The following is a 144,179-nucleotide window of genomic DNA, read 5'->3' on the forward strand; positions in this document are numbered from 1 at the left end:
TTAATATTAAAAGCTATAAACAACTTTTCTTGTTTTACTATACAACATATTTGTCCTTGAAGCATACATTGCTGTATACAGTACACAGTTTTGGCTAATGTATAGCATTCCTTCTCAATTTCACAATTTTCACTAAATTAATGCACTGTTTCCAACTTTCTGGTAGCATGTAGCGATATGAGGGGGAGCCTTGAAACTTCTGCACTGTATTGTACATTAAAATAAACACTTCAAGTCTGTCAGGGACATTGAGATATACAATTTTATAATCAGCTACAGCTGAATGCTGATGGCACTGTTTGAAAAGTCATTATGTGAGGGAGTGTGTGCAGTGACATATTTACGGCTGAATGTGTTTCATGTTATCTCCTAATGCGGTTGATTCAGAAACTTGACATAAAGTGGGCAGGAGATAAAAGAATACGTTGTGGCCTTGTGCTGCCAGTCAGCTTTTAACACCCTGAGCTTCATGCCAAGAGGAATAAAATATGGGACTAATCCAAGATGAAGGGATTTTAGGATTATCAAAGCATATTATGAAAGTTGCATTTTTTTAAACAGGACTTTTTAAAAACAGCCCAGACTTCCATATGACCAAAAAAGGAGAAAAAACCTCTGAATCATGGCAAGCGTTGAGAATGACCGACAGAGACTGGAATGCAAAACCACAGGTATAATAAAAGTTGATACCTTTAATAACAGAAACTTTGTTTTTCAGACTAAAGAACAAAAGTACAGAAATAATATTAATGCGAATAAATTACAGAAACACACAAGACGCATCACACTTCTCACAAATAAGCAGCCAGACATTAAGATTACATGATCACTAAATTTACACACCTTAGGCACACAAGAAGAGCTGGTTTTTCATGCCACATTTACACCAATTTACAGAACGTTAATACACTTAAAGAACCGCACAACACCACCCACCATTTAGTAAGGAGGAAGGAGCACAGTGGACTGAACGACTGGCAAATAAACCCGTGCAATGACGTTATTTCTCTCATGTACATACAAGTACACCATAATAAAAATGGAGTTGTTTGATTGCAGTACGTATTAGCTGTATTTAATGGCAAGTCTCTGAGGCTGCATATTAGTTCAGTGTGAGGCTCTGTAACACTTCAACAGACCCCGAGTGGATCTATGTGACACAGACATGTTTTGTTGCAAATAAAGTAGCAGTATTGCCATTTAAAAGAATGAAGAGGAATGGGGTGATGCAATTCAGCTTTAATTTTGTGAAATGAGCATAAACCCTACAAAACCAAGTAAACCACGGCTGTAAAAACATATGGAGGCTTTTGGGGGCATGAGATGGGCCCCCTGAGCACCTATCAATAAACTAAAAGAATAAAAATTTTGCAAATCTATCTAACCTTAACATGAAATAGACACTATACTTAATACAATGTTAATTGAACTATGAAGGTTACAGGACCCTTTTAAGAGTAGATTTCTACGTTCAAGTGTTAAACTCCGAGTCGAGTTTGAATTTCTCTAAGATATTCAGAATCTTACCTTTGCAGGCACCTGAAAACAACTTGAACCCCAAAACGTTGACATTATTTTGAGCTAATGCTATAATCAATGTTCTGAAACAGCATATAAGTGGCATTGGGGGAAAATCATCTCACAAAATTTGCAGGTTTGAGCTTTTTTAGAGGGTGAAAATTCATCTCATTGATTAATTTCTTATTCCCCAAATTGAAAATACTCTGACTGCTGTCTGCTTCAGGTAGTGCACCAACTATTCAAACCATTACATATAACTCTTCCAAAAAGTTTACAGCTTCCAAAAAGCTATAAACATCTAATTAAATTCTAATTACGTGTCATTTGGTGCTCTATCGATATATTTTGCAAAAACATCCAATTATCAGCAGACATGTCACTGGGTGTAACCATTAGTAAAAACGGTTGCATGCTTAGCATTATCTCAGATTTAACATCCATTTACTCTCACTCCTCCAGGGGCAACCTTTTACCAGGATTTGAGGAGCCTGCAGGTCTTCAGATCAGAAGAGTGGGAACATAATCTGAACATTTTAGTCCTAGCTACTGCTGAATATGCACTGTAGACGTAGTAGTAAGACTGTACTCGTTACATATAAGACACACATGCTTCATTCTACTAGATGGTGCTGGAAATCTAGCGTTTTTCCTCTAGTTGTCACCAAACAGCACATCATTGTGTTTATACAGTATCAGGTGTATCAAGCTGGTTGAGGGCCTTGCACAGATAAAATCAGTTCTGATAAAAAAAACACAACGCTGCTCATTTCACAAAATCTCCAGCAGCACTACCAATCTGTTGCCAGCTTCTGCTGCACACTGCTAAAATTGAGGTAGGTAATAGTAAAATTTGCAGTTCATATCCAATTGAATAAAATAAAAGAAAAACAATTTATATATTTTGAGCAAAAAGCTGAAAAACAGGTAAATCTACATGGGTAAGGACAAAAGTCATCTGACACGTGGTCATTTAGGAAAATCTGACTTCAAACATGAATGCAAAAACAGCATCTATCAGATCTTAAACTGCACTTCATACCCAAAGTACATAAAACTGAGAAAACTGACATCAAAGCTATTCTTCATCCTGGCTGAAGGATTCAACACACTTGTGGTTTTAAGTGAAATTCAGACGCAGCTACTGTTGAGTGTCTCTGCAGGGCAGGACAAGCCACGGACACAGTGATCGAAGTTAATACGTCATTTCAGCTGTGATGTCACAGCATTATTGCGTGGCACATAAGGGATAGGAAATCCTCATCGATTAGGTATGGCTTATTACACTGCAGTGTTACATACTGAATAGTAATCTTTACAATGTAGATGGAACAAAATGGTGTCAATCATGCAAACTTACAATTATATGCTGATTTGGTCCATTTTGACACACTGCTCTCAATGACAAGACGCTGCATTGACTCAAGAGATAAAGCTTAAAGGATCTTTCTTTTAACAAACAATTTTCTGAGGCAGAAGTATCACCGTAGGAGGAGGATCACAGGTGAGTCAGACATGGAGACAAGTTTTCTTTCACAGCTTCAAACAAGATTAAAGAAAACGACAGCAAAGCTGTACCTGTGACGTTTTCGGTGTATAAGTGAAGCATTTTAGCGACATGCAACACCAACGTCAAGAACATACGGAAATGTTTCAGACCATCAATATAAGTTCTAATCAGGTCTGATCTGAGATGGGTGATAGTGATGCTTGGCTGTTTGAATTAACAATGAAAAGTCTGATTATGCATGATGCAATAAGCTCCTGCTAGCAAGATTAGCATCAGCTCCATGTTTGCTAATTAGCCATTGCCATGTTAAACAATGTGAAACCTTCAGATTCTGACATTAAAAATGGAAATAGAGGTGCAAAATCTGAAGCTGGAAATAAAAGAAAAACATTTTATGTTTTTTGTATGAATATTTCCAACCTGGAAAATGTCGTTTACAGGACTGGTGTGTGTATTACTAGCTTAGCTCACCTTGCCTGATTCTCCAAACTGAGAAGTCTTTATCTCATCTGCTCCAGTTAAAAACACAGATTACCACCAGCAAAGACTTTCTGTTTTCTGTTTTTAACTGGTTGTTTGTGGTCAAACTGTTTGAAGTCTTTTTATTTGACTGTTTTTAACATTTCAATAATGGTTAACTAAACTAACAACCAGCATCCTCCCCTTAAACCAGTGCAGATGAAGGCATCTAGCCATGTTACTTCTGCCTCAAAAGAAACTGCTAGTAGAAGCAAAACTCTGCGCCATTGTCCATGAAACATGGAAGTTTCTAAATTAGTGAAAGCCAAAGCTTTTCTTAGTGTCAAGTTTTAAAGATGAAATAAACATGACTTCAAACTTAACATAATTATTGCAATGACGGCTAGTTCTTTGTTGTTGGAGGATCTCTTTCACACAAATACAGAATTTTACCCAACTCCATGCATGTGAATGTTTGATCATTAAACAATTATTTTAGTCATTATTAACTACTAAGTGTTTTGTTCACATCCCTCTCAGTTAAAAGGGAGATGAAAGAACATTCAATTTGTCACTAAATTTCTTGGATCTTAATCACCTCTTAGAAGACAAATTCGTAAATCAGAGTGATTGTGTTCTGCATCACCAAACATACGGTAAGTAAGCTTCCGAAAGCCCAACAGGAGGGCTTTATTTTGTGATTTTCAGTTTTAAAAGATAGATGTTTTTAATAAATTTAGTCTTAGTTTTCTATGAAATTAAGGCTAAAAACCAATTAATGTAGGAAGGATGTTTATTTATCTGTTTAAAATTTTTTTTTTCTTGGTCAACCTCTGTTTCTTTTTTATATTTACTTGCTTTAAATTATGGAAAGTGGGAAGTCCCAACACAGTCTGCATGAATTACCTTCTCTTCTCCGACATTAGGAATCTTTTCCACTGTTTTATTTTATTTATTTATCTTTTTTTTTTCATTACTTTTGCAAATTATTATTAAAATAATTATTGTATCTGTAAAAATCCTTTCATTGCATTTCTGATTTCACTGGCTTCTTCCTTTACTTTTTAAATATATTTAATCAAACCAGAATTTTAACCAGTTCAATGAAAATGTTTTGCCACATCAAATTTTTTTTTTCTATGGGATGTTCGTGAGGAATGATGAATACATGATTCAGAAAAGCATTGCCGTTTTCTAATAACCTAGATGAACCTGTCTCAGTTTTCCTGTTTGACTTCACATGACATTCATTCAGGTCCAAAACAAACTGAACATCGGAGGACATCTGCTATCACTGCAGTTCAAACATAAAACAAAAGGCTGAAGATAAATCATCTGTAAGTCCAGCTGACATTAGTTGTACAGAGTAAAGTGGGAAAAAAATGTCATACAAGAAAACATCTTCTATCTGAATGGCTAAAAGCTCATAAGTCTCAAAATTTTACAATCTCATGATTCATCTTCCAAGACCCAGCAAGGTTAGCTATGATTAAAATGCCCCACAACAGACAAAGCAAAACAGGAAACAGGACAGCTGTAGGGGAAGATCGGAGCTGAGATGGAAGACGATGGCGGTAAGCCAGGATAGAGTTTGCAACTTGTAAAAATCCAAAGCTCAAAAGTTGCATTACTGTAGCTGTGTACTACTTCCTTGATGAAGTGCAAAGGGAGTTTTTTTTTTTTTAATGTTCTATTAAAAAGCACTTTGGTAATGTTAGGCCAAGGTAGAGAAGTCCCTACACCGTGAACTAATAAGTGTCTCCAGCACACGGATGTCTGAGAAATGCAACTGCTGGCTAAGCTGCTTGAGCGCTCGCTGGTGAACTGTGAGGATTTGGTACGTCTCTCATCAGTTAAGAGGAGCTGCAACGGGTGAGAATATTGCAGTAGACATCTGCAAACAATTTGGAAGCTGACTGTCAATTAAAAAGATAAAGATATTTGCCGATAAATGCAGAAATATGTAAATAGTGCTACCAGGTGGACAAAGAGAATGCAGAACGATTAAATACCAAGCAGTACAAGCCAGAAAATCAGCAGTAACTATAATTATTTTGTACTAGAAAGACCAAACTGCCATCAGCTGATCTGACTTGAAGGGTGCATGCAGGAAAAATGGCAGTCAGGGCAAGCATGACAAAATGCACCCTGAAAACTGCATTTTAAAATCTGACATGTTACCTCAACGCCTTCATGTGAGATCCCAGAGACAAGTTGGCAATTTCTAGTGACAGACACATCACTGATCTGAAGACATGAAGAAGGAAAGAGAAGCAAGAGGAAGCTGAGGTCTGGAGATGAGAGGAGACTCCATATCAGATGGACATCAGAAGTGACTGACAGGAAGTGGAGGCTTTTAGTCAGAAAAGAGGCTGGCAAAGGACTGCCGAAGGCTGCGGATGGTCTCAGCTTTCGCCTCGTCATCAGTCAGGCTTCCTCGTAATGTCTCTGTGAAGGTGTTGGTCAGTGACTGGGATTTGCTGTGCAATGCAGAAAGAAAGGTCAGAAGAAATAAAGGAGAGAAAAGCCATCACCCTGAATGCAACTTTTATTTCAAAACACTCTCCGGCAAAGATAATAAAGATGAAGCAGAGAGAGAAAAACGAGATAAAAGCAGGCCTGAAAGCTGGACTTACTTCAGCTGAGGTGACTGTTTCTGAGATCCAGGCCCAGAGGAAGCTGGGATGGGACCAGGTTGAAAGGCCTGGCTGGGTGAAGTTGTGGCTGACCGAGCTCTCTGAGGCGACCCCTGAGCTGACTGGGACGGAGAGGCAGAAGCAGAGCGGTGTCCTCCTGCAGTACGTATATGCACATGATGCATGCATCAGTCACTTCAATGCACATCACTGGACTAAGAAAAAGTCAAACAAATGAGTCTTTTTTTTTTTTTTACCTCTTCTGGGCTGCGTGGTCTGAGTTTGCAGGGAAGCAGAAAAGGAAGAAGAAATTTAGTATTATTTTCAGAAAAAAAACATCAAATTGCATCCTGCTGCTGATGCTACGACTATAGATGTAGTAGAACAATGTGACACCTAGTGGTTTAAAATACAAACAGCAAACAACTGGTCCTTCATGTACCTACAGTAACAAGAAATACGCTCACTATCAAACCAGTCAGTACTTTTATGGGCACATTTACCGTCAAAATACAAATACAGGAGACGAAAAAGTTTATTAATATTTCTCAGATTGATCAACTACCAACGTCTACTGTTGCTACTTTCAGGTTAGTGGGACTTTGAGTGATTAGGCATCACATTTTCAGTCGATCTAACAAGTTTCAGTCAGATTAAATAGTTAGTGTTTTGTTTGTCCATTCTGAGCTACTGTACAAACACAGAAGATAAACATGGCAGAGGATAGGAGACAGTGCAGCTAAAGGTTTACTTTGACAGAAACAATTATTCTTACTCATTTCTACATTAATACATAGTCATAACTATGATTACAATCCTGCCATCACAATCATTCTTTATATCACACAGTGGAACTTTAAAACATGCTCAGCAAGACAATATAGCAGTATCATCCCTTACTACCATGTAATCAATACTTATAAGTACTGTAGAGTAAGTATGCTGATAAGTAGTTGTGTTCAGACCTACAGCAGTACTACAAGTAGAAACATTAAAAGTTGTATGAATGATTGCTTATCATTGTACCTTCACAGAGGAAGGTTGAGGTGTGGCGACTCCCAGCAGCACGTGAGCCATCTTATTGATAACCAGCTCTGTGATCAGCTGTTTGTCCTCCTCCACATGCTCCCCAATCAGAGGCATAGAGCTGTCCATCACCTGCAGAGACAAAAACATAAATAAACAAATAAAGCCACTGCTCATGTGTAAAGCTAAAATACCTCCACCAGATGGCAGGATTGTATCTGTTGTGATGGCTGAATCTGCTCAGATCCCGAGTGATTTCAGTGATAATGGACTCGTAACGGTGTGTGGCCAGAAATGATGAGTCATCTGTGCACATCACATGTACAACTGGTCAGGGGATGCAAGTTTTACAAGCCTCTGCAGGCCTTAAATCCAATTAACTCCCGGGTGGGACTGACTGCTCCACATGATCCCATGCACTGCAGTGCTCGTCAGAAAGACTCTCATTGTAAATACGTCTCCACTGCAACAACCACCTAAAACGTCTGCTGTAGTTTTATTTAAGACATAAAGTGACTGACTGCTTCCTGCTGTGATGAAGACATCCATGCGCCACATGACCCTTTTTCTATTTTTGGCTAAGAAAACGTCAGTGGCACATAAAAACAAGCACATCATACAGTTACTTTCATAAAGACAACGTGGATTCATCAGAAAAAGCCACAGATCACATAAAAAAAAAAAAAAAAAAAATCACCTTTTTTACCTAAAAGACAAAAAAGCAAACATCAAAAACTTTCCCACCACTTGAGCTCACATGCACACACACGTGCACTCCTGAACCACGAGTATAAGAAGTCTGGAAAGCCACCATCCTCCTCTGTGAAGAACAAAAACAAACAGCGGCAGAGAAGTGTGGCTGCTGGCGCTGGTGCTGGCTGGGTTGCAGATTCCCATCATGGTGGATGAGGCTGCTGCGCCGCGCCCCGACCCCGAGCTGTAAACACAGTGCACGGCATGGATGCGTGCGCTGATCCTCACGCACACTGGACTGCAGTCATGCGCTGAAGTTTCATCACAAAACGTCTCTGTGTGGTTTTTATTGGTACTATTAGATAAATACTTTGATGAGCAGCTTTCTAAACATCCGGAGGTTTGTTTGACTGCGCTGAAATTATATGACCTTTAATGGCACCAGATCCAGCTAATGTACCCAAAGACGCTGCAAAGGCTGGAATCAGTTGTCATTGTGCTGATGACTTTTTCCCATTCAGCTTCTAGTTCTGGTCCAGCCTTGTATGTGACACAAGGATTTCTTCACCATCATGAGAAATCTAATAAGTAACAGAAAGAACAATATTCATGCTGCAAAGAGAAAAGAAAACAGGACGCCGGGTCCAAGTACCACATGTCCACTACAGCCTGTTACTGCAGATTATTTTCCCTGATTAAATACTTCAGTTGTGTGATTTTTTAAAAAAAAATTGGTTTTATGTTTCTGTAATGCAAAAACAAATTGAGTCTTCAGACAGTCTCGATGGACAAACTGCTGGGATCATGTCGCCAAGTCAGCCAAATGCAACATGCTTGCACTGTAGATCGCTTCCTTTGTCCTTTCTTTTCTTTAGGTTTCCACTTCAACACTTGCAGAACTTTTTTTTGGTGGTTCAGCTAATGAATTATAATGTTTACAGTAATTACCAGTATTCTGGGGTCTTGTTCACAACTGAGGGGTGCATGAAGCAGGAGAATGACAGGTGGACCAGTGCAACGGAGGTGCCGCTTAAATTTTACCACCACCCTCTTTTGCTGTATTCCCCGTGTCTGAGTAATTCTCTCATCCAAATGGTCAGCACAGAACTTTCTTTCCGGACCACGAAGCATGTTGATCTGTGGCCCACTAGTTATTTAGGTAACTGACACCAGACTGAACTAATCAGATGCTTTAAACCCCTTTTGGATGTGTGCCAGTGGATGCAGCTACCTGTCAGACTGGAGGAGAGGAGCAGAGAAACGTGCCTTTTTTTCTTTTTTGTAATGAAGTAACAACCGAACATCAAAAGTTGATTGACATCTCTCACAGCAGGACCTTCATCGGCTGCTTTGGATGCTGAAGGTGATGATGATGTTAAGTCATGGTTTCACATCATAGGCAGACCCATTAAAGACATCAAGTCTGAACCAGCCAGTTAGGAGTGAACATGCTGGACGACGGTTTTACTACCACACGCTAGCTGTCTCATATTTATGACATTAGTTGATCAAGTCATTGTTTCCAGCAGGAGAACAGCTGGTTAACTAGTTCTGTTTACTTGTTAACTGGTTGTGTTCACTGGTTAAAGGGGCAATAAGCAGATTTTTTTTTTTTTTTTTTTAATTAATGAAATTCAAAAAATTGTTATGTGAAGAAGTCGAGGTGTAATTTCATCTGGCATGATCTCCAGCCTCGCGTTAACCAGCCGGTTTTGGTGCACATTCATGTTAATCACAGCCTCCTCCTCCATGTCGGAGCCTTCGGCCCTCCCCTCCTGTAAAAAACTAGAGCCAGTGAGCAATGGCAACACATTTTGTCAAAGCAAAATCATAGAAGCATTACAAAACATTCACCCAAAGACGACCAGGATCTGACATTACCTCTAAAAAAAAAAAAAAAAAACAAACAAAAAGAAAAAACGCGTGTTGACGTAAATAAAAGGGTTTGATTAGAGGCTAGCTCTTTTTCTTCTGGATTGATAAGTAACTACTTAAACATATAAGTTAGATCAACATGCTCCACAAAATGCTGACGTCGTGGTGCTCTGCTCAGTGTGTTTGCACTGAAGCGAGGGAGCGGGGCTCGTGACACACTTTGCTTTGGTCTACAAGCAGTGAACATCAGCAAACCATGCGGTGCAAAGATTTTGCTTCATGCTCCTTTCAAACCACAGATCTGAAATGCAGTTATTTCAGTAGTTACTTTCCTGAACTACATGGTCATTGTTAAAGTGACAGTATGACTGCTTAACCTTCATTCAACAACATTAACAGCTTTTAGATTTTATTTGTTTATTATCCTTTTGTTATGATTATGGGCTGATAGTTATATACTTTTGGGTCAAAATGTCTTAGAGGCTCTTTATCAGAGAATTAAATCATTCTGGATATGACGGCACCATTATATTAAAAAAAAAATCTCAACTCAATCTTTAGTTGAACTTTGTTGAAATAACATCTTCACAAGACAAGAGCAAGCAGAAGACTCACAATTTGTCCAGGAACAGTTTTCATCTGATTCATCATTTCTGTTTTCTTTCTCCACCAAACACACAATGGGATGAACGATGCCCTAATACTCATCACTGTGCTGGAGCTTAGATCTTTATTTTATTAATTTCATCGGTTCAGCCTCACTGATTCCTGCTATCTCACTGCATAGTTTTAGAAGTTTTAATAAGTTGCGCAAATGATTTTCACACTTAAGGGAATGCAAAGCTTTGGCGTACATGATCGGGATGTGAGCTGGTCTGGACAAAAATTCTGTCCTGTTATTGTAGTCTGTGGTTCAAACCATGAACTATTAATCGATTATAAATCAATGGCCACATAGTGTCTCTTGCAGCAAAAAAAAAAAAAAAAAACAGTATTTGACTTTTATGTAGCTTCCTGGTAAAAAAAAACAAAAAAAACAAAAACTGGAACATTGGAAAAGCCAAATCATTTATTCCCTTTTGGATCCTTTTTCTTGCTTTTCGATGTTTAACAAAATGCAGCGTCTTGATTTGATGCAAAATTTTACAAGCAGCAATACCGAACACAACCATACACATCATTTTGATTGTAAAGTACAGTATCAGTCAAAAGTTTCACTAATTGTGAATGGATGTCTGTGTAAACATTTGACTTGTACAGTATGTAATGAAAAGGTGGGTTTTAAAACATCTAAATAAATTTTTTACAGATGTCCAAAAAAGAAAATTAAAGACATCTGGAAATTCAAATCTAACAAAGCTAAATGGAAACTGTGAAAAATCCAAATTAAGTTTAGTGACTTTTTTTTAAATCCATTGAACCCGAGACCAGATCTATGAGTTTTATCCAAAAGAAACCAAATCAGTTTGAAACAGCTGCACAGTTTTACACCAAAACAAACAACCTGACACTTTAACACACAACAAACCTCACACATCCCTCAGCTGTAGATAAAAAAAAAAGCACAACAAAATAATTTCTGTTATAGTTGCCACACATTTTCTCTAATCACCAATTTCATTTAGCCTGGAAACCATCCTCTGACATTCCCTGGCTGGGATTGGCTCCTCTGCATCATCGTACCTTCATCGGCATCGCTGATTGGCTGCCCTATGAGCCAATGAAGATTCAACACATCTCCACACCAGTATAAAAAAAACTTCAGCTCCTTCATTTAGTGGCAGCCGTGTGGTGGCCACCGCTTGTCCTCTCTGAAACTGGTAGTGGATGTTGCTTTGAAGAGCCTTTACGGCCTCAGGTGTATTATTGTTGTCTTTTTTAATCAGAGTTGAGCTTAGCCTCTTGTTCTGCTGTTTCGATCATTTTGTGATTTGGGTAATTGATGGTGCTTAAATTGTGCTTTTGAAAAAGTTTGGGTTTGTATTTGATGTAAGCTGTACCACCTGCAATCCCATTTGGGCCTGTACCATTTCCTTTTCTTTTGATGTGGGATAATAAAATTTCCCAAAGCTCTTATTTTCAGTCTGGCACGCTTTTGTTTTATGTTGCGGCCCTTACCCTTCGCGAGCTGGGCCATAACAATTTCCTTTATTCCAAGCAATACAAAGGACCCACTCTAATGAACACGCCATACATGACAACCTTAAAAAAAGATGACGGCAGTTGTGTTTGACAAACAAATATATTCTTTCCCAGTACAAGGGCCCCCAAAAAGTCTGCTGCTGTTCGTTGGGCAAAGCCAACAACCAAAATTGTATTGAGCTAATGTTGCTAAAGTCAGTAAGCTAACAAGTAGCTAACATGCAGGTGTAATGTTTATCATCTTCCAGTACTGTTTGCATAATTTGGGTGCATAAATACACACTGAAAATCAACACAGTTGTAGTTAGTTGAGTTACTTTTGCTTTTCTATAATGGCCAACCAGTCTACCCATTCTCCTCTGACCTCAACAAGGCATTTTGGTCAATGACAGCAACTACTCACTGGATATTTTCTCTTTTTCTGAACATTCTTTTTAAAACCCTAGAGAAAGTTCAGAAAGGTCAGCAGTTTCTGAAGTATTCAGACCAGCTCGTCCAGCACAAACAACCATGCTGCGTTTAAAGTCCCTTAAATCCTGTTTATTCCTCATTCTGATGCTCTCCTTGAACTTCACCAGGCTGTTGTGACAATGCCTCCATTGATAAATGCACGGAGTTGCTGCCATGTGATAGGCTGATTAGCTTGTTGCGTACATGATCACGTGGCCACAAAATAAAATTAATTCATTTCAATTTTAGCTACTGATAAAATCAGGACTAACAAGGACCTCCAAGAGACAGCTTTGACTTAAAATGTAAACTTTCTAATATAACTGAATAAAAACCACTGAAAGTTGAAAAGAAAAGGATTCTTTTACCTCCACATGTTATGTCCTCACTTTTTGTTTTTCAGAGCTATCTAGCCGTTTGGCAGAGCAGTCGTACCCACACCGTGGGACCCTTTAAAGCCCTTCCTTTTCTGTGTGTACCCAGCTTGTTGGCGAGGATTTGGCGGTAAGTTGGGGTGTGGCCCGGTGTTTTGGCCATTTGAGTCATTACCACATGGGACTGTGCAGAGGCCTGACAAACGACTGCCAGGCCCCACTTCAAACAGTGCGGCGTGGCAAGTGGAGCTGGGATCCACCCTGCTGATTTATTAGGTTACAGAGTCATCTAGCAGAAGACTGGAGCTGCCGCTGGCCTTTTCAACACTGGAACACAGAGGTGTTGTTCTGCACTTTTACTGAGTAGCACAGTCTGTCTGTCTGGACAATGTACCCGACTGCACGTGAAAAGGCACGGTGAGCAACATGTGAGATGTGCTCATTGAAAATTATGATGTAGTTGCTCTACAGAGGACAGCGGGGGGCTTCTCTCTGAAAAACATCTCTAACATATTTTGTACTCCTCTTTTCTGCTCGGTTGGTTAATTATTTATTTAAAGATTTTTTTCTGTGACTTTTAGCTCATGTTCTAAAAATATCCCTGTTCTTGTATCATCTAATCACAAGTGCACTGTTTTCCTTCCTTTAAAGTTAAGAAATGTTGCTTTTTCATGTCCTGTCACATGATTAAAGCAAATTTCCAAAGTGCAAGTTGTCAAAATAAGGCCTGTCATGGTGGTATATTACTGGGAAAAACTGATGCACTGTGGATAATTGGCAACGTTTCATTGGCTGATTACATGTTTATGTGTAAAATTTTAAGACTTGTTTAAAGCATTTGAATATTATAGCAGACCAGTCTGGTCATATGTATCTACAGTCTTATAAATACTTTAAAATCATGGGAACCATGGAAAAATGCTGTCAACACATACTGTATTTATCTATACAATCATTCAGCCATATAACCAGGTAAAAAAGGTTTTTCAATATTGAAAATCTTTCTGAAAATGTTTGACTTTCATATTGTTATTTCAACTACCAAAGGTTTTGAAAATGGTAGCCATGTTAGCTGCGCTGAGACGTTGTACTCTGTCGTTTCATTGTAGAGCTGAGTGCTAACATTAGCATGCTAACAAGTGGCTGATGGTGGATCTACATGACATTGCTTTGGTGCTAAAGACCAATTTAATCTTAAACTGCTCAATAAAGTCAGTGAATCAAGCTGATGGGCATGACTTCTAGCCTTACACTCTGACATTAAGAATGAGAAGTCATCCAAATAATACATTTACATCCTTGTTATAATCATGCAAAAGTGTCTCTACACATGTTGAAGATAAATCTGGTATTTTTCAAAAAAGTATCTTAACAATGAACTTGCAATCTTGAAAAATAAGCCAATTATAAATCTCATTGTTGATTAAAGATAAGACTTAGTATTAATTTAACTAACACTGAGTTTAGCCCAGTGATGGACTGGCGACTTGGACAGGGTGTGCACATCTTCCTGCCTGATAACTAGCATTGGCTCCAGTCATCCTAACTGTGCTGTGTGAGGTACTATTACATAATGATTTTCATCCCTGTAAAAATGACAGTACCGTTGCAGACTGCCACATAAGTCACATCATAACAAAGTGTAAAGTATAATACCATTGTGCCACTGTACCCCTGAATGTCAGTATCATGTACTGAAACACACAATTGTGTTTTATAAAGTTAACCAAAATGCAGCCATGCAAAGGAAGCAGATCGGTGAAGAACCAAAAAGCAGCTTTAATAACTTATGACATGAAGTAAAAACCTCCAAAAGAGAGAAAAGAAAGCATCATGGAAGCCCTGAACCAACTGGGAGGAAAACAGAACATAAACCAAAGAAACTAGACTCCAAATCCAACCCAAAAACCCCTCAGAACAGACAGCTATAAATTACATGAACACTCAAGAAGTAACTTCCTTCATGGCATATGTTATTACTGTGCTGTGGTCTGCAGTGCTGTGGGACATCAAGTTTTATGCCACACCACGTCACTCCTCCTGCATGCACACTTTTCCAGCAAAGTGCCACAAACTGGAGCTTGCTTTGCGTTTTATCAGCTTCAGTAAATACATAATGAAGTGCCTCTGAGCAGCTCATTACTTTTCATTAGGGAGAGGTGTCATGGCTGTTGTCTTTGTCTTGCAGTGAAAACAGATTCCCACTGCGACGGACCGACAACTCTTCCAAAGTTTATTCAATTGCATCAAGGGTTAGAGAGATGTTTAGAAGAAGTGGAAGAGGTGGAGGGAGTGTTGCGCATCAGGAAACGCTGCTACTCGACTGCATCGCTGCTTTCTCAGTCCAAACAGTCCAGCTCTCAGACTACACATCCCTTGGGAGCTATGAGATATTTCCTGAGATAGTTTGAGTTTTGAGAGGCTTACTTCTTCACAGCTGACCTCACCCAGCATATAGATAGAGGGGAGAGTGATGTCATGCTCTCGGCCTAAAAATGGCCATGTCAGACATCCCAGACTTGCCTGTTTCCTCAGATTTCATGGCACAGGAAGCAGTTCTAAAAACAAAACTGACTGCTCATGATGCAGCTGTTTATCTCATGTGCTTTTCTTGGGTACGGCTTTTTCAGGAAAAAAAAAAGTATGATCTTCTCATATAGTTTATTTGTTGCTGTATGTGGATTGATAACTCTACTACCCTCATAATATTACACACGTTACCATCCATGGATAGATCTGTCAGAGCATGTTTGGCTTACCTGCTTTTAATAAATTGAAAATGAAAAATTTGTGCTAATATTGAAATATCTTCCATTTCTGAAACAGCAACTTTGTAGCTTCCAGAGGATTGTTTTAGACCATCTCCTCACTTGTGTTTTCTTAATCAGGAAAAATTCATGAATACTAAGTTTTCTTTGCCCTTCACATCCTTACCAAAGGATTCTCTTCCACACGCTCAGACACAGTTGAACCAAGTTAAGTTGTTAGCAAATAGCTGCATTCACTACATATATGATGTTAGTGTCAAGTCCTAATAGAGTTTATTGGCCAACTTCTTAACTCCACCTTTTGGTTTTAAAGATGTGTTTCCTGTTTTTTTAAGCTGACTAAATGCCATTCTGTGAATTAGCTAGTGACAGATTTTGTTTTCTGGTCACTGAGGGATGGACAAGTTAATGCCAACTTTGTAGCTTCCAGAGGATTTATCTGAATTTTGTCACTAAAACCTAGCTGCTGTGTTTAGACAATTATAAGAGCAGCGGTAAAACCGAACAAGCTAGCTTGGAAAAAAGAAGCGGGTAGCACTCCATCAGTGAGCTGGAAACTTCTTTTAAGTTCGAGTGTTGAAATGATGAGACGTCAAAGACCCTTGAACATTTACAGTCTTTGGAGTGGTGGAAACTTTAATCCAGACAATCTTACTGTTCTACTCATCTTGTTGTGGAACAAAAACCCAAACATCCAACCACATTTGTTATGTCGGGCTGTGACCACTTTATTTATCTACAAACCTCAAGCTACAAGTCACAAATGAAACTTTACCAGAAAAACCAAATAAACAGGTTGTTTTTGCAGACTGAATAAGACAACCACAGAACCCCGATGTTTTTATTGTGCTCCCTGTGTTTGGTCTACGGACTAATCAGTCTTTCAAGGCTCAGCTGATTGCATCCTATCAAGTCTGGCTAAAAGCATTTCTGATTACTTTGACCAAGGCTTTCACCACTTATCCTTTCCCTGCTTAAGGAAATAGAGAAGGACATAGAACCCAAGATGATGTTGACATATGATTTGTAAATTGCTAAAAGCATAGAAAATGTTTGTTTTCCTTTCCTAAAAATCGGTGTAGCTTCTGCAGACGTTCTGCTTTATATTAATGAAAACTGACAAATAAATGTTAGTAAAAATCTAAAAGGACACTGACATGACATGGAATAATCAGTGAATTAATGCATATCCTGCCTTTCTCTTACAACCTTGCTCAAACCTCTTTGAGCTGCTATCTGAAAACACACTGACCTCTATGATATAGTCATTGCCGTCCTTTCCATGAACAGCCTTCACCGCACAGATGTCTAGGCCACCGAACATTTCGGCACAAGAGTCGATCCACATCCGATATCTGGAACAAAGTCACACTAATCACTGATAGAAAAATAGTTAAAGAACCAGTAATCCTTGGAGATAGCATTGGGAACAAATTGAACAGTACAAACAGTGACATATTTGATAGTATAAAAATAAATTCATAACCTCATCTTTTGCCCATGAACACTGTGTTACTATGTGAAGCTGAAGGCAGATACAGAACATTGAACTCAGTGTACCTGTCAGTCATTGCAATCTGTTCCAACATGGCAGAACCCGTGTTGGCCTTCCAGTTGCCTGAAATAGATGTTCTCCTGAAATTACAAATATTACAAACAGATGACCAGGAAATGCATCAGTCTGCTTCAGTGTTAAAGTCTGAAACACATGGAGTTAGTCTCTCCCAACGACTGCGTGTGTTTTTGAATGGCAACTCTCATGGGAGAAACTAAGGTGAATGCATCAGTGATAGTTATTGCAGTCCACACCTATGTTTGTGTCAGGGCCAATTACAAACATGTTTTCCTGGTGAGGATGGGGAGGGGGAACAGAAATGAGATAAAGCGTAGCAGTGCTGTTCCTCTGAAATCTGTTGAGCAATTGTTTAAATCCAGAAACATTAAAGTTAAGAGGGCGTTTTTTATGTTTTGTTTCTGTATGCTGGACTGAACTTGCAAAGCAAAGTCTTGCTTCCAAATGGGTGTGAGTGCATGAGTGAGGAATGGAAACATAAAAACAAACACACTGATGCTGAAACCTTCCAGAAAACTGTGAAAACTGACATGTGCATATGTAAACTAAAACATAAAACTGAATGAGCCACATCGCAGGTTTATAAAAATATAAGAACATTGCAATGTGGAAAAAGTCACAGAGCTGCTGATCATTACTTATCATTGTTCGGAGGGGGACTGCATGCCAGCTGCCAACATCCATGAGATGGCAAAGTGACTATTAAGTGGTTTAACTGAACAGCCTGTATAGTCAATTATCTGCCACTGTGGTCACATTTCAAAGTGTGAATAATGTCCTTTTCTGAGCAGCCTCTATTTTCAGCACAATCTTTTATAAAGTGTTCGGACTTCTTACCAAACTGTATTCATTTGCTAAAAGAGAAAACATGTTCCTTTTACTAAAACATTCCCTGAAGAAAAACCTCTGCAGTTCAGTCACACAAGGCATTGTGTAAACATCTCACGGATCTACATGCCAAAGCTATTTTGATTTAATATCATTAAAATCTTGAAATTTCACAATTTTCTCAGGGGATAATTCTTTCCTCTGTTGAAATGACAATGTTTGAAGCAAAACATCAAACCGCTGAAGAAGAAACATTTATTTCTATTGCGTAAAACAGCCATATTTGCAAGACTGAAAACAGAAAAGCACATTTAAGAACAGTTAAAAGTTTCTAATTTTCTGGCATTTTCAGGAATCAAATTAAAAAAAAGAAAGGAAATGACTCTAAATGGCTCCAATTAAGTCACATTCAAACAGTATAGAAGAAACAAGTAATACTGGAGACATTAACTCTGTTACGAAGACGCGTCACCAGTAGAAACTTGTTGCGTCTGCAGTGTGAGGGTTAGTTGGCAGTTCTTAATGAGACTCTGCTCAGACTTCTGTCGCTTCTTTTTAAACTGGAATTATTTTCTGTGGTTCACACTAGCATCACTCTTTCAACATGATGTCATTAATTGTCGCCCAATGTTGGTATTTTGTTATGACACAAAATTTGCCAAAATAAACCAAAGGCAGCTGGCCCAGTACAACCAATTTAAAGGCAGCTTCACTGCACTTTTTACCCTCTTCACATGTACTTGTTAAAAGCCAAATGTAGGGTGCCGGGGGTGTGAAAGTTCTCACATGTAAGCCTTGTAGTTATTGCCAATCTTCTGGATGCGGATATCATATTTGGACTGGACGTAGGGCTCGGTGGTGGCATACGTCCCAGCAAGAGCCACCACACTGGTGATGTCCTGGAAGTCTTGTTGGTTTTCAACTTTAATCTGTGGGAGAGAGGCCACTTGTTAGCGAGGAGCTAATTACAAAGTGTGTTGTCAAAGTTGGCAGCAGTGGCTTAAAATCCCACAGGAATGTCACACTTGTACACAGGCCAGATAATGAAGGGTCCCTGGATGGAAACACTGCCAGGGGCAGCTTTGAACAACGTCACCATCAAGTTATTAGACTGTAGACTGTAAACACAGGATGAAGGGAAATGACGCAGTAGCAACTAATCAACACAAGTCTGTTACATAAAATTCAAGTAGAATGGCTAAATCTGAAAAATATTCAACAAGGTTTTTACAGCCACCTGAGATGTGTTTTTTTCAGAGATAATGCACAAAAATTTGGAAAGTTTCCAGATTATTTTGAATGACTATACAACTTTTGGGTGATCTTAATATTCAGTTGTTTTTACCACTAAAAAAAAAAAAAACGGGTCTAATATCAGGTTTTTGCTCAGTGTGTTATAGGCATAAATAGCATGCTTTACAATGCTGCCTTCTGACAAGACGATGCAGCCCAGTTTCATTACCAAACGTTTGCAATATACAGTTAAAAGGCATTTTCAAAGCGGGTTAAAAATCCCAATGGCTGAAACGTTAGATAAACTTAAACAAAGAAGCCCCCTATTTATGAAAAGGAAAGACTTGCATCTGTGATAGATCTTAAATTAAGCCCTTGTGTTATTTGGGACTGAAGGACTTAATTTCTGACATTTCTAATGATTTAGTTTTTCTTGTGAATACTGTTTTCATAGGAGCCGGTTTCCTAAATTACATTTATTTAAAGGCTTGAGTGATTTTTCATGTAACTATGGTAACAACATCTTAGCAAGTTGACTCCTCAATATTCTTTTTTTACACAAATCTTTACCCCTTGAAGACCCAACCAATGAAAGTTGGGAAGAAAAGTTTAACTTTTAATCACAAGAATTTGTTATTTGCCAACAAAATTTTTTTTAAAAAAGTAAAAGTTTTTATGGATATTTACCATTTATTAGCATATGATATGTAAAAATTCTTTTAGTGAAAACTTGTGCTTTCTGGTGTCCATGAAGGGGCAGAAGAAAAGAATTAGACTGGGACGACACCTGAAGCCTACAAGCAAAGCATCATGAATCACTTCACAACAGTGTTGGAAGAACCCATCAACATATTTAAAAAAAATTACTTTTTTTTTTTTTTAACTTTGGAACATGTATTTGATTAACTTATATTGTTACAAACTCACAAACATCCTCAGCACTTTAGTGAGGGATTTAAAGGTTAAGCTCAAATAGGAATATCCTGCTTTATTGTTACCTCAAGTCATCAATACTGCATTTAGGACAGAGTACAAGCTGTTTCTTTTGGTTCTCTTTTTATCTTGCTTTAACATTAAAGTCCCATTAGCATTTATATTATTGCTCAATTTAATGAAGAAATGAGCTAATAATGCCACGCCTGAACTTTGCAGAAAGTTTTACATCTCGACTGTCCAGAATGTTTCATATCCCGATATGGAAATCTGATGCCTCATTTGTTAAATGTAAACTTTTTTTCCCAGGCAGGAGGAGCTGCAGAGCTACAACAGAACCAGCAAGTACAAGAATGAGCTTATAAAACTGTCAATACAAGTAAAATGTATTAAAATTAACCTTAAAAACAGTGAAATGGGGTTAACAAGCAGTTCAACAGGTGTCCACAATAAAGTGACTGGTGAGTGCATTTTATTGTGTTCTAAATAAGTTTATTGTAAATCTTCATCCAAACTGGGTTGGACCGCTCCAGAATGATTCCCTGGGTCTTTGTAATACACTTCAAAGAAGAGGTTTTGAAGGCACGTTAAAATGAAAAGGGAAGGCAGCACACATGCAGAAATCTGTGAGGTCTTCAGCTGAGTGTTTATAAAGGATTGTGTTTGGCACCCTTTCACATAGAAACTCCTTAAAACCACTGACAGAGAAATACAAATTGTCTGGGTGGAACAAAGAAATCCAGATGAGCTTTTAAAGATGATGCAACCTTCCACAAGAAGATGAACAACAGAACCAACAGTAGAAAAACTAACAAGGGAAAACTGAGTAAAAGCAAGAACATTTCCAAAACTGTAAAAGTTTTATTACTTAAAGAAGGATGGGCAACTTTGATGGTTGATTTTGATGGAGCATGAGATGAAAATAGTTGCCATTCACACACAGAGATGTTACTAAACCGTTTAGTTTGTAAAATTAGCTCAAAGGGCTGAGTGGGAATTTAATTCAAGCCAACAGAGAACATAAATGAACACAATCCAAATCTGAAATGTCTGCAGGATTCCCTTTTTACTCTCTTGTGTTATACAGCTTTATGGTTATTAAAGGTCTGCAAAGTTACAAAGCCTAAAGGGAGTTTTTCTTTTCCAATAAGTCTAAATGACTCCATTTCCAATCCTGTCTTTTACCATTACATATCATTTGCATCATGCAATATATCTTCCACAATGGCTGCTTAGTACAGTGTTTTGAACCCCCCACTTATAGCATGTTAATGGGGAAGTTAAGGAGAGTTTGAATATCAAAAAGCATAATAAAATATTAGTGGCTGAACTTTATTTTCATCACTGTTTCTCAGAAGATAACTCTTTGTTTTCTCTTCATTTTACTTTGATAACTTGAAGATCTTGGTGACAGCACTGCAGAGTTGGGACACAGGAACAGTCAAGAAAATGACTTTCTTTCCTTGACTCAGTTGAAAAAACCATAAAGTCAAAGTCAGATGATAACCTGTATCAACCTGGGAAACGTCAACCATGCCAATGGAAATCCAACCAGGTAGGTTGAAAATGCAAGGAATTTTGAATAACTATTCCTCTTCTTCTTTCTTAAAGGGTATCCCAGTGTATTCTTAGTTTAAGGGAATGATGATGATTAAAACACTGAAGCATCTAGAATATTCAACCACCACCTGGACCACTTGGGACAGGAGTTTTCAAGGGACGGAAATTGGCTTTGTTAACATTGGAGAAGTAGAAAAAGCAGTGAATACAGCTGATGCCATGTCTGAATGTCTGTTACAACAAATAATCACTTTGCAAAGCAGATTTAGAAACTTCAGACACACACACACACATGTCCACAGACAGTGCATGGGAGAGAAAGATTTTGCATTTCCATTTACTAAATCTGAGAAGTGAACCTACTTGTTTACAGTAAGAAGGCAGAAACTGAAAGAAAAATAGCATGAAGGGATGTTAATCAGGCCAAACATTGGCTTTTTAGGCAGACCCTGATATGAAGTAGAAGGCCCAGCTTTGTACTCTAAGCACACAGACCCTTCCAGAGAAGTACCCAATGCCTCAGAGAAAATGAACCATGATGAATGCAAAGCAGAGAAAGTGAAAAACTATCAACAAACTCAAAAAACTCATCCTGGTTACAGGACAAAATGATGTAATAAAAATACAGAAGCTGATGGTCAAAAATCCTCTGCATAGTTAGACCAATGCAGGATCCCCTCCAATGGTCAAACTCTGGTCCTCAAAAACAAAAGGGTGGAGTGCCCTCTCTGAGTCAGGAATGCGGAGAGGCTTTCGATTAACGGGTCCATTTACATTCCATCCCTCTCCTCCAATCAGAAGCTGTAGATGGCCACTGAAACAACGAGAATGTGGATACAGGCGGGTGAAATTAGCTTCCTCTGCAGGATGTTTGGGCTCTCTTTTAGAGATAGAATGTGAAGGTCAACATAGAGCCACATCAAGGTGAGCCAGGAGACACTTGAAGGACCATGTCCCTTTACTGGCTTCAGGGAGACCTCAGATACCTGCTGGATGAGCTGGAAAAAGTGGCAGGTAAAATGAAGAGTTGAGTTTCTTTGTTGAAGCTGCTGCCCTCCTGACCCGTCCTCTGATAAGTAGTAGTGGATGGAAGCTCAGATGAAAGAATGAGCAGATGGATGAACTTGGTTTTATGACTCTATAATCATAAGTTAGCAAATGTCCCATAAAATTTAAACTAAACACAGGTCTGACAACACATTTCAAGAATTGTACAATATGGTTTCCAGTGTGGGAGAATTCCTGACATCTACTGGTAAATATGGGGATAGAAATGACTACAAATGGGAGCACTGCTGTGAATGCAAGTTGGCTGTCAGTGGGTCTTCCTGACATACAGTGACTATGTTTTCATCTCCAAGTGGATCCAGTGGTCTTGTGCACAACAATGACTTCATTTAGGTTACTTCTTTCAAATGTCACACAACAAAATGTCATCTTCTATGCTCCTTTAAGGTGTTACATTTTCCAAACAGGGCTATAGCACCTATCACAAAAACCTGCAGTCAGAGGATTCCTAATCCACACACACACACACACACACACACACACACACACACACACACACACACACACACACACACACACACACACACACACACACACACAGAGCTGTTTGTGTTTTAGAAACGCTGGTAAAAATGGAGGCACATATATGGCATCTGCCACATATGTGGACCCACAGCAAGCAGGATTAAATGGCTCACCCCAAACGAATGAAAGCTCTGTAAAGTCATTAGATACCAATGGAAACAGTTTTTAAGGGAATATTCAAATTTTCTGTCAGTGACCTCTGATTTTTTACACAATGTACCTTTTACTTTTTTGTCTCTTTGTCTGCTTGATATTTTACACCTTCATACTCTGACACACAACCTTCCTACAACACTTTCAACTGCGAGTAGTTTGAATTAATGGCCATTTAGGTCTACATATTACACCATCAATGGTTTGCATATTTTAGAAAACATTGGCTGAGATGAAGCAGTGAGAGGAAATCGGCTCTTTTCATTGATCCATGTCATTTGGCTCTTTTCTTCAGCAGATAAGCTGCCTCTTCTAGCATTTCTAACAAAGCCATATGTAGCTTTTTCCATTTTTAAATGGAAAATATGATGGAAAACTAGAGAAAAAAATGAAGAAACGATTAAACCGACAGGTAAAAATACTGGCATCATTATAATTATGAGGCTCCAGGTTGACACAATAATAATCTTAAATACATAAATGTTTGTTTCATTACTTCTAGATGCGACTTGTTGGTTATCAAGAAGTATTACTGAGTATTACAGTTGAATATTTTATTCTCGCACTCGGAACTGCCTGGTACAAAATGAATGAACTCATAAGATAAAATTTTGTATGTGGCACATTTAAGCTATAATGTTGTACTGGACAAAAGAAAGAAGCCAGTTTTGGTTTAAACTCTCCCAGCTCTGTGACGTCTAATGGGTTAAACAAGGTCTTGACCAACAAGAGACTTCCAGTTCCTCTCCAGCCTTATGGGATATTCTATAGCATGTCTGGCTCCTGAACAAGAAACCAAGCCCAGCCAGACAGACGAGGGAACAGACAGACAGACTTGCTCTGGGAATTGAAATAAATGACGAGGAGGAAAGCTAAGTGCTAGGCTTGATCATGCATCAGCTACTGTGCAACTTCATTTCTACAAATGAATACTTGGTGTTGGTGGATGAAATGAATACTTCACACATTTATCCAAGATAAGATTTGAAGGAAAAACAACTGCTCATGGGTCATTACTCATTATGTAATCAGAGGACCCCAAAGACATTAGGTGGCGATTTCCTCACAGCCATCATGGCTGAATTTGTTAGCCAGCCAGAATATGTAAAAATGGTGACAGTTTTAATGAAAACCTAATGAAACATAATTGCCGTGGACTGTACTCGGATCTTATCGGTGGTGTTTTTTTCTCATCTGCATTCATCAGTGCTTGTAGTAATCACACAACTGCTGCACAAGAGAGAATCTAAACAACAGTTTTCACACGATACAGCCTGATTAAAATAATGATTTGGCCCTCGAGTCTTATTCGAATCTTTACGGGCTTCAAAAGGTGGGCGTTTGGATTGAAGACCTCCTGTCTGATCCTGGGATTGTGAAAGCTGTTCAGATTATATGTTTGGTTTGCACAACTGCAATCTAGACAAGTCTGTGTGAATGCACATGGTCTCAGCTTTTATAGGAGGAAATCCAAACCTGGGGGCTTATCTGCATATCAACAAATTTGTTCGAAGCGGACTACGAAACTTTGGCACATTTTTGCACTTTGGCACCCCCTACTGAAGTATTTGTCACTCATCCAGTCTGTTTGCTCTCTCTCAAGCAAACAAAAGGCGGTCTGATAGACTCCTGTCTCATCTCTTGCTCTGTCACTTTCTCTCCATCTTTCCTCACTTCCTCCACTAATGGGTTCCTTCGATGAATCAGCCATGTGTGCATTCGAAATAGCCAATGTTTTGATATGCAGTTGCTGGCGTGTGACTCGGTGCCAACAGGCACAAGGTTATGACGCTTCCAACTCAGCATTCAGATTGGCACAGTCCTCTGTTAGCCACCTTAGCATCCGTCAGATAGAGCAGCAAGAAAAGAGGGAGTGTGTTATGATCAACTGGTTCTTGTGTTGAAGTTTTAAGTCTGGTGCTGACTGTCATTAATAATAAAAGTTGTTTACTTTCTCTAGAAATTTATTAATTGTGAAAAACTTAACTAGCTTTTCTTATCCTCAACGAGATAGTTAGCATTATATTCCATATTGTGATTAAGTGTTTCAAAACAAAAACTGGAGCAACAAAAAAGACCAGTGGATCCATAGTTATCTGGAATATTGCAGGTCTTCAAATCAGTCTGATTTTGAAGGCAAAAGCTACAGATAACAGAAGAGTCAACATCGGACTGACTTAAATGGTTAGAGAGAGCTCACAGCACATGTAGGATGCAAAATGGAGGCTGAATTAGCAATCGCTAGGGGACTCATCTCTAAGAAAATCTAAAAGTTCTATCGTCCCTCTTTAAGGTATAAAGATAATTCATTTCAGTGTGTAAAATAATAACATCTCTACATGGCTTTTTTAATATTTTAAGGAACGTACCTTTCCCATTCCAGCATGTGCATGCCCCATCTTGACTACAACAGGGAAGGAAGGAGTTGTCACCTGCAGACAGGAACACAATCACATCATTAATTGCATGTCACACTACTGGGATAAAAATAAAAACAATTTAGCACTTGTTTTGGGAGCTATTGCTCAAACCTGCTCAAAGTGTGGTATTTATATTAAAGCATTTGTTCTTCAAATTATGTTAATATCAACGCATTTCTTCAGTCACATGCCGTATGTACTAAATACATAAACTAAAGTCAATAATTAATAGCTTAATAATTAATAGCTTATGCTAAAGCTAACTTTGTCCATGAGTAGTTAATCAAAGCAAAAGAAGAAGAAAAAAAAAAAGAGGTTTGCCAATGCAAACAAAACAGTTCCACAAATTCACAAATGCACTGAAATACCAATGCTGAATAAAAATAAATGTTAAAAAAAACAGCAAAAACAGTTGTTTGGCAAATGCAGATGTAGACGGTCAGTTTAAGCATTTTTGCTGTAAACTTTTGTATAGTTTAAAGCCTTTTCCATTTGTTTGTTTTGGAATAAAACACTAATTTCAATGTGTTTAAAAGGGCGTTAAAGGACTATTACATCATGCTTAAAGTGGACTTTTGAGGATGTCATACTCGGCAAGGACATTCAAAATGTTGTGCTCTGACTATCCAGACAAACCTGCTGTAACCACCAAACTGAGACACAACTAAAAGCAGACGACTGTTTCCTTTGCGTATGATCTGAATGTGTATGTGAAGTGTCCCGAGAGGCCTTGGCTCTCATACCATCCCACTAAACTTGAAACTGCCCCGTACGAGTAGGAGTTGGAAGAATGTTGGTTTATTACGCAGTTCGGGGAAGCTGGGTGGAAGACCACATCTCACTGGGATGGGTTTGGATAAACTAAACAGACTGCAAACATGTTTTGTTTCATAAGTTGTAGAACTGAAGTGGACAGAACATCAACAGATTACTTCAAATCTTCCTGTGGTTTGAACGCCCCTTGATAAATTTACTGATACGGATTGTAAATGGGAGGTAGGGTAGGGGTCATCTAAAAGGGGACTTTTTCCGTTGCAAAAGCACTTTCCCCATCATGCTGTTAATAACTCAGGCTGCAAAACCACCTTACATAAGACTTACAAGTTAAGCGTTTTAGTTTTTTCTAATCACAGCCACTCTGTGATTAGAAAATAACTATTGAAACTACTTTCACAGCTGTCTGTTTTCAGGATTGTAGAACTGAAAGATTGTACGTGCTTTAGAGAGCTGTCACAAAAGGGGAGGAAGTTTATTTTGCGGCCAAACTTCTCTTCATGTCTGAACCAGATAGGGCATGGATGCATTCTGGGAGCCCACTCAAAGCAACAAGGCCCTGGTCAAAAAGACAAATGTTTGTTTATATGTGTAGGAACAGGCATCCTCTATATTCAGGAAAATATGACTTACATGGGTGTTTCCACATGGGAGCAAACCTTCTCAAATGTTTCTTTTCAAAAGCCACAAAGGTCTCTTATACACCTTTCAGAGCAAAGTGGTTTCAGTATTACTGGTGACCTGACCAGGATGTACTCTGTCTCTTGGCTGGTAGCTACTGGGATGGCTTCCAGGTTGGATGGTTTCATGACTGGTTTTGAGATAATCAAGTTAATTTAAAACATAATTATACACGACTGCTGTTTCCTGTTTCTCCAGAATTCTAAATTGCGGAAGAGGAACAAAGTACAAAGAGTGAGGTTAATATTACAGACCATGTAAACAGATAACTGAGTGCAGCACTTTCAGTCAAAAATAACAATAGTTTACTGTCTGGGCTACATTCAGTTAATACCTCAACGCTTTCCTGGTTGGGTCTGAAGTGTGTTTTTACTAGGCCACCATCATCTTAATGAAAGAAATTTTGCTGGTTGTCTTGGTGACAATACAAATTATTTAAAAAGGTCTCTTCTTGTTTCAGTTTACCAAATTAGTGTTTTTTAAGCTTTTTTTGAGCCAAGGTACACTTTTTCCACGGAAAAAGTCACAAGGCACAAACCATAGTTAAAAAAAAGAAGCCGATATTAGGAATTTAAAGTCTATCTTATCAAAGAGTCTTACATAGCCATTAGATAAACACAAGATAAGGGAATTTTGTGATTTTTTTCCTTTACATTTTAGACCAATTAGGTGCAATTGGATCATTTTTTCATGGCACACCTGATGATCTCTCATGGCACACTAGTGTGCCACGGCACAGTGGTTGAAAAACACTGTACTAAATAACAGTTCTTTAAGATTAGAGATCAAACTGCTTGGTTATGCAGCACAAATATCATGTTGGGAGTTTGATTCCAGGCTTCCCCTGACTATGTGCCGGAGTGTCATTGGGCAAAACACTGAACCCTAAGTTGCCCCCCCCCCCCCCCCCCCCCGATGTGCCTATTGTAGTATGAGCGTGTATGTAAGACGCTTTGGATAAAAGCATCTGCTAAATGACTGTAGAAAAGAATATAACAGAAAAATATCACATTTAAGACTAAAATATTTCTACTATGGCACAGTCTTCTTCATGAACCCCAAATTAAAAACCTGAGCTGAAGCCGCTCTTGTTGCCAATAAAAGCTTTGAAGGCAATCATAGGTCAATATTCCCTAAATCGCAGTTGAGATACAGAACTAGGCAAAATTTTACAATTCTATTGAAGACTGTCAATAATTACTAATTAGCTCTCATAGCACATGATTCTGCCTGACTTAATGAAGCTTCCACAGCAGAAAAGCCCATGTTCGGGCCTCAAGATCCTGCAGCTTTTAAATGCAACCCTTGTCCAACACACCGGAATCATATATAATTCCTTCTTCACCATGTCATCAGGCTCTACAGATGCATGGTAACAAGCCATTCATTTGATTCAGGTATGTTGAAGAAGGGTTGCATCTAACAGTTGCAGGATGGTAGATCTCGAGGATCGAACTTGAGCACCCCTATTCTAGACGTTTCTAGATGAAAACTTGCAAAGAGCATTGAAGAAAAAACCATAGGTAGCTTTTGAAACTCTCCTGCTGGGGTTCTAAGACATGTAGAGGATGATGTAAATTCACATCACAAAGGGGATTTTTATAGACCACCACCTGGGGAAATTCTCGGTTTAAATGTGTGCATGTTGGTATTTGGGTAATATTTGAGCCAGTTTCACAAATCAACACAATCCAACATCTGCTTTTTCACTCCCTTTAGTTTAAGGAGGTTTTGGAGATTCAACTTTGTGTTAACTGCCATAATAAGCAGAGCTAAGATGATTTAATCAGCAACATCTGAATGAGATTGATGGTTTTGGTTTTTGGCGAGACAGCAGGAAGTAGGGAACCTGTCAGAAGTTCACAGTTTAGAGCAGCTACATGTATGCGTCACATGACGCATGATAGCATGCCTTTGGTTTAACAAGTAAGTTAGAAGTGCCTCAGCAGGGTGGATGCCTGTTTGTCTGCCGGAGTGAGTGTTTTGGGTGGATGGGGTAGTAGCCTCCTACTCTGTCTGGACATGTTCCTTCCAGTCATTGCCATCAGTGTGGTGATGATGGCAGATTTCCAGTTGATTCATTGACCTCAAAAAGTAACGATTACTGATATCCAAATATTAAAGAAGGCAAAAATGTCCTACAGGGTCTGACAGTGTTTTCAGAAACATTTAAAAAAAGGTTATGTCTGAAAATCATCTGTAAAGATGTCAGCAAAGATACTGTCAAGTCGATGCCATCACTTACTCTTCCAGGCTTTTACATTAATAAAAAACAGTTTACTTCTTTTGAATTGGACTTAAAAGGCATTCAGACAAAAAAAAAGAAAGAAAAAAAAACAGCAAAAGATGCCATTAGGAAGTCTATTTTATGGATAAGACATGTTTAACAGAAAATGATATCCTGAACAAGACTGTTCACCAATCAAGTTTCCGCCATTTAAAAACCTTGGCAAAGATTAGCCTCCATTAGCTCTCAGATGTGGCAGGTTTTCTCTCAATACGTCAGCTTTGTTTCATCTGAGTTGAGCAACTCTCAGCCTTTTACTCCAAGCAGAAATCTGTTAAAGGCATCCAGTGTGGTAAAGATGTTAAGAAGTCACATGTTGAAAAAGCTAATTATATGGCGGGTGATTTCACCAGTCTAGGTTTTCTTTAAGAACAGGCAGGCTCCCTTCATTTTCAGTAAATGTAGCAAAAATGAAGATCTGGCAGACGATGGAAATACTTCAGGGAAACCTACCCACTCACCCAAACCACCTCTCTATGACTGTTTGAGGGAAGCAAGTTTATTGCTCAGGTCAGTCTCTGAGGTGAATCATGCTTCCATGTGACATTCCAGCCCTGAAAACTTTCATCTGAAATTAATTATCTGTAAATTTAGAGACCAAAGCTGTATCCACCGGAAAACCTTGTAAAAGGCCCTTTAAGATGACAAATGGGGAACATTTCACAAATACAAGGCTGGTTTACTAAAAAGATCAGAGATGAAAAAAACTCAACAGATCTTTCATCAAATACAAAGTCAGTTAATCAGTTATTTGATCAGCAGGTAAGCGTCTACTGCTGCAGATTCATGAAACATACAGTATTTCTATCAACTGTAATTAACTAAATAAATATTGCAGCAAAAACGTGTTTACCTCCACAACTTAACTCTGCAGTATAACAAAACCCCTCTTGGCTTTATAAGACTAGTTATTTTGTTCTGGAAGGCAATAAATGATTGTGTTCATGGTCAACTTGAGGAATAAACTACATAGAAATTGTGTGAAAGTTCAATTTAAAAAGCCAAGACACTGTGGGACACATACAGGGACACACACAAACTCTAGTACCTCTATCCTTATCAGAAAATTGCATTAACTTCCATTCATTGTGTACAGCTTAACAAATCACATCCTTGTTGCTTCTCTTTGTCCATGCAGGTTCTCTTTGATCTCAGAGATTAATTCAATGCCATACCACAATACCCTCTTACCAAGACTTGTACATATCAGAACCAAGGGTACTGCTCCACACTGGTATAAGTCATATTTACCTGATAAGAGTACCAATTATTTATTTATTTTATTACATATTTGGCATACTTTATGTCCAAATTGATGGTCCATGTGATTCTGATTTTAACCAATACTGGTCTTTTTACATAGCTCCTCTGGGACCCGGAGACAGGTGGGGCCAACAGGTCCGTGATGAGTCAGAACACTTTTTTTCCACTTCCACCAGCAAATACTGGGATAGGTATAGAATACCAAATCCACATACATTGTCACATGTTTTCTTTGTGGTGCAGGACTGGAGTCAAAGACCTTGACAGAGATTGCAACAAAAACCTTAACAGGAGTTTTGCTGTTTCACGGTGGACCCCTCAGAGACTGGTTGAGGGCATTGCACTGGGGCAGGAGATCAAAACATTAGCTGCAGCATCAGGAAAACATCAGAGGGGTCTCAGACCTTCTTAGAGACCAGAGAATCAGGGTGTGTGGCAGCTGGAGGGGCCAGCCTGGAGCCTTAGCTCCTCCTGGAAGTCCCTTGTGAGGCTGCTCAGAGACTGCTTTCAGCTGATAACTGGTGCTTTTAATGGCTTCCTGATTTAAAAAAAAAAAAAAAAAAGAAGAAGCCTAAAGGAGTGATGTGCTCAGCTTTTGAGTCCAGTCTTGGCCGATCATTCCTTGAAGAAATGGAGCAGGACCCAAATGCAAACAAATCCAGGAGGCAGTAGATGCAAAAGAAGAGTTAACAGTTATGAAAAGATTAAAAAACATAAGGAGCGCTGCAGGAGCAGGGTAACAAAATGTATCTAGAGAGAGGCAGGAGTCGAAGAAGTAAATTATAAAACATGGGGAAGCTGGAAGTAGTGGGAATGATATACATGTTATGGTTAGCTATTAAGGAAGGAATCAGGGTAGATTTCATACTAAGGAAACAATAGACTGATGACCAACAGCTGGTTGTATTAGGCATGTATCAACACAATGGCAAGGAGGAAAGACATCAGCAATGATGTGAGAAAAGATGTTTTTGCAGAGCATCAATCTGAAAAGGATCATACGAGCATTTCTTAACAATATGACGTCCGTCATTCTTCAGTGAAGGATTATTTAGAAGTGGAAAACCTTAAAGATGGATGCTGAACAGCAAGTCACCACAAAGTCAGGTTGTGCAAAAAAGGGTGATTCTACAAACTACTGAAGCATGAGGAGCAATGAGTATTTCAAATATTGATTCAGTGATGGACTGGCAACTTGTCCAGGATGCCCCCTGCCTCTCACCAGATAATGGGAACTGGCTCCATAACCTTCACAACCCCTCCCCCCACACACACACACACAATTAGATAAAGCAGGTATAGACAAAAATTTTCAGTTTTGCTAAATGATAAAAAAAAATATAGGAGATCAGGGTAATTTGTTTTTACTAATTTTGCCATATTTTCCATATTGACATTTTGGTCTTTGTAATAGTCTTTGTCAGCATAAAACTGCCAAAATCAGGAGCATTTCTGTCCTAGACTGGGCCTGATAATACTGGTTAAGCCATTCATCATATTTCTGTCAGACTTCAGGAATGGTTTACTGTGGTGTCCAAATAATTCCCTAAAAATCCTTCAGTTGATCCAAAATACCAGAGTATCAATTGATTAAATAAAGTTTTGCTTTAATTCCGAAACCTTTACCTCAACACAGCTTGTTTCCGGCCTAAACCTTTCCCAAATCGTATTTTATACCTTAACCAGAACCTCAGAGTCTAGTCTTTGCTCCTGTAAAGACCGTTAGTTCTTAGGTCTGTGATTACACCAGTGGAGGTCTGAATGAAGTAACAACAAGAACACAAAGACGAGCTATAGCCAATTACAAGCTTGTCGCGCGGTATAGTGCTTTAGTTGCTGAGCAACAAGTGTTAAACGTCTTGTTGGGAGCAAAGTCAGTTTAAAACAAAACACATGGTACATCCATCCTGCATTTATGATCTCTTAATTTTTATTATGGCCACTCAAACTTGCCACATCAAGGGAAAGACATGAGGCCCGATGGTTTAGGCAGACGTTGTGAGCAGGGGGACCCCCGACTCAGAATCCCATTTGAAGAGTCTGACTGCAGTGGGACCAAAGGCAGCCTGACCACATCAAACCCTGCCTACGGATTTAGAGAGCCTCAGAAGACCCGTAATGTTTATTATGCGAATCCCCTAAAGTTACTCACTGAACTCACACACCTGATGGGAATGGATGCAGCAGCCAACAGATTACTTCTGTGCCTAGTTGTTTTGCTTCCAGCATCGATGTTGAAACAAGACCACCAGACTGAAGAATTATTTTTACTGGAGAAAGTGGGACAGACCTTTTAATCTAAATCATTTTCTCTCAAGTACCTACTATACCTACACTAGGGTGGTCTTCTAGCTGTTGCCATGAAGCAAAAAATATGATATGGGTCTTAAGCACAAGCTACTATAAGGTCTTAGGTTACCATGACAACTTGTAAACATCTGTTACAGGAACTACTGCGCGGGTCAAACAGTAGTTCCTGTAACAGACATTTACAAGTTGTCATAGTAACTCCCCTGGGCTAACATCCGCCCCCAAACTGCAGCAGATGCCATTGTGTTTAAGTGTATACAGTAAAAGCTGTCTAATGCAGCATGATAATTATTGTTGTGGAATTTGAGCTCATCTGGCTCCCATTAGGATCCATTCCGGTGTGTTTCCATGAGGTCGGCAGCTGTCTGGAAAATACAACTTAGATCTGAGGAAGGAAGTTTCCAGAGTGGATGCATCCTAGCAGCACTGAGGTGTTGAGGAGTGACTAAGATGGTCAGAGGTATCCCCTTGTGGTTGAGCAACTTGCATTGTCATCACAGCTTGCTTGGTTTTAGGGAGGGTGAGAAGTGGACAGTGAAAACTTCAGCTTTGCCTCAAACCATGTTAAGGTTGGTAACATCCATTTGTGTAACCAACATGTGATGCATTACATCAAACTGGAGTCTGATCACTAAGCAACATTTCTTTATCACTCCAGTGGCCAAATTCCAATTTTTGCTGAGTCTTTCTCAGAAGGTACACAGATCATGTATCACATGTATCATGACCTGGGTTTCTACCATTGACAGATTCTTGCCAGGGTAATGATGTCCAGTACATTTATCTGGACTGATTTCAAATTTGGAATTAGTATCAAATTTAGTGTCCATATAATGGTGAGGGAATTGCAGAGGACATGTCATAAGGCAGCAATATGTGTTCCTAGATTGTAAAACCGACAGACATACAGAGAGTAAAACTGAGTCAGTGATGTTTATTTTCATAATTCCATTCAACTAATATGAGATTATTCATGTCGAGGTAATCAGAAAACGTTGTTTGCATGTCAGTAGAGTGAGATCTAAATAAGATAAAACTGACTGCACTTTCATTTAGTCAGTGTTGTAAGTTGTAATAGTATTCTTTAAAAGATCCACCCATCTCTTTTCTGATAACAGTGCTGCATCACAATGCTCTGAGCATCCCAGAAGCTGCTACGCAAGAGACAGGGTACATCCTGCACAAGTAGTCAGAACTACAACTTGAACATGCCTGGTTTAAGGTATATATGTCCCAATGGGAAATCGAACTGTGAACAGTGAGGTTTTGTTCAAATGATCTTTTGAGAATCAAAATTAAAATCAGGAAGCCAGTCTCTGTGATGGGGACTGAGCTGGAACTCCTGGAGCCTAATGCACACAAAGGAACATATCCTCTACACAACACTGTGTAGAGGCTTTTTCAAATAGCTGCAAGATAAACAAATGAAAAAAAAAAAAATAGAAAGCTTGCTTGTAAAGGGCTTGTGGTTATTACAGATAGTTAACCAATAAGTTTTAATAATATAACAACCACATGGTCAGACTGGACCAGAGTTGTACTAATTGTGTCCCACTTCTCCCAGTCACACTGTAATGGGGACCTAGATACGACATTTTAGCCATAATCAATTCACTAACCTACATTCCTGCTTTAGAAAGAGAAAAGACAGACAAGCCATGAGTAAGCCAATCCTGCAAAAACCATCAACGTTGTGCCAAATTCCTCTCAGTCGAAGAGGAAAAGTGATGTTTCTTTCCCAGTTTCCAGGCTTTCCGGCAGTATTGGGTCTCGGAAAAGGCTGAGCAGAAATGAGGTAGCTGTGTGCAGCGTTGGATTCCCCTTCTAAGGATGCACGGACTGAATGGAATCATTCAGTCAATCCGTTCAGCTACATGATGCTGGCAAAAACATTCACCGATCCAAACCTGCACCTGTGACTCACAACTGTGTACAAAAAGGAACAAAACATTGACTGTAGGGTCAGATTTGTTTTTTGTGATACCTTCCCGTGAGTGTCCACTCACAGAGGTCAGAGGTTACTGTGACACACTGTTGGCAGCTGCTGTCATCCATGAAACCACTCAGCTGCTTCTACTCATCTCCGACTACATCAATTGTCGTGCAGCCGCTTTCTATGTCTTACTTAAATATCCTGTTGCTACTGAAGGCATGTTTAATGGAGGCCGGATGCATAAGTATACAGCTCCACATTCAGGATGTAACGCAGATGTTAAGACTCAGGATCTGATGGAACGGACGCCATGTTGTCTTAACTACATTCACACCAGACTTGAACTTTGTGGTTTGCCACAGTTTCATGCAGCATTGTCAAGAAGATTACAGCTTGCCGAAGCATAAATCAAATCCCTCAAAGCTGGTGTCAAGTTATGTTCGAATACAAAAGCAGAGCAGAAATGCGCACTGTTCAGACAGTAATATTTATGAAAAGTTGAAACAGCAGACCCCTTACCAGCTTACCATCTGTTTCATTAAACAGTCTGTGTCTGCACTTTTTCCATATATCAGCTCTTTTTTCAATTTTGCTTTTTCTAGCATTATTTTGCCATCAATAGCAAGTTTTTCAAGTATTTATTGTAAGTTGGATTTCATAAACACTGTAAAACTATGGAGGCTTACTGTGGTCCCAACAACAATAATGGACATTACTTTTACCTTAAAAAGAAAGTCTACTGTTATGTAGAACATTTCTGGACAGTAGTTCCCTGTATAAGGAGCAGCATGAGATACTACAGTATAAAATGAACACACTAAGAAGTAGCAATCCTGACATGTAGCATATTGAAATGACAGACAAGCTCAGCTAAAAGACTCAAAATGCAAGCTTCAAGCAATTATAAGGCAACATTAGAAAAAATGAGAATATATATGTCCACTTTAGAGTTTCTCCAGTTGAATGCAAACACTGCTGTTTATAAAGATGTCTGTCTAATCAATGTGTGTCAAAAACATTCAGCAAGTTAGCAGCCAAAGAGTACCAAAATTGTTTAGCTTTTGCTGTTTTATGGTCAAATAATAAATAAAAAAAAAACCCTGTTAATTTGTTCTTCTATTACTGTAATTTGTTTGTAGGGATTCATGAATTCCCCAGGGTTTATTAGATAAATGGGGCTTTATAGTGAAGTTCCTTCCTCTGATAAACAATGTTGAGGTTCACTTTGTTTGGGTCATTGTGCTGTTTCTAAAATGCATCTCTTTGTTCTCCTGACTGATGACTGAAAGAGGGGTCCATTAGCAACATGAGCTGCTAACACCAGCATAACACTTCACTCCAGTTCACTTTTATTAGCTTCTACTTTTAAACAGTTCCTCATCGGACATTACTTTACTCAATCCTAGATTAATTATGCTGCTGATCTCTGATTTTCTTTTAGGAGGAGATTACTATTTATACTTTCTAATGTATTCCAGGTAAATGTTGTCTGCCTCATCTTTCTTTTGAGACCAGGACTGTGCACACAGCCCTCACAGCTGTAAAGATACACAATTCAGACATTTCCAGTGCATCTTGATAAGATGCATAATTTGAGTTGACGTTTGAGACAGGAGGAGTCAAAAACCCTGACAACTAAGGAAGGAAAGGCGGACTTTGGCAGAGTGCATAACAGAGTTCACTCTAAATGTCAGCAATGCCGCTGTTTTCAATTAAAACATGGCACACAGGGAGCAGGGGAGGAGAAACATCAAGGAGGAAGATGCTATGGAACATCTGGATGTGGCAAAGCCAGTTTGTACTTATAAACAGCCTGTGCAAGCAGCAGGAATGGGTCGTCTCTGGACGGTACAGCACACTGCAACAACACAGGCAAATGAGCCGCAAAGTGAAATCAGTTAGTATGTATGGTCACCTCCATACATGTTTATGAAAAAATGTAAAGAACTCATCGTCTCTAGAATATACACTATTCACAAAAAGTTAGGGATATTCAGCTTTTGGGTGAAATTTCACAACAAGCCTAAAATGCATTCAAACCTGTACAGGTGAACTTAATGTGATCTTCTCTAAGCTTTTAAATGCACATGTCCAACTGTTAAATGTTTCAATAAATTTTGCACAAGTTGCTGTTCTCTAACAAGGAGCTTAACGGCAAAAATCACGGCAGGTGTGTGATCCTTGAATTGACCAATAAATGTCCTGGTTCAATTAGAGCTGGTGTTTAAACAGTTGTGTTTTCATCATGCTGTTCACATTTTGACATCATGAGACCAAGACGACACCTAACAATGGAACAACAGTCCCTTGCCATTGCGATGCTTCAAACAGGACGTTCTCAGACAGAAGTGGCCACTGAGCTTGGAGTGTCACAGAGTGTCATCAGCAGGTTGCAACAGAGATATCGAGAGACTGGAAGAGTCACAGAAAGGCCTAGAAGTGGACGTCCTTTGGCCACATCCCGTGCTGATGACCGCTACATTGTGAACACTGCCCTGAGAAACCGGATGATGAAGGCCACTCAACTCCAGGCATGTTTAAGAGAGGTGAGAGGCACCCAAGTGTCACGTCAGACCATTCGAAACCGTTTCCATCAGCGTGGTCTGTGTGCTAGACGACCTGCACGGGTACCTGACCACACCACCAGGCACAGGCATCATCGTCTTGCATAGGCCAGGGAGCGTTTACGCTGGACGAGGAACCAGTGGGCCTCAGTGCTGTTCTCTAATGAAAGTCGATTCACACTGAGCAGAAATGATGGCCGGCAACGATGTTGGAGACGTCAGGGAGAGCGCTATGCATCAGCCACTGTTGTCACCAGGCGAGCTTTTGGTGGTGGCGGTGTTACAGTGTGGGCAGGGGTGTCCACTTGGTACAGAACTGCCCTACACTTTGTGAATGGTACAGTGACAAGCCCATACTACCTGAATAACATCATTAATCCAGTGATTGTGCCCCTACATGAACAGCACAGGCCTAATTTCATCTTCATGGACAACAATGCTCCTGCTCATCGAGGCCGCATCATCAGGGAACGGCTGTTGGAGACTGGTGTACCTCAAATGGAATGGCCTGCACTCTCTCCAGACCTGAATCCCATTGAAAACCTGTGGGATCAGCTGAGCCATCGTGTAGAGGCTCGAAACCCTGCACCCCAGTACCTCAATGACCTCAGGGCTGCCCTTCAAGAAGAGTGGGATGCCATGCCTCAGCAGGCAATAAGTTGCCTTGTGAACAGCATGAGACGTCGTTGTCAAGCTGTAATTGATGCTCAAGGGCACATGACCAGATATTGAGACGTTCAAATTTTTTGTTGTGGTGTAACTACCATTGTTGTTACCTTTTGTGTTGAATGAATTTTTGAGATGAGGAAATCAGTAGTGCATCCTTCTACTTAAATGTCTTACTTTTATGATATTATATCACTGTAGCATGAACATATTGCATTTTCCATCAATTTCACCTGAAAGCCAAATATCCCTAACTTTTTGTGAGTAGTGTATAAACCTTATATAGACATCTATAGAACTTAATTTAATTAAATCTATTTACATAACTTAGAGTTGAATGGGGGTGTTTAATATTGTCCATAATGCCCTGCGGTTTCTTCATCAGCTGTTCCAACACAGTTCTAATAGGGTCCAGCTCCCTGCCCAGCACAGAACTGGCCTTTTTATTTCATTTATCCAGATGTCTACAGTCCTTGTCTGTAGGAGACAACAGCATAGAAAAGTATACTTGCCATGACAGTGTGTCCTCCCCATCAATGCAGACTGGCTGGCTAGGTGTTTTATGTCTGCTGAAATTCCCAACCTGCTCCTTAGTCTTGGTGGTGTTCAGGAGAAGCCTGTTCTTTTTAGTCCGTTTGAAGAAGGTCTCCACAAGGTCCTTATACTCCCCCTCCTGTCACCCACTCACACATGCCACAACAGCTGTATCATCTAAATTCTTCAGTATGCAGCAGGATTCTGCGTTGTATCTAAAGTCTGATGTGTAGAAAGGAAAGGGAGCTAAAACAGTCCCTTGTGGAACCTCAGTGCTGCATTACATCATTATTTTAACTTCTGCCTCATTAATCAATGATATAGTGATGTCATGTTTTGTCTTTGTTTTTTTGCCTCATAAAGCCTTACATTTCTTTTGGAACACTGTACTTTAGGAAGGTGTTGATGCCATATATAGCATACATTTATGTTTAATAGCTATCTGGATGTTACTTTTAAGAAAAACAGAAAAAAAATCCAGGTGAAAATGATTCATTCTGATAAAGATTTTGGTCATGCAACACAAAAGAAGCATTTACTTTAGTGGGAATGAGTGACATCAAAGATTGCAGTGATTAGTTAAAGAAAATAAATGGATGCAGCCAAAAAATTCTCCAGTGCTGACAGAATGCTGTGGAGTTGGTTCTTTTTATGGAGGCTAATCAAATGAACCTATGTTTGAATAAAATCAGAGGATAAACACACCAGAGGGTTGAGTGTGTGTGACAGGACTCGGATAACGAGCAGAGATCCCCCCTCAGGTTTGACATGGACACTGTCCAAACACCATGATAAATTACCTAACAGCTAGAAAAATAATTGTGTAACACAACTCTGTTTCCTTGTTGTACATTAATATTTGTGTAGACTCTTGTCAATTTAATGGAGGATTCCAGCTAAAAAAACAAATGTGTAATACATTACCTCCTGCTGTGGTTTGTACAGCAAATCCTGGTCAACAATGGACAAGAAAACTCACGCCCTCTGGTCTCATCCGAAGAGAGTTCATCACTTACCACAAAAACACTGACACATCAGGAAGGGGTTTAAGAAGAAACACCCCCCGCCCCAACAACAGTTTAGTTCACAGCAAATCATGAAAAATAATGGGAGATGTTGATGAGACTCGTCTTTAATATTTCTCCATGAATAAGGAAGATGCCATGTGTAGACAACATAGACTGTATATAAAAAGATTAACTGAGCCTCCATCACATTCCCAAATGGTCTCCCAAGAGCTGAATTGAAACTCTGTGGGCAGTTCCTACCATCGCCATCTTGGCAGGGGCATGCGTGTCGTCTCACCCAGAAAATACAAATATGGGCCAAGAGGTCAAGCTGAGTGGGAGGGAGGGAGGAGCTGCCCTTTAAATAACAGCTAACCAAGCTAACCCGGGGATAACAAGAGATAACAAGAGCTAACCAGCTAACGGAGGTAAGCGGGCTAAAGTTAAGTCACGTTGTTAACCGGCTAAAAACCACGGTTGTTCTACGTTCTTCTTACTTGAAGTGGGAGATCGAGTACCTGTCAATCAAAAGGGCACACCCCTAAATATGCCAAGCTTCAAGATTAAATTACATTTAAACCGGCGAGTTAGAAAAAAAATTCACTTCCCCAACATTTGTCATGAAGGTAAACCTGACCTATTAAACCGAAAAATGATTTCTGTACCAGGCTGTAAACATGTTTATTTCTGCTGTGAAGTTGGCATTTTTAACATGGAAGTCTATGGGGATTCGCTCTGTTTTTTGAGCCAGCCCCTATCGGATGAAGGGGAACTGCAGTTTTATGCACTTTCACATACCCTTCACTTTTAACCGCCAGAGGTTGCCGGTAGGTGCACTTGCCTAAAACTGAGAAGCTTTGTCAAACAACAACCAACTAACTTTGGCATGAAATGACTATTATAACTGCACATCTGTTTTAATATTCAGTGAATGGGAAATTCTTAAGTAGGCTATGCTCATCTCGCCCTGCACACAAAAAAAACGAGACCAAATGAGAAGCTACAAAACAAGAAGGGGCCCTCGGCCCAGAGCTGAGTGGCATCCGGCAAGTTCGCTGACCTTGCCTTTGTGAGACTCCCCGGCCAAAACATTTATGCCCTTTTTCTAGTTTTCTTCCCTTTTTTTTTTTTTTTTTACATAAATGTTGTGGAATACAGAACACATTATGAACATGTTAAGATTAATAGCTTGCTTTTAGAGTAGGAGTACTATAAATTCCTTCTCAGACAGTTTTTATCACCTAAAAACTCATTCAAGTTCTGGAAAAAAAAAAAAGAACTAATGATTCAAAATAGCTTCAAGGCATGACTGCACAACTTTGTACCAATCTCATTAGAGGAAACCATGGATATGTTCATCTTTATTTCCATCCATCAGCAGATAACAAATTAGCATCCTGCTAATAGTGAGAAAGGCAGCAGTTTCTAGTTCAGATGTGCCCAACTCCAGTCCTCGAGAGCCGCAGTCCTACAACTTCTGATGTATCTCATATAGTTGATGTATGCAACACAGCAGAGGCCAAGAATTCAGAACTGAGTGGCATCCTACAAGCTAGCACTTAATTAGCAGATTTGTGCAGAGCCTGAAAGTAAACTCTGAACAAAACCGCTAATTACCCATTGATTTGAGTCAGGTGTGTTGCAGCAAGGAAACTCCTTATCGTTGCAAGCTCTCAAGGACTGGAGTTGGTCACCACTGTTGTAGAGGACGACTTGTACCTTTTGGAAACAATGAAGGGAGAAACTATCTCGCCCCAAGTTTTAATTAATTTCTTGACATTGCAAATAAATTAGCTCTAAAGTCCAATCCCCACACAAGGAGTCAGAATTAGTTTCCCCATGTTCTGTCTAAACCTACGTCATGTTCGACTTCACCGTATCAAAAACTGATACCTTGTTGATTCAAACTGAAAATCACTAGTTTTGTTCACAAACTTTTACCAGAAGGGGAAGCGAGGAAGTCCAACCAAAATGTCCAAACCAGAGATAAGGTCTGTAAAAATTTTGAATGAAATATGAATGATTCAAAATTGACATAGCAGTTTGGAAATGTATTTGACAACATGATAGCAACCTAATTACCTAATGACATGTCTAACAAATACATTGCATCATGAGCATTTATTTAGAGTGATTTTCTGATGATCCTAGGAATCTAGAAAATGTCCAATACTAGCAAGAAGCTTGCTACCGGCCAAGGTTTTGTTTCACTTTTTAACCTCGGAATGAGATGTCATTTCCTTCATGTTTGCATACTTCATCAGTTCCCTGTGACTTAGATTTACTGAACTGCTGCACTGTGTGTTAATACAAGTGGGGGAAAAATGTGCATTGCATTGGATGAGATCCTGAGGACCAGGATTAAACAAAAACCTGCTTTAGAGCCTGAATATTCATCTGCTTCATACATTAGGATAAACAGTCACTTTTGATGCCTTTTCATCCCTTATGAGGAAAACAAAATGTTGCTTTTAGACTTTATTAATGCAAAGGCTAAGTGACTCATTTCTAAAACAGCAAGTCATCAACTGACTCTGACTGACTGTTTTATGTCAGAATTGGGATACTGTAAGAATGAAACTTAACTTTCCCTCAAGGGGGGAAAAAGGGAGAAAAAAGACCTCACAATAACAGTGTCAATTCTAAATTTAGATTTGCTCGAGTCCCTCGACCCTCCCAGTGTGTGACGCCAGCTTCCTGTGATCCTTCTTGACCCTGTTGGCCTCTGACCTATCAGTGACTCACTCTTACATCTCCCCAAATCAACTCTCTCCTCCTCCCACACATACCTTCCTGAGAAATGCTGCTGAATCAAACTATAGTTTTCTGAATGGAGGAAACCGGCTCTATTAACTGCGATGTCCAGATTAACTCAAAAGAAAATAGTTAACTGGGCACACTGGGATACTTGTAGAATAGTTTATAGAGACTCAACATGCGCTCTGTTTTTTCTCTTTTCTCAAAACACAAAGAGTAGCTGTTATTTAATCAGATGATATTTTTTTATGGTTTATATCTCCTTTGGAGCACATCAACTGCATCCCAGAATCAATCTGCCAATCAGTGTAGAGTATTGTATAAATGCCATCTTATTTCTGCAGATGAATTTTGAATGAGAAATCTTGTGAAAAGGCACGTCTGTTAGCTGTGCCCAAGAACCAGCTGGTGAGTGAGCTGTGCAGGTTTTATGATATGTGATACGATTATTGTAGTTAATCATTTGATAAAACTAATTTTGCCCTCCCTGAAACTTGAGCTTGATGTTTTGATACATTTACTACAGAGGCCTTATATGATTCACTCAGAGCTGACTGATTGGACCTGAGAGATGCAAACATCAGCTTGTTTTTCCAGCCCCACCCAAGGAGAATAATAAATATTAGAATCACAATGCCTGACTATGTGAAATATAGTACCCCTCTCCCTTTTCATTCCTGAGTAATGGTGCTAAAGACGTTTTACTGTGCTCAGCATTGCACCCAGTTAAGGCATTTCCTCAACCTTAAGGAATTCCACAAAGCTATTTCCATGCCGTCATATGACCAAGGTATGGTCAGGCCTGGTGTCTCATTGTCTCATGCTGTAATATAACAGTCATTTTGTGGGGTTTCCTGACCACATACATACCAAATATGTACAGTAGAGTACAGCAGTGGACCTTGCGTCTGAGTAGTGAGCGCTGTGGTTGCAATTGGCCCGCCTGAATGGTAAGTAACTGACCGTTCATCATATTTTATTACAGGGGGAGTCCCATTGTGAATGGGAACATGGGTCAGGGCCATGTTTTTGTTTCCTCCTCTGATGTCTTAACTCCACATCAGATGACAGACATGCCAGAGTCGGAAACCAATAAGCATCTGCTGAATTGTTCAGCAAAGTGGAGGACTTAAGCCGTGGGGAAACCTTGGCCAGGTCTTGATATCATTTCCTCTGAAAGTAGGAGGGTGGAAACTAGAACAATAACTAATTTCTGACTGTACCGACAGTTTTCAGATCCTGAGCTTTGAGCTAATTTTAAACAGTTCAGACTTATGTTCAATAGTACCAACAGTGATGAAAATATTCATTCTGACAGCGGCCAGATCCTTTTTGTCATGAAAAGGTCTTTGTTGCTCAACTCAACTTTTCCAGGCTTTCCTAAGCGACACCCGGGTTAAATGATTTTTTACATCATTTGAGTCTACTGATTGACAAGTAGGATCCCAATCCAAGAACAGCTTGTATGGTACCATATTATTTGGATGAAGCAGAACTTGGGTACAGAATCCCCTTTATACCACACAGGAAGCCAAACATGACCAACCCACACCCTGTTAAAGCATCTTTCCGTGCAATGTATTGGTTTTCCTTACAGTATCTTATTGTTTTGGTCATTTTGAACTTTCTATTATAGATGTGCCCATTTGTTCAAGAATGTTTAATGTCACACTTGATGTCACCTTTTAGTGTAATTTTGAATGTAAGGGTGTAGAAATCTTCATCAGCATCTCTTTGTGGACGAAGATGTTTCAATTAAAACCAAAAATCTTTGTTTATAGTTTTGTTACGTTTAGCCAGTAAATGGTCGAGTTAGATTTAGGAAATGTGAAGTAAAATCCACCCTTTGATACCATAATCTATACATAAGACAAGATAAATTAGACATGTCTTAATGCAGTTTAACCACTGACAACTAGGTTTCTTTCCAGCTTTAACATGAATTTAAGTTGGTACCAACTATTTTTACAGCATTCATGCATACTTTGAAGAAACTGGAAAGCCACACAGCACAAAAAAACTACAATCCCCGGGCAAGCTTATGAATGAATATGGAAAGAAAGGTCCGAAGTGAAAGGAAAACAGCAATCAGAGCAATAAGATCATTTTGTATTGTTCCAGAGAGATTATGTTCAAAACCAAAAAGACAAACATCAGCAATGCTTAAACGAGCGCGAATGTTGGACAAAGATCACATTTGGGCAAATCCTGTAACTGTGATAACTAACCTTTTCATTAGCACATGACAAGCAGAGCTGCAGCATGTCAATTCTTTTGAGATACCAGAAATGTAAAACTAAACCCAACTATTACACTTTTATAAGAATCCAACTTCCCCTGAGAAGGGATGCGATCTATGCAAAAATTAAATATGTTTGTCGTCTATGACATAACTTTCAGTGCGTGGCTTTTCCACACCACAGAGCTGCACGGCATTGGTCAACCTGTCTGTCCCACTTAACTGTAATGTCATGTGCAACAGGGACCAAGTGAGTCAGGCGTTCTCCCCCAGTGTTTGTCGCTCCCTGCGGTGCTCTTTTCTTTTTGAAAAAGTTTGGACTCTTCCTGTGTCTCTTTCGCGGCTTGTCAGTAGGATAAAAGGTATTTCCTCTGAGTCACCCACGCTGCTCTCTTTTGTCAACTCAAAATCAGACAGGGCTTAAAGACCTCTGCTGCACAATGGCAGCTGGCTGGCTTTGATTCAAGCCTTTTTCTATAATTGGACTTTTTCAGATGATAGCGCTGTGCCCTGCATTATGCTTACAGTATGTTGGCCTACTTTGGTGACATCATTTCCAGAGGGTCTCTTTTTTTTTTTACTGCATGTTTCAAGTGACAGTGACAAGCTGTGAGAGACACACATAACCAAACCCATAACCCATTTCTGACAGTGAAGTAAAATGGAGCATGTAGCTTTGCATATTAATGACCCAAACACAGAACTTCTTGTTGGGCCCCAGCATCCTACCTCATTTGTTTTACTGTCAAAGCTATCCTGTGAGGACATCTCAAGCCAAGGAGACCCTCTGATCCCACACACAGATGTTGAGCAGCCTTCCTTAGTCAACTCCGACCTCTAAAGGGAAAATTCTCCTTTATGTAAAATCTCCCAAATCCCTTTTCAATTCCTGCCACCATCCAAGAAATAAAGTGAAGTGGTTTATAAAAATGTCGTGTTCCATCATTCTAGCTTTTAAATGTGTTGTGTTCAATTTCCTGAATTTTCAAGAATTCCTTCTAAAACAAACAAGAGAATGAAGTTAACTTGCTACCTTCTACCAGATTCCAGCGAGCATAAACAGACTTGATGGCAAAAGGAAGGTAATAATGGTTCGAGTTCCTTTTGAGCTTTTTATCACATAGAAGTTTGTGGGACAACCCTGCAAGGACCAAACAAAAGGAGGAAGTTGAACAAACAAAACTAGTCGCAATGTCTAACAAACACACAGTCACTGTTAATGACTTTCTGGAGCTAGAGTCAAAGGCAGCAGTTGATCATGTTCACCATGTTAAAGTGAGAAGGTCCGTTTGCTTTAATGTTTTATTTTGCACTAAACATAATATGATGTGTTGTTCAATCCTGAAAAAGATGAGCAACTACAGTCTAATCCAGGCAAACACAAGTAGAAGACCCTCCACCATTGCTGAAGTGGCATTTCTGTGCATCTCAGAGGAAAACCAATGATAACTAGACTATTTTCTACATCATGTAAAAAAAAAAAAATTAAGAATTGGCACAATTCTTGGCTGTTCAAACAGCTGTGAAAAACTTTCTATGTGGTTAAAAAAAATGCAAAGAACACAGCTTTGTTTCATAAAGATGAGTGTTTTCTGGAGCTGCAATGCTGTTGGGAGTAAAGACCTAACTTGAAAGATAGTGAAATTTACAGATATTTGCTTTCCTCTTATCAGGACCACTATGTGACCAGAAAATAATTACTGCCAGTAACATAACCAGAATGAGTACAGTAGTATCCTGCAGCCTAAACTAGTTTTTACAAAACTACTTTAATTATCTGACCAAATAGAAAACCAAGAACCATTGTTCAGTTTTCAGTTATTTCTTTATCAACTTTTAGGAACTTATTATCCTCACAATTGCTTTTAATAGATGTTATTAAAAGCAGTTCCTGACACATGAATCACAGTTCACATTGCATTGATGGTCAACTAATATGGAAAACAGAATAACAGTTCTCCAGATAAGATACTCTTGTCAGTAGACCAGTCTTCTTATGTCAAGTCTAGATGTTCATGACTGTCCACCTCAGCAGATGCTTAATTAGGACTCACCACTGCAGTAATGGTGGCGCTGCACGATGGCGCTACATACAGCCACTAGATTTGTCTAGAAAAATGCTGTTTAACAGCATTTTGTAAGAAGAAACGAGTAAGTTGCATCACCAGCTCTAACTTTAAGGCTGGATTGGTGTGGCATGGTAGTGACAGACAGCACTTTCACTGTAAGACCAGAGTTTGTCTCCAGTTGGATCCGAATACTTACTTTCCCGTTTATTAAAAATGGACAAGTATATTAAGTAACAGGTATATTAAAGGATAAAACAACAGCTGTCCATCCATGCCAGTTTATGCTGGTATATCTGTATTTTTGTCTTGTCAAATTCCAACCATCTCTCCAGTTTTATATGATCTAACGGCATCAAACAATACCAGAGTGAGTGTCAAATCTCCATTATCTAGCAAAGCAGATTGCAGCGCGTCAGCTGACCTTTTGTATATGTAAGTGTATCTTGTGTTTGAGATAATTTCCTTTTTGAGGGCAAGCTGTCTTTTTAGGCTTTTTCTTTTGTCTGATTCTGGTTGTTATCTTTGCTATAAATGTCAGGAATCCAAGGTTGTTCCACTCATTATGTATGAATGAAGTCATACGTTATGTGAATCACTCAAGTGACTTCCTGTAAGTTCTTGTTTTCATCACCTCATTTGGGCGCATAAAATGTAAATCCAGAGGCCACACATTCAGGCCCACTACTAACTAAGGAATGTCATGAACACTAAGGAATGACGCTGACTGAAGGCTGGGAGCTGAAATAATATGTGAGCGGGTGTTATCAATGGTTAGCAGCAGCTGCCATGCGTCCCGCAGCTGCATCATCCAAACTGCTCTGGACTATCAGCAGCAGCTCAGATAAAACATGGCAATGATGTTTAATTTCCACAGATGGTCAACGTTCTGCCTTTTATCTACTGGTCAGAGTATTTTGACACATCACACCTGAATGTACTGCAAAAACAAAACAAAAAAAACAAGCTCAGAATGAGAAAGAGATGCATGTTGAGCTAAAAGTTTCATCTTTTAACCTATAAGTCAAGGTTAAAGGATAAAACGAAAAGAGAATGATTCCTTTGCATCATTTCAGTCTTATATCTTGTTTGTTATTTTATTATTACTATCTATATAATGCATAGTTACTAGTATATATTATAGAAAATTTACAACTACTGTATTGTTTAAAAAAAAAACTTTTTAAAACTGAGATCTGACACAAGGCTATCAACATGTTTTTAAATGCAACATACATCCTCTATCTGGCCTTGCAGCCTCTTTAAACCAAGATAACTGTTAATGAAGGCGCATTAAGGGTCAGAGTTCCCCGACCTGATTATTTCTGGTAGCTTATATAACTGTGTGTAGCGCCAACTCTTAACATAGCTCCCTCAGCCCCACAGCAGATAAACCGTTGCAGCGATAACAGCTCAGCACAGGACTGTGAACATAGTCAATAGAGACAAAGAAAAAGAGTTTAATTGGCTGATTTGACTGGCTGTGCTTCAAGTGAAACACAAGGCCTAATCAGAATAAAATGAGGTTTTAACCAATGCAGTCACATGCATTCTTTGTGTGTTTTAGGTCCAGTCATTTGATGAATAATTGAAAAATATTATTTGCCTTTCATATGATCAATTTAGCTTCTTTTTTATTTTATTCTTTTTTTTTTTAAATATTATTTTTATATATAAAACAGTCACATATATTTCTGCCTCAGAAGTCTCCATAAATACTAAGTGTTGATAACAAAGAGTGTCCGGGTATGGGAAAGATGAGAGACTCCCAAATGAGACATGAGCAAAGAAAAAAAGAGGAAATGTTCTGTGTTCTGTTTCAGCACAGAAACAAAGAGTTGAGCCATTTCTCATATCTTTATACATTTGTATCCCAGGAGCCAGACTTCCTCGTAATCTTTCAGTTGTCAGAAGCAACTTTTCTTTTCTGTTTTAACACAGTTCTTATGACCATAGAGGACTCTGGGTATTCTTACCATTAAAAAAATGGATCTTACTCAAAGGATGAATGAGATGAATACAAACTATTAGCAAACTGTGGCAAAGATGTTTTAAAAAAAAAAACCATCTCAACAGTATATGCAGTGCATCTAGAGAAAAAACACTGTCTTCAGCAGACCAACAGTTGCCAACGATTTATTTATTTACTCCATTTATTTATTTTAATTTTATTTTTTTTAACTATGCAGTCTGATTAACATGGAAGATGGAGCCTATCCCAGCAATCACAGGGTGAGAACCAGGAAACACCCTGGACAGGTCACCAGTCTATCACAGGAGTTCTTCACTTATTTGCCCCATTTCTTTTTAGGCTATCACATTCAAAGACCTGACAGGTGCTGAGCAATCAATCAAAACCTTTAGTTGATTCCAGTTACTGTCATCAATGGTTTCTATCTCTTTCAGATGTTTAAATAAGCAGCAGAATTTCACATTTTCCTGGCAACAAATAAGTGAAAAGGGTCAATAATTTTGGATGGTGATTAAGATAAACATTTAGGAAAGAAGAGAAGATTATAATCAGGTATATTTTGACAGTTAACTAAATCTTTAATCAACTATTATATGTTCATTATATCATCAGTATATTTAATGTTTTATTCACCTAATATCATGTTTGAACGTATTTTTCTTTTATCTGTAAAAGAAAAAGACCCATGGGCTCCTTTTCCCCTCTCTTTTCTTTAAAGCCTGTATGATGTGTTGTTTTTCTTCCCCCTTTTTTTATTTGGTCCGTCTGGGAAAATAAGATGAAGTGTGGTAAAAGTTCCACTAGCTATGTCATCCTGAATCCCCCTGTGGCATCACCGGCCTCTGATTGGCCGGCGCAGCCGCGCGCTGCAGAGGTGGAGAGGGGGCGTGAACGCGTCTCCGGCGCGCCACAGTATATGTACTGCTGCGCGCTTCTGCGTGTTCAGGGAAAGGAGAGAAGCAACAGCTTTGAACAGAGTGAGCTGAGCAGCAGTGCAGGCTTGGAGGTTACAGCCACAGAGCTCATCCCCGCCGCAGCCATCTGAGCAGATCCAGTCGGACTCCGTACGGGTTTCTCATTCTTGTCCAGCAGCAGAGAGGAGTGGGGAACTTTGCAGAAATGCAGTCGGTCTACAAGCACCTGATCAGCCTGCTGGTCGTCTTCAGCAGCCTGCAGGTTAGACAGCTGACGGAGGGCTGCTCGTGCGCTATGACGCACCCGCAAGACGCTTTCTGCAACTCCGACATAGGTGAGTTATCGTGTCAACAAACCTTTCTAACCGATTAAATAAGACGGGGAGGACTGTATGGACTTCTCCACCTTGTTAGTAAATCTCTTTTGTAAATCTTTAACACGAGTTCAGATCGTTGGAATTTTTCATTAACTAGTTTTTGCTTGTTTGGTTCTCTAACTGCAGCCACACACGCTTACTTTTCATTTTATTAGTAAGATGTGTAGTAAGACATGCCTATTTTCAACCAGTGGTAATGGAACTAACTTGAGTGGTTTACAGGCTGTGAAGGAAATGCTTTTTGAAAAGCTGCTTTTACTCCAACTCAAGCTGTGCATTTCAGACTGAAAATGTTGCAACATGATGGAGAACGCAAAGCGTATTTTAGCTGGGGTTTTTTTTTTTCCTCAACTGTCTTTTTAAATGTATCCATTTTATTGCTCACATCCATATAAGTTTGGATCTTTGGGGAGAGCTGTGAACATTGTTGACCACAACCCAGAGTTGGTTTATATTTTTCAAATCCTGCTCATTTCTTTGCACAATCTGATATTTTTGTGTTGGAGGGACTCCAGCTCACAAGCAGCAGTACAAAAAGGGGCTCATAGCTTATTTTACTACCTGCATACGCTTTCCTTGACTACCCAGAATAACATGAACTCAGGATCTGGCTTAGCCTGGAACGCCAGTCCCACCTCACCTCTGTTTTTGGATAACACTAGCGAAGACCTGAGGATTATGTGAACTGCCCTGCAGGGAGCGAGGGCATCTCAGGGTTGCAGGCGGTCAGGGGTAGCTGGGGTGATCTAGAAGGGATCCTTTTTTTGTTTTGTAGATAAGCAACATCACGTTTGGAAGCTGATGGCGTTTCTGAGTTGAGCTGATAGTTTGTTTCAGTAGCTTTCGACCACAGAATGTGAGGCTGTCATGAGGCACTGTAATACCCTGGCAACATAATCAAACAATAATCTCTCAGTCCAAGCTCAGTAACCACACACACACACACACACACACATTGCTCAGTACTGCAGCCATGTGTTTGGTTGTCTGATTACATACAATTTCAATGCAAAATAAATCAAGGAAATGAATTTTTTTCTTTTGAAAAAAAAATCCATTCCTTCTCTATACAAGCACCCCTGTATTGGAATACTCTCACAACACACTTGTGTGCTTTCCAGCATGGTGAGAATCTTTAAATACGCAAGCTATAGCACAGTTAAACTGGGCTAATAAAGGCTAACCTTCACATTTTATCATTTCTACACAATAAGTTAAGGATAACTTGTTTAACTGAGGAACTTAAGAGATATTGGCATTGGGCTTTTGAACTTTTTCAAATGCGTCCGGCTAATTATGTCTCCTTGTTTGTGGTCTTCATGCTATGCTAAGTTTAGCTAACTGACCTGTTAGCTACATACTTCATACACATACAAAGATAATAAGCAGCTGTCAGGTACAGTCATTTTCACTTTAATCCTGATGGAATATTTTGCAACGCTATAGATCATACTTAAATAAAACTGCTTCTTTCTGCTTTTCTTCCTTCAACAACATGAAATGATTCACATTATAAGGTTGCATTGTTCCATCAAAGTTGTGATTCCCATCTTGAAGACTGATTATGTCAGTACCACAACCACCCTTTCATTTTGCTGGGTTTGCCAAATATAAACTGAAAATGACTGTTCTTCCTTCCCCATGTCCATTCCTGGAGGACACAAAAGATACGTAGCCTTTTGTATGCAGACATCATTTAGTTTAGCTCTGATGTGGGCGGCAATTCACACTAAAGCTTTGGTGAATCCTTTATAGTGTCTAAAAAAGAAGGCGGTGGATGTTTAGCTTTTCCAGGATCACACATTTTTAAGAGAAATCCTTTTGAAACACAATATTGAGACCATCCAGGCTGAGAATGGCCCATCTATCTCTCTGTCTCTGTCATAACTCCCAGTCAACAAGTGACTGGATCTTAAGCCAAGTGACCTAGTTGGGTGAAGTGAAAATGCTTTCTCAAACCATCCTGCAATGCCTTTTTCAATCCTTCCGCACTTCAGATAGTTAATGGTGTTGGCACCCACTGACAGTTGCTAGTGCAGAAACTGGGGCTGACTTCAGCGTGGACAGTGATTAGTTGTGAGCCCCAGCAATCCCATTTTCAAGGTCCTGGCTGAGCTTGAAGTCTGCTTTAAATGCTTGCAGCCCTCTGAGGGAAAACAATTTTCAGGCTGTGATTGGTTGCACAGAAAGGACATCACGGCTTGTGTTATACATTAATCTGGGTTGAGTTTAGTCAAAATAAATGTGTAGTGAAAGTTATGGTATAAGTTCAGACGGTTGCGAAAATTTTCATGTTAAACTTTCAATCCTAATCTGTTATATCAGGTCTCAGGTTTAATATGCAGGGGACATGTTTGCATTTGTAAGTGATGTGTGATCCACAGATCTTTGTTCACTCACTAATCAAACCACTTTTCCATAACCTTAAACTAAAACTTGTACTTATGCTTTCATCACCTAACCTAATTTAAGCACAGACACAGGAAAACATAAAGGTATGGGGTTGAAATGGTAATGCAATGACTGAGAAACCCTGTAAATCTCACTGCTGACATCAAAGGCAACAAGCCTGGATCTTCCCAGTTTAAGACCCACAGTAGAGTTCAAAGCATCTTGCTCTTGTTTTCTTGGCGCTGACCCATAATCACTAGCAGGCATTACACTTGATGAATCACAATTAGGATAAAGGGCTGGAAATTAGGTTTTTGAAAGTGGCATCTTTACACTTAACATTTAATACTGAAGATTCTGAATAACATAAAAGTCTCAAGATCAGACAACTACAGTTTTCACTCCGGTATCTGGCTTTCTGTTTGTATTTTTTTTAAATTTTTTTAACCTTTTTCAATTGTACTGTGTATTGTCAGTTTGAAAACTTCTACAACAACATTAGCTGGCTAAAATGGGTTGCACTCAGGCTGGACACATGCTGACAGTTCATCTTACACACCTGTGCACTGGGCCATGACCTGGCTATTTTAGACACACAACTAATTGGCTAATATTAACAAGCCCTTTCACCAGAGGAAGTGAGCAGCACTTGTTTTCACAAAGTCCACACAAAGTAAGATAAGAGGCTCACCTTCGAGCTCTGACCCTAAAGCTGAATATCGCTCTAAAGATGCTTGTTTCCAAGTGTTAGAGGTGACGGGAGCAGACCTTTACATGCTGGTACGCTGGCTCATATTAGCGGTTAAGATACATATGCGATACATTTATGCTTGGTTAGCTCCCTCTCCGCTGGAAGTGTTTTGTTATACCTAGAAAAACTGGCTTGTGAGAACTGTTTGTCCCAGAGTTTTGTGACAACAGCCTCCTTGTACCAGTGCATCCCAGGAATTACATCAGTTTGATTTGATTAATGGCCACTCCCTTTGGCAGCAGCCACCTCTCTCCGCATCTGCAGGGCAGCAGGTGGTAGATGATGACCTCAGCCAAAACGAGACTCCCATTATGTAAGCTTTGATAATTTATCTTTAGTTTTCTTAAAAGTGAGTTTAAATATGAGATATCAGAGTGTTTGGAATCTTCACAAGCTTGGGATGTCCATCCTCTGACCTAGGCATATCTCCAGGACCCCTCCCTACTGTAATGACCACTTAGGTGCTTTGGGGTTTCCCATATCAGACAGCAGGCCAGCACTGGGAAAATGGACAATGACCTAAAGATCCTCGTGTAAATACAATTCTCTTAACCACTAAGCAATAAGTTGAACAATTCATGCTAATCTATTCTGCATACTGATTATTAGTGGTAGCCTGTAACTGTGCAAAAACAAAACAAACTTGGATAATAAGTGCAAGAACTACACACCTGTCCAATATGAATAAAAACTAAAATAGGGAGAAGCAGTCAGTGACAGCTGAGCAACAGTAAATGAATGAGATAAAACGGTACAAGAGGCAAATGCAAAGCAGGTATAAAGGTGGTACGACTGCACAGATAACAGCAGGTCTTTGCCAAACTGTCATGGTTGCTCCTAACTTTGAGGTTGGGTTCATGATAAAGCAACATACACTAAAAAGCCGTAGTCAAGTTGAAGAGTCACTTAATATTGTGTAGGTCTGCTTCCTGACCCCAAATAAAGTCTGACCAATTCAGCCATTGGCACTAAGATGCAGGTAACACACCCTCAGAGATCATTCATGGATCCAGCTCGTTCTGGTGCATTTTGCAGATTTAAGGTCAAATTTTGGTCTGAGGTCATTGAAGTTTGCCAAATCTGGCAAAATGTTTGGGTGTGTAGTATGTGTCAAAGACTGAACAGTAACAAGATCAGCTATTTTATTCAATTTTAAGTTTTTAGTGATAGTTGAAGCAGCTCCAAGGACTTCAAGTATTAACAGGATAGAGCCAACACACTCATTGAAGGCGCCTCTGCAGCAGGTGCCGTGCACTTTTGTGTTTGCATCTTTCTCAGATACTCAAAGCAGTTACATTGAAATAATTCTGCAAAGGAGGTCGTGCTGCAGGTGACTAGAACAGGAAAGAAAAAAGAAACACAAACCACATGCATTTGCTTCATGAGCTTCATTTGCATTTAGTCAGCTTGTTAAAGCACGTTACATGCTTTCTGCTCCTGACGTTTCAATCTGTCATGACGTTCTCCAGCTGGGTTTCGGTTTCAGTGTTTATTTTTGAGCATGGTGATGTGTCGTACTGAGAATTCCTTTTCCTCCCACTTGCCTCCTTAAGCTTAGACAACTTTCTCCATACTAAAATCTCAGTCACCAACCCCATTGCCCTTTCTTTTTTCTCCTCTCTACTTAACACATACAGGCAATTGCACACTACGAAGTCAACCTATTTCTCGCCTGCCTGCAGTTAGTTACATTTTATGTAGGCTGAAATAAATGTTTTACTAAATTACACGCTCACTTTAAGATTTACCATTTGTATTCAAGCCTGTGTAATCCCCTGCACTAGGCAGGAGATACCAAATGAAAAATGGATTCACTTTCAGTCAGAAACTGGTTACTTCTCTCCTTTTTTTTTTTTGTATCATAAAAAACTTCCCACGCTTGAAAAATGTGTGTCAGATTCTCTGCAAAAAATACCCTTCAGTACGTCACTACACTGACCTGTAATTCCACACAACTTCACTGCTTGATGTGATCCCGTTTGTACTGTTAGTCTTTCATTGTAAGGCTATAGATGCTAACATTTTAAATTATTTAAACAAGTGTCTCTCTTTTATTCCTAAGCTGTTTTAGTAAAAATGACTACAGCGTGAAAAATTTAAAAAAAAAAAAAAAAAGAAAATAGAAATCTAAGTATTGTTAGCAAGGCTAACTAGTTAGCTAGCTAGCTACTTAGGTGTAATGGCTTGAAAGTTTCCAAATTAAACAAACTCAGCAACATCACGTTTGCCCAAAAGCTTGGTGTAGTAAAAGCACATAGCTCAAATAGCCTATTACTTGTGGTCAGTGCTGAAAACAAAGTGAAAAGAAAAAACAGACTAGCATTGTAGGCTATATATGAAGCTCATAAGTGACGTGTCTAAACCCTTACGTTGCTGTTGTAATAACCATCACCGAGAGAGTATAAGTTATGTAAGTAAGCAGTCCATGTAATGATCACCAATTTACGTTTAACCATATCTGAGTCCTAGACAGTGCTACCTGTTTTTTTTTGAGCGATTGAAAGTGAAAGTTGGTGTTGGTGACTTCATGCTGGTTTGCTATCATGAACATTTATAAGTAATTGAGGTAAAACTGTTAAATAAAAAAGTTTTGAAGCTAAAATAGGTTTTCATAAAACTCATATCTTATCCTAAGTTGAATCATGGTCATGTGAGATTATTGAAATGTTCACATAAACTTTTTGAGTTATGTGTTTTAAAAAAAAACAACTGCTGAAAGCAGAGGGTAATGACACAAATACTGCATCTTCAGAGGAGCTTAGGCCCTTTATATATTCCCCTGGGTGATGGCAGCAGCATCAAAATTGACCAATTACTGGCCAACATGAAGGGGACCTATCTGGATATTCTTCAGTGGAATCGCCCGAGCTGCGGTTCTTTCAGGATGAACATGTTTCTCCTGGGGATAGTTATGAATTCAGACTAGAGTATTAAACTGGGTTTTAGGAAAACTTAAAAATAATGATACAGGCTTTGCTGTAATAGCGTCGGCAGACATCAGTTGAACAGTTTTTGGGTACATTTGGCAGAGGCCAATTGTGTAGTGGCGCACAAGATGTGATACACAAGTGGATCAGAGCAGGTTGGAATGAAAGGTTGGAAAGCAGAGCACAGATAGGGAGTAACATGTTAATCTTAAGACCTGTGGTTGGCTGGCTTGTTGAATCTCTTGTGAAGCTGTCAGTGGAAATCAACAGCTGATTATACAACACTGGGAGATGAGCAACTTCACATACAGACTGAAACATTCAGCTCTTGCCAGTGTGGTTGCTAGATAGTTAAATCAGTAATGTCTTTCTAATTAGCTGCTAGATGGCAATTTTCTTTTGAACTGGCTTAAAGTGAGGTAAGATTTCTTTTTTGGTTATTCAAATAAACTCTTGGTTCATTTCAAGGACATCATGTTCAGAATAAATGTGTGGTCACCCTTTTTGGGTGGCCATGCCGTAACAGTTTCCTGTTTGAGCTGCCCAGCTTCCATTCAGCAGCAAGACAAATATAGACCCAGCAGAAGATGCCACATGCCTCATTTCTCTCTCTAGTTAAAAAGGATGAAAAGCTGCTCTTTTTTTTTTTTTTTTTCCACCCTTTCTTTCTGGGGAATCTGACCCTCCCAAAGAATGTGGGAAGGAAATTCCACTGGGAGAAGATAACAAATATGTCCAGCATTAGTTGTGTCTGCGGCTGGTTGGCTTTGGGCAGCAGGTGAACATCAGAGAACTGAAAGCTTATGCAGGACCCGCAGCACCAGTCAGTAGCTAGACATCAGCTCTTTTCTACACTCCCTGTTCCCGACTGTTCACAATGAGCCCCCTTTCTCCAGCGTCGGTGAAAGCAAACAAATCAAAGCCATCTCCAAGCATTTTCACCTCACCTCCATGTACATGAGGGTTTTCTGCACAGATAATTATCAGCCTGATGCTAATACTGACAGAGTTCTGTTTAAACAGAATGTGCACATTTGACAGTCTGCTTGGGGTCACGTTCGACCTCTGAAAATTAAATCTGCATAATGACGGGAAATTATTCAAATATGTACCAGTTGCATCCCAAAAAAAAAAAAAAAAACTCCAAACAATCAAATACAACAACAAAATCTTTCTGAATAACAAATTATAGCATGTGGATTTACGCTTGACTGCTAATTTCCCCTCTCTTTAGTACCCCCACAGTCCTTCTTGGTAAACAATGCAGCAATGCAGAAAATCAGATAAACTGATTAACTAATGGTACCAGCCTGGTACTGACATCGTATTTATATGGGCTTTACCAATGCCTCCTACTTGCCAAGGTGTAGCGTTAGTTGATGGGAAAGAAAAGCTCAAACTTGTGTACTAACTGGAATGTGGCCGTCTCTCTCTTCACAGTGATTCGAGCTAAAGTGGTGGGCAAGAAGCACATGAGCGAAGGGCCATTTGGAACAATGCGCTACACAGTCAAGCAGATGAAGGTGAGCACTATTCTGCTGAAGTGCAGTAGAGCAAGACCGAGATTTGTCACAGAGCTCACTAAGACATTTTAGTTCAAGACACTTACTTCCTTTCTTGTTGAAATAGATTAGATTAATACCAGTCTCATGGCTGGGAGCTATGTACGAGGCTAGGACTGCTGCGGTTAACTCAGCTTAGCACACTGGAAGTAGAGCAGAACAGCTTACCAGGCTTTTCTTGAAGTAAAAACCTTTCCTGTAGCTCAAATCCATGATGGTGATTCTATGAATAGAGGACAGTCATTTTAAAGCCACCTACCTCTTTCTAAACACAAATCATCCAAGCCTCAACTCATACTGCTGCTCTATTGACAGTTTCACTCCAAGTAGGACCATAATTAATAAAGTTACCATCATGCTTTCTTGACAAGACTTGACACTAGTTATTCAAACATTGCTTAATTATGCAGAGGAATGACAGATGCTTTTCTTAAAGACTCTTATGAAGCATACATTTATTTGACAATCACAAAAGTCAACCACTCATTGAGAACTAAAGTAGATTAAATGTATTTCTACTGTCAAATAACAAAAAGCCAAATATCCTTTTTTTTTTTTTTTTTTTTTTTTTAAAGCTTTCTTTAAGTCTTTATGTAAGCTAACCTAATTGTCCCCAACTATGGCTTCTTTTTAAGAATGCAGATGAAGCAATGATCCATTAATTGATCACTTTTCTATGCCGCTTAGTACAATCCAGAGTTGTGAGGAACCTGGAACTTATCCCAGCAATTAGCAGGCAAGAGGCAGGATACACCTTGGACAGGTTGCCAGTCCATCACAGAGGAAAGATTTTTTTTTAAATAATTTTTTTTAAAGTCACACTTAAGGATGTTGAGAAGTAAATGTTAGCTTGGCCTAATGCTAGAATAAGAATTTTAAATGGTAATGCCGTGTCAGATCTGTATATGAAACAGCAGACACACTGGTAATGTTCAGAAACAGCATACACATAAACTGCTTCCCAAAAGATTTACATCTACAAGTTAGATATCTTTAGTTCCCGCGGCATCTCTCCACCCCCTCAGCTGATATGTGATAGCTGAAAAGCAGTTTGGGATATTTTGCCAAAAGCCGGTTCCACACTTCCTCTACGTTCTTGCATAACGCTGCATATTTCTGACAGATGCTGACATCGGCCTGCTGCTCAGACAAGAGCCAGGCATGAGGATTAATGGGCTTATAGGCATTACAGCTCTACCAAACTCCTTGCACTGAGTGTAAACATTTGGTCAGTCATGCACCACATCAGTACAATCTCACTTTGTTTAAAAAAATAAATTTAAAAAAAGAACATGGCTATTATCACCACATTTTCTCCAGAACAATACAAGACTTTGGGCTTGTGCTGTTATTTATTTGTAGAACAGACTGTGTCACCTCTTGGGTTAAAATCCCTCCAAATTTCAACAAATCCGTCCTTGGTTTCCTCAACGCTTCACACTGTGAAACTTGTGGTTTTTTCCCAGAGTCATGTGTCAAAACAGGGATTTCCTGTTCTATGAAAATTAACTTGAACTGGAAAACATTTAACCTTGACTTTAGGCCATTTATCTGCTAAAACAGTCACAAAGTCAAAGGACATTGCACAAGCATAAGTATGACTTGGTAAAGATCAGAGCATAATATTTCCTCTCCCCTGTAGGCATTCTTAAAAAGGCTATCTGATAAAGTCAGCGTGTTATTTCCTTCTTCATTCATATCTGCTTGAGTCAGACATGCAGCACATAGGAAAGACTCTGTTTTACTCTTGCAGCTCCTAATTCTGCCTTTTGGTTCTTTTTTCCTGCAGATGTACAAAGGATTTGACAAAATCCAGCACGTGCAGCACATTTACACAGACGCTTCTGAGAGTTTGTGTGGCGTCAAGTTTGACATCAACAAGTACCAGTACCTGATCACAGGTGAGCCGTTTGACTTTTATTTTTTTATTTATTTATTTTTTTGCTCATGCATTAATCTACTTAATAAATCTATCAGAAGTTCATCTCACTATGCATGCTTAGCCTGGCAGTGAAAGCCTTTTCCCTCTCCGAGAATCCAACGACCATCACTGCAGGTTTGTTTAACCTAAGATACTCCCCTTGCTTATTTCCTCCCAAAGGACTTCATTTGTCCTGTGACAGACTTTTCCTACTATTTATAACCAACCATTTGCCACTGCGCAAGGAAGGCAAAGCAGGGGGCTTTTAAAATGTTTGTGAACTCATTTCCCTCAGCTTCTCAGGCCAAGAACAGCAGTTTTCCCTCTCTTACAACTTGTAATTAACAGCCAGAGGGAAGCGGCTGGCGTTTTCCAGCGCAAGAATTTTATGAGTTGCCATTTCCAACAGAGGTGCAGTTTACTTTGGACCCTGCAGTGCTTGGTGTATATAACTGTCGCTAAGACCCGACCTGTAAATACTGTAACTCCACCGCCCGGTGCAAGCCAACAAGCCAACGTTGCCAGGCAACATCAGCTATGTTTACACAGCCCGGTGCGAGTGACATCAACAATGTCTTTCTCTACTCTCCGGACATCTATAATAAGTCCTGCATATGACCGGGGCTGCATTAAAAGAAACGCAAATGCATCAGAGCCTGCAAGATGATGCCACTTGAGTCTCCTTTGATCAAGCTTTGAGCGTTCTGGCACTGATTAGTATTTTAAGAGCACGTCACACTCTCAACACTGTGTAATCAGCCCGCGAATGACTCCAGTAATCCGATGTGGGATTGCAGGCAGAGTGGGAGGTTCAGGGGGTGTCAAAGAAGCACATATTTGTGAGCTGTTAAATTCCCACTCAATGACAGCACTGGAGAGGAGACAAACAGTGACAAATTGTATCGTTCCTGAGCGCTTGCAGGCTGTCATGGTGCACCTGTCTCGTGAGTCGGTAAGAAGCAAATAGTCAAACACTAAAAATAACTGTTTGATGACCTTTGAATATTCAAAAATAGGGGTGTTGGTTTAATACGGGCTCACGATATGAGATTGTCTTACTATAGATAAACAAACAGGGCAACTAAAAGGGAATGTTTACAGTATCCTGTGTTTCACAATAAGAATTAGAAAATTAGCAAATAATGCAACAGCATGTGTGCGTTCACGGCTTCCCCATCAGAGTGGTTCCTGACAGATTAAGTGAGCAAGATACCTTAGTAATGGCTTAGTAACCCAACCATGTTTTCAGATCAAACTGACCCAAATATTCACTTTGCTTTACTCGACTACCTCCTGGTTCGGTCATTGGAGTCTTTTTTGTTGCATGTTTCATCAAGTGTGGGGTTGATCGGCATAGTGACCATCAATAATATTGAGAAAACTGCTGTTTCTACCTTAAGACTGCTGTAGAAACCCTGAAAATGAAACTGTTTTATTTAGTTGGTATTTTTATGTGTAATTGCCTTCTATGCAGTTCACCTCATGTTTGAAATGACGATGCCAGAGGAATAAATTCAAATTTCTTTCTTTTTTTTTTTCCCTCCAACAGGCCGTGTGTATGATGGCAAGGTTTACACAGGGCTCTGCAACTTGAACGAGCGGTGGGAGAGGCTCTCATTTGCGCAGAAGAAAGGAATCAAGTACCGCTACCAGCTGGGCTGCAACTGCAGGGTGAGTGGGAACACCGTATGCCCGACAAGAGAAAGAAGAAGAGGCAGGAGGATCAAGAAGAAGAGAAGTTAGAGTTTGCTGCTTCTCAGTGTTGCATCAAATATTAACCAGAAAACTGCTTGCTGACTTTTTACATAAAGACTGTTAGCGGCCTGTTAATGATTGCTAAAGAAACAATTACTTTAATATTCACAGTGACTGGGTCAGCTCCAGTAGGTCCAGAATTCTACTGTTTGACAACCACAAGCTAACAAGGGTTTTTCTTTTATTTTTATTAAGACTGAATTACAAGCTCTTTTTTGGGGCCCATTTTCTTCCAATATACATGATGGATGTTGAGCAGAGACAGATATGGAGGAAAAAACAACTTTTACTACTATCATTGGGAATTATTAAGTAACGGCTTTGGAATCAGCTCAAGTCTTCATTCCCAGTTTTATGTGACTCAAGCATGTAGCTTGCCGCTGTGCAGCTGCTGACCCATCTCACAAATGGCCTACTGTACAGCCGTGTCCTGGACATCTGCTAACACACTATCCACTATCAGTATAAGTGGATTAGCAGAGAGACCTATTTGTTACCAATGCATACCACTGCTTGTAAACTGTGTTCAGAGTAAAGATGGCAGCAGCCCAAAGACATCTAGAGAAAGCCATCTATCAAAAGAGTCTTCAGGACAATAGTCTATAAACACAAGCAGGCGAAAACATTATATTGTGTGTGTGTATATATATATATATATATATATATATATATATATATATATATATATATATATATATATATATATATATATATATATATATATATATATGTATGTATGTATAAACTTTATGGCCCTCAGCGCATATTAACAGACAATGAATATTATTTTGTGTGGAATGCCTGTTAAAAACATACAATACAAACAAACAAAATCAAAAGATTGGGTGCCATCTGTCGCACAACTCTTCAAAAACTTATTTTAAACACTAAAACTGGAAATGTTTAAAAATAAGTCAAACAATAGTAATAGTAACAGTCATTTGAATAAAATGTAAATATTTAGGTAGAAGAGGCGAAATAATCAAATGGGTAGATTTAGCCGCAGCTGAGCAGTCTTGACTTCCATCAAGTAGACATGCTTTACTTTCTGCAACCACTGAGCGAGCAAAGGGGTTGAGTTTCATCCAGTTACTAGTAACCTTTTTTTTTTTTGCAACCATCAACAAAACATGTAGTATATAACATTGCTCTATAGTAAACAGGTGGTTAGGAAACACATCCAATAAAAATAGCAGAGTCCATTGGCAGATCCGTTGCCTTTTTTTTTTTAAATCAACAACAGTGACCAGACAAATCTATAAAATGGCTTTCTATGTTTGCAGGTCGTTCAGTTCAATTTTCTCGTCTGTTACCTATAAAGGTCACTTCAAGGCAAGCCAAACTCATCTCTAAAGCCCTGTTTACACCATGTTTCCACTCCATAAGATGTAACTCAGCATCATTCATGTCCACTGAGTTGAGTCTTGACATCCATAGTTTAGAGCACCGCCGGGTTTTCCCAGCGGGACCACTCATCTTCCATCTGATCCCTCTCATCCACTCAGACCTGGATCCCAAATTCCTGTAGCATCAGCAGGACACGTGTTAACGTTGAGTAGATCTTTTCATTGTCAATAGTGACAATCTTTAGCTGTTCTGGTTTGATGCATTTGGTGCTGATGGTGTTCTGCTTTAGCTGCTTAGTTACGCCCTGCACCTGGGCTCTTTTTTGCAACTTCAGAGAGTCATCATGGTCAGTCACAGAGTAGTCCAGAAATCTGACAATCAGCAATCTCGGAGGAGCAGAGAGATTCTTTCACTGGGCTGTTCAAGTTCAGTGCGCTCTTTTTGTAGCTTCACTTCAGGCATTGGCTGGAGGACTAACTAAGTATGCTCCTTTACAAAAGACTTAGCCTCTTCTCCTTCACTTCCTTCAGGCACTTGATAGATGCTGAAGTTTTCTGTCTTGACTTGTTCTGCAAATCTTCTGCCATATTGCTCTCTGGTGTCTCAGCCCGCTATCCTCCACAGTGCTTTTCCTTCCAACTGCAGCCATTCCTTTTTTATTTATTTTTTTTAAGTTTAGTTATTCATCCATTAGTTCTGTCATGGAGGATTTGATTTTTGGCAGCGATAGCCTGGTGTGCATGTGTCAATCTAGATTAGTTTTCCTTAGCTTCTCGAGTTCAGCTAACACTTTGGACTCAGAGTTTGCATAGGCTAACGTCAGCTGCATCACTTGGAGTCTGCATAACAGTCAGCTGTTTCAGATTTTCTGTGTTATTCTAAATAAAGTCCTGCTTCTTGCTTTTGCCTCTCAGAAAAGTTGCAATGTCAGGGTTGTGTAAGTTTGCCAAGTTTTGGGTTACTTTTGGGAAAATTAACACTTAAAACAACAGAGCTCAGTTGTAAGCTGCTGTATTCAACATGGTGTCACCAGAAGTTCTCATCACCACACTTAATCACATCTTCGTCATCTGCAGTCCCCCAAAAATGGCTCACAAAGATGTAAAACAGGAAATGTATCGTACTACTTAGAAAATTACTTTTCCCAAATTAAAAAAAAAAAACCACTATGTCGAAAATTTTCTAACCGTGGAGGACAGACTCTAGTTCTTAGAGAACAAAAGTTGCCAAAATGGGAAGTGTGCCCTCTCATGTTCCAATTGAATTTGCCGGTGCATTCATATCCACATGAGTGCAGCTCTTTGCAGCGAGCAATTCAGCTTTGCTGCCATGAAATAAAGCCTTTCCGTTCATCACCTCTCAGAGCAGTTGTGAATCTTCCTGTCAATCGGTTCTGTTCATTCATCCGAAAAGCTGCTTTTTGTGCCAACACCTGGAGTAATGACGCACGAAAAAGACTGAGTGAAGTCTGCCTGAATCCTTAAACTACAAAAAACTTCAGGAAAACATCTTCATTTGAAATTCCACAGCATAGGCACAAAGTGCCTGGGTACACTTAGCCGTTAAAAAAAACAAAAGTAGCTTGATTTTTAACGCTGGTGCACCAAATGACTGAAAGCAAAGGCTCCAAACAAGCTTATTAAAGATGATATTCCTTTATAGTTTTACCAAAAGCATGTTCCCCCATTGCTATTTCATCAAAGTCATAGTATAGCACTCATTTCCCAGTTCAGTGTTGATATTTCATATGCTAATGGCTCATTTTAGCTCATTTTTCTTTGGCCTCCACACAGATCTAGTTGCACTGTGGACTCACTTGTATGTATGAGCCTATAAGATGAAAATATGATCAATGTACTGTTTAATAAAATAAAAACTATCATCTATAATGAAAAGTATGTTTTATTGCTTTCTTGCTAACATTTAGACAAGTTGACACCACTCTTACCAATACTAAACAGAGACAAAACATTAGGCTTGCTTCAATGTCATTAGCAGAAAGCTAGCTTGCCATCGGCTATTATTTGGAAGAATAAAAGTTTATATTAACTTTGTTTAACTGACTCTTTAATGAAGCTAGTTAATATTCTTCTTCCAGTATTTACTGGTACTCCTGTATCTCTCTCCATTTTCAATTGCCATACTACAATTAATAACTTAGTAATGCTAGCTTCATTATTAGCATACACGAATGGTTTCAAACTCAATCTAAATCTCACCAAGAAAGCAACCTATTTTTCCCCCAATATAACATTATTCTTTTAGAATTTTTTGTTTTGTTCTTAAATCAATTCTCTTTAAGAATAAAAACTGATTCTCAATTAGTTCTTGCCTGTTATATTTCGGCTTCATGGGTACATCTTTAGTCTTGCTTGTGTCTCTGTAGATTAAATCCTGCCACTACCTGCCTTGCTTCGTGACGTCAAAGAACGAGTGCCTATGGACGGACATGCTGTCCCACTTTGGCTTTACCGGCTTCCAGTCTCAGCACTATGCTTGCATCCAGCAGAAGGAGGGCTACTGCAGTTGGTACCGAGGCACGACCATCCATGAAAAAGTCAGGATCAACGCCACCGACCCTTGAATCCCAACACACCTCACCCCAAAACTCACTGCCATCCCTCCCCAGACTCCGTCCCACCCCTGATCACTTTTAGAGTAATAAAAGACTCCTGAAAGGTCAATGGCTTAGATGATGGCTTCCCTTTAAAGGGGAGGAAAAATAAATTTTAAAAAAAGAGCATATATATTACAGTGCCTGTTTGTAGCACTTCTGAAAAATACTTTTTGTTGTACAGATTTCCCTTTAACTATGTTTTTCCCATTCAACAACACAATCATATCAAACTGTCTTTTGATTTGGTGGTGTTAATAAACAGTACACAAGGCCAATATGAAGTATAAAGCTGTGATCAACCTCATCTGGGATCCTTAAAACATTTTCTACATTACAAAGTGTTATTGGTCTTGTCGGTGGTATACCTCTAATGTGTCATTTTTGTATTGAGACAGTTCATCTTATATAAAGCAAGGACTCACTAACTAGAGGTTTCCCATTATTAAGTTAAATTCAGTTAGACAAAATTCAACCAAAAACACACAAGGTAAACTGGAGTTGAAAAGCAGCTGCATCACTTATGCATTGAACTTGCTGGCAACACTGCCAATAGTCCTTTGACAGATTCAGTGCCAATACCTGTATGGTTTGAAAATTATTCTTTTTATTTAACTTAAAAAATCTTGAAGATACATTTTGAGGTATACATTGCTTATGTTCACAGCTTTTTACTGTAATGTGTCTATGTGATGGTAGTGTCTCTTCCCTGATTGTAGTGTGACTCATTTTGCAGTTGCATCACATAAACGCTCTCCTCTGTTGAGCAACAATTAAAGTCAGAAAAATGTTGTAATCAAGCAGTGCCAACGCAGGGAAGAGCTTGTGTTTTTTAAAAGATTGTGATATTTTATTTTTTGCTGTATATAACATAAGCTACAGAAATCAACTCAGCTGAAACCTCTATATTACATCTATTTATGTTTAATGGATTGCAAAGTAACTATGTTGTGTATGTGCAGAAAAGAAGAAAAACAAATAAGCCAAACTTTTGTGACAAGCAGGGCAGCATGTAAAAAAATGTCCATAATGAAGGACAAGTATCTGCAAATTTATTATCATGGTACTTTTGTGTTTAATCTTTGTTCCCTTGGCTGGTACTCAACTATCCAGTAACAGTATAGTATAAACAGGGGTTTCAGAGAATGGGATATTTTTTAAGTGTATATTCAACCTTTTATATTTAACTATTTTAAATTGATATTATATAAATAAAATTAATGGTATTGTCACTAAATTCATTCGTCTTTACCTGAACCCATCTGTTTGTTTGTTTGTTTTTTTTGTTTTTTGTTTTTTTTTGTGGTATTTTTACTTCCCTTCAGTTCATTCCATTTATAGACTCAGACTGGCCACAATGGGGGTAAAAACTTCCTTCATCACTTATGCTAACACAGAACAAGCATAAATACTGTTTCAACAGCCAGTTTTGTTTTCCAAGCAAAATCAATCCTTAATGATGTGTAACAAAGAAATTCACATTTGGGGGAACACATTTATTTGCTTTCTTGTGTAAAGTTAATTCATAAAATTGACACTGCTCTTATGTCTGTGAGCTAAAAATGAAGCTATAGACAGTTAGCTTAGCTCACAAATGCTAATATTACCATCATCCAGGTTGAACCATTTCTTAGCTGAGTGCAATGAGTTTCTGGGAGTCTCACAAGTTTCACATTTTTATTTCAAACAGGCTTTAAGATTACATAAGATTTATAAATTGGTAGGTTTTATTTTTCCATTTTATTTTTCATCGCACAGATTTTAGCCAAGTTACGTTTTACCAATGCTAAGCTAACTAATCAATCAAAAAATTAACGATGAAATGGTTTGATTTTTAGTTTCAAACATCCATTTTGTCTTTAAGTGATGAGGTTTCTCCCCTAGCTGTGGCTTTTCTGGATCTTAATTTCTGTGGTTCAGGTTTCTGTAAATATACTGTCTGCTTAACAGAGACACAATTGGTTAAGATTGATGAATAAAACAGATAAATACATAAAAATCCAATCAAGGAAGCTGTGTACAGTGCGGGTGTAAACACTGATTCCTAAATTGTGAGGGAGGGTGGGGGTTGTTTCCATATAGAGGATATAGAAATGTTTGACTTAATTTCTGTGTTTTATATTTTTATAATAAAGATTTAATGGAAAAAAAACTGACTAAACAATGTCATTTTTCTTTTCTTTTTTTTAAAAAAAAATATTGTTAAAGGATAGTTTGTTTTTGCTTAGAATTGTTTAAATGGTAATAATCTGGAGGCACTCACCATCTGCATGTGGTTGGGATAGAAGGTTTGTTCATTCAGGGGGAATTTCTCTGGGCCAAGGGAGTGGTAGAGTTTAATCATCTGAGAAAACTGCAAGGAAAAAATAAATGAGACAAGATGCCATCATTATTTAAGTAGTGGAGGACAGGCGGGGTCAGAAAGGAGCTACACCTGTGTTTGCAGCATGACATTTATAACCATATGACACTGAGAGATGGATCATTCTGAACACAACATGCTAGACTGGGATGGCATGGTGTCTTTTTGGCACATCATTTTGAATGCTGATAAAATATGACTGGAACGGCTAAATCCAACCCTGAGGGAGGGTTGTTTTTCTCTCCCTGCAAAGGCTGCCATTAAAGGAAAGCATTTTTTTTGTTTCTGTTTTAACCTTGGAAAAAAGCATTAAGTACATTTTCAATACTTAAAAAACCACTTTTTGGAAGACTGGTGCTGTGGAAGAGATTTTGATTGCTTAATACAGACCCTTCAAAACTACTGAGGAAACTGAAACTACCAAATTTGGTTTAACTATCCAATACAACTAAAACAACTGGAAGGATAGTGGCAAATCAAAAAAATGTGGCTGCAACAAAATCTTTGATTAATTTGATCAGCGATCATTAACAAAAACTTATTTCTTTGCCAACAAACATGGTTGTAAAACTACCTCCATATGTGTTTTTGGAGAAAAACCGAAAATACTGCAATTAAATAGTGATGTGACCTCAAGAAAATCTGCATCGTGTTAGGCTGGCAGTGTATATACAGAAATGTAAAAGTTTAATCCCACTAATTGACCATCAGGTTTTGATTTTTCAACTAATAGTTTGCTTTGTAAAATACATAGCAGAGCTGAGTAAAAGTGGTGCACTGGTACATTTTTTCACCACATTATGTAACTGTGTGTCAACTCTTGCGGAGCATACTTTAAACTCGAACTGCAGGTGACAAGACTGTAATTATGAAGTCATGTAAAACCAAACATCTGCATGCTTTCCACTACAGTTGTGTAGCTTTCCTTCAGTACAGAGTTACTGATAAAGTCTGGTGATTGAGGCCTCCTGCTCCAGGCACAGGTGTTCCAGCTCCATTTAATAGCCCAAATAAATCAGTCGGTGGCAGCTGCTGCAGGAGGACCTCATGACGCCTTTGTGGAGGTTAAAGAAGGGCAAAGAGAGCTGTTAAAGACTGCTTACCACCCAAGGTTTGCTGCAGAAATTGTAGATTGAGAAGAGAGAGTTGATACTTGGGACACCACCAAAATGAAGGCCGATCACGAGGTTCCTGAAGTCCTCACCAGGAATCATGCTGTAAGCGTGTTGGCGAATAAGGACAAAATCTGGCTTGAAGGACCTGCGCCAAGATAGATATTCAAAAGAAAAACGTCAAGCTGCAAGGTTGTGGCAATTTTTAAACATAAAGGTGAAATAATCCAAGACAGAAGAATTCAATACACTGGTTGAGAGAAAAATTCCTCAACCTTTACGAACTTCTTTGCTCTGATTGACATCGATAGCTCCCAAAGGAGTATCCCAGATGTCTTCTCTAATCTCCTGATTCTGGTGTTAAACTATGGGAGTTCAGGATCACTCCCTAAAGTCTGTGTATTATAAACGCTGTCATCAGCAAGTTTATGCAGGTTGTGTGTGAAGCCCCCCCCCAATATGCTTCTGCATTCTAAAGATTTACATCTACCCAACATATATAGATTGCATTGCCCAAATAGACATGACATGAGTTCTATCACACTAGTACTACCAGTATACCTTTCTATCACACTCAAGCATTTTATGTTAGTATCCCACTCAATGAAATGAAAACAATTCTCATTTTATCGGTTTCCTCATTCAGTTTTAAGAAATATTCACATGGAGTTACCGCGACAGAGATACTTTTGCCCATTACAAGATTTGCAGTTTTGTGAAGATCTTAGAAAAATATTCTCATTATTTCATTATCAAATTTTGCTAATTTGACAGATAAGCTTTGTATTGAAAGTGTTCAAACTATCCCATCAGTTTGTTGCACTAACAGTTTATAAATCTGTTAGCCACTTCCTCTTCCTACTTCCCAGCACAAGTCCCTTCAAAATGTGTATGAACTTCAGGTTGGGCTTTATTTTTCCAACAGTGCACACACCTGCACAATAAATAGCGGCCACTTAAAGGTGAAACTTTGTGACATCTGACAGTAAAGTAGCAGACAACCAGCTAATTACTCCGTGCCTCACAACATGGAGTGGGGTAAACTTTGCTAAAGGGAGAATTGCCAGATGTCATAATACTACACCAATAAATTCAGAGTTGATATTTTTTTTTGCATTTCTTGCCAGTGGATCGCCTTAAATTTTCCTGAAATTCTCCTCATAGAGGGCAAGTTCATGATACTTCATGCTAATTAGCAAACAGCATTTGATAGGATTTTGAACATTACCTGCAAAACATGAATCTGTTGGCATTGGAAGCCTATTAGTATGTTGTCCTTATTACTGTATAAAGACATCAGTTGCCCCTCTTTATAACAGCAGACTTTTTTTCTTTTAATGAAACACCCGAAGAATGACCAGTTTAATTAGTAACCCGACTGTGCTAAGCCCAGAAACCTCCTGTGTACTGGTTGTTCCCAGGTTTACAGCTCTGTCAGCACATTAGCATGCACTGGCTCTGGGCCGTGTGTTTACAGTCAGGGGCTTCATTATTCACTGACTGAGTTGGGTTGAAGAGGTGAGGAAATGCTCCTCACGGCACCTAATCTTTTTGGACCATCTATCCAATTAACACAGCCTAATCCTTCCTTTACAAACTGTTCTGGGAGCAAGGCCAAGTGGCCCATCAAGCACCTGCAGACATCCTTTTAACCAGCCCACATCTTACATTCACAGAGGGAATTAAGTTTGACTTAAGTCCTTTTTTTTCTACCTACTAATGTTTTCAGTTTTGATCCCAGTAGAGTGCAGCTTAGATTCCTATCATTGACTGTACTTTTTCAACTTTCATGCAGTCACAAGTTCCTCTTGCTAAGATGACATAAGATATCATGAAACTCTTAACTTCCAGAGTTATACATCTATATAGAATATATCTACTAGAGGTTTCTGTGAGATGTAAAACATACATGAAATGAAAAATTATGTGGTGGTGATGAAGAATAAGCGTTGTACTTCTTTTTCTTTGACACCCATCACAATTCACAATGTTACATGCAATGTATTTTATTTAGCATGTCTTTTCTTGTCTGTACTGTCCACAGTTTTCTCCAAACACAAACATATTTTTTTAAGATTTAAGAAACTAGTTTTTAATGCCGAAACCTAATTAAAACAGTACAAACTGTGTTCTTTTAGTGTATTAGCCTGGGTGTGTATTCAAGTTAATGGTATGCAATCACAAGATGCAATATGAAAGCTTCTAGTAGAGGTAGTGCAGTGTCAAATTAGAGTTTAAATACAACAACCTGAATTTAAGGGCTTGATATACTTTTTTTCCTGCAGTAATCTTATCAGCCAAATACAAACCTACATTATTGTCTCCAAATTCAGTGTTTACATCCTACAAATCCTGAAGGTCAGTGTAATATGAGAACGCAGCGCTCTTTTCTACAATCACACAGTTATGAGCATATCAGGGAGAAACGTGGCGATTCAGTCTTGCCCAAAAGCCCTGCGACATGTGGAGGGGCTGCGGCTCAAACCATTCATAATTATATGACATCAGTCACTCTTTAAACTGAATCAAGACCACCCAAAATGTGTGTTTGGAACCACAGATCTACAAATAAAATAGATCAATTTAGTCTGTGGGCTGAAGTTGAAGCTAGAGCCTTCATTAGACCCCGTAAGTGTTTGTTTTGTAAGACAGCAGGGGCCAACCTGGCAGGATGGCTGAGGAATGAATTGGTCTCTGCAACAGAACGACTGCAGCTGTTCCTGCTGAACCAAGCCAGAGTGGCAACAGAAAAAGAGTTCCTCCCTTTTATTTACACTGGATAGAGCTATCTATTGAGCCATAAAAATTGTTCTCGAGAAAAGCATGTCATGATTAATGATTAATACTGCAGACTTTCTCTGTTTCCTATTGATAAAACAGCACTGGATACAAAGCAAGTACCCAACCATCAGCAGAGTTCATGTGCACAGTAATAAAGTACTGACAAACAGCTAAAGATGCTGTTTTATAAAAACAGTTTAAGGATCTATATCAAGCATTACATTTATTGGATTATACAATGTGGTGTTGGAAATCACTGATAAAGAACAAACATAAATGTGGTAGTGCTTACATTGTTTTTGTTTTTTTTTTTGGTTTTTTTTTTTCAATTTAACCTGAAAGTTAATATAGCCTGCCAATGCCTAAAGTACTATGCGGCAGGCACTGTCCACAGACATCATTTGACCTAATTTGACCCCTCAGTTACAGTAAGTAACTGTCATATTACAAAACTATGAAAAATGTCCTAGCAACCAAAACTACATTTTTAAAATGGTTTGACATTTGCAGTAAGTTTTCCAAAAGCTGGATGTTGTTTAGTGACATTCTGGTTATGCCGTAAAATTATCGTAGGTTGTTGGATAAGAATTTGCAGAAGCACTCTATTAATGCTCCATCCCTGGTTGAATTTCGGGCTGACATTATTAAAAAAAGAAAATTGGAAACTCAAAGTACTAGTTTAATCCTGAAACACATTTCATCTTATATTGTGTAGACAAACAGAACGTCTGCATCCGAGGTTAAATCGAAAAAAAACTTCTTTTATGTGCTTAAATCTTCATGAAACTGAATTTAGTTTTAGTGTTAATGATTTGTATATTGTAAAGTGCATACATTTAACTTGTCGTAACCTCAGAAAAGTTTTCTCCAAGTAATGGTTAATGTAGGCAGTGCCCCATAGCAACAAAACATCAGAAGTTTGTCACCCATGGCACGACACTGCCAGTGTTTTCCGTCGCTTCATTCAAACTTCCTCTGCCAAAGCAGGGCTGCCCGTGAGTCATGGATTAACTATAAAGCAGCACATTTATGTTTTACGATCTGAATCAGTTAGGCCCTCGAGGTACCACTTCACGACAGATATGCTAATATGCCCTTTAAATGGGGTCAGTGTTGCAATAAAGGCTGGAAAGAGGCTCTGATGGGGGATGACAGGGTTATAGATAGGGACATGAGGACAGAAAGGATCTCCATGGAATCATCAGCCCACTAACAACACTTGAATAGCAAATTGAGCAAGAAAAAGGATTGAAGTGCTGAATAACAGTCATCATAGAAAATTCTTCTTCTTCCATTAAGTTAAATGAATTCATGAAAAAAAAGGCAACATTAACTAAACCTAAGAGCTATTTTATGCCATTGACCTATTTTTTATGTATAGGACAACACTACTTCCTATGTTTAACAATGCCGTACCTTTGGTTTTATTGAGGTTTTGACTTTGAACTTAAAAATCCTTGAAAGAGGCTACAACAGATATTTCTATATGGAAGCACTTTGTGTGAAACCATTGTCATTAATCTTTCTAAAGCTTTAAACAGTAGATAATCCAATACTAAAACAAATAGTTTTCAGTGCTAAATCATTGATAGTCTTGTGTATGTTGAAAAGGATCTCTCCAACAACTCCAGTGCATGAAAGCAGATGACATCTCCATCTACTGCAATGTGACTTATGGCATTCCTCAGGGTTGGATTTTGAGCTCACTGCTATTCGTTCCACATAACAATTGTGATTGAGAAGTAACTAGTGCCACTTTTATGAATAATGACACTGTGATTCAGGCTGCACAGTGGTGTGTTGGGTTAACAACGCTAAATCACAACAATCACTTCAAATGTTGTTTAAGCCTCGGCTGAAGGGATGCTCAACCAGTGACCTCTCTCTGTGGAGTCTGCAGGTTCTCCTTGTGTATGCGAGTGCACACAAAACTAGATGAGGGAGGTGGCTTTGTATGTGCTTGATGCTCATTAACAATGTAATTGCTTGTTACCCAATATAAAACCAGCAGTAAGATATGATGTCATCATTCTTATATTCGTCAAAGCAGAGAGGCCAAACACACGCAACTGTGAAAAAAAGCTAGCAAAGCCCAGAGTGCCAATAAACATATTTAGAGCAAGAACAAATCATTTAGTGGCTGCTTGCAGTAATGAATACATAATGGAACAAACCTGACATTTATACACCTATTATACAATACACTGAACAACAGTACCAACGGAGTGATTTCTACAGCAGACGTTGTGCAAGAAGCTATTTATACTTGGGACCAAATGCTGCCACTGGGTCTCAGCAACCATTTATCATAGAGAATCTCTAACTTAATAGGCTCCAAAGGGATATCTGTGTTGTGGGGAACATTTGCACTCCTAACGACCCTTTGCTGAGGGCCTTATCTCCCTCCATCAGCCTGCCTCTCATTGATAAGGCTAGAACTCACTGAGAATGCCACAGATGTCAAACAGTACATACCGAGGATCAGCGCAGCACACTTACACAATGGGGCATTGTGCCACGCTGGCTCACCGCCATCATACGGAAATGCACCTTAGAGAGAAAAGTGTGCTTTCCTGTTTTTCAGGACAGATACTAGGGCATAATGTCACAAATTTGTTATGAGACCACAAAGTGACTGGAAATTTCACTGGATTGGAAAATACTTTATTACACATTTATTTACTTTTTGTAAAATCTTGAACTGATATTTATTATTCATGCATTAAATATGGAGTTGAAAGACGTCTTAGTAGTGGAGGCTTTTGGTTCAATCTCCAAAATCTTTCAACACCTCAAATTCTTATGAACTGAAGTCACTATAAGAAAGAGAAAGATGAATTCCATAACAAGAAAATAGTCACCACTTTACACAGAATCACCCTCTCACTCTGAAAGCACCAGAGCTTTCCAGGGTGCTTTAATACCATTGTGTTTGTTTGTTCAAAACTTTATCATTCCATCTCAAATGTCTTTTCACTCGTTTCCAGCAGCAGGTCATCGAGCTTGGAGAAAAAGCTCTAATTACCTACAGTATGCTACCTGCACAGCATACCATGAAGTCATTTTTCAAACACGGTGGTGGTGTTCAATCACATTTGTTTGTTAACTCAAAATTCAAGGCTTGATTCACATTCATTACAGAAAATCAGCACAACAAAACGTCACATCAAATTTGGTTTTCACACATCAGAACCTAATCACATCATGACTTGCCCTTGCAGGCTTTTGTAATAAGAGTCTGAAAATAAGCTTAGTGAGCAAACAAAGAGTTGGTAAGTGTTAGATATGTTGAGAAGAGAAGGAAAGGATTGCTTATTCTGGTGAGGGATGTATGTGCATCTGTAACTGCAGACAAACGGTACCCATTTTTGACCCATTTGAGCCAATGTTTTACTCATACGACTAAGATTTGCCCAATTTTTGGCTCAATCATGTCATATCTCATGTAGTCTACATGAGGTTACGAGAAACAATTACCACTAGTTCCAGATGAGAAACCATGGATTGCAACCATATTAAACTTGTTTGAAATCCTAGTAGCTTCTCCTGAGGGTCTTGCACAATAAGGCCAGGGCTGCGTGCAGACTGGCCTCAAACTCTGTTGAAGTGAGGAGGAGAGTGACAGCAGTTCTTACTGCAGAATGGACAAACCGTATGAACCGCATCTACCCAGCCAACGTCTCGTTCACATATATTGTCGATTTTGTTTTTAGAGGTCTTTGCAAACAAAATGGCATAGATAGTCAAGGGAGCAGATTTTTTTCTTGCACATTTTAACAAATGATGGATGTCCCTACTTTGAAGTTTCTTTTAAATGTCATTACAGTTCCAGTCACAAGTGTCTGATGTGTCGTGTATGGACGTATAATAAGTAGTATCAAATACCAAATAAGAGTTCATTTGTTTGAAAAGTACGGTTAGGTTGGGGTCGGTGAAAGTGCAGTTGACAGCCAAAAAAAATGCCTCAATCCTCAATTAAGCAAAGTCCGAAGTGTACCAAATCTCGCTGTTACATCTAACAAGTTTTGGGTTAAATTCAAAGCTAAGGGCACATTCACATCAGCCTTTTTGCTTTGAATTCTCATTTGTTTGCTCGGAAAGTCTGCTTTGTTTGGGTAAATGTGAATGCGCCACACAAATGCTGATTCAGATCAAAGAAACGAACCCGGTCCACCTACAAACGAAGGTCTCTGTCCATTTCAAGCGGACCAAATACAGGAAGCGGACTACAAAAAAAGTCACGTCCTATATTTGCCGTAGTATGGCACTGTGTGTAAATACATAGCGATTGCGTTAAGGGTCCTCTGCATTGCATTGTTGCAGTGTATTTCACCGCATAAGAGAAAATAAAAAAACCCAAAACAGCAATAGTTTCATGCTCCATGTTTAGCTTGCAAGTGAAGGAAACAGAATTTTCTTCATACGGATCTTGTCCTCTCTTTTGCTAAGTACCAATGCAGCGCCACCTTTGGTGAGAATGGGGATGATTATTCTAATGGTTTGGCTCTTTTCACCAATGTGCAGTATGAACACGATCTCGGTCCGCAGGGATACACACCTACAACTGAGCCAAGTACCCAATCGGACCAAGGCTAGTGTGATGTGAATGCAGCCCAAGACTTCCTGTGGCAATAGTACAAAGCCTGGCCATTCCTGGCAGGATGGATCCCTATAGTGGGCTCATCATGACTGCCAGAACTGTATTGTGCTTTCAGCTGAAGTTACTCTTCGGGGCTCTTATCTACAAAGTCAAATGTAATAGAAAAAAAAAAAAGTATTTAAATCACATGTGAAATCCCAGGACCAGGTGTAACTTAAGCACATCCACAAGCTGAACAAATTACAGACCATTTAGTCACTTAAGCGTGATTGTGTTGAGGATCAGGAGAAGAGTCCCATGGGAAGCAGAAGTAATGAGGAGCGGAGCTGCAAGAGCAACAGAGCACCAAATGACCTCTGGCAGAAAGGGAAATGAGCATTGTAAGGAGTTTGAGTGAATTAGAAAGGCTATTTGTATTCGGGGTTTTATTACAAAAGCAGAGATGGTGGAAAGGGTCTCATGGCCGCTTGCATGCTTTCATTATGGTCACAGTACTCTGCGAGGAAACACCCTCAGGCCTCCTAAAGCCATGTCTGTACTCAGCATGTTTGTGAGTGGAATTTATTTGCTCGGTAACAAGATGAACCTGTCCAAGGTATTAGGTGTTGCTCCAGGCAGACAGTTCCTGCCTTGATTAAAACTGACTTTCCTGGGAAGGTGGAAAGGGGTGTTAACACAGTATATGTGTGTGTGCATATGAGAAATGTCTCTGTGTGGTCTAAGTATTAAATTGTCACCTGAGGAAATAACAAAGAAGTCTTCTTAAGTGCTTAAAGGTTTAGGAAGGAAAGTGGGCCAACCTCATTCTGGCTGAAACTGGTACAGAAAATTAAAAAGAGTAATCAGACAAGGATTTGTTAATATAATCTGCCTTCCTCTACTGATACCTCAGAATGGCAAGTAATACCACAAAGCAACATGGCAGTGGTAGTCATGAACCTCACACTTAGTAATACAACAGCTGATCCAGTATTGATACAAATATTTACAATTCCTGTCAAGTAATCAAAAATATTCAAAGATTTTTTTTTCTCTGATCTCAAACTTTATGAGATTACTTTTATCTGATGCGGAAAGAAAATGTATGTCTGTAATTCTTGTTACCCAAATGTCAAGTTTAGATGAGCATACATTTCTGACATCTTGCTTCTTTTTAAAGGGATTATGTGCCACTAAAAAATAGATTAAAAAAAACATGTGGACTGTAAAATGTCTACACAAATTGAAAATAATAATCTGCACTATGATCATTAAGCTCTATCTTTTGTATTAAAGAAAGACGGAATGTACATCTTATTACAGTAATGTGGTAAAATGTTTCCTTTGAGCCGGTTGCTACCATAGTTTTTATAAAACAAAAAGTAAATACATTTGTGTTTAGTTGATTGTTTCTGTCCTTTAATAATACGAGTTGGTTTTGCATTATACACCATTTGCAAGCCTAAAATATAACCTGTTCATTCCACATTATCACATATTTTATAACACAAAAACATGTGTGGGTAATCCTACCACCAAAAAAATGTGGTAAAACCACGTACAACATTCACAAACACACACAAATGTTTCAGGTATCTCTTGCTTCTCTGTTGGAGAAGCACTTTCAGTATGCAGTAGTACAGAAACGCAACATTTTAATGTATCTGAATGGGTTATACTGTTATATGTGTCATACATGTAATCATTTGTCAGATCAATGTACAGAACCTATATAAAACACAGCTGAACTGGCTTCAGTGAAGTTTATTACTTTGGGATTCAGTATGTTGTGTAGGTGTTGGTGTCCTCGTGGGTACAGTAATGTGTGCTGCAGCCGTGTTAATTAGGTCCTCGAAGAGCAGTAAAGTGGCTAATGCTCGCCATGAACGTTCATTTTACAGCTTCCACCTCACATATTTTTTCCCATTTACATTTTTTGAATCCAGCTGCTGAAAAAAAAACTACCTCCAATGGGTCCGTTAATTAAAAGAAGCTTGATAAACTTTATCATCATCAGCTCGTTGCTGGACTTGAATCACTGGTTATAAATCTAATTTGCCTTTTAAGTACAGAAGGAGCTCAGAGAGTATAGTAGAGCAGTATTTCATTCTTTGGCTGCTGTTATTTGTTATTTAAGCTAAACCAGCACTCCCACTATGAGCCCTAAGCAGCTTGCTGGACATTTTGGCAGCAGACAGTACAAAAAGCCAAAGGACTGATGAGAGAGCTGGGAGTAAATACTGCACCCTGGAGTGTGTAGTGTTTACTGTAGAACACATGCATGACCAACATGTTGTGTTTGTAATGAGTACTTCGAATATTTATCTTGTTCAATTGAAGTCAGACTTCTTTAAAAATCAGACATCTGACAAAATAAAATCTCACAAAGACTGATATTTTTACTTCAAATAAAAATGTTTGAAAAGTGTAAACGTGCATGATATTGCTGTGCCTCTTTTGAAGCTCCCTAATCAGGTGGTATCTTAGAAGGGGTACTTTGAAATATGAGATGCAAGATCACAAAAAAACTCAAAAAATAAAATCTAATTCAGCTTTCAGGGAAAAGTCAATAAAGTGTGCCTAGCTCGAAGAAAATGCAACCCAAACGCTGGTCAGATCAAACACTAAACTAGTGAATTGTAAAGTCAGATAACTTTCGTTAAAAAAACTCAGATTATCGAGCACAACTCAACACTTATGCTAAAAGATTTTTAATCCAACATGGAAAGCAAAATATGTTATGATTAATCTTGAAAGAAAATTACTCAGTATTTACTTCTTTTTTCTTATTCTTAAAATGAATTTAAGCTTTGTCTGAGCTGTAGTTGCAAGTTAAATTTTTTCCACAGACTCCCGTTTAATACAAAGACATTAAAAATAACACATGGAACTTTCTTGTTTCATTTGGATAAATACAGGAGCTGTAGATTTCTTTGGATATTGAAGGCAAGAGTGAGATATTTTGCAACCATTTAGGGATTTGGGTCAGTCTATTTTGATTCTGCCTTTAGTGGGCCAAACCAGTACATCCCAGATGCAGCAGGGAAGCTGCAAAGTAACCAGCTCCTGCAAAGAAAACTTCCACAGGAGATGAAACATGTCAGTTTCTCTGCAAAACAAGAACTAAAACCTCTCAAAAAAGAAAACAAATCAATATTAAAAAGAAGATGATTGGCTACTTTGATGATGCATAAAGTATTAGTTGCAAACCTTATCTGGACGCACAAACTCCACGTTTTTTGAGAAAGCAGATGCTGAGGTTTGAAGAACTACTAAGAGCACTTGTGAGATGTTTTCCAGATAGATTTCATGGATAAGTAGGAACTCAAAATTGTTGCCTCTGCATAAAACAGCTTTCATAATTCCGCAGGAAGCAGCTCGTTTCAGACTGCTTCAGTGGAACATGAAACGCACTATTTTTCTCTTTTAAGGAATAAAATTAGTGAAGAAGCAAGAGATGAAGAGGAAAGCTCAGGAAGAGCAATGGAGAGAAAAGGGGGAGATGTAAATGTCAAAAGACTAGAAGATAAAGATGTGCTGAACAAAAAAGCTGAAAAGATTGACAGTTTAGAAAAGAGACAATGAGAAAGTAAAAGAGAAACAGAATAATGTAAAAAAAAAAAAAAGAGCAAGAAGTCAAGAAATCTAAAAGGAATCACAAAAAAAGCACAAACGTTTTCCCTCTGCCCCTTATTTTACACTCCTACTTATCTTTCTCCTTCATCCTTCCCTTGACAACTACAGTAAAAGAAACAAAATCCTGGAGGTGATCCCTGTTTGAGAAGTGTTTGACTCGGTTTGTCTTTTTAACATCAGACTCAGTTTGAAACCAGCGGAGGAAAAGTAAAGTTTCCTGAGGGTGTTTCTGCTTTTGAAATACATCAGTTGTGTTGAAAAAAACACCTAAAATCTTAGTACTATCAGTTCAACAGTGGAAAAACAGCAGCCCATGGCTCATTTGCAATGAATTTGAGAGTTTGCAACAACTAAATTGCTGTACAATTCATGAAACGTCTACCAAAACTACAACTGAGCTGTCGTTCACAAGTCACAGTAGAAAGGTTTGGTGATGGTGCCGCAATACGGTCAAATGCCAAACCAGTCTGTCACTATGAAATCTGAGCTGCAGTACCAGTTGATCTATGTTGTAACCCTCACCTACACTGGTGAACTGCTGAAAGAGTGAGTCTGACCACAAGCTGTCAAAATAACCTTCCTCTTACTAGTGTTAACTTTAGAGATCACATGACAAGCTTGGACATCAGAGAGGGGCTTGCGTCACTGCTTTCTGCATCCAAATAAACCATCTGAGGTTGTTTGGGTCAGGACTGCTTCCTGATTTTTCAGAGGGGATGTTTTTAGGACATCCTATCCGAAGAAGGCAAATGGGAAGATCCAAGATTAAGAGATGATCTATCTGACTTGGAAACATTTGTTGTCCCTAAGCTATAAGAGGTGTCTGAGGATTTCTTCTTGGACTTGTTGCCCACACAACCCAGACGAATCACACTTACATAACAGTTCCAAACTCTTAGCCATGGTTTTACTGCTTCAGTTCCTCATCACACTTGTTCTAGCTCATGTACAAATAGAAATGTCAGTTTGGTGCAAAGTTTGACTGTCTCCAGAGTTTGTCTCGAATGCCTCCAATGAACCACTGTGATTAAAGAATTGAATTCATTAGAACTTTCCACACTTTTTCCCCTTCCCTGTGCAGATGATGCAGCAGATTGATATCTTTAAGTGTGTGAGAATCCTGACTACATTAGAGCAGTGAAACTTCAGAACTGTGAGAAAGTGGGCTTCTGCGAGGAGCCAAACAGAGGAGAGCACGCCTGCAGACCAGAGGTCAGAGGTCCCATCAGCCAGGAGACACGTGGAAAAGCTGGAGCCTGCTTTAAATATATTCAGTAAACGTGCCTGCTTGCATGTGTGCAATCCTTGTGTGAGCGCACACACAGAGAGGCAAGGAAAATGCAATCACTCAGGGTGTGCTTCATTTGTGGTTGGGAAGTTAGTGTTTGAACATTCCTTGGGTTAAGAAGCAAACACACTGCTGTCAGAAATAATTTGGCCATGATCTATTAAAACAACATATTTTATGGAAGTTTGCACAGTTCTCAGCAAGTTCTTTCATCCAGACAATTCTCCAGTGACCTACTTGATGCAGAAAAATTACAAGTCAATAAAGCAGCTTCCAGAGGTTTGAACTTGTGACCTTTTACTTGCAGGACTGCTACACATTAGCAATCATCTGGTTGCTTAAAGCAGCCATTATCCCATTTGTAGACATAAATGATATGCAAAAAATGACTTGGCAGTGGAAGTCTGTGTTTGTAAGCAAGAGTCACTGCACCATCTGCATCCAATGTAGCCTCTGCACCATTACAGCAAGTATCACCAACAATATTCAAACCATGCAATTACCTCAGTTGCAACCCTGAGAACAGGTTCATTACAGTCAGCTGCATTAAACTGGTCTGACCATTTTGCTCAAATAGTCGACGTGGGGGTGTCGACTATTTGAGCAAAATGGTCAGACCAGTTCCTGGAGGTCAAAATCACAGATTAGCTGATTATTATTTCTCAAGAAGAAAAGAATGAACAATGGAGGGCTGACGTTGAACAACAGGCACAAATACCTAGATAATGCAGTGTATTCATAAAGTTTTATATTTTGATTCTTTAAATTAAAAAATCTTAAATCAAACTTTTTTTTTTTAAATGCAGCCATAATTAGGCCTGTCATGGTAACAAATTTTGCCATGCGATTAATTGTCTCAGAAATTATTGTGATATACGATAATATTGCGCAAAGCGATTATTGTTATTTTGAGACCGTACACCCTTTCAAGAACATGCTTTAGTTTCAAAAGAACATTTAGCTCAATCTGCAAACTAGTTTATGCTCATCCAGTGCCCAGTCTGCTAAAAAAGATCAGGATTTCTCATGAGGTTTTGGCAATGCGGTTATCTGGAACATATGGTCTCTAAACAGTATGTAACACAGTTACATAGTCTATGGTCAAGCTTATATAGGGGGACATGTTTGGACTTGACCAGAGGAGGAATGGTAAAACTTAGTGTCTTTGATCGCCTTCAGTATGTCATTTTTCATGCTGTTGTTAAAGTTGTGGATTTGCCATTTGTAACATATATGTTCTTCCAGGCAGATTGTTAATGTCTTCTTTTTCCCAGATGGGAAAACTGCAGTTGATGTTTTAGTTTTAAGTGCAGATGGATCTTGTAGTATTGCCGTGTTTAGTTAACATTGTCGAAAATCAAACGTGGAACTCGCTCGGAGTGAGCGAGAGAAAGACATGAAAATTATCGCATCTGGCAAACTTATTGCACACATTTTTTGTTATTGTGCGATTGACTTATTGCGACATAATTTGAATGCAGCCATGATTTCTTCCAGTTCTTCTTAGAGACCTTGGTTTACCCAAGCTAGCAGGGATATGCTTGCTCTGATGGCTTATACAGTGGGACATGCTGGAAACAAGTCAGGAAAGGATTCTGACCATGAGCCCAATCAACCTCATATGGTTCCTTTCAATGCCCTCAACTTATTCATTCATTCATTCATTTTCTGAACCAATTCAGGGTTGCGGGGAAGCTGGAGCCTATCCCAGCTGGCTTTGGGCGACAGGTACACCCTGGACAGCTCGCCAGTCCATCGTAGGGCCACACAGAGGGACGAGCAACCACTCACGCTCACACTCATCCACACAGAAAGGCCACTGACCAAACCCCTCCCCAGCCAAGGATTGAACCAGTGACCCTCTTGCTGTGAGGCCACAGTGCTAACCACTGTGCCACCGTGCAGCCGAGCTCAACTTATGTTTGATTTATTTCAAATCTACTGGTGAATCAACAGCTTCACCTTTCATTTGTCTCTTGTCCACATAGCACTGTGTCAAATCCCCCTGTCAATCTCCAGCTCTGTCTTTGTCCGCTAATGTACAAGAACCTTCGATACTCAAATTTCTCCACTTGTGGTGGCAGCTTCCTCGCTACCCAGAGTGGTCAATGACCTCAAACTTGGATGTGCTAATTCCCAACCCAGCTGCTTCATACGCAGCTGCAAAAGGCTCTGTGCATACTGCAGTTGGCTCATGATGAAACCAGTTGGACCACATCATGTACAAAAAGCAAAAAATGCAATCTTTGATCATCCTAAATAATGTGAAGAGCCACGAAAGCCACTTTCCTTTCTAACCTAACATTTGCAACCCCAAAGAGCACAGTCAGAAAATAACTGAGGGGCTGACATATTTACTATCCATCTCTTTGAAAAAGGATTGTTGGAGACAGCTATCAGCTCCCTGAGCAGCTTTAAGAATAAAAAGGAAATTCCCTAAAGATTCAACATAGCAGTCATGTTTTTTATAAAAGTAAAAAAGCAAGACTTATTGTTCTCGGAAGGGATGCCAAAGAAGACTGTGATATTCTAATGACTGTGCAGTTTTCCCCCGCGAGAGGAGGAATGCAACTGGAGGGCTTCCAGGAAAAAAACTTTTAGAGCCACTGACATATTACATATTATGAGCGAAACAATCTTTCAACAAAATGGCCAAGCATTTCCAACTTGGAAAGACAGCCCATTCAAGTCTCAAATGCCCTGATCTTAATGGACATGTCATGTTTTCATACATAAATTAAAAAGAAAAATTCTTCCCATTAAAGGAATGAACTTCTTATAGGTAGAAATATTGAAGGTAAATCCAAAAGTAGTAGCACTTTATTGCCTGTTTGACTACATCTAATGTAAGCACTTGGGCAATAACACCACCCATCTCTCTTTGGATGCTAAATAACTATAGGTTTCATTGTCTTTATCATTTATTACAGCACAAATCAGACTCTTTAGCTACAACGGCTGCCAGCTTAAAGTCCCAGTTCATGAGGTGACAAGATTAAGCTTTAAAACAAGCTGTTTGGGGTTTTTCTGCTGGCATAGTGACAGTACTGTCCACTTTTCTGAGTGATTATTTTGGTGAACAGCCAAGCTCAACACCCCTAATAAAACAGAGCTGCTGTCTTTGTGCTGCGTTTTCGTGGCGAATTGTAGACCATTTAGTTGGTGAATCATTTTTCTGCCGAAGCATCTCACCTGACCACTTTGCTGCCACCCTTGTTGACTTGCATGTCCACCATACATCCTGAGTTGACGTATGAAGCCAGATTAATCTCTGAGAACTCCGCCTGGAAGATATAAGAGCAAAAGAACAACTTCAGAGGTATTATGTTTCACAGGGACATATGAAGTTTTCATGCAGCAACTGAACTCCCTGACTTAAGAGTTGAGTTTTTTGGGTTTTTGGGGGTTTTTTTCCTGTGAGACAGCTTGTTTTATTTTCTCACACATTCAAAATCTATGAGTGCTGCAGTTTTCAGGAATACCATCTACAACCACCAGAACAGTGCCGCAATGGATCCTTTAAAGTCATTTTAGCATTTTGAATTCACACTGACAAAAGAACGAGCAGGAGAGATGGAGCATGCTGGTCAGGGAAGGCAAATTGAGGGATCCCCAGTCATGGCCTCCAGGACAGTGAGGGCCTTGTGAAAGGCTGTAGCCTGGCTACCTAATGACTCAGTCAAACTCCCAGATAAACTCAAAAGGAGGGGCGACACTCGACTTCTGGGAACTCTCTGGATGTTCAACGACAAAAAGGGGCAATTTAATATTCTGGAAATCTACTGATGCATAACCATTGAGCAAACTGGCTACATGCCTCCTGAAGAGCAGCAAGTGTCCATAAATGGTATTTAGTGCCCGCCATAAACTGCTAATTCAAGGGCTTAGCATCTTCAGCTACTTGTTGACACAAAAAACAGTGAAAACATATCAAATATTTTCTTAATGAAAATGTAAAACATAGTCAGGAAATCTTGTGTTCTGTGTGTATTCTGCACGAGTAGCCAACATAGCATACATGGAACTGATACAACTTCCAAATCACGCAACCTGTCTCATCTCATCCCTCTATTCATCCATCCATCACAACAGACTGGTGCAGAGCCAGCATCACTGTAGATGCAGCACATGTCTGTCTGTTGATCTCTCCCTCCATCTTCCCCTCATTTATTTTCAGGCCCAAACAGCTCTGGCTCTGACACCTCATACTCCTGAAGAACTCCCTGCAGGATTCTATGGAGGACATGGTTATATGCCTACTTTAAATCCAGATTACACATACAGTATATACTTGTTGGGCGAACTCCAACGCTCCCTCCGAAATCCAGAGTGTAGATTTGGTTCACTGTTGCATGAACAGGATGAAAACCAAACTACTGCTCTTGAATCTAAGGCTTGACAATGCCACATACCCTCAAATGTTTCAATGCAGAGGAGGTTGATCCCTTGTAGTTGGACCACAACCTCTGGTCTCCCAACACCCCAGCCTGCCAGTCCAGAGGAACTATCCCTCCTGTCTATGTGATGCTGCAGAGACATGACTGACAGAGGAACAGGCACATCTCATCCATCTCTGGGGCCGAGGCAAGGAGGAGTATTATTACCACCTCAGTAACCTCGGCTTCAGAGAAAGGAGAACCCCGCCTATTTCTTCTTTGTCACAAGCTATTTAATGGGAGCATATGAAAGCCGTCTGTACTGCTATTCCTGTTGTGGAGTGGTGATATTTTCTCTTTACCAGCACCTACTGTTATAGGCAGTGGCGGAAAGCTCCAGTCCTCAAGGGCTGCAGTCCTGCAAATGTTGCATCAGACTTGTCCAGAGCTTAACATCAAGTGTCCAAGTCTGCTAATTACCCATGGATTTGAGTCAGGTGTGTTGCAGCAGGGAAACTCCTAACAGCTGCAGGACATTGGCCATCAAGAACCAGAGTTGCCCACCCCTGATTTAAAGTGAAGACAGTATCCAGAGCATCTCAAAAGCTGGTATTGCATGGTTAATGTGCCTCTGATGTCACATTTTAGTTGTGCAACAAATAATGCAGAGTATAATAGTTGCTTCGCTTTTAGGAAACGCCTCTTGCATTTTCTGCAGAAGAGAACCAAAAAAATTGCTTCGGCCTGTAAGGCTCATGAAGAATGGTTTCAGTCAGTCGAGCAGGCGACATGCCCTACAGATTCTACATTGGCTGACAATAGCTTTATGTGTCAGTTTCAGGCAGCGTCATTGTAAAACCCCCTCTGCATCAGGTACCGAATATCCTGCAGGGATGCAAAACAGTAGTAAGCCAGCCTCAGGCAGAAAAAGCTGTCACTTGTTGTTCTTCACATCCCTTTAAAGTATGAGACGTGACACTAATGTAGTGGATTAAATTGACCCTAAACAAGTAGCCTGCTGACTCTGTGGAAGAACCAAAAATTCAATTTGACATGTCACGGTTGAATACCAAAAACAACACGACATGAAGAGCACGGCTGCGCCTCTTTTGTGAGGACTCCAAGCCTGAGTCAGCTGTGGACCAGATTCAGTCTCTTGTGGTTTCTAAACGCCACAGTGTGAAGCAGTGAAATATTACTGAACAGATAAATAATCAAGTGAAAAAGCCTTCCACAGAAGTGTCAAAGCTAGAGCAAAAAGTTCTGCTCTGCTATTAATGTCACATGACTACATGTTGCCTTTTAAAACTGCTGCCATTTAAATCAACAAGGTGCCAAATCTGAGGCAATACAAGGATAAAACTGTTGTATTTCCTGCTGCATCTTCATGTTATACAAGGTTTATGAACATATTTAATGTACTTCATTCATAGAAACAGCAGGGAATTAAAACAAAAAATGCTTTTTGGAGTGGGGCTCTACACACATGTTCAACACATGGCTAATGGCATATTACAGTCAAATAACCAAAGAAATTGGTTCATGACTGGAAGTTTGATGGACTAAACCCTGGACTGCCTTCATAAATAAATAAAATACCAAAGCAAGAAACCCTTTGTAGCTTGTTTTTATTTGGTTGAAGCAATTGGGAGGAAAACTTGAAAGTTGCTTTTCATGTTACCTCCATGTACTTTCAACTATGAAGCAGTTTGCTTCAATAGTAGATGTGGCTCAAAGTTAAGCATTAAAACAGCACGGGACCTTTTTTTCTCTTATGTCAATCAGTAAGATGTGCAACCTTCAGCAAACTAAGGAGGTGAATATTTCACTTAAGAACTGCTCGAAAAGAAACCATATTGAACGCCAAAGCCATATTTCACTTACAACTGGTCTTACAGCAGATCTTGTTATCCAATGTAAGTTAGTGCTGTAAGAAACCCACGCTTAAAACTCACTGCTAATGGTATGTCCACACCAACACAGGTGTCAATCCAGCCGTGCCTCTGAAACCATGCTTATCTTATTTTATGTAGTAAAAGTGTGAAAAGTCCTGCTAACAACGTTACCACTAGCGCAGTCTTGGCTACATCTGCCACTGCCATGTAAACAAATGATGATAATGGCACATAGATCCAAGCCACACAATTGGTGCCTCACAATCTGACACAGCGAACACACACACACACAAACCTAAATGACACAGATTATGCAAAATTCTTTACCTGAGAAACTCCAAAACCCCCCAATTTGTGTTTCCATGTTAAAGGGGTCCTATTATGATATTTGGAGTTTTCTGAGCTTTTTTACAGTGTTACAGTGTTGAATCCTCATCAGACATGTGAACGGCACTGTTTTTTATCACCTAAACGCATGTTTGAGTTTGAGTTCCAGCACTCTCTCCGTTCAGTTGCGGTGCGCACTCCCGATGTAGTGCAGTGGCAGCTGACCAATCAGTGGCAACTTATACCTGGCAGGAGGCGGGGCTTAATGCGGAAGAGTCTCAATCCACTCATTTTGCCCACAGGCTGATCTGACAGCCTACGTAGAGGGTCGGTCTGAAGTAAATAAAGCTATTTGTGACACTAACTCCATCAATCCCAGCCCTTATGGGCTCAGAAATAAAAATAAATTAGCCTGAAATGCACATAATAGTTCCACTTTAATGAAATCTACACATTCAGGGAGAAATCTGGATTTGAGACATTTGTTCAAAATCAAATATAAACTTTCACACATAATGTTGTACATTAACAGCATTTGCAAAAATTTAGAAAATGCGTATTTGATATTGTTACTCCACCATGTAAAACATCAACCACTAAACTATGTTCTAAAACAAAGCAGTTCTACATGTTATAAAAGCTAGATCACACCATTAATATATCGTACAGAAGCTGCCACATGAATAAAGTTCTCAATGAATAATTGCAATTAAAATGAAGTGGTCACCAGTCATTAGGCTCTGAACAGAGTGTTTCCCCCACCTGCAGATGTACTGAGCATGAAGTGGTGGTTGGATATAAAATGCACCCAAATGCGTAAAGACGCACAGTGACTTATCTGTCCCTGCTGCTGAACATGGCACATGGAGACTGGAGTCAAGCTCGGCACCTTCCAAAGGGAAATGACTGACAGGTCAGAGCTGCTAATGACTTTTCCCAATCCTGCAATGACACCCAACTGCAGCCAGGAGAATGGGGCGGGCCTGGATATTGGGTGGAGTTGGATGTCAAATGGGCGTGGTTAGGGTTAGCAGTGGCCATTTAGAGGGAAGGAGAAACATGATCCAATCAAAATGTTGAAGGCGCAAGGTTGGACATCCAGCCTCTTCCAATATCCAGCTCTACCTCATTCTCCAGTCTGCAGCCAAGACCCTCAATCACCCTGAGCACAGAGTAACAGAACTGTGTGCGCCACAGCCAGACACACCGTGCTGTAGCGGCCATCGGGCAGATGAAATGTAGGTGAAGATGCCTCGATGCACGAGAGGAAATCCCCCTTTTTTGCTTTTTTCCCTGCTGAACCGTCATGGAAATGAGATCGATTAATATTAATTAGGGGCGTTTGCCTGACCTTTTATAGCCAACATGTAGGCGTGACAAGATGTTCCCTCACGTGCGCAAAATTTCATCTTGATCCTGATTTATAAAGCAAAACAGGCGTGGGATGTACGTACGCCACCTATAGTCATTGTTGCTACGCACAGTTTTTTTTAAATGAGGCCCCTGGTCTGATCAGCATCCATAACATAATATCCGGGTGCAAGTGCTTATTTTCAATAAGGATAATAAGGACACCAGCAGTGAGGGATGCTGTCAAGCTGAAGAAGGAGTCCTATCGGGCCTTCTTGGCCTGTGGGACTCTGGAGGCAGCTGATGGGTACCGACGGGCTAAGCGGCATGCGGCTTCGGCCGTTGCCGAGGCAAAAACTCGGGCATGGGAGGAGTTCGGCGAGGCCATGGAGAAAGACTTCCGGACGGCTTCGAGGAGATTCTGGTCCACCATCCGGCGGCTCAGGGGGGGGAAGCTATGCTCCATCAATACTGTGTACAGTGGAGATGGGGAGCTGCTGACCTCAACTCGGGACGTTGTGGGTCGGTGGAGGGAATACTTCGAAGACCTCCTCAATCCTACCAACACGGCTTCCCATGAGGGAGCAGAGCTGGTGGACTCAGGGGTGGACTCTCCTATCTCTGGGGCTGAAGTCGCTGAGGTGGTCAAAAAGCTCCTTGGCGGCAAGGCCCCGGGGGTGGATGAGATCCGCCCGGAGTTCCTTAAGGCTCTGGATGCTGTGGGGCTGTCCTGGCTGACACGCCTCTGCAGCATCACGTGGACATCGGGGGCAGTACCGCTGGATTGGCAGACTGGGGTAGTGGTCCCCCTTTTTAAGAAGGGGGACCGGAGGGTGTGTTCCAATTACAGGGGAATCACACTCCTCAGCCTCCCTGGTAAGGTCTATTCAGGGGTCCTGGAGAGGAGGGTCCGCCGGATAGTCGAATCCCGGATTGAGGAGGAGCAGTGTGGTTTTCGTCCTGGTCGCGGAACAGTGGACCAGCTCTATACCCTCTCTGGGGTCCTGGAGGGGGCATGGGAGTTTGCCCAACCAGTCTACATGTGCTTTGTGGACCTGGAGAAGACATTCGACCGTGTCCCCCGGGGGCTCCTGTGGGGGGTACTCCGGGAGTCTGGGGTACCGGACCCCCTTGTACGAGCTGTCCGGTCCCTGTACGACAGGTGTCAGAGCTTGGTCCGCATTGCCGGTAGTAAGTCGGATTCGTTTCCGGTGAGGGTTGGACTCCGCCAAGGCTGCCCTTTATCACCGATTCTGTTCATAACTTATATGGACAGAATTTCTAGGCGCAGCCGAGGGGTTGAGGGGATCCGACTTGGTGGCCTCAGGATTGGGTCCCTGCTTTTTGCGGATGACGTGGTCCTGTTGGCTTCGTCTGGTCGTGATCTCCAGCTCTCGCTTGAGCGATTCGCGGCCGAGTGTGAAGCGGCTGGGATGGGAATCAGCACCTCAAAATCTGAGACCATGATCCTCAGCCGGAATAGGGTGGATTGCCCTCTCCGGGTCGGGAGTCAGGTCCTGCCTCAAGTGGAGGAGTTTAAATATCTCGGGGTCTTGTTCACGAGTGAGGGAAGGATGGAGCGTGAGATCGACAGACGGATCAGTGCGGCGTCTGCAGTAATGCGGGCTCTGCGCCGGTCTGTCGTGGTGAAGAAGGAGCTGAGCCAGAAGGCGAAGCTCTCGATTTATCAGTCGATCTATGTTCCTACCCTCACCTATGGTCATGAGCTGTGGGTCGTGACCGAAAGAACGAGATCTCGTATACAGGCGGCTGAAATGAGTTTCCTCCGCAGGGTGGCCGGGCTCTCCCTTAGAGATAGGGTGAGGAGCTCAGTCATCCGGGAGGGGCTCAGAGTAGAGCCGCTGCTCCTTCGCAACGAGAGGAACCAGTTGAGGTGGCTCGGGCATCTGGTCAGGATGCCTCCTGGACGCCTCCCTGGTGAGGTGTTCCAGGCACGTCCCTCGGGGAGGAGACCCCGGGGAAGACCCAGGACACGCTGGAGGGATTACATCTCTCGGCTGGCCTGGGAACGCCTTGGGATCCCCCCCGCAGAGTTGGCAAATGTGGCTGGGGAGAGGGAAGTCTGGGCTTCCCTGCTTAGGCTGCTGCCCCCGCGACCCGACCCCGGATAAGCGGCAGAAGATGGATGGATGGATGGATGGACAATAAAGAAGCTGAAAACTCTTGCGGCACCATGAGTGTGCAAATATTTTTTTTCTCCCAATACAGTAACATCTGATCTGAATTTAGTCTATAACGTGAACAAAAAGAAAATGGATTTTACCAATTTTAAAGACAGCATGCAACTCACTGAGGGTGTGTCTCAATCAGCGCACTAACACTTCTTCGCGCACTATGTTTCAGTGTGTACTGCGTTTACACTGACTTTTGCGCAAAAAGTCTGCACTGAAAGTACCCGGATGCTGCCCTAAACCCGCCCATAAATGTAGTGTGGAACGATGGACACTTCGCGCACTAAATCGGCGCCATTTTGCTGACGTTGCGGAAGAGGATGGACTTTTCATCAGTTTACCAGGTAAATAATGGCAGAGTTTAACGCCGGTCCAGGCAGGGATTCATTTGTATAAATGTAAGTAATAAATTATTCCGTTATGATTCTGATGTATACTGCAGCCTGCTAATCTATCCCTGACGACAGTTATGGGTCATTGCCCACTCAGTAGTTAGCACCATAGGTTAGCACACTGTTAGCTGATTTTATCCGGCGTAGTGGACGTAGATCGGTTATACGTGTTAAAAATGAATGTTATTGGTTCTGTATGTTCATTGATCATTGTTGAACTTCCAGATGAAGCATTGTGGTGTCCATGATGTAAACTACTAACACCAATATAGTGCCAGTTTTTAGAGAGCAGTCTGTTACTATGGTTACCACTGATGCCATAAATCTGCATCGTATGGTCAGATCTGATCTACTAAGACTGAACAAGAAAAAATTGATATAAAATAAACATAGTAGTGAATGTAGTTGGTTTGATTATTAGAATGCAAATTGTGAGGTGTGTAACTTTCTTCTGCATGGCTCCACCTCGTCTGTCCCTGATTGAAAATCGATCGATAGTTTGGTTTACGTTGTAGTTAGTATAATGTAATAGTTGCTGAATGTTTAGTGTGTTTTGTTTTGTGTATGGTAAATTAATCATTACAAATATTTAATATTTGAAAAATGTAAAAAAAAAAGTTTGTTGTAGGTCTTCATTATATAGAGACACACACAATTTGTTTCCCATTTGCCAAATTATTTATTGTTTAGATATAAATGCAGTCATGATCTGGGGAGTAACACATCATTGCCATCCTCTGCCTCTCATCAGCCTCACAGACGGTTCCTGGAGATGCTGCTGGTTCTCCTGCTGGTTGTTCCCCAGCTGCCCTCCTAACATCTTCATCATCATCTGGCTCCTGTAGATCACCGCTGCTCATGTAGATGTTGTGGACAGTGGACATACTTCACCTCCTTCCAGAGCGTTTAGGAACACGGACCTCCACCTGGTCTCTAGGATCCTGAAAGACCTCTCCACACTCACCTGGCTTCTGACAGGCAGCATATGAAGCGAGCTTGCAGGTGGTTTCAGACAGGCTGCCTGAGGAGCGTCATGAGGAAGGTGGACTGCAACAAGCAGGGGGAGATTCAATAAAGGATTCAATAAAATGTTTCAATATCAACTTTGCTGCATCCCTGTGTCTGAGCATCTTCTTTACAGCATTACATTCCCTACATTATCATTTATAATCCGTTTCCTGTTGCCTAATGTGCACAGTATCAGAGTAAACACCAATTAAAACAAATATGTTTAATGTAAAGGACATTTTTATACTGACAATATCTTTGCATATTTAAAAGCTGTTAGTGTTTTGATTTGCACTTTATTATACTAATAAGCACATGGGAGACACACAAAGACATGTCTGATGTTGCTTTGTATTGTTAACAACTGAGCTAGATCACTCTAGTGTAGGCCATAATATATGATATGATACATGAAGTTTAGTTTGCTGGATTTGTTCATTTATTTGTTACAAATTCCTAAAAGGAATTTAGTGGGACGAACTGTCTCTGAAACGATAAGCAAATAATGAAGCGAGGCTGGCAATGGTTCCGCACTCTTGGAACGTATGCAGGCGGGTCATCCACGTTAGAAATAAATAAATATACGTACCAACTCGTGTTCAGCCAATCGGAGGAGGATCCTTCATCACCTTTAATGCGATGTAGTTTTATGAGAGAAGCAAATTCATTCTCGTAATTTAGCGCTTTGTTTTACTTTTGGCGGCAGAAGAGTTGTGGTTAAATGAGAGTTCGTTGTTGGGAGTCTGCGGATGTGTTGAAGTAGTACTGGCTATTAACATGCTAGTACTGGCCATGGGAAGAATTGAAAAGGCCCACTCAAGCATGTCACAGTTTCAAAACATTTCAAATAATTTTTCATTCGAATGTATCACTTGGTCTATAGCTGGTTGGGTTCAATGATCTTTCGTCTGAACATGGAACATATTAAGTTTACATGCCCTCGGTATAATCTGGGGCATCCTTCTGCAATCTCCAACATCTTTCCACAAATTGAAACTCTGAAATAAATCCTGTGTGTGAGGCTGCGACTGAGCTGCAGGGTGGCAGAAAAGCCTGTTTGACTGGAAGCAAAGGGGGATATTACACTGCTGAACATTGGTCCAAACTACGCCCACTGAGGAACACGTTCAGCTCATTTGTTCTGTCCAGACTTCAGTCTAAACCCACTTTATCTTGAAGCCGTTAACTCTTTCATTCCTGACCACACATCCCTCATATGTTATGCTGCAGATCATGTTCTCAAATTTTCCTGTACTCCTCTTTCTGCTTTTAAATTCTTCAATTTTATGTCTTGAGAACATTGCATATAGGGGTAACAGTACTCCATGATGCTACAAATTGGGCAGTGGAGAAGGAAAGAGACACTAAGAGTGAGTTTAGATACATGGGTAGTAAGAATTAATGTTTGGTTTAGGGGGCCATGGGTAGCCAGTGGGGTTTAATAAATAAGTAAACAGTGTGGAACACTTTTGGCTGGTCAATTTTTACCCTCAGCATAATTCTGAATAAAAGGAGTCATGCTGCATACGTGGACATATACAACTGATTGTGAGCAACTTTATCATACCCAGTTAGAATAAACTGATCCAATATTTCTGAAGTAACAGCTGGCAGTGAGACAACTCTTTGGCAATGCAAACCTGAAAATAGGCTTCTCTGCATTACAAGCTTCAACAGGCAAGCAGTGCAACACACATCATCCATGTATTCATACACCCCAACATGGAGGAGGACTGAAGCAAATCCAGAACCTCTACCCAACCCCGCTCCTTCCAGTTTAAAGAGTACATGTAATCAATCACAATCATATTTCCATTCTCTGATTGCAATTGGTGCAAATTAGCAAATGTAAAATGATCAAACTGTCATTTACATATAAAGGAGCAAAGTTCTTGAGTTTTCCTCTCATCAAGTGCAGTGATCCATGTAACATACGGGGGAGGAAGTTGGCCTTTGAAAGAATGTGCCAACCTAATGAAACTTCCACTTCAGTCAAGACAGAGAAAAAGAAAAACACTCACCTCTGTCATTTATTGTTTAGCACTCTCAGGAGAAGATCAGTGGGCGAGTAAATGCCATAATCTTATTTAAAGGACAATAAGGAGTCACTCGCACTCAGCGACATACACTTGGCTCTGATCCTCTTCGCTTCTTATACCCATCCCCATAAGAAACATCTGTGTGCACAGCAGCACAAGTCTTGCCAGAAAAGCCTCCCAAATGTATAAACACACACTGACACTCCCATGCACACAACCAAGCATCTTTTGCCTTCTAAGCAAATCCCATCCCAAACAGAGGCCTACGCTGACTTTTGCTTTTTAAAAATAAAGGGGAAAAAAAAAAAAAAAGTGGGCAACATTGGAAAGGGCCAAGTATTCAACACCATCACTGATTGGCTGTTTAAGGATAAGAGGAATGCAAACAGCCACTGTCATTGGGCAAGTAATGGATTAAGTGGTGGCTGATGTAGGGCACAGGCCCAGAAGCCAGGACAGGAGGCTTTTCATAGCGCCATGGTTACCATCACGGTAACACATTCAGACACTTGTCCTGGAGGAGCTCCTGCCCTGGGAAAGGAAAACAGGAAGTGATACAGAGGACAACCTCCTCCAGAGCAGATTCTTTTCATCCATTGACATCCATCCAGGCCGACTTAAGAATGGTTCACAGATGACCTGCATGTTTTGTTGTGTCTGCCCTGAGATGGCATTGTTCTAAAGTGGTGCTATTCAAATAAAGCTGAAATTTGAATTTAAAATAATGTATTATCGCCTTAAATATCACAATAACCTCTTACGAAACAAAATCTAAAAGTCTTTTTGGAAACCGTGGACACAAGTGAGCATGGTCGGGTTCACGCGCCACTAATGGACATTTGTCCTTCATACCAATAGAAGAGAGCGACCATCCAGCTTATCAGCTCTTCACAAACCTACATCTTTTCTGTTGAAGGATTGTATTGTTTCCATGAGTTGGCCAATTTAAACATCTGTTCGGACAAATCAATACTAAAAAAGTAAGATGTTTTAGAGCAGCATATGCTCCAGCCACACAACATTTCCTTCAAGGAAGACCTTGCATGTTTTAGCTAAACCACACACTGCATCCATCACTCAACATGACTTCACAGGAGAAGAGTCCAGGTGTTGAACTGGCCTGCCTGCAGTCCAGACCTTTCAACAGAAAAAATTTGGTAAATGATTAAATAAAAAGTCCAGCCACTAAGGCCCAGTACTATTCGCAGGTAGAATTTGGCATCAAACAATAAAACTAGAGCAACTCACTTCCCAAATGTTTCCTGACAGTGTTTAAAAGAAGAGGGGATGCTACACATCACACTCTTTATATAAAATGTTTTTGATGCATTCATGCAGGAATCACTGTGGACCTCACAAGCAACCGTCCTGCAGATTTTAGATGTTTATCTGCTTTAATACACCTGAATCAAATAATTAACGGCTCACAAAAAAGGTTCGGCTGAAACCTGACACCATATTTATTCATCTGAATAATTTTCCATGTTAATCTCCAAGTTTTTCTCCTATTCAGACAGCATTCACAGACAGCAGGTGTTGGATGGCTGATAACTTGCAACTTGACTTCGACTTGCAAAAAAGTACTTGTGAAGATCTCTGCATCATAAACTGCCACAGAAACAATAAGAATGAGTCTAATATGGTTATGTCCCTGCTGCTCTGATCCAATGGTCTCAATAATCCTGCAGGTTTTCGATTTTTTACTGCTCAAACACATTGGACTCAAAAGTCATTCTGCAGAAACACATAGGCTGTTGAATCCACTTAATTTGAGTTGTATGTGTTGAACCATTGATCCATGTAAACTTATGTTTAGGTATTTGATGTGTCAAAGTAACATCTACATGAATGACAAACTGAAGGCTCCCTATCCAGGTGACTATAGCATGTAGCTGTCATTTAATTGGAAGTTGGCTTTTGCAATCCCAAACTTCAAAAGTCTACATGCCAAAGTATTCTAGAGTCCATACTGGATCAATTTGGATAAAAGTCCCCGCAAAAAAAAAAAAAAAAAAAAAAACCTAAGCTGCATATAAATAAATTGTAAAATTACCTTTATACTATTTGCACTGTTGCCCAGTCACAATTCTCAAGGGTTAGCATGTTACTGCCCTGCACAGTGTGCCAGTATACCATGTTGTCTGCCACCTTTACATCACACACACACACACACACACACACACACACACACACACACACACACACACACACACACACACACACACACACACACACACTTTTTTGGGACATCATCTTTTCTATGGAGTCAGATCACTTCAGCTTTCATGCTCCATTTAAATCATTTAGCCTTGGACACTTAAGGACCCCAATCTCTGTTCACTGGCTTTCCTTCCCAGTGCCCCTTTATGTAGTTTTTAACGACTGGATATGGGCCCTGCTCTCTGGGAGAGGAAGCAACCCAGCTGTCTAGCAAACACAATGTCCATACACTACCTCACATCTCAACACTTGCTGTTGTCATTACAGACAGAATCATGCGAGTCCTCTCACCGGAACAAAGAAACATTCATTACAGAAAGGATTTCTTAAAGATTATGAAATAAAGCCATGAAAGTTAAATAACAAAGAGATGTTCCCAGATTTGTTTATACAACTCTAAACTAAAATTACATTTCCTGAACCTTCAGTTTACCTTCCTTCCCACATAAAGCTTTTTTTTTTTTTTTTTTACCTTGTTTTAACAACAGTTTGTAGGGCTGTGAAAATATGCTTTCGTCCTGATTCAATCCGATTCTGATTTTTTTGGGTGCCAATTCGATTTAAATTGTGATTCTCACGATTCTCCAATACTGCTGATTTTTGTAGACTAAAAAAAAGTGAACAAAAAACTTTTTTTGCTAATCATTTTTCTTGATTTCAATTTGGAAAAAACAACACAGTAGCAAGCTGTAATGCCCAAGAAGATGAGTAAAAAGATCATTAGAAACAATCAAAATTACTAAAAAAAAATTTTAATGGATCATTTTTATTTGAAAAAAAAGATTTTTTAACAAAAAAAAAAAAAAACAAAAAAAAAAAAACAACTATTCAAAATAGTGGAGCAAAAAAATCCCGATACTCAATTTTTCAAATTGATTTTCCCACCTTTAATAGTTGGGGGGGGGGGGGGGGGGGTTTCCAGTCACAAAGAACCTTTTACAGCTTTACCATGATACGGGATAAGTACACTCAGCACATTGGAAACAAACAGTAGCTGTGTGGCAGACATTTTAGCACTGACAAGATCTGCATTTTTTGGTAATGTCTTGATAAGCTTGGCTGAATCTCATGCTGATGCTTTTGAGACATCTGCGGTAAACTGGTTTATTCATATGCACTGCAGAGCAGTATTTGCTGCTAATCACTACCACCTTGTGTAACAGTGAAATAATCCACAGAGGCACTAAATACTGAAATTTAAGACAGATACTAAACGCAATAAGGAGACAGCAGAACAAGTCAACTGGCTGCAGTCTGACATCTCATCTGTAGCTGTATGACCTACGGCACAGGTGATAGCAGCCAAAAAAAAAAAATAGGTACAGATAACAACTAACTGCCTGTAACCTGCCATGACTGCAGCAGACGACACTGAGGTCATACGGCTGCTGAGCAGATGTTGTTCCACAAGACTCAAACCACAGAGGGACCCAGAAACCCTACAGAAAAGACCCTTGTTCTTTTACAAACACCACACCTTTTCAGCTCTGTTTAATTTGTCCAATTGTGCAAATTGCTGTGTTTATGACTTGTGGGCTGTAAACAGGCAGTTTCTCCAGCAGCCTTTCATTGGGTGTCATTACATCTGGGCAACCTTTCATTTTTCACAGCAAACTATCATTTTTAACACACCAATGAGTGATGCAGACTACACCTTTCTGTTTGAGATGGATATAAATAAATATGGAGGAGGCCAAGAGTCTCTGTCAAAGCTGTGCACAACCAAGATACTTCAAAAGCACAAGAGGCGTTGTAGGCGATGTCAAATATCTCCTCTGCTCAGCAGATCGGTGGAAGGCTTCATTCATCTGAATGGACAGCAACTCAGAGCGCAGATGTAAATGGGCGCACATGTGAGCTTGAGTATGAGATGAGATCAGCTGAGTCAGAGGGCCAAATTATCCTTAGCCAGCTAAAGTTAGATTAAAACACTCTTGAGTTATGAAGAAAACTAAATACATAAACCGATTAAAGAAAAAATAAAATAGCAAAGGTTCTGAATGTGTAGCTATAAAATGTAAAAACAAAAAAGTATAAATGGATTTGCTTGACTTGCTTTCTCGCTGTATGCAGTGGATGTTGCCACCTAATTACATATTTCTGCAGAGCAGTCACATCCCTCGTGTTAAAAAAAGCTCCCCCCAGTCAACCTCTCCCTGCAGGACTGAAGTGGAGCATGCAAAAATTGCTTACAAAGTGCTCAAATGATATTGAAGGGAGTTTGAGGTGTTCACTCCCCTCCAAATTCCCTAAATGCCAATCTGATTGGACCTGTGGGAAGAAAAGCTAGCCCACAAAGACTTTACAACTCACATGATCAAAAGGATCTACTGCTAACATCCTGGTACCAGTTACACCAGGACAATGCCTTGGTCATTGCTCATTGGCACAATGAAGATGACCGATTCAGTACTGTGGTCGCATTTTAAGTCACCTGATTCAAAATAAATGGCTCTTCTCAATAGCTCCATTTCAACTGCTGCCTAAGAATATTGCAGAATTCACCAAATCCAGGTGTGATGAAGCAGAAGCATCCAAAATCCTGCAGGACAGCAGTCCTTGAGGACAAATTATGGGCGCTCCTTACTTACCCTTGGATATCAGAATAATTTTTGACCAAAATAAAACTACTCTGCATCAGTAATTCTCATCTCCATTTGTCCTTGTCACATGCAGTCCAACTAGCAAATGCTTCAGCAATGCTCTCAGTCATTTGTTTACTTTGGAGGCACAGGGCCATGGCCAAAAAGCTGCTACTAATCTACTATATGCTGGCAGGGTTGATTAAATGAGTGGCTGCAGGTGAGTGAATTACAGGGAACAGGTGGTGATCAGGAAAGGACATCGAGGTATAATCCCAGATAAGAGAAAAACTTCTCTGACAGAGATTTTAAAAGAAAATGTGAAACTGGGCAGAATAAAATAGAAAAGAGGCGTTCACCAAAAATAGCAGATATAAACTAATGTATTTGTAGTGTATAAAGGGAGCAGGATAAACACAGAGGGCACCTTCAACAACCCTGGAAATAAAGCACCAAACAAAACTCAACAAAACCCTTAGACTGTGACATCCTTGCATGTTTTCATGGTCTGGTTTTGCTCACTGGTGTGTTTTTTTTTTACTGAAGTTTGTTGTCTCAACCTTCAGCTGTTGAACTCTCTTGTACCCAAACTACTTCCACACTGCTGAAACTGGTACAAAATCACCATAAGACATAGGGGCGGCACTTTTCCTGCTCAAAATAAACCCCAGTTATCATGGACAGTCTAGAGCTAATGTAGTGAACAAGAAAATAATTCACCTGGTTGGATTGCTGCTAATTATTTCCATTTGTGAACCATTTACTGGTTCAAATACACATTCATGAGCGTTTTTATCTGGCTGGACCCCCTCCTTTCAGTTCAGAATGGGCTTAATTCTTCATGGAGTAGATTCAACATAGATGCTTCTCCATACTGACATGATAGCATAACACAGTTGCTGCTGGTTTCTAATTCTGCAGTTTTGGACAGACTTCTCTATCCGTTCAGATGTGAATAGAAACTCCTCCTCACTTCTGCCTTTTTATTCATTTGGGTATGCTGCCAGACAAAATCAAACTCTGAGGAAAGCTTAGTGGGTTTTTGAGACTTAGCTTAGAAACATTGCTGAACAAACTTGAAGGCTTGTTTTGTTAAAAACAAAACCGTGACTGCAAGACTGTTCAAATTCAGCATGTGGAACACAAAGAAGCTGTCACCATTTCCCACAAAAAGAATGTGTTCTGTGGTCAAGAAGAGTTGCCCTGTTCACACGAGACTTTAGGCATCTACCAATTATGATTTCAAAGTGGGTCACGTAAAATAGAAGGTATAATTCATGATAACAGGCATGCTAATTGTGTGATGGTGGTAATGGCTGGTAGGTAGAGGTGTTGGAGAGGCAGTCACATCAGGGAATCTAAGCCACTCGCTTTCCTTTTCTTTTTCATAAAGATTTGTATCAGGCCTCCCCTGTGCAACATCACATGCTGTGGTGAGAGAGTGCTTAGCCTAGAGAAGGTACCTTATATGGCAGCAACGGAGTCCGCAAAGGGTTATGATGAATTGGGGCTTGTGGGTACTGCTCAAGCGAGTTTACCCAGCATTAACATGTCAGATAGCAAATAGCACATGATTGCTTAGTCAAATGTCAAGCCATATAAGACATATATGGGATAATGACAGTTTTAGAGGGATGAGAATACGAGAAAAACAGCTCTAGGGGCCTCTTTGAATAACTTGGTGCTGATGCTGTGTTTCAGCCATCATAAAAAAAAATTACTGGATGGAAATAAAATGTTGTCATAAGTGGGATTGAAGACAGACAAAGAGGGCTTGTAATGGGTCACATTTTAAAAGGTTTAATCCTTGCATATCAGTTGATCATGTTTCTATCATCCTACAGCTCTCAGCAAGGTGTGCAGACAGAATATGAAGAGTCTGGCATCTGAAGGCAATTAGCAACTGACTTTTTAATCACCTCTGCAGAGGGCTTTTGGGAAAAGAGCAGAGGGTCCAACAAGATGTCACTCATGGCTGAGCATTAGAGGCTTGTTTATTCCCCAATCTATTGACTTAAGTGGCCAAATTAAATCTACCAAGTTTTAGTGAGGTTCAATAATGACGGTGCCAAGATCAAATATCATCGAAAGGTCTTGAGTCACTGCAGTTCAACTCTGTCCCAGACAGAAGATGTGACCACAACAGTAGAGAGTTGAGCAAACAGGCTATAAAATCACCGATCCAAATTTTTGTGGGCTTTTTTTCCCCTTCTCCCATAAAACCCTAACACTGAATTTCAAAGACAGCTTCAGTCTCAACAATGGTTTGCACATGTATAACTGAACGGCTCTTTGAGGTAAATTAGATGCCATTGAAGCACAGTAAATACTGGATGTCTAGACATATAAACATATTTCTGTGCATACTGTACAAAATACTTTTACAACTGCACCATTATGGAAATGGCTCAATATTTGGGAATTTTGGGGTGTTTTTGCCCTTAATTACAGAAAAAGGCCTTGGGGCCTGATCTTCTGATCCTCTCAGGAAGCAATAAAACATCCAGAGTATTTGAACAGTTCCACTATGACCAAGTGGCAACCTCCGGCGGTTAAAAGTGAAGCCTATGCGGAAGTGCATAAAACTGCAGTTCCCCCTTCATCCACTAGGGGCTGGCTCCAAAACAGAGCAAATCCCCATAGACTCCTATGTTAATAAGACCAACTTCACGGCAGAAATAAACATGTTTACAGCCTGGTTCAAAAATCCATTTTCAGTTTATAGGTCAGGTTTACCTTCATGACAACTGTGAGGGGAGAGAATTTTTTTCTAACTCACCCATTTAAAAGTTAATTTAATCTCAAAGTTTGGCACAAGTAGGGGCGTGTCCTTTTGATTGACAGGTACCAATCCGGCTTCAAGTCAGAAGAACGTAGAACAACCACGGTTTTTAGCCAGTTAACAACGTGACTTAGCTTTAGCCCGCTTACCTCCGTTAGCTGGTTAGCTCCTGTTATCTCCGAGTTAGCTTGGTTAGCTTTTAGCTACAGAAAGCTCGGAGTTCGCTCAATGTCAATCATCCCCTCTCAGCTCCACCTCGTTGCCCATATATGTATTTTCCGGGCGAGACGACATGCATGCCCTTGCCAAGATGGCGATGGTAGGAACCGCCAACCGAGCTTCAGTTTAGCTCTTCAGAAACCTACGGGTGATGTCATGGAGGCTCCGTCCATCTCTTTATATCCAGTCTATGACTATGACAGAGAAATGCAGGTGATACAGTTTTCCAGAGCTGTAAACCCGCTTGCATGACAAGCAGACAATGAAGTATTTGCTTAAGCCAACTTTGTTTAACCAGTTAAACTTGTGTTTGTTTGGTTAATTGTTTTACTAAATGTTTAAACATGTCTTTTCATGGAAATGAGCTCCCACATTAGGGTTGAGACCTTTTTGACTAAGCAGACCCGAGAACCTTGTTCGAAAATTTGCTTGATTTCGTAAAATCTCTAGATTGTTGGTGGGTGAGACGGTGTATAACCACAATGTCCAGAGTAATTTCCACAGCATAATTTCTGCATATTGCGCCGCCTCCTGTGCATATTTAGCCAGCAAATGGGGAGAGAAACTCCTGGAAATATCTGCTGTAGATGTGTACAAATTGGTGAGTTAGAGAAGAGTTAAATAAAAAGAAAAAAAAGGTCTCATTAGCCCAGACATGTTCCTCACTGCTAATTTGTTACATGCCAAACAGATGCACCTCAGCCTCACAACTGTGTGCATACACACAAGCTAATACAGCAGGTATGTGATGATGGCAACACTGGTCAGAAGACATTCTTTTTTAATAAATCTTATAGTTAGGAGTTGGTAGCCATGCAGTAGTTATGCAGCCATGGGGATGTCCCATGATGCACAGAGCACATACTTTTAATTTTTTCTGCTCCCTTTCCTCTATGTATAAAAATACAACAGTTTTGACATCATTAACATATGTTTTACCTTTTCTGCAGGTCATCTGGAATAAAAACTGTGGTACCTGCTAATCTCTTTCTTGTCCTCTCCACCCCAACCAGTTGAGGCAGATGGCTGCCCTCCCTGAGACAAGCTGTGCTTGAGGTTTTGCATTCCTGTTAAAGGGGAGTTTTTCTTTCCACTTTTGCCTCATGCATACTCAGGATGGGGGATTGGATCAAAGATTTGATGCAATCTGTTGGTTTTTCTTAAGCTAGGCTATTTATTATGAATTGGATTGAACTGAAATGACATTGTTGTTGAATTTTCACACATATGCACTAAAAAGCGTATCCATCCCATCTTTAAAGGTATGTGTGTAGAGGCCTGATGTTTTGTTTGGTGGTAAATATAAACACCTCTGCCTTTAGTTTGTATTGTAATACACTTGTGTAAACAGTTAAACAGACTAAAAGCAGTCTGGGTCACAGGGTGGACTCAACCAAGAAAATAACACGATGAACCAAATGGCTTATAACAAATACATGTGCAATGCTGTCAGATAGACAGTACATTAAAAGTTATATTAATCTAGTGGTTATAATACCTACACCTGAGAGAGGCATCCATCTTCCTGTCCCAACTCTTTGCAGAAAAGTTTATAAGTATAGATACAATGCAATTGTACAATTACATTTAGCTTAAAATCTATTACCAGCATTGATTTTCCATTGTGAATTATAATTTAAAAATAATTCAAATATTCAGCGTTACATTATACAGGTTATGCTTTACCTGCTCCACTCGGATCTCATACTCTCCGTTTAGCCTCTTCCCCCGGAAATACTTCCCCCTGCATGGAAATATGAGACAAAAAGTCATCACCAAAACATTGGACATATGCTTTTCATACACACTCGGATACTTTGACATGTGGATTCTCCTCCTGCACAACAGTGCACATGTTCCACAAATTCCTCGCAGTCAAAACAACCTTAAAATATCCTGCTGTTTATTTCATTCAAGGCGAGCTGAAATTTCAACAGTCCTTCCAAAATACCTTGCAAGAAGGCAAATAATGACTCACAGTTTCCATGATTACAGAATATGACCTTTAAGGCCTTCAAGTAAACATAATCCCTTGAGAAAGAACAACTGGTGAAGGGCCATACACCCCTTTTAACAAACTGAACTAAAAAACTGGAATTTTTTACGTTATTGTATGGATATTTTGGAATTTGTGTTTGTGTGTAAAAGCAGCTGTTTTTTTTTTTTTTGTTTTTTTTTTACAGGGAACCACAGCATCAACTACAATTAAATTAACTAAATCATATCATGCATTCACTGATAATCATTGCTGCTCTCAAGTTTTGGACTGCTGACAAGGAAAATACACAAATTCTCCTGTACTCATCCACCTGTTAGCTTCAAGTCTAAACAATAAAGTTCCAGTCACAGACAAGCAAAATGTAGCCTGACCAATACACACACAAGGATTGTTTGGGCTATTCAAAGATTTATTTTATACACAGAAAAGTCAAAGTGTAAGATGACATAGTTACATTTTTCGACATGGCTAATTTATATACGCACTGTTCAATTTGACATGTTTACTGCTAATCTGGTTAAGCTAGCATACTTCATTATATCACTGTTGTCGTCGACTTCAACAACAAACAACACATTTAAGACACAAAGCAGTGCTTTATGCTCATGGGAATGTTATTTATCATGCTCATTTTCCATGAGAATGATCTGCTTAATCAAATAAAAAATAATGGAGGCATGCTAATCTAAATTAGCATCAATGGGAACTTTGGTCAATACTGCCTAATTTTTCATCCTTAAATTATGACGGGACTTGAATTTCAGCTGGGTATTGCACATTGCTTCTTAGATTGCAGGAAATTTTGTACTGAAAATGCATTTTTTAAAAAGATCTTATATTCAAAATCAACACATATTCACACTTCCAGAATTTGGGATCCACACAAGCAGCAATGCAGAATACAGCAAGAACTTACAGAAAAGACCAACTTCTATTCAGAAGATGGAAGTGTTTGGTTAAAAGCTCATTCTGCTGCTGTAACAAAAAGAAAATAAAATAAAAGTTCTTTGCATAAGTCTTGAGTCCACTCCTTTTTTATATATGTTCTAGGAATATAGTTGCTGCATTTTATTGAAACGTGTGCAGACACAGCAATACAGCATTTAGGACAAAGCATTGTATGGACCAAATTGAAAGACAACGTCTTGCTTAATCGCTTTTACTCTTCAATAAGCTGCATTGTCTTTTTTTTTTTTTCTTTAATCTAACAAAGCGCCAGAATATACCATTTAAAACTGGGTCTTGGGTCTGAAATTCTTCAGTTCTGGGTTGACACCACATTAGTTGACCTCATGAATTGGTTGCTTTTCTTTTAAGGATTCATAGGTCAATGACCTGGAAATTTCTGAAAATCCCATGTTTTTATTTTTTTTCCAATAACAACTTTAGAGGTGAAAAGGGGGAAATTAAAGACACTATTAGAAGAGTTTCTCAGATTTCCTTGCTAAAGAACTCATCTTGATATGTTTCCCGCTTTATCTTTACAGCCATGGCCGACTGTTTCATGGCTTACAGCACTGAACTCTCACCTTTTGCAAGCATCGGACAGTGAACAATCTGTCAAAAGCTTCAGGCTGAAGCTGGGAGTAGCCGACTATCTAGGCTACAAGCCTTCGGTTACTAGGACAGGCTGTAAGAGCCTTTTTGAACCCACTCACACTCAAACACATTTCCCTTTTGCACCATTTTTCTCTGAGCCTCTCTCTAAACGAAGCACTGTTCCTACTCCGCTTGTCCTCTCCATGTCCGCCTGCCTTGTTTTTCATCTGCCTACATCTGTCCTTTCAGGACTGATCATTAATGTTCATTACAGGGACTGAGGAGCATCTTGTACTTAACTTCTCCCAGCTGTTTCACTTGAAAGTGTTCGGTCCCAAAGTGTATCATTCTCTGCAATTTTGGAGGCCGTGAATCTTCAGCATGACAGACCTACATATTAAGCAGTAAATGCCCCCTGTGTATTGGGACCACCAATGAAAACGAGCATGTACCAGGACCATCAGGCTCAGTGACTAAAAATGACTGGTATGCCTTTCAAGGTATTGCAAATCATGGCGTCACTTTGAGTGATCAATGGGCAAGCGTTTTAAATGTGCTTAAATGAAAACACTCCGCTTTCAAAAGAGGCTTGAGCTCTCCCTCTCTCAATCAGGCCCACACCCAGAACATAAACACCATGAAGCTGAATTCCTTATTTTACCATGAGAATATGTTCCTTTTTTTGCGTACCACTGATAGAAAGCATATGAGTCATATGTGGAAAGAACCTGCTGCTCCTCTGGGTTTTCTTCTCCCCTTTATCAGACTCTTTTCCAAAAACGATGTTATGTTTACATTATTGTGCGTGTAAAAGCAATTTTCAATAATCAAGATGTATTTTTCTATTTTTTCCAAGTATGCATCAGGTTTTGTAAAAGATATCCTCCTGCAGCTCAATCATACAGGAATGTTTGAGTAATATGTGACCTCTAGTGGTTCTCAGAGCAACAGCACGTTGAGTGTCAAAATGCTTTCCATTGATGCAACTTAACATTTAGAAAATAATCATAATAAATAATCAAGTTTTTGTAACAACCAAGTGTAACCCAAATGTGCAGACAGCTGTTGTACTCTGCAAGTAATAGTGTCATCCATCCAACATTATGGTCTGTTGAAGTAAACACATGAGAATCTTTGTTTTGATGGTGAAACACCCCTTAGTGAAGAACCCAAATGTAGGACTAAACAAGGAAGAACATGCGGATCCTGGAAGCAAACGTGCTGCCAAAGCAGGGAATTCTACGGCTGGACATGAAACTAACAAAACATACAAGGTAGACTGGCACGGGGGAGGTTACCACAATAAAGACAAGGATCTGGTATTGAACAAAGCAACAACCTGGAGTATTTACACTGAGGGAGATGTGCAGGTGTGGGAACCAGTAACTGAAACCCTGGTGTCATGCAAGAACAGGAAAATAAAACAAGAGGGTAAAAGAACATGGAAAGCAAAGTGACTGAGATGCAAGAAATAAATAGATGATAAAAAAGCAAACAGCATAAGACATGAGGGCAGGGAATTCTTCAGAGTCTCTGTCCTGCAGGTTTTAGATGTTTTCATGCTTTCTCACACCAAAGTCAAATTTGAGTTTAAGATCTCTGCATTAGAATCTGCGACACCAAAAGAAAGTAAGAAGCTGAAGACAAAAGCCTATTGAAAATGTCTCAGTTTGCCTCGTGTTCTTCTGATATAGCCTCAGATATCAAACAATAGCTCAGGATAAGTAGGCAAGAAGACCATCAGCCATGAAAAACTATCCGTTGTTTCAGAAAGAATCCCAAAAGCACATGTTTATCACATCAGGAGTTATTCTGCTTCATTGTTTAACCAACATTGTAAGTCTAGACATGCTGAGTGAGAAAACTGTCCACACAAAGTCCAACACAAGCACCTTTTAACTTCATAGGCATTTTAACACAAATAATGAATTGAAGTTATTTGAATAATCATTAATATAACTTCTATGCCCTGAAACAGGAAAAAAATAAAAAGTGTTTTGCTTTCTTGGGATTTTGGTTCTTGTGTGTTTTGTGGGATGCCTTTCTTAAAAAAATCAAAGAGTTTGCCCCGTCCCACCTTACAGTCATTATCTGTTAATAATGATAGAGGCTGCAGTTTATAGATAAAAGATGTGGGTGGCAGTGACTCAGGTGGTAGAGCTGCTTGTCTTGTGACCTGACGGCCTGTGGTTCGAGTCCCGCTATGGTGTGGTGACTCCTTCAGAGGGACAAGCAGAAAAGGAAACAGCAGCAGCTAATAAAAGAAAGACTTGAGTTGAATTTGAGCCTAATAAAAGTGAGAATGATTCAGATTCATCAGAAAACTAGTCTGTTTATTGTCTAGATGCATCACCGCTACATGTGACCGAAGCCACATATGTGGAGTAGTAATACAACCTTAAAGGAAAAGTTGTAAGAAATACACCATCTGCTGATTAAAATATGTCACAGAAGTCTTGTAAAACCTAAATCAAAGACATTTCTGGGATGTCAGCATTAATGGACCTCTGGATTCTCAGATCTGGAGATAACGGGATTAATTTGCCTTCTTTATGTACATTACTTTCCTTAACTTTTAAGCTCTTTTCAAAACAGTTCCAGGACTTGCCTGCCGGTGCTTGTGCTTCAGTTCATGAACTTTTGCCCTTTTCATGAGGCACAGCGCAGATGAACTAATCCCACGGGGGAATTTTCTGCTTCTCTTGGTGAGTGTGTGGGCTCCCTGCTTCGTCTCTAGACATAACATTAAGTTGAGACTCTTCATACGGCTCAGGACAACCATGGGCTCTTCTGGTTCTCCGAGATGTAAATAGTTTGCCAGAGCAAGACTGAATTGAGCAATCAAATTCTCATATCATTCAGAACGCACTGCAAACAGACCGACAGCTACTTGGCAAATCTTCCAAATGGCAGCCTGAAAGAGAAGGAGAGAGAGGGATGTGGAGGGAAAAAGGGAGGAATTGTTGCTGGTTGTGGTGATGCTCTCAGTGCTGTGTACTGCCATTGTGCATCAGTCATTGCTGGAAGCCAAGGCTGTCAGGGCAGAGCAGGGTTTCCCCAGAGACCCCAGCCTCTCCGGTGGAATGACCAGGAGGAAACTCAGCCCCAGGGAGCGACGGGTGGATGGACAGACGCCCTCATAGTCAGGCCTATTCAGAGAGCCTGGACGAACAGATGAGTAACCTACATGACATCATTGCAAAAGATTAAGTATTGAGGCGAGGAGCATTGATTATTATACATATTTTTATTATATAAAATAAAAATTTTATGTTGAAAGACTTGTTTTTCATCATCTGTTGGAGAATTTCTGTTTTATTTCTAATTTGTTCCATTTCTGCATCTGTAAGTCCAAATGTGCACTGACTGGTCAACTGATTGCTGATTGGTGGAAAATGGGGGTGTGTCAAGTACAGAAAGCAAAACATTTTCTCCTTATTTTTATATGATTATCTCAAGATCGCATGTTGATTATTTTGTCATCTTAAGATAGTAAATCAAATTTTTAGTTTTTATTTTAACTTCTGAATAATCCCACTAAATTAACCCTTTGTACTCTTGAGATCATTAACTGTGTCTCATGGGATGATCATGGGGAGCACACAAATATTCATGTCACAAGACGTTTGCACGTGTAGGTGTAAACACATTTTTTTAAAACTTGGTCCCAAAGAGAATAAATGTGAAAATGCCACGAATTTATCCCTGAGTTTACAACCCAAACATGTTTCCTGAACGATGATGTCATAGCCTTTAGTTCTCCCTTGTGCAAAATCACGGTTTTATAACTGCAGTGCTATCTGACCAAAAAAAACACATGTACCTTCGATATATATGTGCAGTGAATTCTGCTGTACTTACATGCAAGCTGACCTTCTAAATATCTTGAGTATTTTTTATCTTGAGTATATATATATATATATATATATATATATATATATATATATATATATATACACACACACATTTATATATATATATATATATATATATACACACACACATTTATATATATATATATATATATATACATACACACCACTCACAAAAAGTTAGGGATATTTGGCTTTCAGGTGAAATTTATGGAAAATGCAATATATTCATGCTACAGTGATATAATATCATAAAAATAAGACATTTAAGTAGAAGGATGCACTACTGATTTCCTCATCTCAAAAAATTCATTCAACACAAAAGGTAACAACAATGGTAGTTACACCACAACAAAAAATTTGAACGTCTCAATATCTGGTCATGTGCCCTTGAGCATCAATTACAGCTTGACAACGACGTCTCATGCTGTTCACAAGGCAACTTATTGCCTGCTGAGGCATGGCATCCCACTCTTCTTGAAGGGCAGCCCTCAGGTCATTGAGGTTCTGGGGTGCAGGGTTTCGAGCCTCTACACGACGGCTCAGCTGATCCCACAGGTTTTCAATGGGATTCAGGTCTGGAGAGAGTGCAGGCCATTCCATTTGAGGTACACCAGTCTCCAACAGCCGTTCCCTGATGATGCGGCCTCGATGAGCAGGAGCATTGTCGTCCATGAAGATGAAATTAGGCCTGTGCTGTTCATGTAGGGGCACAATCACTGGATTAATGATGTTATTCAGGTAGTATGGACTTGTCACTGTACCATTCACAAAGTGTAGGGCATTTCTGTACCAAGTGGACACACCTGCCCACACTGTAACACCGCCACCACCAAAAGCTGGCCTGGTGACAACAGTGGCTGATGCATAGCGCTCTCCCTGACGTCTCCAACATCGTTGCCGGCCATCATTTCTGCTCAGTGTGAATCGACTTTCATCAGAGAATAGCACTGAGGCCCACTGGTTCCTCGTCCAGCGTAAATGCTCCCTGGCCCATGCAAGACGATGAGGCCTGTGCCTGGTGGTGTGGTCAGGTACCCGTGCAGGTCGTCTAGCACGCAGACCACGCTGATGGAAACGGTTTCGAATGGTCTGATGTGACACTTGAGTGCCTCTCACCTCTCTTAAACATGCCTGGAGTTGAGTGGCCTTCATCATCCGGTTTCTCAGGGCAGTGTTCACAATGTAGCGTTCATCAGCACGGGATGTGGCCAAAGGACGTCCACTTCTAGGCCTTTCTGTGACTCTTCCAGTCTCTCGATATCTCTGTTGCAACTTGCTGATGACACTCTGTGACACTCCAAGCTCAGCGGCCACTTCTGTCTGAGAACGTCCTGTTTGAAGCATCGCAATGGCAAGGGACTGTTGTTCCATTGTTAGGTGTCGTCTTGGTCTCATGATGTCAAAATGTGAACAGCATGATGAGGACAACTGTTTAAACACCAGCTCTAATTGAACCAGGACATTTATTGGTCAATTCAAGGATCACACACCTGCCGTGATTTTTGCCGTTAAGCTCCTTGTTAGAGAACAGCAACCTGTGCAAAATTTATTGAAACATTTAACAGTTGGACATATGCATTTAAAAGCTTAGAGAACATCACATTAAGTTCACCTGTACAGGTTTGAATGCATTTTAGGCTTGTTGTGAAATTTCACCCAAAAGCTGAATATCCCTAACTTTTTGTGAATAGTGTATATATATATATATATATATATATATATATATATATATATAAATGATAAAATGTTATACAAAGTCAGGAGATGGATTAAAACTAAACAAACGTTCTCTAATGAATAAGAAGCCTACAGTATTTTTCATCATACCTTATGCTTCTGCACCCAGTAGAACCACAAGCAGTATAACATCCGATCTTCACATCCTATCATGCTACACATTCCAAAAACCAAGTGTTGCTTTACTTTTATATTTTTTTCCATTTGCATCAAGTGACTGGAACTTTTTACAAAAACGTCCGAAACTAGATGTTTTTATTTCTGTCTCAGTTTTTAAACACTTACTAGAGGAGATTTCAACGCCAATCGCAAATGTTCTACAACCCAATTCATTAAAATGTTTTAAATGATTCATTTAAATTTCTGCACATTACTATTATTCTTTGTTTTTCCTGTACGAGTGCCGACTGCACTTGCAAGGCCAACATTGGAAGTGAGAATTTTTTTCTTAATGTTTAGCCTGGTAATGGATAAATTGTTGCATTTCTATTCTCTAATTTGAAATAAAAATTTTGATGCTTTTATTTTCTTTGTAAAGTATGTACTTCCTGTTGTGTTGACCTCATTTGTTTCAGTCTGGGTCTGGTTTAACATCACAGTGGGTAGCAACTAGATCCAAGTCCTGAGCCACACAACCTGTTAGCCCCAAGCTAACCTCTCCTTCTGGCTCATTTAACTTCCCATTTCATCAGTAACTCATCTTGCCACAAACAACTGTACAGTCCCATCCTGCAAGTAGGAAGAACTGATTTCTTGAGTCCAGACAGACAAGTACAGACAAGATGTGTCGGGGCTTTGGGGGCTTTTCCTGCAGAGAAAGTGATTCTTCAGGTTAATGAGGCTCTAGTTAAACCACAGACAGGATAAAATCAGTGTTTACTTATGGAAATGCATGCAAAGCAGACAGTATCCTTTAAGACAGCGACTGCTGGAAGACTCTCGAACTCATGTGGCTTACAAAACAAAAACAAGATCCCATCTGTAGTCACCGCAGGGGCTAAGAGCAAATCTGATATCTGACTATTGTGGCTGAAATTTTTATCTTCACTTTGTCATTCAAGCAAACCAGTTCAGTTTTAAAAGCAAAGTACCAACCAGTAAACCCATTTGGTAATATTTATAGATTTTGAGCTGGACTTAGTTGCCTAAAACCATGTGAGAAGGATCTGATTCTATATACATATATATTCTATGTGTATATATATATATATATATATATATATATATATATATATACATATATATTCTATGTATGTATGTATATATATATATATATATATATATATATATATATATATATATATATAAATGATAAAATGTTATACAAAGTCAGGAGATGGATTAAAACTAAACAAACGTTCTCTAATGAATAAGAAGCCTACAGTATTTTTCATCATACCTTATGCTTCTGCACCCAGTAGAACCACAAGCAGTATAACATCCGATCTTCACATCCTATCATGCTACACATTCCAAAAACCAAGTGTTGCTTTACTTTTATATTTTTTTCCATTTGCATCAAGTGACTGGAACTTTTTACAAAAACGTCCGAAACTAGATGTTTTTATTTCTGTCTCAGTTTTTAAACACTTACTAGAGGAGATTTCAACGCCAATCGCAAATGTTCTACAACCCAATTCATTAAAATGTTTTAAATGATTCATTTAAATTTCTGCACATTACTATTATTCTTTGTTTTTCCTGTACGAGTGCCGACTGCACTTGCAAGGCCAACATTGGAAGTGAGAATTTTTTTCTTAATGTTTAGCCTGGTAATGGATAAATTGTTGCATTTCTATTCTCTAATTTGAAATAAAAATTTTGATGCTTTTATTTTCTTTGTAAAGTATGTACTTCCTGTTGTGTTGACCTCATTTGTTTCAGTCTGGGTCTGGTTTAACATCACAGTGGGTAGCAACTAGATCCAAGTCCTGAGCCACACAACCTGTTAGCCCCAAGCTAACCTCTCCTTCTGGCTCATTTAACTTCCCATTTCATCAGTAACTCATCTTGCCACAAACAACTGTACAGTCCCATCCTGCAAGTAGGAAGAACTGATTTCTTGAGTCCAGACAGACAAGTACAGACAAGATGTGTCGGGGCTTTGGGGGCTTTTCCTGCAGAGAAAGTGATTCTTCAGGTTAATGAGGCTCTAGTTAAACCACAGACAGGATAAAATCAGTGTTTACTTATGGAAATGCATGCAAAGCAGACAGTATCCTTTAAGACAGCGACTGCTGGAAGACTCTCGAACTCATGTGGCTTACAAAACAAAAACAAGATCCCATCTGTAGTCACCGCAGGGGCTAAGAGCAAATCTGATATCTGACTATTGTGGCTGAAATTTTTATCTTCACTTTGTCATTCAAGCAAACCAGTTCAGTTTTAAAAGCAAAGTACCAACCAGTAAACCCATTTGGTAATATTTATAGATTTTGAGCTGGACTTAGTTGCCTAAAACCATGTGAGAAGGATCTGATTCTATATACATATATATTCTATGTGTATATATATATATATATATATATATATATATATATATATATATATATATATATATATATATATATATATATATATATATATATTCTATGTATGTATGTATATATATATATATATATATATATATATATATATATATATATATATATATATATATATATATATATAAAATCACAAAGTGCATTTGAAGAAGTTGCAGGCTAAATGAAGGTTAATTACACATAACTATACTTGTCCTTTTTGAGCATACTGCTGCTTATTTTGGGCTTGTTTGTACAGATCAGGTTGCTTGTCTCTGTCACACAAAAAACGGCAAAACTGACTGTCAGATCAGGACAAATTGAAGCTGTGTTAAAACCAAAGATATTACAGTTGTGTACACAGTGTGGGCGTTTGCCATTAATCCGCGTGCTCTATGACATGGAAACAGGGATATGTATGGGGTATCATGTACACAAAATGGAAATATTGCCTTATTTAATTTAAAATCAACAGTGAGAATATTTCTGTGCAAGCGTATGTACTGATAACACCATAAAGGAAGCCATTACATCAAGTTACTGCTGCTTAACGTTTAATAAGTCATATCATTTTGAGCTGTACTTAGTTTCTGATAGATTGCTTTTTCATTTTGGCTTATTTTGCTAATTTTTTCTTGATGTATTTTGGTTCATCTAAATTTGTATTTTCTTCATTTTACATCTAATAAAGCGGAACTGGTCAATTTTAACACAGAAATCTGGAATCTCAGACATCACATCTCAGACATTTAGTAAACGAGGACTGATGGAAAAAAGTTTTAACTTAAGCCCGTTTCTTTGCTTTTATTGTGCTTTAAATGGTTTATGTATTAGTCTATTTAGCTGTGGTATTTGTAGTCATAAAATCCTGCTGGTGCAGAACCCAAAGGGATATAAAACTATAATATCCTTCTTTAACATTAACAGCAGATAATTAGTTCATATAAACTTAAGATGCTGTCTTTTATCACCATCTGCTGGTCAAATCTCTTCCTTTCTCCATCAAGGCTTCAGTCTTTGGTATTCTCTGTAAGCCTTTAACTACAGTGCCATCTTGTGGTCAGTGACAGAAAAACTACTAGTCCATCAGAAAGATGAGTAGAAATGCAAGCCCATCTCATTCAGTGTTCACTCCAAAAGAATGAAAAAAATCACATTCTAGTAAAATTCCTAGTAAGTCCCTTGTCACAATGTTCCAAGGAGATTACAGTTTATAAGAGTACTCAACACTGTATATCTTCCAAAGCCCAGTATAAACACGCACATGGCTTCTTTATTAGTTCCATGGTTCCAGAAACAGGTCAGCCCTTCTTTTGCCTTCAGAACTTCCTTCATTATTCATGGCATTGATTCAACAAGGTGTTGGAAACATTCCTCAGAGATTTTGCTCTGTAATGACATGAAGCATCACACAGTTGCTGCACATTTGTCGGCTGCACATCGACGATGAGAATCTCCCGTTCAACCACATCGCTAAGCTGCTCTTTTGGATAAGATCTAGTGACTGTGGAGGTGACTGCAGTACAGTGATATCACCTTGTTTAAGCAACCAGATGGAGTCGATCTGGGCATTGTGACATTGGTTTTGAGCATTACGGCTCACATTGTGCCAAGAAAATACTTCCCATACTATTACACCACCACTTCCATTCCAGACTGTTAATAAAAAACAGGATGGATGAGAGGTATTTCCATAAATACAATCTAATCTTGATAACACAGGCATATTACAAGATGAGAGTGCCATAATTAATCATGCTTAAATTCTAAAGCAGTGACACAGGGAACATTGGACATTGTTTTCAAATATAGATTGGCCACCACAGAGTCCAAACGTTGAATCCATTCAGGATTTAAAGGATCTGCTAGGGACTTTACAGAATGGTTCCACTCCTCCATCAAGATCTACAACGTCATAAAAACAAAACTAATGTGGTGTGGCATGAAATGTAATATGCCTTTTCCTTTAAGTGTGGATTTTTGCGTTTTTACAAAAGCTCAGAGTGAAAATGCAAGTGTTTTCTATATTTTATAAAAACTAACTTTTTTCCTCTCATTCTGCTTTTTATTTTTACTTGCACTAAAAGAGAAGTCAGCAGTAAATAAATTACACGGGAAAGACAGAAAATGAATACTTGCAGGGACAGAACCATCTTTTCATCCAACAGACGTTTCCTTATTAAAGCTAATTTGATAAAAATGGAAGAAAACTGATCCATACACTGTGTTTATGAAATCTTACAGTAAATGAAAAACAATTTCAAAAAACAACCTCAAATGCTAAATTATTAGCTCATTTTGAATTTAATGGCGTTAAATCATCCAGAAAGACAAAAGTCTGGCAAAGTATCTGGTGCAAATTAAGGACAACTGGACAAACATTTGACAACTAATTAAGTTTACCTGAAACTACTCTGTAAAATTTGGGGGTATAAAAAGAGCAAATCAGACAGACAGAGTCCCTTAGATGTAAATATGGCAAAAGTTCAACAATCTGTGACAAACCTGAGCCAAAGTTCTCTCAATGTTATCTGAGGTGAAGGGGAAATGTGAAATCGCTGTGGTGCAGACGAAAGAGGAGAGTGACCATCCAGCTTGTTATCAGAAGACACTTCGAAAGTCTGTGTTTCTAATGATCTGGGGTTGCATTAGTGTGTCTGTGAAGGCTAAATAAATGCTAATAAGTACATGTAGCTTTTAGATGAGCATCTGCTCCCATCCAGACAACACCTCGATCAGAGAAGACTTTAGATATTTCATCTACACTGTACTAAACCACATACTGCATCCATCACAACAGCATGGCTGCACAGAGAGGGGTCCCGATGCTGAACTGGTCTGCCTGCAGTATCCTCATATTAAAACCAAATCAAAACCATCCATAATAACAACGTAACAATGCAACAGAAGAGCAAACAGAAAAACAAACACTGTCTTTGATTAATGTAATAAAAAAACAGATTCCAGGAATAAAAAGCAGATTTTGAGCAAGTACTTTGGAAAACAGGTTTGCTGCTGCTGGCTAAATTTTTTCTTTTTTGTACATTACAAAAAATACAAAGCATTTGTTAATATCTTGGGATTTTTTTCAGAAACTGTGCTCTTGAGGTGAATAAACCCCCAAGTGTTGCCCACAAGAATAAGGATGCTGACTCAGAGAGGCGGAAGGAGCCTGGAAGCTTTAGAGGCTGGATGATCCCCCGATGTCTCATTTCAGAAACACCAGGGTGTAAAGAGGAATGGGTTCTTACAGGATTTCAGCCTCCCAGCTTAAAGAAAAGAGGCCACCAGACTTCTCAGAAAATTGAGGGCAATCTTGGAGCTTTAGACACATCTGTCAGCAGGCTGCTTTAATTTAGTTATCAATTTCCAAACCCGGCTTGATCTTCCCTCAGAGGGCACGTCTGTACATAATCATCCCCACTGACATGGTAGATAAATTCAAAGTACTGGAAATGGCAAATAACAGCCTCGCTGAGGTCAATCTGCCAGCAAATGTCAGGCAACAGAATAACAATTCATGAAAGGGAAGAGTGGCTTATTGATTCAGGAAGACAAACATGATAAACTAGATGCTTCACTCCGAGCTCAGGCGATGGCAAATCCACTGTGTAGAGCAAAAAGAAGCTGATACGGTTTACATGCGGGATGCTGGTGAAAAACAAAGCAAATTCTCATAAAACTCATATTTTCCCTATCAAGTCAAAGGCAGAGTACTTTTCTCCTGTTACCATGACAATATATTTTCCAGCACCAAGAGGCAGTTTGGCATGTGTGCTGAAGCCAAGCACATACAACTCCATCGCACACAATATAATGCACCGGTTTTAAATGTAAAAACTTACTATACAGTAAGTTTTTGTAAACATATTTACAGTATCACTGGCATTTCGTTTTACATTATCATGACAGTATTTCCTTTTGCAGTAAAACTACTGTAATTAATTTTACATTGGTATTTTTTTCACACTAAAATGTATGTATTCCCCTTTACACTATCATTACCTTATTTAATTTTACAGCACAACTATTGTATTTTATTGTGATTGAATTTTTTTCAATACATTAAAGTTTACAGGTATATCCTGTATACAAATTTTACAGTATCCTACACTCCACATTACTTTAAAACACTGTTCAGATTATAAAAACCTTCGATAATTCAATTAAGGTAAAAAGAAGCATTAAAAGTTTATCATTTGAACATTTATGACATTTATGACATGTTATGACGGCTATCAGACCTTCCTGTCACTGAGAAATTGTTTCCTAATGAGCATCTTCTTGCAGGTAATGTAACAGAAATGAGCTGAAAATCAAATTAAAGAAAAACAATAGATGGTTTTAGAATAAAGCATTCTGAAACTACAGCATGTTAACTACAGCAAAAATCAATACACCTGTTAAAGCAAAGAATCTGGCACAGCTAAAAGTAGATCAAAATGGTTTAACCTACAACATCTGACACACACACACACACATACACACACACGTGAAAATTACATTCAGTAATTACATAAAGCAAACAAGATAACCTCTAAATTAGCTCAATTTAAAATAGTTTTGCCATCTTCTCAAGTCTCCAAGGCCAAATTAGCAGATTCAAGCTTGACAGACATGAGTGTAATATCACATTGCAAAGTGAGGATTTCCCCTAATTCTGACCTTTTCCTTCATTTTCACCAAAAACTAAACACCAGTTCATTTACACAAATGGAAATACAGTGATTTAGTGCAGAATCTCAAGACACAGAAATAAGGAAAGCACACTTATTTTCTTTATATAATTATGTATACATAATATTCAACTCCTATTTGTGAATAATAATTAAAGTTTAGAACTGTAAAGGTAATGTATCCATCTATCCATTTTCTGAAGCACTTGTTCCAGTTAATGGTTCCAGGAAGCTTGTCCATCACAGGGCCAACACACAGAGGCCATTCACTCTCACTCCTACAGACAATTTAGAGTAACCAGTTAACCTAGCATGCATGTCTTTGGTCAGAGGGAGGAAGCCGGAGTACCCAGAGAGAACCAAAGCATACACAGGGACATGCTAACTCCATACAGAAAGGCGAATGTTGGAACCTCAGCTGAGCAGAGGCTTGAACCAGTGACCTTCTTGCTGTGAGGCCACAGTGCTAACCACTATGCCACCATGCAGCTGAAAAAGCGAATGTAATAGTTCTCTAGTTTATGTGAGAAAGAGTGAAACAATTTGAATGGATGAAACTGCTTTTATGTTGCCAATCAAAAGGAAAACAACCAAAAGTTTAAATAATGATATGAGTTAAATACTGATCAGATCCTAAAACAATCCTTGTTTTAGACTTGGTGAAACAGCCAGTGTATTGTTAAAAGGACCATTTTTTTATTCAAATATCAACCCACAGGTTAAAACTGTGGGAGCTTCTACTCACCAGTCTGTGTGCTGATCATCGATCACCAGCAGGATCTTGGGTTTTCGGATCACAGGTTTGGCTGGCTGACTGCTTCCTGTAGGCGCAGCCTCAGCTGCGGTAGCTGCAGCTGATTTAGCGTGTGCGGCCGCTGCCACATTCTGGGCCATCTGCGCGCTCTTCACCACACTGGAAAAAGAGCTGAGGAAGCTCCCCGAGCCTGCAGCTGAGCCCGAGCCCGGACCCTGGGTCTGGCTGGGGACGCTCGGGGGCTGCCGCCTCTCTGTGGCCGGAGAGGCGGGAGAGGAAGTGGATGAACCTGGAGGGGTCGGCCGCTGCAGATCCATCATGTAGCCGTTGGGAAGGTTGGCCACGAAGCTGCTGTCTGACAGGCGCCGGCGAAGGTAGTTCATGATGGTTGGTTAGCTGGTTGCTCTGTCAGGCCAGAAGAGGTGAGAGGAAGAACACCTGAAGTCCTGCAAAGGAGGCAAAGCCAAGAAAACAGGGAGCGTTTAGATGTCAATTCAAAATTTGTTATCTCAAAAATTGACTTTATAATGAAATAAATACACAGAGGAAGTTCTATTCAGTCGAGTCATCATTTTTCTGGAATAAATTATTTATGTAAAAGTCTGCTCAGTTTAAAGTGTTTTCCTTGCTTAATAGTGCTCACTTGTGAACTGTCCATGGTCCTGAACTGTGAAAAAAAAATTTGAATTGTCATTTCTTTTAAAACTAAGTGCTCATAAAGCCTGTTTAAATGTAGTTCATTTAAAAAAGGTGGACCAATCACAGCCAAGCTGCTCGGCTCAAATAAACTTTGCACCAAAAGCAACAAAGCTTCTATTGGAATGTCATTGTTTTCATGATGCTTCATGGCAATAAAGCCTACTTTGTTTATCTTTTGAGGGAAGTGTGTTTTTGTATGAGTATTAAAACCTTTCCAATGGCTTCTCCATTTAAATCCATCCAATCCATCCAGATTGTAAAAATTTATTGCCAAAAGAAATCCAAGAAATAATCCTCCAAACATAAATTTTCTTACTCATATTCAACAAGTTCTAATCAGGTCAGTGTCACACTTATCATAACCCTTTATAACTTCAAACCACCTGGTACATTCACAACAATTTGTGCTGGTCCAAGTTTAGTCTCAACTGCAATGAACTGGTTTCTTCAGAGGAGTTTCCTGCTATGGAAATCTGAGGAACCTCACCATATTCATCTTTGACATCATGGCCACCTTGTGTATAATAATTAGTACTTCTTTGTGTGTCATTAAAATCAGACTCACATATGCATAATGCTGCAGTGTTATTCAGCCCCAAAATGGTCAGATTCTACTGGTTTTCTGATATCCAACTGGAACACGTTCAACTGAAGAAGTGACATCATTAGCAGCTTCCAAAGCACATGGAAGGCAGCATATATCCTGGAAACCAGGATCAGACATTATCTGTACAACCTCACACAAGTACTTAATAGGAGACAGCCGCCTGATAGGTTGTGTTGATAAGAAACATAACAACCCACGAAAAAGAGCCAGCTTTGAGAATCATATACTTAATAAAATAACAAAGAAGAGCCGATGCTGTTTTACTGACGATGCATTTTCCGGTGCATTTCCCAACAGCTGTTCTGCATAAGGCTGAATTATCCAGGCAGTGGGACACCAACTGCTCACAAATGACTCGGTGACACAGAAGTGAGGAGATTCGCAGCTAATTTCTCTGTAAAGCAGATGAAGTCTGTTAGGAGAAAGGACCATTACTTAATACATAAAATCCAATGGTGCAGAGAGGAGGAATTCAAGTGGATTAGCTGTAAAACTGCAGACTCCAACATGCTAACTGAGGGGAAAACAAAACCTTTAAACCTGATTAAAACTAGGGCACTCTCATAGTAAAGAGAGCAAGGATTGGATGAAAGTGCATTTTTTATAGGGGAATCGTGTCTCAGGCGGATGCTTCTGGTGTTTTTCCAGTTAAAGGCGGAGTGGGATGCAATAAACCCACAGCAAGAAGGAGAAAAGGATGTAGGACAATGTTAAACCATCCTGACAAGTTCATGTTGGTCCACTCATTACTATCATAAAGCCGCTGTGTGAGGTGAAACTTGTAGCTTCTGTGTGATCATATACTGGCAAGTATGAACTCTGACAGATCTGCAAACCAGAACATCTGAGAGCTGTACAATATGTGTAGGATTAACACAGTAAGAGCAACACTTATGACAACAAACCCTATAATGACATGTAGAGATGATGTCTAACAAACATTTCTGATGGAACATGGCAACACAAGAGTGAGCTGAAGGTTAAACTATTTTATTTCAAAAACACCTGTCATCCAAAAAGGAAAAAAGAAAAGTTTGTCTTTTTTTGTTAAACATTATGGGTGCTGGACTCATGAACATCAGCTACAATAAGTCATCTTGGACGTTGTTCCAAGTTCCATTTTTGATATAGAGAACTTCCACCCACCTTGTTTTAGAGCAGTGTTTCCCAATCCAGGCCCTCAAGGCCCCCCCACTCTGCACATTATGGACCAGAACACCTGAGTCAGATTACTGAATTTTCTCATCCAACTCTTTGCAGCCTGTTAATGAGACCTTTATTTCATCCAGTTGTGTTGAAGCAGGTTTACCTATAAAACACGCAGGGGGTCCTGAGGACCTGGATTGGGAAACACTGTTTTTTGTAACTTTTTCCAGCCTGATGAGCGTTCGAAACTTTTCTTGGTGCTAGGAAATCATGTTTGTACTTTCCATGATCCACTTCTACAACAAGCTTGTGACTGTTGGACTCAGACAGAGCAGAAATAAAAAGGATCCTAAAAATCTTCACAGAGCTGACAGGTTGTGAGGAGTTATCACTCACTTTGAATTCAAGTATCTGCTGCTTTTTACTTCATAAAAAAACTATTTAGGACATTTGAAATACTAAAATAAATGTCATCCAAGCTTTTAAAATAGCTTCACTTGTTTTAAAGTGTTAACATGTAAAGCAGGCTCGCAGGCAGTGCTGCTGAGAAACTGTCCAGAAATGGGGGAGAAAAAAAAAAAAAAAAAACAGGCAAAAGTGTGATGGTGGCAACAGAATTCCTGACTTAGCTGGATGCTTTCCGAACACTATTAATTGCAAGTTATCCTTGCATGTTAAATTTTGGCAGTATCAGTTTTAAAACACTAGTAACGGAAGGGGGGTGGTCCCGGGATTTGCCTACTGGCGTGTCAACAGGGACGCCGGATTGAAGTTGAAAAACGACAAGTGTGGGAAACAGTGTGCCTTCCAGCAGTTAGACTGAAATGTCTGCTATCACAGAGTAACAGGTTTCTCCTTGGAAGTTATCTTCACAGACATGTAAAAAGAAAACACACCCTTTAAGTTTAAATGTCTCAGGATGGGAAAAAAAAACGGTTTAAACACATCTTAAAACCAGGTAAATACAACTTCAGATAACACGTTTTACAGTGTCATTGGTTATTTAGCAGAAACAAAACCAAAATATACTGTAATTCTGTAACTTGCAAAGCCACCTTGCTACACAGACGAGTTCATGGTTGACTCGAGGACAGTCCAGGTGCTGCAGCGACAGAACAAGCCATCATCTGCCCTCCACCAACGTGCTGGAGGGTTGACATGTTTGTGCTGGTATGCTGTGAACATGCAACTTTGTAAACCTGCGCTGCAAAGTTGTTTTTGGAGTGTAGTGGCTTTCTCCTGACAACCCTTCTAGCTAAGCTGTACTATAACTTTAACGGAGGAGCGTAGAGTCTGAGAGGCAACTCTTAGGATTTTTGCCCTTTCTGAGCATTGTGAAATCTAACCACCGACAGGAAGTCGACTACTAGAAAGATGCACTAATGTCGAATGTTTCCGATTTGTCACATAGCACATTGCAGAAATGCTGGATTCCAAATTAGTTGGAGATTATAACTCTTCCTGGACTGATGGTCAGTAACATTTGCCTCTTTCTGATCATTGCTCGTGTGTTTCTTTCTTGGCAATATGTCACACCTGAATGCACCAGACGGGTAAACGGCCATAAACAATCAGCTTTTACAAAGTTGATAAGCTTGCTGCTGTGTTGTTAATCAAATGCATGTCATTAAAAGAACTTTGCTGCTACTTAGCCCCATAAGAAAAAAGGGGTAATGTGCTTGCATTTTTGGGAAAGTTACATTGATAATGGTGCCATTATATGTTGTATGATGTTCCAACTACTTTATCTGAAGACCAGAAACAAAGGCATGAGAACTGAATGAGGATGTGCCCCGTTTTTCACCTCATCCACCTCATGACAGTTACACTCCACTGTCAAGGTTTCCAGTCTTGCTCCCCAACTCATGCCTAATTTGGTCATGTTTCCCGTCACTTCCCTACCCTCTTTGTTTACAGCAATCAGCCCCAAATAATCAAACCAGTTTCACCTGTCCCTCTCTTCATAAGCAGATGTTTTAACCCCCGTCCCCTGCCAGATAGTCTGCAAACCTGCCTGCAGCTAGCGACTCTCCAGCTCTCTTTATTATGGATGTTCATCTGATCACCCCATCCCCAATATTGTGAGTTTTGACATGTGGCCCTGAACGTTCCCAAATGAGAACCTTTGGATTCTACCTACTTGTTAGTGCTGTCGTAACCTGGTTCTGACCCCAGACTCAGTTATTGAATCTGGATCATCCATGTCTGTCGTTGTGACCTGGCCAAGTTTAACAGACTTAGGATCTGAACCTTGTCCTAGACTTTGACTTGTGTTCTTACTTCCTGGACAGTGTTGACTCTTTACCCTTTGCCCATTACCCTGTTTAACCTCTGAAAGCTTATTTCCATCAGTTGTCCCTGCCATCTGACAGAACTTTGCCCATCATTCCCTGTACCTGTTCACCTTCACATTCTAGCGCAACTACTACTCCTCTGGCTACAAATATCGCTCTCACGTTGCTGCAGCATCCTGCAAACAATGCCTGGTTCTTTACATCACCTCCACGAGTCCCTACAGAATTTTGTAGGAAATTATAACCCTAATGAAGACGCCACTGACTTGTCTGTGTTTTTAGACTCTTCCGAGAATCACCGGCCAACACTGCCAGAGTTCTCGGCTCCTGATCATCAGCCCTGTGAATCTGTTAAAGCAATTAAAACCTGATCCTCCTGTTGTCACCGGCCCTTTGTGAGTCCATCAGGCACAGCCATTCTACTGACTGCAGATTTGACCTCCTTGCGCTGACTTGATCTGATTGGACAGATACAGAGCCGTCAACAGAAATGCTGAAAATCACTACCATGGCACCGCTGCCACTTTCTCCACTTTCCCAACACCTCATAAGCAGCTTTGCGTCTGTACCTGAAGCTATTAAAACTGTAAAAGCTTTGCCTCTTAGTTCTCTCAGCGGTGTACCCACAGTGGGAGGATTCCACAGGAACCCCGTACTATGCTGCAGCTCACCTGATGGCAAACAACTGAATTTATTAAGACAGTGTATAGCATCAAAAGAGAGAAACGAGCATACTGAATAGATGGAAAGCCTGATTTTGGGATCGTTTCTAGTCATGCTCTTTCAAAAACTCTGCTTTGTGTTTTAAAGAGCCTGTTGGGGTCAATTTGTCAAATTACATTGGATCATCAATATTTCCAAAATATACCCTTCCAAGCCAGAGTACTATGATGGAAAGTCAAGGAGCATGTAGAGGAAATATTAGAGGTTCTTAAACTCCAACAGAGCGAGCAATAATCACAGGCTTCACTCTGTAATGATGGGGAAGAGCTGGATAATACCACACCAGACTCAGACCCCTGCCGACGTGCAGTGTGTGTTTGGCTATATTTAAAGAATCTTGTAAATGATGAAGACAGAGCACGAGGGTTGCAGCAGCTCCTTCCTGTTCGTTCTTCACATCCTGGCTGTGAATCTGTTAAATCTAGCACATAATCTGAATTGCTGTTCTGTGAATTTACACATCAAAGCCTGATAAAAAATCGTTGATTAGCTGTTGCAGCGGAGCCAAGTCCATGCCGTCTTCTTCAAACATTTCATATTCCTGTTGCACACATACTGACAGATTATAACATTTGAATGCTAAAAATACATGCCATCATGTTTACTTGTATTTTTACTCGTATTAGATGTTTATTAAAAAGTGGAATTTAGGACCTTTGGAGAGCTTTGCAAAAGCAAAAACCCACTACAGCATTTCAACCAGGTGGAGGTCTGGACTTAGACTGGACCACGGAGTAAAAGTGAAAAGTAAAGAGAATTTCTTTAGCTTCCCTGCAGGCTCTCACAAGAACCCCAGAAGAACACTGACATGCTGAAATGAGCATAAAGAGATTAGTGTGTCCATAAGAAGACAAACATGGCTTTTATATTTCATGTCAGCCAGAGCTGATAGGTTGGGGGTGTAACCCGTTAGGAGTTGGTGGTCACTGGCTAAATTAGTCAGAAAGGAGCAAATAAAACTAAGAAGAGGTGGAAGGATAGGAAAACATAATGCAAGGATGAGGAGGTATCAGAAGCCTGCTTTGAGGCATTCTGGGGGATTATTAATAACTGTGTGGGACTCACAGCCAGATGGATTATCACGACAGTGCCTATAGAGTTTGACTGTAAGAATTCCTTAGATTCAGTCAATGCTGTTGTCATGGTTGCCATAATTATATTTTTATTCATTGATCATGGTCAGCCAGAGTCTATATGCTCACTGCCAGAATGGATGGAAAGACATTTTAGGCTAAAAGTCATGTTGGAAAAGAAAGGTCCAAATGAATTAATACTGTTTGTAGACACCAGCTGGTTCACCATTTCAGCAATGGACAAATATCTAAATCTAAAGGGCAGACGGCAATCAAATCACTGAGCCAATTTAGGTTTCTCAGATCCTTTTAACTTTAGTTGACCTCTTTTGTTGTTCAAACCTGCACCTAGTCTCAAAGAGTAATGCAATCATTGGGTTTTTTTGCTTCAGTTCACTGCTTTCAAATGTCATTTATCTGGGTTTTAAACGGTTATTTGCCTCATTTAAAAAATGACTTCCATTTCCTGTTATTTAATATTGCTCAAGGATGATGTAAAAAATAAATAAATAAATAAATAAAACACACATACTGAATATAAAAACATCACTTGTAGTGCTATATTTCATTCAACTAAAACTGTTTTTATCTTTTAAAAAAATTTCTGAAACAGCATATCATTGTAACTTTTAGCCATATATGACAGCAAATGGTCATGCAAACATATCAGTCAATGTCTCCAATGTTAACTAGTCCAGTTGATGTTAAGCATTCAATTTATATCCATGGATTTTTGTGAGAACTTTCAGCAAACAACCAATTACAGCAATGTGGCTTTAAATGAACCAAATATTTTGGTAACCTGTCAATCTTTTTTATATAAATAATATTCTTTACTTTTTCCATTACCAGGTCAGCCTAAGTCTAATATTCTTGAAAAACTAAAGAAAGAAAAGAAAACAAAGACACGAGAACTGGCTAGCATGCTATTAATTTGATGTAGCATGGCAATTTAGAATTTTAGCCTGTAACTTTTATCTTTTAGCCATAAAAAGTAGCAAATAGTCAAACCAGTATGTCATTTATTAGGTTCACGGTTATCTTTTCCAGTCGAAGTTGAATAATTGTAAACTTTACACATAATTAAATTGAAACAGTTTGTAAACTAACAACACTATGTAGCTGGCATTATAGGTTTAAACAAAAAAATCATGTTGCTAATCTATGAACTTGTGTTTTTTCTTATTATTCTTAATCTTAATTTATTATCACTGTCCCCAGGCCAATTTATGTCCAATATTATGGACAAAAGTAAACTAACAGCATGCTAGCATGCTAACAAGCTAAGTTAGCATAGCAAACCTGCACTGTTATGTGAAATACAGCATTTAGCTCACAGCATTGTGGCAAAGCACATCCTACTTAATCCTACTGTGATTCACATGGGTGTAAACACACTTTCACTCTCACATTATTAATGTTTTTTGTTTTAACTGGCAGTGATGACATGGAGTCCACATATTGCAACACAAGTAAGTTATGTGCATTTTGCTTTGTGTCTGTCTGTGAGCTAGTGGGATGAACCTTCCTCCTGGTGGAGGACAGGGAAGAAGGCTCTTCAGTCTTGGCACAGGCTCACCGGGCCCTCCCATGTGCCACTGGGTATTTTTAAGGTTTAGTCAGTTTGTTGATTTTTTAACAATCATTTTTTTTCCCTTTTAGACAAAAAAAAATAAGTTGGGCAAAAAAGATTTTCTTTGTTGTCCTCCTAACTACTAGATCCCCAAAACCTACTACGAAACTCAGCATGTTAAATTATTTGACTCAAATCTACAAATGAGACTCTTTTTCAGTTTTTACTTTGAGAATGAAGCTACATGACAAGCATATAAACAAAATGGACATTTTTTTATGTGTTAACATCTTGTTGTTATTACCTGCTACCTTTATTAGTATTACAATGCCCTACATGCACACTGTTCTGCAAATGAAAGGCCCATTCATCCACATGTAACAGAAACTGTGACTCATCAGACTCGGCCCCCTTCTTTCATTGCTTCTTGATCCAGTTAGTATTGCAGGCTCTTTTGGCAGAAGACACAGATCACTCTGATTGGTCAACAGCTCCTCAGCCCCATACGCAACAAACTGCAATGCACTGTGTGCTCTGATACTTCACATCAGAACCAGCATTGACTTTGTTTACAATCAGCAGCGGTAAATCAGACAAAACTGAGCAGCTTTTACTCAGTATGTGCATAAGTGAGACTTTGCTACATCTAACCTGTCAGTGGGTCACCACTTGGGCTTTCTAAGGCCACTTTTGGAAAGTCTTGATGACTGTAAACTGGAACTCAAAATCAGCGGCAGTGTAAATTCTTTGGCACAGCATTTTTAGGCACTAAGATTCATCCCCTGGTCAAAGTCACCCAAAGTGTTTTAGCTGGTTTGTTTTATTCTACTTCAATCAATTCAAGAGCAGACTGTTCGCCTTTCCACCCACTACCAGTTACCACTGTAATCAGATAACTACATCTTTTCATTTTACCTGTCAGAGATCAGCTGGTGTATGACTCTTAGCCCAGTCTTGAATAATTAAAAGAATTCTGTCTGAAATCCTACCACATTTTGTTCTAAACATGAATATTCAGTATCTTTAAATTCCTGAGTTGCTGCGACGCTATCGGGAAGCCTGCTGTTCATCTTAATGAGCCGTTGAAAATTTGTAGCTTTTGAAGACACTATTAGACTTGGGCTATTGACTTCAGTGCACCAAAATACAAGCTTCTATTTTGTACAGAGTCTACAGGCGTCTCCAAACAGAACAGCCAAGACGTACAAAGATGTTTGGAAAATAATTATGGAAAGATGATCAATTTATAATCTAAAAGCTAAAGACCTTCTCGGAAACTCTTGCTGTTTTTTGCACAAGAACAGCCAGCAGGGACAGAGAAAGTCATCAGTGAACTGTGAACCTTGTCGACTGCAGTGCCAGAATGAGCTTGGTGACACAACAGTCTCAGCTCACAGTGTTGCTGCAGCAAGGATGGGTGAGGGTAAGGAGGGGGGGGGTGTCACAGCCAAGTCACCACAAAGTAACCTTACAGCACTTCTCACTACAGACGCCACATTAATTCACAGACAATAAAGCAACACTTGTCTCTGGCTACAGGCACCGGACCACCGCAGTGATTAGTTAGGTAAGACAACCTAAAAGAAAAGAAAAACCTTAAAAAGTATAGAAATGCTAAAAAGAAATAAAATCCTGTTTTTATTGGTTGACACAAAAAAGGAAAATTTGCTGGAATTTGTTTGGAAACTCAACCTTTTTTTTAAGTCAAAGGGGGAAAAAGTCCATTCAAATAATCTTCTCAATACACCATTCATTCCCTACTTTTGTTTGCTTTGAGAAACAATTACTTTAAAAAAAAAAAAACAGCATTAGTTGCATATTGACATAGTATAACAACAGCCTCTGCATTACAACAACTTATTTTTACACCAAATAGACAAAGAATGTCCATTTTCTGAATAAAGTCTGATGAATAATCTGGAAAACCAGCTAATTAAAACTAAAAAGGTCACCATGGTTGCAGCCAACCTCTGCTACTTGAGAGTGCTGTCGGAAGACAAAGATCACTGATAACAGGAACAACCTGTAACACTTTCCTGATGGTGCAATTAATATTTCATGCAACTGTTCAATAGCATGACGTCATTTTAAATCAATATTCGAAGCTAACCTCTAACACTGAATCCACAGTTGTGTGGAGATAACTGTTACTGAACTCATGATTTTAAATGCCACATTCACCGAGTTCAATACCATACTGATAACATGGGGGATACAGGTGCAAACACAGTAAAACAAAATCACATCTGAAGGCACAATACGAAGAAAAACGTGACAGTGAATGAAATATGTTTTTTATAGTAGCCCATTGCTAGCAAGATGCTAACTGCGCTAGATGCAAATGCTACATTTGTTGGTAAACCATAGACTGATGGTCGTAGCCTCCGTGACTTCACCCATAGATTTCAGAAGAGCTGAATTGAAGCTCGGTGGGCGGTTCCTACCATTGCCATCTTGGCAGGGGGGCATGTGAGCATCATGGTGGATGATTGACATTGAGCTAACTCAGAGCTTTCTGTCACTAAGAACTAGCCGAGCTAACCTGGAGATAACAGGAACTAACCAGCTAATGGAGCTAACAGGCTAAAGCTAAGTCACGTTGTTAACCGGCTAAAAACCGCGGTTGTTCTACGTTCTTCTGACTTAAGGTGGGAATTGGGTACCTGTCAATCAAAAGGACACACCCCTAAATATGCCAAACTTCGAGATTAAATTACTTTTAAATGGGCAAGTTAGAAAAAAAATTCACTCCCCCCACAGGTGTCATAAAAGTAAACTTGATCTATTGAACCTAAAACAGATTTTGAACCAGGCTGTAATCGTGTTTATTTCTGCTGTGAAGTTGGTCTTTGTAACATGGGAGTCTATGGGAATTAACTCTGTTTTGCAGCCCCTAGCAGATGAGAGAGGAACTGCACTTTTATGCACTTCCGCATAGGCTTCACATTTTACCGCCTTCAGTCCAACAGTTTGAACAGATTTCCAACACAAAGAACAACAAGGTAACAAAGGTTGGTTTGCACATTTTCATTTCTAAATCGTTACATACTAAGAGAATAAAAGCATTAAATGCTTTCTATAAAACACTTCAGCTCATTAGTTGTCTTATTACTGACTGAATGTCCCATGTGGCTGAAATTTGGACACGATTAGCTAATTTTTGCTGCCTCCAAGTGGCAATAAAAAATAAAAAAAATCCGAAACACTGGTTAAAATTATTTGGGTAACTTGGTAAATGCCAATGAAAGTTTTCCCCCTTTAAATATTAATATGATTAATTGCTAAAGTAGGTGTATAGCCTACTGTGAAATATTAGAAAATATAAATCCGAGCATAGTTCAGGCATAAATATTAAGATTTTTTAAAAAAAGAAAAACATATTGTTGACATATTTACTACATGAGGATGATGCAAAACGGATTTCTGTAATGCGGCTCTCCAAGTACTGAAATAGACCCCCCCCCCCACACACACACACACACACACACACACAGTGCTCCCCATCTTCCCCCCAGTGGTGAAAGCTGAGAGGAGTGACTGGACTGAGGGCTGCAGAAACACGGCTGAGGGAATCCCGGTACAGACCTACTGTACACCAGAAAACCACCGATTTAACGCAGTCTGACACAGAAAGAGCCTCATGTCTCATCACTACTTATCCGCGGAAAAACAGCCTAATCAGTAACAAATAAATACTCAGAAACGATAAGATTCGTTGTGTAAAGCGACTCATTTTTTTTTTCTTCTCTTTTATTTTTTAACAGCAAAGCCCTCATAAACACTAAAACACGGGCACGCGGGTTGGAAACAAAGACGTAGGTGTGATGCTGAAATTAAACACTTGAATAGGAACAATTTACCTGAGCAATTGATGATGAACAAGTGTTGGATGGGGGAGCCTTCTTCTTCTTCCTTGAATGCTGCTGATGCTTCTTCTTCTTCTTCTTCAGCGCTTCGGTCCTCCTCAGCCTCCCAACCAAGCCCCCCCTCCACACGCTCTCTCTCTCTCTCTCTCTCTCTTTCTCTCTCTCGCTCGCTCTCTCTCTTTGTCCACAATGCATGCTGGGAACGTGAGGGATGTCCTATGTTGATTACCGCAGTGGTGCCTGAAGCTCACGAGCTGATGGAACAATTAAGCATCCTAAAAAGAAGACAGAAATAACAAATATGAGTACATATTAGAATAATTTCGACCATGGCATTTCCTTTTAAATAGCGCACAGTAATGTGCAAAAGTCTTGAGCTTTCCTCTTTACACCATGCTTCTTTTTATACAAAACAGTAGTTTCCCAGGCTTTTTGGTGGTTTTCTTTTACATTTTCCCATATTTTACTCATTTTCAGAAGAATGTGATCATGCAAGGCTCCTTGACTCTGACCTATGAATTATTAAAGCATGAAAAAAGGCAGCATCATTGTCGAAGTTCATTTATGTCTACCAATAACAGCTTAAAATAGCAACATTTTAGGGGAAACAAAAAAGATCATTTCAGTGCAGTCTATCTGAAGAATAGAAATAAGTTAAATACCAGTGCAAATTAATACAATCCAATAGATTTATTGCAATGTGATTTAAATACATCCTATTGATGTTTAATTTGTTTGATTTTTCCCAAATGATTTATGGAGTTCTGACATTTAACACAACTACCTAGTCAGTCATTTTAAATTTTTATTAATCTGTATCTGTTTTAAGTTGTTAAACTGAATGAATCCGGTCACTTTAAGATGCCACTTTTCAGTAAAATGATCAAAAGTCTTAACTGACATTAAGACTGACAGATTATAGATTGTGAATGTTGGTTATACATAAAACCTAACAGTACAGAGATGTTATCGTTGCTCCATAGGTGATAAATGTGTTATCACATTTATTAAATCAGTGCAGTCTTTGGTTATAACTTTCTTTTCTGACAAAAACTGTCTTTGTTTTCAACATGAGAAGCTTTTTATTTTCATTGCCAAGAAACTGAAAAGCGAAATGATTGAGAGACCTGTCATGCTGATATCAGCAGAGGTAAATATTTGATGGTTTCACCAGGAGGGGAAGAAGTTGACCCACAGCTGTCACTGATGTAACACACTGTAACATCATCACTGGCCTGTTTTAACCTGCAGACATGACACCACTGAACAACTCCTGTCTTTTTTTCCTAGTTTTAATTCACATCTTCAAAAGGTCATCTGGCAGAATTTCAGCATAACAGCAAGAAGACAAGGAGCCTAATTACACCACTGCACTCCCCAGTCAGTGCAGCAGATAAAAGCTTTACATCCATAAAACTGGCTGAAGGAAACTTTTCTCATATTCATGTGAATGAATGTACAAATCCCAAGACTTTGTTAAAGCTAATTACTCATTAATGAGAAGAGCTGGTCCAGCCCTTTGGATGAAAACATCCCAGATGCTGCAAAATTAGCAGATAATTAATTCTGCCTCTTATGCTGTTCTGCCTCCTAAACCTGCATCAGCATGATTACACACAAACATGCATGACTCAGCTTCCAAATGCACATTGTTTTGGTGGTATCAGTATTAAGCTTTTTTTTTTTTTTTTTTTTTTTACTCTTAAATGGTTGCTCTATTGCTATGTCTTTATGTTCCTTCAGTGAAACTGTAGTGCTTTTGAGGAAGGACTCACACTGCCAAAAGTTCAAAGGATCCAAATGATGTTTTATTAAAAAAAACAAAAAAAAAAAGGTTCAGAAAGGTATCAGGAACAGGAATTTGATGAGAATGGTGAAGATTGAGAGCAGGTGTGTGTTTATCTGGTTGATCAGATGCAGCTGTGGACGGAGAGGGAGGATAAACTGAGTGAAGGGCAGGTGGCGCCAGGAAGGCAGGGCATGGCACAAACAACTGTTGCATTTTTATGTATGCAAGAAAATCAACAATAGAGACCGAGGCAGCATCCCTAACCTGGAATACAATTGTTGTCATGCAGTCGCAGCAGCAGATTCACACTGCAAAGTGGCGCTATGGCCTCAGAGGGATGCAGTGCTGTCAGTAAGGTTTATTCAAACCACATTAAGACCACACTTACCATTGTCTCGTTTGCTTCCTGTTCTCATCCCTGGGGACAAGACACTTTTACTAAAATAGAACAATAAAATAAACAGATGTGGTAGCAGAACCACAAAAGAAAAAAACGTCATCTTACTTCTTTTATTTTCTCCTTACATCGTATAACCAACTGCTTAATAAACATCTAAACAATTTTGTAAATAATTTATACTTTCAAGATGTATTTTTTAATAAGGGTATTATTCAAAGGTTAAAAAAATAAAAGTATTTGAAAATGCTTAGATGTGCTATATAAAGCACCTTGAAAAAGTATTGAAATGTCATAAACCACATTTTGTCCCATTACAACCATTCCGATGCATTTTATTGTGATTTCAGGCAATAGACCAACACAAAGTGGTTCCTTAAAGATTTTCACAGATTTAGTCTAGATTTTAAATGGATCATTCTAACACTTGAATGAGCTTTGATGTAAACCACTACATTGTTGCTCTGGCTGCATATTGATGGCCTTCCTGCTGGAAGGTGAATCTCCATCCCACTCAAGTCTTTTTACATCCTCTAACTTGTTTTATTGCAGATCACCTTGTGTTTAGCACTATCCATCTTCCTACAGCATGATGCTGCCAGGATTATGTTTAATGAGACTAATCTGTATTTTGCCCCAAATGCAACATCCCCGCATGGGATCCATAAACCATGTGACTTAGTAAAAGCCTGAATATGTACCGTTCATCTAGTTACTTGCAGGGCTAGTTTAAAGGTGGAGTATGTATGATTTTCAATATTTAAATAAAAAAACTAAACTAAAAAAATAACTACAATCATAATTAGATAGTTTTTTAAAACATGTAGGTTCCAGTCTGTCCATATTTGATGTGTTATTAAATTACAAGTTTAATTAATGACAAAGACCCTTCTTAAATGTTTGCCTACCAGTAAAAAAAAAAGTGCTTTTTGTCAGTTGTCATTAAATTAAACTTGTAATTTAATAACGCATCAAATATGGACAGACTGGAACCTACATGTTCAAAAAACTATCTAATTATGGTTGTAGTTATTTTATTAATTTATTTTGAAAATATTGAAAATCTTACATACTCCACCTTTAATGGTTTTGGAAGTGAAGATAAGTATGTTGAAATCCTCAAACTTACAATTTCTTAACACCAGGAACTTTAATAGTTTTTCTTTAGTTTCGCAGAGTTACACACATCAGACATATTTGGGGGAAAAAAGAGCAATATGTCAGACCGTTAGCATCTGCATGCAAGTTGTATAAAGCTGTTCATCATGGGAGGTTTGCAAGCCTCAGCTATACAACACGGCAAGCCCCTGAGGCTTTGCAAAAAACTAGCAGCTGATCAACAGATGGTTCATTGATTTATTAAGGGAGTCCATACAGTGGCTCTGCTGACCACAGCTGTTACCTGCCACATTAAGATCCAACTCACTGCCCTTTAGTCCCCCCCCGTGGGGTATATTGCTGATTTGGTGTCCCTCCATCTGCTGGACCTAAGCCACCAGTGACTCAGCACATATAGCTCTACCAGGAGGCAGACATAAAAACAAAGGGATTCATATATAATTCATAAGGTTGAGCAGAATAAGAGAAAAAAAATAGATTTTCCGATATGCTGAGGTTTTTATGGTTCTGCCAGCTTGCTGTGGAAGATCTGCTCAATCCAAGACCCAGCAGCCACCATGAGCACGCATCAGACAGGAAGTGGCTGCTTAGGCTGGTTAATGTCAGTGCATATTTACTGCCATCGGGTGGGCTGTCGCATCCTGCAGGGCACAGCTGCATTTCCCATAGGACAGCTCCATCTTAATGGCTTGCACAGACATAATGAAGCCGGGGATGCAGATAAAAGGATACAGTGGAAATGAGAGCCAAATCTTTTTTCACTCTGGGACTTGTCCCTTTCTAATCTAATGTACAGTGGGAACTTTTCATTTTCAAAAGACAAAAGGAAATAAATTCTCTAGATGATGATATACAGTAATTTTATCTCCCCCAACACAGACATCCGTGCTGGAGGTTGTAAACATATTAGGTTTCCAAACCAGTGACTGTCAGTCAGGAACATATGGAGCCTGAGTGAACATCTCGTCTTCTCATCATACAACACTGTACCGTCAGACCCTCGGCCTCAGGTCCTGAGAGGCTGCTCAGTGTAGCTGAAAAGCCCATCCTCTTTCCAAGACATGCATTATTAATGCTTGCTGGCAGTCTGAGGTGGTCTACGCGGTCATGCCCAGACCCAGGGAATCTGAGGATAATCAGTTCTTTGTTGATGCACCAGTTTTGCCACAGAAGCCTTTAGATTTGTCGTAATCAATCAAACCCAAGCTCAAATAATGAAACTTTATTTTGAACACACAAGATAGGATACATTAAAAACACAATTGGCAGCAAATTTTGACAAGTTTGTATCAAATCAGAAAAAAACAAAAAAAAAGAACAATAAATGACACAATGAGCCATGTACCTTCAGAGGTTCGGCTCATCCCTGACTGTGGATGGTTTTCTCCTTAAGGCATTTGTGCATTTATTGAGGCTTTAAAAAACACATGAATCACCTACCTATTATCTACCTACATGACAGATCTTCTGGACATTTGTGGTCCAACTTGAGTAGAACTTAGCGTTAAAATCAAGAAGTGATCGTGCACAGAAAACTGTCCATACAATGCCAACACACTTGCTGAAATCCTGAACATATTTCTGTTGCAGCAACATGGATTTAATAAACAAACTTGGTCAAAATTGGCAACAAATAAGGAAACAAACTAAAAGGAGGTTAAATCCACAGAAGTGAGATCGGCTCCAGAGTCAGCAAAGCATCTTAACGTTCAGCTATTCAGCTTAAATGCTCTGAATGAAGCCAGTTTGAGATTTTAAACATGTGTAGTAAAGCTAAACACAGTGCCCATTATATCCATTATCACAGAATAAAAGCACAGCAGGTGTTTGGCAAGTAGACAGGGATCATTCTGCGAGTCTAACGTCTTATATCAGAGGAAGAACCGGCATTGATCATTTCTTAAAATCTTCTCTTCATTTCACAAGGAAGCTTGACTTCACTGCTGCTGGCTTTTTCCGTTTCACTTCTGAGACGTACTTAAAAGACAGAGATAATCAGCATCGGAAGACCGAGCAAAAGGTGAAAAACGAAAAGGAAAAAAGCCAAAGAGCATTTACTTAAAAATGAAACAGTTAAGCAATCAATATGACCCTCGCTCTGAGGGTAAACGCACAAAAAAAGTGATTTGTAGTGATTTGGATAGTCGTGCAACATCTGAAATATTGTGCAAAGAAAATAATCTCGCGGACATCTAAGAAAGATTGTTTATGTTTACTGGGTTATGAAATAGTTTTGATTGAGAGGGGAACAAAACGAGTTGTTTTCTCCTCCATAGTTCATTAAAAGCTTTTGCTGCGTCTGTTGCGCCTCTTTAATGTGTTGTAAAGTCAGAAATGTAACTAAAAAGAGCAGAAAGTACAAACTGGTGACGCGAAGCAGCGCGTAATCGTCTGTTCGAGACCTGATTGTTGAGCTCAGGGTTTTCTCGACGCAGCAGCTGGTGTCATACACGTTTGTTGGTGCTGTTGCTTTCTTTTTTTTTTTTTCTTTTTTAATTCCGTAAGTACATTTTTAGTACTTCTCCCCCAATGACATCATGACATTATAGATGTCATGGAAAACGGTAAGCCGTGATCAGCTAGGTGCATCTCGCCCAAAAGCAGTTATTCATTACTTGTTTCCTGAGCTGACACACCCACTGTCGTGGTTACCCGATGTGTTACGAACCGTTTCCAAGCAGAATGGCGCTTAGAAAGAGTCGATATTTTGTTGCGCCCTGTCACACACGTTACGCATGCGGACGTCGTGGACTCTGAGGGGACAATAGGGAGCAACGTTCAGCTCTCCATGTTCCCCTTTGTGTTCACACTGTACATCAAATCAGCTACATTCAGGAGACCTGGGCTGTTTGTGTGTGTGTGTGTGTGTGTGTGTGTGTGTGTGTGTGTGTAGGGTGATGATTTATCAAAAATACATGATACATAAAACGAAGATTCCCAGAGTCCGTTAACGCTTTTAGCAACAATTACAGTTTTATAATGAATTTTCTTTTCATCCGTTCATGAAGAAAGTAAGTAAAGTGTAATAACATGAACTTCTACTGGGAAGTTTAGAAAATAAAAACTGAGAAGACATCTTAAATAGGTTAACGGTTTAGGTGGGTTTACCAAAGTGACTCGAATATCTGCTATTTTCTAATGCTTTCAAACTGAACCACAGATGGTTTAATCACACCAGATGAAGGGTCTATTATCATTGGTCTACAGCAGTTACTTGTTTTTATACCAATCTGCTTTAAATCAGGACATGACTATTTGTTGTGATATTCGTAAATGATTGAGATCTTTCGGATATTAACATCAGCAAAGATTTTTTCCAGCTTTGTCACTAAGATATGATGCAGGAATCAGATTGCTTCTTCTGTGGTTTCCCTGAGAGTGTCTTGTAGGATTGGGGGGTTTGGTTTACGGAGCTGGTTCGGTGCAGGGTAGGAGATGTGCTGCGTTGGTACGACGATGTGCTCGGTTGGTAACTTGATGTACTTGGTTGATGTGACGATGGGCTGGATAGGTATGATATACCTGGTTGATACGACGCTGTGGTGGACAGATAGGATGATGTGCTTGGTTTGTGCAAAGAATAGCTGTGTTGGTAAGGTGACACGCTGGCCTGGACTGGGGTTGTACTGCTTGCATACACTGGCGGAGCCGGTTTTGGTGTTGCCTGTGTTTGTACTGATGCTGACGCACCGCTGACTATGTTAACAAGCGGGTGAGTGGTTTTGTACTGTAGAAGGTATTCAGGATAGATCTGGTGCTTCTCAAAAATAACAAATATGGAAGGGTCTATGACATCATTCACGCAGCTGTCGAAGAAGTTTATGTCTCCTCCATCCTTGGAAGGAGGCCGGCGGTACTCAGAGGACCCTTTAGTGTAGCTTCCAACCAGCACCCGTGAGATGAACATTGTTTTGACATCAGAGTCATCTGTGTAATTGTGGGAGTATTTGGCATCCCGGGCAAAGTAACTACCTAGTGTTGGAAACAGAAAGAGGTAATTATTTAAAATAAATAAATAAATAAATAAAAAAATAAAAATAAAAAAAAAAAATAATAAAACACTTTAATTTGGACAAACATTGCTACTAAGCAACAATCTCCAGGAAAGAAAAATGAAGCCACTTAAAAGTGCACAATGCTGGTGGTGGTACTATTATAGATAAATTAAATGAATTACAGAAATATCTGGAACATTTTACATTTGGAGGTCGTGGAGAAGTTGAATTATCTTGACAATTCAGTAAAATGGATACTAAATAGCACATTGTTGTTGTTGTGTTTTTTAAAAAAAAATTAAACTATTTTAAATTTTTTTTAAGGAGTCGCTTATTCATTTAAAAATATAACTGAGTTGGTTGATGATTATTATTTCCCATTTAAAAGGATGCAAAATGATAATACAAGTTCCTCAAATAGGAATAAATATCTCATGATCCTTTTTTGTTTATTTTTTATATTGGAATAAGCTCAGATTGACTTCCAAGTGCTTAATTCAGTTCAGTTACAACTTTATCTACCTGATAGGCTATTGACTAATCATAAACATTTCATCAGCTCACCTTTCCCAAAAGCAGTGCCGTTAACCCCACAGATCCTCCAGTCAAAGTTGTTAAGGCAGATGGCGTCCACGTATTTGGAGTTTGTGCCATGAAAAAGTTGCTTTTCTGTCACATCGCACCCTCCATTGTTATTCTTCATCAGATTTTTCTGCCTGTAATAAAGAGACGCATATCTTTAAACTTACATGTCAGTGATTTTCAACTTTTTTTTTGTTAAGTCAGTAAGAAAAGATATAAAAATTTACATCTTAGAATTCTGTCTCATCTCAAAGTTTTAACCAAGGATCTCATTTAAAAAGGCTCATCTTTGGTCTGATTAGAATTCAGATGCAAGTCCAGATTTGACCCAGCATCTCATCTCATCTTCCCATTTGGCATTTTTTTCTATGAATTCTGACTCATGAGCTCAAGATTATAAACATGGATCTCAAAATTGCCACCAAACATCTCATCCCTCAGCTCTGATTCATTTTAGTCATTCATTTCTTTAAAACCTGCTTTATTTTATTCTTTGTAACCAGAATGTCACACACACTTTGAGTAACTACTGCTCCCAGCTGCCACCAGCTGAGGCACAGAGTTCTGTGCAACTCATTTAAATGTCCTTGTCTCTGAAAATGAGCTTCTTGTAACAGAAAAAAACCTTAATTCATTTTCATAAGCCTTTAATATGTTATCTAGACACATTAGAGCTTTTCCTGTGTTTGGTTTGCAAACCTAAATCGCATACATACCACTGAAAGACTTCCCAGAGGGCTTTGTTCTGAATCCTCTCAAGACGTATAATGTCAAATCCCCTCATGGTTGTACAGAAGAGAGCTTTAATTGCCTTGAATTCATTTGAAGTCCGTGTAACGGAGACTTTCTGGAAAACACAGAAACATGAAATGCTTTCAGTAACAACCACTTAAGAGGAAACAGAAATATGAACATATTCTTTCAAGGCAATAAACAGAGGTGTGATTGGATCATAATCTACTTATATGCATCCTGAACACACTTCTCTACATCACATTTTAGAAGCTACACTATTAAAGTCAGACCCTGTCAGAAAAAGCAACATTTTCACAACTTCAGGCTAAAATAAACACATCAGTTAGCTTATGTGTGGTGTCGCTGCCTCTGTGCAAAGTTCAGTGCAGTTTTTGTTCACAAAACCTCCATTGTTTAATATGAATCAGCAAATAATGGTTTTTGTCATCATTTCTTTCAGTTCAGCCTTTTAAGCCACGCTTTGGCTCCCCGTGCCATCTGGGATGTGAAGTACAACACAGATGTCAGTTTAAGGAGAGACTTGTGACCTTAGTGATGAATATAATGCCTCTTCAGCACCGTTTTCTAAACGTACAGTCCTCACAAGTTGCCTGGTCACAACATGATGAATACAGAACCAATCCCAACACATTTTGTATGATACCATGCTTTATTGCTGCTGAAACAGAATTCTCAATTGTAGTAATATGAAGGTGTAACGCTGTATTTATTATCAAGGGAACAAAGCAGAGGTGGAAATTCCTGGTCTAGGAAGTAAAAGTCCTTTCCGGCAGCTGTTTTCAGACAAGTCACCAAACGAGCTGAATTTAATGAGCAGAGTTTATTTGCCAGGTAAACGAGCCTGTTTGTGAAAAAACCTGTTCTAAATGAGAAGGTAGATCCAAAAAACATGGCAGGACTTTTACTTTCTGGACCAGGAATTGCCACCTCTGGAACTAAGACACACAAATTCCTGATTAAAAACATCCCATAATGGACAGAAATAAATAAAACAGAAAAATACAATTTAAATAAATGCTCAAATCCTCATATAAATGCAAATAAAGTAAGGGAGTGTCTGCATTTCACAGTTTCTTGGGTTTGAGGTCACAATAGCAGTATATAGCAGGTTCCTATCTATTATTAGCAATACTAATTACACAAACATGACAAGAATTTATAGCCGTTGCCTTGAAGCGTGAACAAAGTCCCATAATGAAAGAAATTCAGTCCAGCAGTGTAATGGCGAGAATGGTGAGTTGTCTTGTGTTCTTCTGCAGACTGTGGTCCCTTGTTAGGTGTGTTCATGAGCAGATATTTGGAAACACCCGAGTGGCTAACTGCGTGGGTGAACTGTTTCACGTGGAGTCCTTGTGATGTTCTGTGTGTCGTATGGATGTCGTCAGTGGTGTAACGGTCCTTCAAGAAGTGGGTATACACTCAAATTTTTGCCATTTTTCTTTTTTCAAAAAACAAAAAAAAAAGTTGTCCAGAAAGACACTGTTTCAGAAAAAGTGACATGTAATGCTACTCTAGTTCAGTTTACCCCAAAACTCCATCAGTAAATTTTCTCCTCTTTGGTTTCAGGGAAGAAGAGATGTCAAATAACTAGGAGACAGGCTCATAGACATACATACATACATCTTCATTATGTCTATGTTCAGGATAACGTTAACGCAGCTGATGGCGAACTGTACCAGTATAGTGGTGCAGTTAGGTAAAATGTAGGTACATGTGTAGGGATGTTTGTAATTGTAAAAGCATCACAGGGGGTTCAGAAGTGGGTATAGTCAATGCTGACTAAAAGAGAGGTGAGTGGGTATATTTCATACGCCCATGTATACTGTGGACTACACAACTGGGTGTAATGATAAGTAGGGGGTTTAAATACACTGAAAAAGACATTTAAAACACTAAGTGACCACTTTTCTCATATCCCCAAAAGAAAGGGGCCCAACATTTAATATCGGAAAGCAACAAAAAGGGTTAGAGCTAAGAGAAAGAATTGGGAATGGGATTTTAGATGCCGTGCGCTTATAATACCGAGAATCCTGTTTGGGGAATCTGTGTCTTGTCCCAGTTGTCTGGCAGAGGAGTAGATTGTATCTGAGGCTTTCTGCAGACAAAAAAGGTTTGGGATTAGTTTTAATCATACAATACTATACAACTTTATTTGTAACGCACTTTAAAAATAACAATGTTGACCAAAGTGCCACATTGTGGGGTGTTAAAAAAAAAAACAACCAAAAAAACAGAATAAATAACATCCACAATGACAATTTTAAAAGAATTACATTCATCGAAAAGCAATCAAAAATAAAAGCAATCAAATTAAAACATTCGAAATAAAATCAAAAATCAACTTATTGTTAACTTAATTATGTATTAATGCATAAATATATGCCAATATTGCCGTCTCTAACTTATTTCTCCTTTTTTCCGCAGGTCTTCCTGATTAAGTGCAGTTGTACACGTTGTTCTGTCTTTCCTGTCGTCTCCACCCCAACCACTAAAGGCAGATGGCTGCCCTCCCTGACCCGGGTTCTGCCGGAGGTTTTCTCCCTGTTCAAGGGAGTTTTTCCTTCCCACTGTCGCCGTGTGCATGCTCAGGATGGGGGATTGGATCGAAGTCATGACTCGATGCAATCAGTTGGTTTCTATAATAGGATATGTATGAATTGGCTCAAAATGATGTGGATGTTGATTCGTGTATGCAAAGTGCCCTGTGACAACATTGTTGTGAAGTGGGGCTATACAAATAAAGTTGAATTGAATTAATTACTTTAGAGAAATTTTTTTTGTTTTATAAGAAAAACAAAAGAAAAAAACAACTTCTTCAAAACCCCTGCATTTCAGGTCAATCCAGTAAACAATATTTAATAACATTTTCCAGCTATAACTGACACGAAGACTGTTTTTCCTTTGTAAAACAAGTTTTCAAACATTTTCAATTATTATTATTAGAAATGAGAAGGTATTACATTTGCATGCAAAATATTTGTATCTTTGTATATTGTATGCTGCATATTATAACTTTGTATATCTTTGATTCCTTACCTCACTCTCTTTTCTCTAACCTCTGCAGCCGAGACAAAGCGAGGACGTCGACACACGACCCTTTTAGTACCGTAGTGCTTGTTGGTTTGGATCATGTCTGAGAGGAAAAGCATGTTGTCTGGAATAAATAAACAGTACTGCTTTACTTAGCATGGCTTTAAAGGAAGGCAACTTACCCTGGAAGCTAAGCGAATACGTCTGTGATCCAGCGTTGAACTCCACCACATCTTTGTCATCGTCCAGGAACTTCTGCTCCAGCTTTGTGCTGTCGATGTCCACTGGTTTGTGCCCACCGCTCTGCTACACAACACCGGTTTCCGCGTTAATAGGTGGACAAAATAAAGGTAATACTTAACTTCTAACTGCCTGATGCAGGATTTATACATATAGATGAATCTGGAGGGTGGGGATGATTGGTGCAAGATTAGATTGAATCTTTTCTATTCCTCTATTCTTGCATCTTTTCTATTCCTCATCTCAGTCTCAGTGGCATTAAAAAAACTTAATTCTCAAATGAAACTATTTCAATAGTGTGACAGATTCAAGTCCTTTGCCTCCGACTGAACATCTCGGAGATGCCAGGGCTCAGGCTGTGTACAGGCTGGATGGCAGCTTCACTGTCTTAAAGATTTGGATTTTTTTAATCTGTGCGCTGTATACTAAGTGGCTGAGGCAAGAATACGGCATGAAAAAGATACAGATATTCCAGCATTTCTTAAACTTCGGTCGCTGTCAGTTTAATAAAGTTAGCTAGACAGTTGGTGGGAGTTGTAGATAGGGATGAGGTGATCCAAAAACCTCCTTTCCTTCTTATTAATAACACTATTTAAATACCATGGTGGTTACAGCAGTATGTAGGCTCGTGGCAAGCCTCGGAAATTTCAGTGAAACTGTGGTACAGCAGCCATTTTTAGCCCAGATCAGCT

General features: G+C 39.4%; 3 protein-coding genes across 5 annotated transcripts in view; 1 reads left to right on the forward strand and 2 right to left on the reverse strand.

Annotated features, from left to right (window-relative positions):
- Positions 1-5,843: 5,843 nt before the first annotated feature.
- Positions 5,844-119,981, reverse strand: syn3 (synapsin III; the record flags this gene model as incomplete). The annotated part of the gene is made up of 12 exons (XM_079263079.1): positions 5,844-5,967; positions 6,124-6,272; positions 7,150-7,281; positions 16,704-16,806; positions 17,012-17,086; positions 18,639-18,781; positions 25,694-25,756; positions 67,620-67,709; positions 68,822-68,978; positions 84,307-84,398; positions 104,183-104,240; positions 119,590-119,981. 12 exons carry the CDS (start codon positions 119,979-119,981, stop codon positions 5,844-5,846), a joined length of 1,578 nt encoding a protein of 525 aa, XP_079119205.1.
- LOC306773300 (metalloproteinase inhibitor 3) lies at positions 49,756-67,381 on the forward strand. Of its 2 annotated transcripts, none has more exons than XM_079263080.1 (5): positions 49,756-50,046; positions 57,598-57,680; positions 59,509-59,620; positions 61,190-61,311; positions 65,129-67,381. In XM_079263080.1, exons 1-5 carry the CDS (start codon positions 49,917-49,919, stop codon positions 65,324-65,326), a joined length of 645 nt encoding a protein of 214 aa, XP_079119206.1. In that variant the 5' UTR covers positions 49,756-49,916; the 3' UTR covers positions 65,327-67,381. The 2 variants fall into 2 exon arrangements, with proteins under 2 accessions (XP_079119206.1, XP_079119207.1); XM_079263081.1 differs by having other exon boundaries at positions 61,190-61,378; positions 65,129-65,260.
- A 16,152-nt stretch (positions 119,982-136,133) lies between the features above and the next one.
- The window catches only part of LOC306773539 (protein mono-ADP-ribosyltransferase PARP12), a 13,957-nt gene continuing 5,911 nt past the window's right edge, over positions 136,134-144,179 (reverse strand). Inside the window, exons 7-12 of one of the 2 annotated variants that reach the window (XM_079263392.1) lie at positions 143,430-143,550; positions 143,254-143,350; positions 142,240-142,312; positions 140,178-140,308; positions 139,444-139,595; positions 136,134-138,856 (exon numbers count right to left, since the gene is read on the reverse strand). In XM_079263392.1, coding sequence (XP_079119518.1) covers positions 138,213-138,856; positions 139,444-139,595; positions 140,178-140,308; positions 142,240-142,312; positions 143,254-143,350; positions 143,430-143,550 — 1,218 coding nt within the window. In that variant the 3' untranslated portion in view covers positions 136,134-138,212. Of the gene's footprint in view, positions 138,857-139,443; positions 139,596-140,177; positions 140,309-142,239; positions 142,313-143,253; positions 143,351-143,429; positions 143,554-144,179 lie in introns of both variants that reach the window. The other variant, XM_079263391.1, reaches the window with a different exon arrangement.

Source organism: Telmatherina bonti (assembly GCF_933228915.1).
Source record: "Telmatherina bonti genome assembly, chromosome: 23".
Classification (NCBI taxonomy): domain Eukaryota; kingdom Metazoa; phylum Chordata; class Actinopteri; order Atheriniformes; family Telmatherinidae; genus Telmatherina; species Telmatherina bonti.

Excerpts from the sequence above, each read along its gene's own strand:
- LOC306773300 (XM_079263080.1), top strand. The coding sequence starts at position 49,917 with ATGCAGTCGGTCTACAAGCACCTGATCAGCCTGCTGGTCGTCTTCAGC. Across the intron at positions 57,681-59,508 it reads ACACAGTCAAGCAGATGAAG|ATGTACAAAGGATTTGACAA; the intron begins GTGAGCACTATT and ends TTTTTCCTGCAG. Across the intron at positions 59,621-61,189 it reads GTACCAGTACCTGATCACAG|GCCGTGTGTATGATGGCAAG; the intron begins GTGAGCCGTTTG and ends TCCCTCCAACAG.